Consider the following 105,033-nt stretch of genomic DNA (forward strand, 5'->3'; position numbering starts at 1 on the left):
TTAACCATCTGGAGATGAGTTAATTCTCAATGGGAACGTGCATCACCTTCATATATGTACATGCAATCAGCCCTTCCTGACTCATAGAAAGCAGTAACATGTTGGCGCTGCTGCCTTCAGCCCGGTACTCTTCTGTCAACGTATCCATGTGTTATCTACTCATCAGAGTCTGCAGAAAGGGACAAAGGAATTTAGGACTTGGCTGTTTCAGGCCATGAACTGGAGACTCCTCTACACACGCTGGGAACAAACCAATTTCTTACTTTATGGTTTCCCAGGACACAGTTCTGCCGAAGACAAGGAGCAGGCCAGTAAACAAACGCATACATGTAATCTCAGAAGGCACTTATCAAGTTCACGTGCTGGGGCAAGTCACCTTCCTTCTCCAAATCCCATGCTCTTCAGTCATAAGTGAAAATGGTGAATATCTCTGGATGAAGCAGCACTATAGAAAAATGCTAAAATTCCATACATAGCACATTTTTTTTCCTCTAGAACACCTGAATTTCAGTGTATCCACATCTTACACAGGGATACTGACAGAACTGCTACAAAACCTGGAGCAGTTTTGGTTCAGCTTCCCCAGTTCATTCTCTCTCTTGTATTTGAACAAATTAAAATCCTTGAAAACTAAGTAATTTGGGATATGGGTTTTAGAAATCAGGTTATCACTGCTGAAAGGAGGACAGAGGCAACAAATGCCATGCTGTCCCACTATTGCTCACACAGCAGCATGAGATTTCTGCCCTGTATGCTAGTGGAGGGATAGGGGAAGAAAAACATTCTGGCACAAAGACAGGATTTCATCTTCTGAAGTTCATTAATATATAACTTTCCTTTCCAACTCCCTCTTGATCTTTCCGTTTAATCATGCTCTCCCCATCATGTGCAACTGTTCCACCTTTTTCTGGTAACAGGGATGCTGCAGGGGATTCATGCAGAAAGGAACTTCATAGAAAGCCTGCAGCACATTGCTGGGAGTAAGCTTTGTGTTCCTGGGTGGCTAACTAACTTCTACTTAAGAACTAATCTAAGAAAGAAGAAAGACCAGATGAAAAATGGTATGGCACAGAACCAAGTATTCTTTTAAGGCTTTATGGAGCTCTAGAAACACACAACAGTAAAAGCCCATGAATCTCAAGCATGTTATTCCCAACCTTTCCTTTATTTATGTTGACCAGAGCTAAGGTTTCTACAGCAGCAGACCTATCCCCCACAGGTTAAAATATGACTCAACTGTGGCATTATGCTACATAACAGCAATTTATAATCTATCTGAAGTAATTTCATCAACCCTTGGGACAATGGCTAACAAGACTGAGAACATGGTTTATTGGACCCTCTTTCCATTAGGTCAAAGTCGGAGAAACTGCCTATTTCCCCCAGTGTGATGGTATTTCACAGCCTTATTTGCAAACACTGCATGAGATGTAAATTGCCTGAATTTGTCCCTTATATGCAACAGGCAGTTTGTTCCCTTACCACTAGTAAGGAAGCTGATTCATGGAGCAGGGTTGGTTTTTGCTTAATGGGACACTAAAAACATGCATCATCTTTATACTTGTGCTAAATCAGTGATAAGGCACTGTTTCCCACACAAATCAAACCACTGCCTACAAGAACTTTCCATTCCTCCCTAGAAGAGGAAGAGGAAAGAAGAGGCTATTAAAATTGCCTGTATTAAAATTGCTGGGCTATTCAGCATTTCCCAATTAAACTGGGCACTGATCTAACAAACCCAAAAGCAGATGCTGGGATCTCCCACCATAATGAACACCTAAACCCACTGCCAGAGCAGCAGAGTCTGTCTAGCCTAGGACAAGACATCTGAAAGCTGAAAGGTGCCAAATACAGAAGGAGACAGACCCCAAACTCTTCTCTTGTTGCTAAGCTCTCTTCACTTTCAAGCTCTTGGAGCAGTGTGCCAGATCCTGCATTTTAGCAAGGGTCTTTCTCACTGCTGTCCTTGCTCCCTGACAATGTGACACATCTATCACCCAGCATGTTCATCTTGATCCATTATTGACAGACCCATCTGATTAATGACCAGATTCTCTTCCTTGTTTTCATGAGAAAGTGATAACAATGGTGCCATAGGGTTTTAATTCTTCAAGGCACTCTGTCCTTGGCAGCCTGATGAGAAGTCAGCAGAGGACAGGCAGGGTTATTTCTGTTTGAGTTTGTTCTGGTTTAAAGAACTATTTGGGTCTTCATGTGCAGAGGTTGTGAACTCCAGTGTGTGAACTTCTCTCTCAAGACAGTATAAGCACAAATTCTGGGACAGATGGCCCAAGCAGAAGTTTCCTTCCAAGGGAATAGATAAACTCGGTCAGCAACCCACTGTGCCTGCAGATCAGTGAGACTTGGATGTTGAAACAAGCTGACCTCACAGGAATGCTGAACTATGTCCTTCAAGTATTTCTTATTCAGACAAACCCATGTGGCCACTGAAACATCTGGGTTAGAACAAGGGCTTTCCTGTAATCTAGCTATATAGAAAGGCAACTATACAAAGAATAAGCACTAAGGATTAGCATCAGAAGGTATGAAAGAAAACCTAACAAACGCATTCATTTTGGATCTTACTCTGAGTTACACAGAAGAGAAAAAACCTTATTTTAGGCAGTAAAGCATAGGCATTACTCTGTCCAGCGCTGGGCCCATTTCCTTTAGACATACAGCTGCAATAAGCTGCTGTGCTGGGTTTTATTGAAGCTTAAGAATTTTTTAGCAGCTCTGGGAGCTATAGATTTTAGATCTTGGTTAGATATTTAGCTCCACCTTCAACTGAAAAATTGCTTTAAAAAGCCAGAGCAGCATTTCATTTCTTAAATACGTAATTGAGCAGGCACAAAACTCCAGTATAAAGGTCTAAAGCAATCAAAGGTGATTTAAATAATATCTACCATTGACCTAAAAGACAAACAGGTATGTGAAGGGAAAAGCCTAGTTATTAAGGTACCAGACTGGAAAGGAGAACTCTTACGTACTCTTACTTGATTAAGCACCAGTGACTCAGTCTACTCACCCAAGAAACGGGAAGGATGTAGTCCAAGCTGCTAAAAACCACTATAAAAGTATTAAGATTTTCCACCAGTGATTCAAGATGTGTTAAAAGCAATTGACTGAACAGAAGTACATCTCAGAGTGTGCAGGAACAGCATTCCCCACCCCACCCCCCCGAGTGTATTACCCATTATGCACAGCTTACCCACACTCTTTTGAAAGCTCAGCCCTCAGCATCTGACCAGAATAAGCCTACTAAGCCATCAGCAAAGGTTTTAAAAATGTAAGGTACAGCCAGCTGGCTTTCTTCAAATGCCTACTCCTGCCATTACCTGTCTGGGCCAGAAGCATCTGTCCAGACATAATCTACACATTAGAAATTCATCTGCAGCCATTCACCTTCCAAGTTTCTTTACACCAGAGACCAAATAAGGTACAACCAGACAGGCACTAAAAAAATCTTGCAAATACAATTAACACGAATTCCTGTAAAGACAAAAAATGAGGCAGTTTTAAGTATATATTTGGAAAGTCTCCTTCTCCATTACCCTGAAAATTTTTGGCTCAATGGCTGTAGAGGGAAAAATACCCCCAAAAATTCATAGCCATCATGGCTGTAAAAAAACATCCTCCCATATAAGACAGATGTACTGAACAAGGCAGTGACCTGAGCCTGGGCACCCCCTAAAACCATAGTGCAAGCAGAGACACCCTTCCTTCCTCCTCCAATAACAATAGTCTGCTACATAAAAGTGTTCTGCCACTCAAAAAGCAAAAGGATTGTGGATCATCCTCATAGAGCAGTGGAGGAGCAGCAAGACCAGAACCCGGTCCACCTCTCATGGTGTATCAGGTTTTTTAGCCTGTGGGCAGCTCTGGGGCTCTGCAGTGGCCCTGGTCTGCCTGGCAGAGGGTGTCCCAGTCTAGGGCACAGGTAGGTACTACCGGGTGCTGCAGCAGCGGTGAAGAGCTATGCTGCCACCTGCAGACAAACAGAATTACAGCCTCCACCTACACAGGCACTGCACATAAAGGTGGTCAATGGTGCATGAATCTGTACACATTTGCTATTAGAGGTCCAGGTTCTCTAAAATGAGCCTAAGATGACTACTGACACACTCTGCCCGTAACAGGACAAAGCATTAGGATGTGTTTTAAGAGCAAGTGCAGAACAATTATACTCATAACAAAGCACCCAACACACTGTCTTGCTAAAAAGGTTTCTCTGCAGGCTAGCAGTTTCTTTAGGAGGATCCTCAAGCACAACCCATGTGTATCTAGATGCCACAGTATTATGTATTTTACCCTCTAAAATTATCTACAAATGCTGTGACCTCAGGACCTCTTCTGCATCTCAGGCAGACAAATACTTCCCAGGCCTAGCTGTCTCATAACCACGGAAAGTCCTGCAAACCCAAACAGGAAATCACTTCAAAGCAGAAAATGACAGCAAGATAGCATTGCAAGAGAAAGCATTAGCTCCACAATGGTATATAGTCACTAAACTTTACTGCAGGAGCTTCTTTCATTCTCTCCTGCTCAGATGGATTTTAGACTAGAAGCAAAGCCTGAAATCACACTCAAATTACTTTTGTATCTGTTTTCAGCTATGTGCAACGCAGACAATAGAGGTGGCACAGCCAAGACGTCTCTCTAGACTGTTCAAGCCACTTTAACCACATATGAAAAGCAACATGAGACAAAGCGTATAAGTCTCCTTTAGTCTCCTGAAGCTAACTGTCCATGCTTATAGTATAGTAAACACTACCAGTAACCAAGAAAGGAAAATTTCAAAACATGCTTTAGGCTAATTTATGACACACATGGGAAGGCATTATACTGTCACAGTCCTGTGCAATAAGATCATTGCAAATCAGGAGCAGAGGTTACGGCAAATCAGGAGCAGAGATCATGGCACTGGAAGAACGGCAGAGCACATAGGTGAGGAATAAAGTCCATCTTTATTAAAAAAGATTTAAAGTTTAGCTGAAACCTCACAAATGCTAAACACCATTTCTGTTCTCAAAATTCTCCTCATTGATGAAAACATTGAAACCACTCTGAAATCTGCCATTAGTATGAGATGATCATTGCTACTGAACATTTTACCCAATGATACGGAAGGACAGGACTGTGCAATTCAAAACAGGACACAAAAAGAGTATGATCTTCCACGCACTTAAACACACAGCACACAAAGACCCTCCTCCTTGCAGGAAGATGCTTTAATATATGTGCAAAAATACAGCTGGAGTGATATAAAATAATTAACACAGCATAATTAACAGAATAACATTCAGAGACTTTATTGAAGAAGAAAGGCCAGGAGGTGCTTTAGGATGCATTAACAGAAAGGCTACAGATCTGTTCATCTACCAGTGTAGACTCATCACAATGCAAATACAGCTCATCAAGAGAGACCTGAAAGAAGTTTAAGAAGTTTATAGTCAGGGAAACTAGCATGGGACAGGGAGAAGAGGGGCAGAGAAAGAGACCCAGCCTCCTCATCACATGACAAACCTATAAAGGAACCTCTCTTGCCTCTCAATGTCTATGAGGAGATTATTTTGGTGTACTTACACTGGTTAAGTCATCTGTTAGGTTAGTTCACACCTAACACGTTTTCTAGTACTAAACATACTTTTTGAAAAGCACACACAGAGATAAAGCACTTCATACTTTCAAAGCTCTCTATGATGTCAGCTCAGCATCCCTGTGAGGTAGGCAAAAATTAGCTGTTTTCTGAGACAGTGAAGTTAAATGACTTCTTCAAAGCCATGGTGAAGAATGTGCTATTAATATCCTTAAAAACCTGGAATGATACTGTTTTTCACAGACAGGGAATTGGAGACAACCAGCATCTGAAAGTAAGGAATTACTGAATTTTCACCTTGTTCTTACTATTAAAATGTTTTCAATCCCACCTTGACAAGTGTTCCACAAACACATACAGGCACTAGTGAGCTCTTCCTTCATCTCTAACAAAAAGCACTGGTCCTCTCCAGCAGTAAGCAGACATCCTAGGCAGTGGACTACTCCCTGCTGGTAAAGGGTAGCCTGGATACAACTAGAGTTAATACATTACTCCACCAAAGATTAAATCCTAGATCTTTCCACTGTTACAATTACTGTTATCAAAGATATGAGCCAAACATTAGCTTCTTTAAGGGATTTAGCTTGAGTACTCTAGTTTATGTAAAAGGAGTAGAAAAAAAACAACAAACTATTCAGTCTTTCAGCCATACAAACCCAAGCCATCATGAAATAAAGCACACAGCTGCTACAAAGGGTAGCAACAAAGCCATGCTGGGATTAACCTAATACATCCACATATCTGCAATTGCAAGGTTAACAGAACCACCAGTCCATACCCCTAGAAAAGCTTTTGCTTTACAGTAAAATGAAGTGTCTCAGAGCCAGGCTCTTCTTTACTCCATAGGCTCACAAAGAAGTAACAGCAAATACTGTGTTGTGTATATCTGATTTGACAAGTTTCCAAAACCACTTGGATAGATCTGATCCATCCAGCTGTGCTGAACTTCTCTAAACAAGTATTTTGCTGTAGAAAGCAGCACACAGTTGCTGAAGTCAGATTCTCCAGTCAGACCAGAGAGATCATTTGCCCAATTTTAATAAAAGATGAAACTGTGGTTCAAAATACCCTGGAAAGAATCTTTCCCCTTGATCACAGCACAGCTGTAAAGCAATAAACCAACAGCTGGGTGACACTGGATAACACAAAGCCATGAAACAGTCACTTCAATAGCTGTACCATGTAACCTTGCACCACCAACTCAGCTCTGCTACTGTCAGTACAACCCACTGATGCAACACTCAGATGAACACACAAGGGCATAACTTCTGTCAGATGCAGGATGACCCTATGCTAGCTTATCGCTCATGTTTAAATGCCCTTCATATACGGGTTAGTACACTCCCACTGGTTCAAAAGCAAGTTTGTAATGCAGGCACCAGCAGCTTTAGTTTAACACCCAATTCCTCTAAAGCTTTCCACAACTCCTGCAAACAAACTTTTCACCAAAACCCTGCATAACAGGAAACAAATACTTTTTCTTCAACACAGCAGGGAATTCAGTTGACACTGAGCAATGTGGCATGGATCTAATTCATCTTTGCACTGCAAGTCACACCTCTTTCCCAGTGTGTTTGGCATGTTTTTTCACACTGCTACATAATTGCTGAAACAAACAGTTCTCCAAATAGCCACAGGAACATCAAGTGGCATGATCTGCAGGAGAAAACAAAACACCACCATAAGGTGTACAGGGAAAAAAAAAAAAAAAAAAACAGAGGTGGGGAACTTCAGAGCTAGCTCAACAATGAAATGTGTGTCAGTCACACAAACACTGGACTCTATCAGGAAAAATCTTGTTAACAAAAATCCTTTCTTCCTGTTTCCAGTCCCAATTTTTAGGCAGAACCAAATGCAACAATCCTGATTTCTTTTTTCTAACCCTGCAACTTTCTCCTTTGCTCAAGGGGGCTTCTTACAGCAAGATTGTTTCACCAGGCCTCTAAACAAACAGGGAATGACAATTGAAAAAAAATTAGTATTTTGTTGAAACTAAGAATTTGTTCTTCCTTTATCCATTAACCCGTATCCAGAGAAATCTACTGCTCTGTCCACTCCCCCTTAACTCCAAGACTGTCATTTCAGAGAGTAAATTCTAAGCAAATGCAAAAATGGAAACCACTTGTTTTTCTACGTATCGAGGCCTTTTCAGGTGCCTGATTTACAGTTACAGCTTCAGCTTTTGTAGCAGAATATAAATTTACTGGGTTTGGCTTGATGTATGGGCAATGGGCTATTTGTGCTCCATTTTAGCACCAACATCCCACAGAGATACACAACTTTGAAATGCCTAGACTGTAAGGACCAAGCAGAAGCAAGAGTTAATGAATCAGTGTCTACTACATTTCAGGGGCTTAGAAGCAAAAGCTCCAAATTTGGCTAGGAGAAAAAAAAAAAAAAGAAAACAACAAAAATTAAACTATACAACAGATGAAGATAAACTACACTTAGAAGGGAGTGAAGTAATAGCACCTACATTGTTGTGATGGTAAGCATTTGGCAGTGTTTTCTGTTTACCACACAGGAGTCACTGGGCTCCTTGACCTTGGTAAGAAAAGGAGTCATATAAGCAATCACTGTGCTTGTGAAGGGAACAGAGTTTACATTGGAGGCTCAATCTTACTTTCATTGAGTCAACAGTAAAAGAATTCGGTGGCAGAAGGATGACCTTCTTTAAAAGTTTCCTTGTCTTCGCATCACTTTGCTCCCCTGAAAGCTGCACAGTTGACTACTGAAGAGCTGATAAGCCCCCCTTTTAAAGTCTGTTGTACAAGCTATCCAAGACCAGCAATCACAGAATTCACAGACAATCAACAGCTCAAGACAGTCTCTCCATTCTTCCCACTGTCCATAACAGGTCATCTACCCACATCAACCACCACTAATGAGCATTAATACTGAATTGTGAGGCCTGACTCTGCAGCTCCCGTTACAGTTTAGGCAGAGCACCAGCTGGTGCTAGAGTAATACCAAAAACATAGAAAAGCCCCAGGAGGAGATTGAGTTTGGCTGTCCGCTGAGGGATTTTGTTGAAGTTCTGACTCCGAAACTGCCTTTCCAGTGAAAACGCCATCGGGATAGTAAGGAGTGGCAATGCCATGCTGATGGTATAGCGTGTGGCCAGCACACAGAAAATCAGGTAGGGCAAGAAGAGCAGCACGGTGTAGAGAACATAGGAGAAGGCAGGACCGATGAGGATAGCCAGGGTGACAATACCCGCCTGCTGGTCAGACTCCATGTCCCGTGTGTTGTTGCTGTGCAGGATGGCCTCAGTACTGAGTGCTAGTGGGATAGCGTAGAGCAGTGGTGAGACAGACAGATAACCAACTTGCACAGCATGGGCAAACATGACAGCCAAGGGCCCAAAGGTGATCAGGATCACCACGTCTCCAAGTGCAACATACTTAAATCCAATTCCTGTGGCAAGACACAAGAATAAAATGAAGCATCATCAAACAACCGAAATGACAGAAGAGAATGGACAATACAACAGATCAGCCATTTCCATAGAAGTATTATAAAACAACCAACACACATGTAGCTACGCGTAAGAAGTACGTTACCTCTTTTTTCCAAAGATAATCAAGGAAACACAGCTTCTCAATTTCTCCATTCAAACAATGGAACAGAAACTAAGGGCCAGACTCTAATACCCATCTTTGCATCTAGAAGTACCTATTTCTGCAGAAAACTGTAGAAATAAGGTACTCTTTAATGTGCCCATACTAAAACCTAACCCTGAATAAATATATAAAATGCTCAGAACAAAATGCAAGCAGATTCTTTCAATGAAACTAATATAACTGTTTGAAGGTTTGACTCAGTTTGAAACTGAGATTTCCTTTTCCTACCCAGCACAGTAAGTCACTAAAAACATCCTTCTCTTACTGAGAACAAACACAAATTGCTTAACATTCACAATGAGGCTTCATCTAAAGAACAACAAAACAGTCCAAAACAAAGTAACAGATTCCACCAATGGAAAAGAAAACGTGCAGTGCGCTGTACTGCTGAGGGAGACAAGATACACGTCAGAAAAAGTTGCAGCAGTGGTTCTGATGAGCGTCTAAAGTCACATATGTAAATAACAATGTCTCAACACCACTTTTCAATTGAAGAACTCAGTGTGCATCTTCCCACAGCAATCAATGGCAAAGAAGTTCATGTACAAGGGCTCCAGGAAACACCACCAAATATTTCCAGGGCAATTAACCAGATACATCACTTGTGTCTTCTAGAAACCCCTTGAGAAGTTAACTCATTCTGTCACATTCAAGCTCGGATTTACAGCAAACAGGACACAGTACTTACCTCCAGTGTAAAGAAAGGAGCTGGAAAGTCCCCCGAAGTAAACCAGAGCCAGGTGCTCCAGTTTGAGAGTTGAGACAGCGTAGAGCCCAGCAGCACAGATACAGCCCACAGTATAAAGGAACACTCCAAACCGGACTACGTCCTGAGGCTCCAAAATCTGGTCCACCAAAGTCCTGTCATCACTCTTCTTGTGATCGATACCTTTGGAGAAGTCGTAGTAGGTATTCACCAGGTTGCCCGCTCCGTGCACAGCCAAGACGGTCACGGCGCTGCCCACCAACAGCCCAGGGTCTAGCGCTCCCTCAGCCCTGTACGCCAGAGCGCTGCCGAGAGCCACAGGGGTGAGGGAGGCACTAAAGCTCCACGGTCTGAGAGCTAGCACGTAGGCCGCACACTTCTGTCTCCAGCTGCCGGGGGGTGCCCTCTCAGCGCCCGCCAGCGCAGAGCCGGAGTCGTTCCTCTCGCTGCCGCGGGGGCTCTCAGCGCTAACACTGATCTTCTGCGCCAGGTCTGCCGGCCCCATGCTCTCCCGTCTCTCAGGAGCAGCACCTGGAAGAAGAAGGGCCGCGCGTTAGCCCGGCGGCCGCGGGGCCCAGCGGGGAGAACACGGCAGCGCTGCCGCCGCCATAGCCGCGCCTGAGGTAACGGCACGCACCGCCCTTTCCCGCCTGCGTCTAAAGACCCTTCCCACTCCCCTCACCTCAGCGCCCACGGCCACGCACAGGAGGTTCCGCGGAGGACCGCGTACCAGAGCAGCGCCCAGGATGAGCATTGAGTTCCACCCCACCACCAGAGCAGCGGGGGGCGGGTGTCACTCTGAAGCACACATCAGCACTGCTAAACGCGACTTCACGGTACCGGAGGGCCTACCGCCGGGCAGCGGCGCCGCCGAGCCCGCCCCGGATCCTGATGTGCGCAGCCGGACGCATTTCAGCGGCGCACACGGATCGCGGCACCACGGTGCCTCTACGCATGCGCACACGGCGGGCAGTAATTAAGAAAGGGCGGAAGCCAGCCGGAGTCTGCGAGGCAGGCCTACAGCTGACTTTGCACCAATCAAGCACGCCCAGCCTTCTCATTGGTCAGTTGTACTGCCACTCGCTCCCGGCTGGCTTGATGATTGGCCGGTCTCACCTTGCGGTTCCTTGGGAGAAGGGGCGGAGCTGCGAGCGCTCCTTCCCTGTAGCTGTTTTTCTACTGGTCAGAGGCGGTGTCTATCAAAGCCGTTCTGGCACGCTATTGGCCAGCAGCGGCTCGCCGGCCCGGCAGGCGCGGGCGGAGGGCAGGGCGCGGGGCCCAGAGCGGGGCAGCCGGCGGCGGTCGGCGCTGAGGCGGTGAGTGCGGCTGCGGAGCCTCCCCTCGGCAGCACCGTCCCCTCCGTCCCTCCCGTCGCGGCCTCCCCCCGCGCGGTCCCCCCTCCGTGCCCGCCGCGCTGCCGCCCTGCGCGCTGTCAGCGGCACCGGTGCCCCCGCGGGCTCTCGGCCCCGTGCCGCGGTCCCCGCCCGGAGCCGCCCGCCTGAGGCCCCGCGCCCGCCCGCCCTCACCTCGCTCCTTCCTCAGCCGCGGCTTGTGGAGCGGCGGCGGGATCCCCCGCCGCCTCAGGCCTGCCGGCCCCCGCCCGCCGGCTGTCGCGTCCTTCCGCCAGTGCGGGAGCCCCGCGCGGGGACACCCCGGCCGGCGGCGGTAGGGCCGCAGCCACGGGCCGCTGTTAGCCTGGGGGAGCTCCTCCTGGCTCCCAGCCGCGGGGCAGCCCTGGAGCCACCTCACGCTTTCACCCTGGGGGAGCTGTGTCACCGCGCGGGGCTATCTAGGGAAGGAGTTGAAGTTTCGGTGCCGTGTGTCGCTGTGGGCCCTTTCTGTCAAGTGCTGGGTTTGGGTTTATGTAATCTGGAAATCGGCGGGGAGGGGGGTCTGGCCTCCAACATGTTTTCCACGCAAAGACTCACGATCAAGTTGGGTTACGTGGTGCGATAGTAAACATCCTGCTGCAGTGATTACTGTTGCTATAAGTAGACTTCCCATCTCTAAATACCTACTGAGAATGTAACACTTGCCAGGCCCCGAGTGCTGAGGCTTCCCTGTGCTGGCCTAATGCTGGAATTTCTGTGGAGAAACTTGGTTGAAAGTTTTCAAGGAGGAATCAGATACGATAACTATAATCATGGAAACGATGTATTATTTGTTAGAGTGCAGTTGTAAACCCTGTTCTCATCCTGCTGCTTTTTAGCTTGTTTAGAATTGGATCACCATGGGTTTGGGCAACTGGAGCAAATTTTGGTATATGAGGAACTAGGGAGCAAGTAGGCTTGGGGTCAAGGTATTCTGTTTTACCACAGCGTTGTAAGGCCTACTTATAATTTTACACTTTAGTGGCACAGCATCCGTGCATGCAATAGGACCCATGTTTTGGAAACAGGCAGCATTAAGAAAGAAGCTGAGATATTTCAATAGCTGAAAGAAGTGTTTTTCTGAAGCACTTACAGGATTTGATGCCCCCGAGCCCCAGGCCAGCACCATCATGTCGGGCACTGTGTCCATCCTTCAACAATTTGCCAATGGCTTGAAGAGTCGCAGTGAAGAGACAAGGGCGAAAGCTGCCAAGGACTTGCAGCATTATGTCACCATGGAGCTCCGTGAAGTGAGTGCTGCAAATGAGAGAATTTATCCTTGTTTTATCATAGGAGTGTAGGATGTGGGTTAGGTACTTTCGGGATGGAGATTTTTGGAATATGGAAGCTGGAATATGGAAGAGGAGGTGGGGCATAGCACGGAGCTTGCCTTTGCCTCAGCCTGTAGGAGAGGTGAGTGAGTTGGTGACACAGATGGGTGGTTGAGCACCAGAATAAATAACTTGATACGTCTAGCGCACAAAAAAGAGATCATGTTTTGTGTTTGCAGTGTATGGTTACTTTCACTTCTTTTTAAGTGACTTAAGAAGCATTGTCTTTATGGAGGTTTTGGGATAGGAAGGTGGGAAAGAATGCCGAAAGCCGATTTGAATGTTTTGCTTTTACAGATGAGTCAGGAAGAATCTACCAGGTTTTATGATCAGCTGAACCATCATATATTTGAACTGGTCTCTAGCTCTGATGCAAATGAAAGGAAGGGTGGCATTCTGGCTATAGGTGAGTGAAAGCGCTTAATGACTCTGGTGAGTTTTCTCTTCATGTGTCTGTCTTTAGGAACAGAGTTTCAAAAGGAATGAGCTTTTGTGACTGGGATGTTATGTCTGACTGCTCAATATGCTGGGTGTGTGCTAGTTGCTGGGCTCTGAAAATCTATCTGTAAGTGCCAGCATGGGAGCTGCTGAGCGCTGAGAGTGGCTGAAACCCTGGTGCTTAATGGGCCCTGAGCTCTTCTGAATGTTGAGCATCAAATGTGAGTGCGGAGCACATGAAATTTCTGTTCTCGAGCTTAGGTGGGAACAGTTTGTGGTGTCCATCTACGTGTATCACGGTGGGCTGACTTTCTCAACTCTCTTCCATCTGAGATTGATTCTTGGTATTCAAATTTACCTGACTCAGTAACAGCAGCTTCTGTCTTGGGAGGGGCTCATATAGCTTCTGCTTTGATTCTGATCAGCTGCTCTGGTTGTGCTTTTGCTGTGACATGGCTTAGCTGCCTGTATCTTGACTCTTAGGGAAATCAGCCTGCAGAAATACTTTGCCTTCCAAGTGAGTAGCCTCTTTTGTGGCAATTACTTTAATAACTAAATAGGAGGTGCTTACGGTTTAGGCTCACAGACATATCATCCAGTCCCAACATGTCTGAAGATAATGGAAGTCCCATAGCTAGAGAAATCTTTGTTGGCAACAGCTGATTTTAAGCTGACAGTATCACTTTAAAATTGTTCCTGTGAATTTAGTGCTGTTGAAAGGTGCCAGCCCTGGAAACTGATGGCCTCTTTATCTACAGAGCAGGTACAAGTCAGGCACCAGAAGTGAAAGCTGCTGCTCGCACTGGTGCCTGCCAGTGTGTCTTCCTTTGGCCAGGAGAGACCACCTTTAGAGTTGAGGGGGAGAAAAGTTTCCTTGGTCCACTCAGCCTTTGACTTCTCTCCGGCGCTGGATCAGCTGTAATCATTGTGTGTGAATGGATGCCTTTCTATTGGGAATGGGTCTGTGATGCCATAAATCCTTATTTATTTTTTTTTTTCTCATTTAAACTAAAAAGCTACTGGATGCATATTCCTGCCCACTTAGCAAGTTTAGGCTCAAGAATGGTGGCCCTTTCCTTGATTATTTGATTGTTTTTTTTTTTTCCTGTGGATTTGCAGTTTAGGAGGAGTTAATGGGAATCTCTAAGGAATGAATAGGGAATACTAACTGTCCTCCAGATATTACCTACTGTCTGCCTCACTGACTCTTAGGAACAACCTACAGCATTGCTCCCTTTCCCTACAGCAAGCCTTATTGGTGTTGAAGGAGGTAATGCCACCCGTATTGGCAGGTTTGCCAACTACCTAAGGAACCTCTTGCCATCCAATGACCCTGTTGTAATGGAGATGGCCTCCAAGGCCATTGGGCGGCTTGCAATGGCTGGCGACACCTTCACAGCTGAGTATGTGGAGTTTGAGGTGAAACGAGCTCTGGAATGGCTGGGAGCTGACAGGAATGAAGGTCGAAGACATGCAGCTGTGAGTAATCTCTTTTTGTCTTCACCTGTCTTGGAATGGGGAGGATTAGTTAATAGTAGTAGATGTGCACAGAAAGCTGAAGAAAAGCTCTTGGCAGGATCCAAATGGCTACCAGTCTATGTCTGAGAATCTCTGCTGCTCTCATGGCAGATACAGCATTTGCTTCATTGCTTCTATGTTAGCCCAGTGATTAAAGAAGATTGAGACACTACTGTGCTAGGAACTGTTGACGTACAGAGCTGGAAACACCTCAGTCTCCCAGGCATTGATAGTTTAAATAAATGATATTATGTTCTAGAAGTTACCAGGTTTGTTTGTGGGTGCTCATCCTCACAGATTGTTCCTGTTTCTCTCCCCACCTCCAGGTTCTTGTCCTGCGTGAGCTGGCAATCAGCGTGCCTACTTTCTTCTTCCAACAAGTGCAGCCATTCTTTGACAATATATTTGTGGCTGTGTGGGATCCCAAACAGGCCATCCGAGAGGGAGCTGTTTCTGCCTTAAGAGCCTGCCTTATCCTCACCACTCAACGGGAGCCAAAAGAGATGCAGAAGCCCCAGTGGTACAGAGTAAGAAAATAACTTTGTTTTGAAGCAGCTCCTCATAATGCAGTGCATTCACTAAGTGAGTTCTTAGAAAAAATGTCTAAGCTAAGAACCTGTGTCACTTTTGTCCATAGATCTGTCAGTAGAAAACTGTCTCCCCTTGAAAGGATTGAAACTGTAATGGCTTACAAAATGAGTAGTTCCTTTAGCCCACTGTGAAAATAATCGAGAGACTGAACTCCATCAAGAATCCATTGCTCTATCTGCAACTCATTGTCAGCTGTTGGGCCTGACCTAGTTTTACAGCCATGCAATCGTCTATCTATTGCCATCTCTTACTAGCAGATGGTTTTATTAGTGTAGATAAAACATGAGTGGAAAAGGTAAGGATTCTTTTACCTGAAGCTTAGCTTTGCTGCCATTGTCATATGAATTCAAGCTTCATAATATAAAATAAGGTTTGCACAGTGCAGTCAAAACGTTGTGAACTTCATTCATTCCTCATAGTCAAATATGTGATGCAGATATTGATGAAGTTTATACCATGGCATGGTTGACTGCCTGTTTTTATTAGTGCTGTTGAAAATGCTTTGCAGAGAGTCCACAGCTTCTGGGTGAATCTGAATTTGTGGTGTTGTACTCTGTTATTACTCAGTTGAGGCTTGTGGCTACTGTTGGAAAATTATAGGTCATCAGTAACTCTTGACTGGCAGTACTACTTTATTTCCACAGGCTTTGTTTCTGCATGATCACTGAGATTTTTTTTCTTTCCCCCAAGCACACATATGAAGAGGCTGAGAAGGGCTTTGATGAGACTTTGGCCAAAGAGAAAGGAATGAACCGTGATGACCGAATCCATGGTGCCTTACTGATCCTCAATGAGCTAGTGAGAATCAGCAGTATGGAGGGAGAGGTGAGCAGATGAACAAGATAGGGACTACGGCTTGGTTGACGATGTGTAGCAACTCAGCAATCTGTAGAAATACTCCATTGTGTTTGAAATGGGGTTGTTGGGCTAAAAGGTCGTCTGAACAAGGAGTTGGTGCATTACAAATTGAAGTGTGTCAGAGAAATAGCAGTGACTGGTTTGGGCTGAGTAGGTATTAAACTCTGATGGAAAGTGCTATCAAATGGATTAATTAGAATGGAAAAAAATCTTATATGGAATGAGGACTCTTGTGTGTTAGATACCCAAATATTTTGCTGGATTTTGCATAGTTAAAGCTGTACAGCCATTTGGATATCAATTATATAGGATGCTGCTCAACAGATTTGGGTAGCACAGTGTTGGGAATCTCTTATTCAGATACGTTTTGTGGTTTTTATTGTAAAACATGCTTTTCTACTTTATCCAGCGCCTTAGAGAGGAAATGGAAGAGATTACTCAGCAGCAGCTTGTGCATGACAAGTACTGCAAAGACCTGATGGGCTTCAGTACCAAACCTCGTCACATCACTCCCTTCACTAGCTTCCAGTCTCTTCAGCCCTCTCAGTCAAATGCTTTGGCTGGTCTTCTGGGGTACAGTGCTCACCAAGGAATCATGGGTTTTGCAACCTCACCTGTCCCAGCGAAGTCTACATTGGTAGAAAGTCGATGCTGCAGGGATCTAATGGAAGAGAAGTTTGATCAAGTAAGTGTTCGTTCTTCAACTTGTCTACCAACATTCACAACACTGGTTATTGCAGAGCGATTGTCCTCCATGTCCTTACTTAGCAGGCAATACTTCCAAGTCTTGAATTCAGGTGTGAAAGCGCATTAATTATGTGTATCCTGGCTTTGTCACTGTCTCTCCAGCAGCAAGTGATTTACTTTTTTGGAAGCTGTCTTAATTATCCATCTTTCTGATGGACTCTGAAGCCAAATGTCAGTAGAATTCCTTAAAGCACCCAGGTAGTAAATGGTTGTGAGCTATTGCCAATGGCCATCCTTCAAAGCCCAAATGTATCTCCTTTCAGGTATGCCAGTGGGTTCTCAAGTGCAGAACCAGCAAAAATTCCTTGATCCAGATGACTGTTCTCAATCTGCTACCACGGTTGGCGGCTTTCCGTCCTTCAGCATTCACAGGTGACAAGACAGATGGTTGGATGTAAGAAATGCTGCTGAAATTGGGCTGGAAGTTATCCAGCTCTCTTTGGTCCAGATGAGCTTGCGCAGGCAATGCAGCAGTACAAATGTGGTGCTTGTAAGATGAGCACATTCCTCTGTGGGAGGACAGTCTTTTTTTTTCTGAATAAGTGTGAGTGGATATATGATGGCAAAATGTTGCTCTGATGAAAAAAATGGGATTGAAAACTATTGTCTGCGTTCTGTGATAAACACCATAAGAGATAGAACCTCCTGTTTGTTTTTTCTCAGTATGTCAGGCTTAGGGTTGAACTCTGCTCTCTTGCTTCCACTTCAGTGTATCCTAAATATTATCAGCAGAGTTGTCTTCCTTTTTCTCTATTGCATGTGCCAGGAAATATCAAGTAAAAATGACAAATACCTGCCAGTTCAGTTGGTTTATCGAGCAAGCTTAGGAGAGTATCAGAGTTAGAAGTGATTCACCAAGCTGCTCTAAGTGGGTTGGAACATACTATGAGTTACTCCAAGTTTCCGGTCATTCACTCTGAAAACAAGACAGTTGAATCTTATTTGTGTGTAAAACCTGTTGTAATGGTATTTTTTCCCCTCATAGCTCTTTTATTTTGGTGATTTGTTTTTTTCGAATCTTCTGGGCTTTGAAAACTTTATTATATGGTGGCATGTGTTTGCAGCTGCTTATGGCAGCAGATTCTATATGGCTGTGTCTGTTCCTAGTTTGATAATTGTAAAGGTTTATTGCAAATGTGATGCAACTGTATAAGCCTAAATGAGTTGCAATGTCTGTATCGTTCTCTCTTGTGGCAGCTGATCAGTATCTTCCAGACACCATGAATCATGTTCTCAGCTGTGTGAAGAAGGAGAAGGAACGAACCGCAGCCTTCCAGGCCTTGGGTTTGCTTTCTGTGGCTGTGAGGTCTGAGTTTCAAGCTTACCTGCCAAAAGTCCTTGAAATCATAAAAGCAGCTCTTCCACCGAAGGACTTTGCCCACAAGTAAGTATGTGAATGTTAGAGGAAATAACTGTGAAACACTCGTTCTTTGTATAACTTTTGTGATGTGGGATCAAATTATGCTATTAAAATCAAAGGTGTTTCTGTAAGACTGATAACACAGATGTGGGAAGAGGAAAGATGTTTGAAAAATAGCAGCTCCTCTTCATTAACTTATATGTGGTCCCTTTCCAGGAGGCAGAAGTCTGTACAGGTTGATGCCACAGTCTTCACATGCATTAGTATGCTGGCACGAGCCATGGGACCCAGTATCCAGCAGGATATCAAAGAGCTTTTGGAGCCTATGCTGGCTGTGGGCCTGAGGTAAGTACAGGGCAGGGGAGCATATTTTTGTTAGCCACTGGATGGCATTGTTGGCCATAAAGAATGAGACCTTACAAGTCTTCAGATTGAGAAGGAAGATTATTGCTTTTAAATGATCTTTCAGAAGGTCAGTGTAACTTTCAGAAGAATAATGTTTTAAGTGTTCACATGTCTGTTGAGTTACTTACGAGCATTGGTCTCTATGTAAAGAAATATTTTTGTACAACTAGTGAATTCAGAAGCAATCTTCTCTGCTTTCCACTACTCAAACACATTTAGCAACAGCCTGCAAAAATTTAGAAAGCTTCTAAAGGCCAGCACATTTCTTCTCTATCCAGTTGGCAGGGAAGGAGAATTGAAGCACTGAATATTTGCTTCTAGCTTCTTTCATCCTTGGCACTGACAGTTCCTCCTGGGAAATTTTCTAGTATGTGAGGGCATGGAAGACAAATCCAGGTAGCACAGAGCTTTTTAGATTAGATTAATGTTGCCATCTGGAAATGAATTTAGTTGCCTTTGCATCTAAGTATAAGGAATCACTTAGATTTGTAATTATGCTAGCAATGTTGCCTAGTGTAGCTGAAATACTGGCAATTTGCTCACCAAGTTCATACAAGAAGGTCATCTCGTGTGCCCAGGTTCACACAAGGACCTCTGTTCTCTGCTGGCAGATGTTGCTGTGATCTGTGAATGCCCACAGCCATCTTCTGATGGGCAAAAAGGTGAAATATGCACCTCATGATTTCTGTTCCAATAACTATCTCCCTGCTTTTTACCCTCAGCCCTGCTCTAACAGCTGTGCTGTATGACTTGAGCCGTCAGATCCCTCAGCTAAAGAAGGATATCCAGGATGGGCTGCTGAAAATGCTCTCCCTTGTTCTGATGCACAAGCCTCTGCGACATCCAGGCATGCCAAAGGGCCTGGCCCACCAGCTTGCCTCCCCTAGCCTCACCAACATCCCAGAGGCCAGTGATGTGGGTAGCATCACCCTTGCCCTTCGTACACTGGGTAGCTTTGAGTTCGAAGGTAAGATGAAATAAAGAAGCAGGGGGTCAAGGGGTATGGGGTATAAACACCAGTGCATCGGAATACAAGTAGCCCTAAGACTCAGAGCACTTTGTTTAAGCATCTGTTCCATGGTAAGACCAGTAATTGAGGTGTAAACCTGTGTTAAAATCCCCATCTTCTTCTTCCCAGGCCACTCTCTGACTCAGTTTGTCCGGCACTGTGCAGACCACTTTCTGAACAGCGAACACAAGGAGATCCGGATGGAGGCAGCCCGCACTTGCTCTCGTTTGCTCACACCTTCCATCCACTTGATCAGTGGTCATGCCCATGTGGTCAGCCAGACAGCAGTGCAGGTTGTGGCTGATGTTCTCAGCAAACTCCTTGTGGTTGGAATAACTGACCCAGGTTAGTACAGGGTTCAGAGAAAAGGGTTCTTTTACCACATGTTGATTTTAGGATGTGAGCAGGTGACGATATTGAGGTTGTGGTTGAATTTGAACATATTTGCCACTAACTTAGCTGTTTCTCTTTATAAATTAAAAAGTTCTCCCAATTTATCTTCCCAGATCTTGATTTTTGAGGTATTAATAAAACGTTAGTGCAAAATGCTCCAACTGTGCCCTTGATAATCCTTTGAACTAGGTGAGGCCCTGCAACATTTTCTGCATGCTGCTCCAAATGTACCACTTGTAGATAGAAGAGGTTGGCATTGTAGTAATTTGATTATTGGGGCAGTGCTGAGGAGCACTGAATTTGTTGGGCAGACCTACCTTGTTTCTGCTGTGTGAAACACTGAGGGTAGTATCTCATGCTGGGAAAGCTCTCAGCATTTCCCTGAGGTTGTGAAGAATTTCTGAGGCCAGCCTGTGATTAAGAGCAATAAGAACAGGAGCTTCCCGCATTTAAAGAGAAACAAATGTGTTCTTGCAGACCCTGATATACGTTTCTGTGTGTTGGCTTCTCTGGATGAGCGCTTTGATGCTCACCTTGCCCAGGCAGAGAATTTGCAAGCTCTTTTTGTGGCCCTGAATGATCAAGTGTTTGAAATCCGAGAGCTGGCCATCTGTACTGTGGGTCGCCTGAGCAGCATGAACCCTGCTTTTGTCATGCCTTTCCTGCGCAAGATGTTAATCCAGGTAATGAAGGGGGTGCCTGCAGTGAAAATAGGGTAGTTAGTATTGACACCAATATGGTGCTAAACAACTGGGCTGTCTAAGTGTAGTGAATGGGTGGGAGAGTGGGGGAATATCTCCTCAGTAGGTTTCAGCAAGTCTTTTTAGTGGTAGATGTTTGGACTGAAGTTCTAAGGATGTACTGGAAAGGAAAGGATAGCAGTCGTTACTCCACCCCACATTAATCATGCTGGAGTGCTTTCTGTCTGTATTGAGGAAGGATGTTCTGTGCTGGTTTTGAGTGAATGGATGGCACCACTTCATAAACGTAGATGGTTTTGGAGCCATCTATTCAGCTTTATGCTAATTAATTTTAGCTTCATTTAGATGTAAATGACTGGATGGGATGTAAATGTAGAATCGCCTTTACAAGTGTTAAGGTAATTTTTTCTTCATGTTGTTACTGGACAGGAGAGGAGGAAATCCGAAGAATTTTTGCCTACCTCTGATTTTTCCCTGTTTTTATGCTTCCATTGTCTTTCCTGCAGATTCTAACAGAGCTGGAACACAGTGGTGTTGGCAGGATTAAAGAGCAAAGTGCTAGGATGTTGGGTCACCTGGTTTCTAATGCTCCACGCCTCATTCGTCCCTATATGGAGCCTATCCTTAAGGTAGAGTCTCTGTACATTTCCTAGAGGTTTTGGAGTGAGATGATACAGCAAGTAGATACATCACCCTGAGGAGATGGAGTTCTTTTGCTTCATCGTAGCAGGAAAAAACTGGATTGATGTTGATGTTACCACAGGAATGCGTGTAAATGACACTGTAGCCTAACTTGATTCTGGTTTGACTAAGTTTGTGAAAACAAAGTTTCATTTACTGTTGAAATGCTCCCCATGGTACAAGTTGAGCCCCTGTGGAATCAGTTGCAGGCATAAACAAAAGGAAAGATAGTTTCGAGTACTGTATGTGCAACAAAGAGTCTTCTAAACACATTCTCAGGTGTTTTTCTGTCACCTACCAGGCGCTGATTGTGAAACTGAAAGATCCTGATCCAGATCCAAATCCAGGAGTGATTAACAACGTCCTAGCAACCATAGGGGAGCTTGCACAGGTAGGGATGCAGCAGGTCTTTGCCATGCTTGACTGTTAAGCTTTTGGCAATGCTAGAAGGAGGACTTTGGTTTTTTTTTTTATCTTCCAATAGGTCAGTGGGCTGGAGATGAGGAAGTGGGTGGATGAGCTCTTCATTATAATTATGGACATGCTACAGGATTCCTCCCTGCTGGCTAAAAGACAAGTAAGTGTTTGACAAATGCACTGTACTTGCCATCTGTGGCAAGCTGTGACCAAAGCTGTGATGGAATATCCATGTTCCCATCATAGCTGCTAAAATGAACCTTTAAATCAGTCCAGTCTCTAGTGGAGTGTATGGCCATGTTCATGGCACACAGGTTACACAGGCACACAGGACTGCAATTGTGACATAGTACTGACTTGTTATATGGAAAAGAAGAAGAAAAGGAATCGGGTTTTAGTGGAAGGTTGATTCACTGAGTTGAATGCCTGCTCAAATCCTATCTGAGTGAGGGCAATTGTGGCAGTCAGACAAATTGTTCTTCACTATCTTTACCATTACCTATTAAAAAATGATCTTTATAGACAGTTTCAAACCATGTACTATGGTTTGCAATGTCCTAAAATGCTTGTTTGCAGATCCTGAAATGCTCAAGGAAATTACAGCAGTTGAATGATGAATTTGGGAGACATAATAAATACCCTGGTCAAAACTAATCTTCTCTGGGCTTGATCTTTCCAGGTGGCTCTTTGGACACTGGGACAGCTTGTGGCCAGCACTGGCTATGTGGTGGAACCATACAGAAAGTACCCAACATTGCTGGAGGTGCTTCTGAACTTCCTGAAGACTGAGCAGAATCAGGGCACCCGTCGAGAGGTATGAACATGAAGCTATCACACAACCATTTCTAGAAGTTTTTGGTGGAGAAAGAGCTGTCAAATAAATGTGTCTGCATGGAGTTGGATGGGGGGAGATAACTGTGGCTGATAGATGTACAATAAGCAAAATTAACAGTGTGAAAGTGTTGAGTCAGTGAAATGGCCTCCAGCAGCTGAATGGAGAGCACTGATGTTTTTTCCAGGCAGTCACTTTAGTTCCAGATCCTCTCTTCAATCCTCAGGACCTTTCCAGACGTGTGGGTTCATGTGTTGGCTTTTGCTTTAGTTGATGAAATTGATGGATTTCCTTTTGTTTCTGTCTTATCAGGCTATTCGTGTATTAGGGTTGCTGGGTGCTTTGGACCCTTACAAACACAAAGTGAACATTGGCATGATTGATCAGTCACGAGATGCTTCAGCTGTCAGCCTCTCAGAGTCCAAATCCAGCCAGGATTCTTGTAAGCATCTGAATTCCTTTCAAGTGTACAGCTTGATAATTTACAAACAAATCTTGGTTATTTTGTTGTTGTTGTTGTTGCCATTTTGTCTCCTCCTCTTAAATTATTAGAGTACATATTTTCACCTAATACTCAGATGCTACTGAAGTGGTACTCAAGACCATTTAACATGCAGTTTGTGACACTCCCTTCTTTCTCCTAGCGGACTACAGTACCAGTGAGATGTTGGTGAACATGGGAAACCTCCCTCTGGATGAATTCTATCCAGCTGTCTCTATGGTGGCACTGATGAGAATTTTCCGAGACCAGTCCTTGTCCCAGCATCACACCATGGTAGTTCAGGCCATCACCTTTATTTTCAAGTCTCTTGGGCTGAAGTGTGTGCAGTTCCTGCCCCAGGTTATGCCAACGTTCCTTAATGTAATACGGGTTTGTGATGGTGCCATCAGAGAGGTGAGTGTAGAAGGGACCACTCCTTCTTCCTTCCTGTTCCACTGCCCTAAATTAAGAATCCATGTTTTAAGAGAATGCGACTGGCTTTGGGCATTGCTGTGCTATGTGTTGCTGCCAAGCATGCTGCAGAAGTGAGGTTCAGCTTTGCTTTTCTCTCCTGTGAGCATTTGGTAGAATATCCAATGGAAATATTTTTTTGCTTCTTATTGAAACAGCTGCTTCTGAGCATAATCCTAAGAAAGCCAGTATTTGATTCTGCTTTGGTTTTTTATCGAGCTGGTTTTGTTCAGGAAAACAGCCTGTGCAGCTTGCAGAGCTTTCAGTGATCTCTGCATTAATGTACCATTGCAAACAGTGTTCTTAAATAATTGGGTTACATTCTTGAAATTTCTGATGCAGCCATGTACTTTGGCTCATCTGTGAGCAGGAAAATTCAATTTGCTGCAGTCTGCTAACATTCAGAACAGTGTGGGTGGTGATGCCACAGCAGTGCTTTCTCTTCCTTCCCACTTCAGTTACAGTTTTAGAAGGAAATGAGAATTGTGTGAAGATAATAATGGGCTTAAGATTCGCCTGACCAGAGATGGCTGCTGTTTGCCAAACCTTTTCCTCAGGCAGCTGAAATCTCTGGTGGGAAGGACAGTTTGTACTGGTTACTGGTACTGTGTTTTATAGGTGGGATGGGTGTTCCCTTAGCAGAATCCCAACCCTGCTATAGAACCACTGTTTTCTCCCAGACTGAACTACTACTCAGATTGGAAGGAAAGCATCTCACACGCCTGGGTTTGGCCGAACTCCTAGACCTGACTGATCTAACTTGCTTGAAAGCTATGCAGTTGTGCACACTCTGTTTAAAAATTTTCAGGTAAAAGAAGATGGTGAAAGTGTACTGGGGAGAAGAGCAGAGGTGGGTACGCGTGACACTAAAGCCTAAAGGAGGCAGGTCCTTGTCCTATATGTAAGCATCCTCTCACTACACCAAAATGAAAGGGGCAGTACAGGAGCTTAGGGTTCATTTCTGGTAAATGAAGGTGTGCTGCTCTCACTAAAGAAGCTGATGTTGTTTCTTGCTTAGTTTTCACAAAAATCTGTTACCTCTTTTTTCTGAGCTCTGCTTTGTATTTTGTCACTATAGTCTTCAAATACTGCATGAAGAACTGAAATTTAATATATGATAACTTACATGTTCCTATTTTCCTAGAGGAGAAAAGACTGTATACACTTATCTTGTGGACAGGGTCATTTAACCCTCAAACAATCTCAAAAGTAAATTCATTGTCTTGATTGAGTGCATAAGATTGTATTGAGGTAAAAGAAATTGCAAAACTGTGATAGTAAATCCAAATAAAATTGTCTCAGTCAAAATCCTTCTCTAGTACAGTCAACTGTCTTTCAGAAGTGTGATACTTCTGGCAAGGACCGAACTCTCTTCCCCAGTAACTTTTCACCAGTATATCTTGGTGGGGATGGGAAAGAGTACAGAAAGAGTATCTTAAAATGTATGTCAGCTTGCTTTACAGGCAGGGGGAAGAGATGAGGGGCTAAATTTTTGGAAGCATCCTTCAAATCTAATTTACAAAGCTCTGTAGTCGAGGGGTTTGTGCTTGCAAGTCTGTTCTGACACTGTAGATTTGCTGACATGTTATAACCCCCTATTTATATGCTTGACTGTCTGAAGCTTTGAGCTCACAGAATTTTTGTTGCAAGGGGGTGGGTGGAGAACCCAACTAAAAACCCCAAAACCACTCCCTACTCACTCACCCCAAAAGCACAAACCAGTGCGAGGAAGCTGCCAGGAATTTAGCCCCAGATTTTGAGCATGTAGAAGCTATGCATGCTGTTTGTTTGGTAAATGAGCTTGCACTTGGTCTGTGAAATGCTGTTTACCCAGATTTGCTTTGATATTTGAATAAGCTGCAGTAATCTACACATTTCTTCCTTCCAGTTCCTGTTCCAGCAGCTAGGAATGTTGGTGTCCTTTGTGAGAAGTCATATTCGCCCCTATATGGATGAAATTGTCACCCTAATGAGAGTGAGTACAGTATTTAAGCCAGTTACTCCCAGAAAAGGTGGATAGTGTTTCTGTTATCAAATGTGTCAATCACTTCATAAACTCATAGAAGTGCAAAATTCCATGTACTTGAATTGCCTTTTGAAGTAAGATGTATTTGTGACAGATAATATACATCATTACATATAAGAGCAGCTCCTAGGTTCTGCTAGTGCCTGAGTTCTCTTGAGTGCTTGGATTTTGTGCACTTAATTCTTTCAGAAACACAGTTTTAGCAAGATGTGTTCGGAGTTCATAAATAGGTGGCATTTCACTTCATTTTCACTTACTGTTTGCAAACAGAAGGAGTAGGAAGCATTGGTTGCCTAGGGGTTTTTAACAGCTATGAATATGCTGAAGGCAGAAAGTGTTTTAAAAACAGACCAAAACTGCCGATTTACATTGTTCTATAAGAGTAGTATAGTCCTTGCCTGCAGTCTTGAATTCATCTGGAGGCTGTCTCCTGCAGTTTGCTTTTCTTGTAATTGGTACAGCTCAGTTGCAGAACTGTTTAATCTTTTGATTCTGCAGGACTTCTGGGTCATGAACAATTCCATCCAGAGCACAATTATCCTACTCATTGAGCAGATTGTGGTGGCTCTAGGAGGTGAATTCAAACTTTATCTGCCTCAGCTCATTCCTCACATGTTACGGGTCTTCATGCACGACAACAGTCAGAGTCGCATTGTCTCTGTCAAGGTGAGTGGCAATCTGCAAGAACATGCCCAATGTGCCATGCCCCAGCAGGGCTTCTTGCTTGTGTGCAGCAAGCAAAGGGAGGCGTGCAGTTCAGCAGTGGCTTGGTGTGGTATGATGCAGGCAGCACCTTGTTTCAAGTGCAGGGTTGTAGCAACTTTTCATTGGATACTGACTTATTTAAGATGCATCTCTTCATGACTTTGAGTCATATTTATCATTTTTCCCTCCAGCTATTGAATGCGATCCAGCTCTTTGGAGCTAACCTGGATGACTACCTTCATTTGTTACTACCTCCTATTGTAAAGCTATTTGATGCCCCAGATGTTCCAGTGGTGGCTCGCAAGTAAGTGCTGGTTGCTTTGCAGTCTCTGTTTTCTTTCCTTTGTGATTCTGCAATGGCTGCTCTAGCCACATGTAGAATGAAATACCACTTAGTTCCTTCCCTGGGTTTTCTCTGTGTTAAGTGATTATGGTTGAATGTCACAGCACTGTTACTAACTTTTCTTGGGTATAGACTATTAATTTCTGGTTCTTACCTGTCAGTAGTTTAGTCATTGCAATTTGCAAGCTATTCTGCAAATACTATATCAGAGTTCCTGTGACCTGTTTTTCCTATTACTATTGATGCTTAGGAAGACAGAGAATGAATCGCTTACGTGTTTTTACATCTCATTTCTCCTGTTTTATACCACAAGAGGTAAGTCCTCTCTTCTTTTCGCTCTGACTTCAGAGCTGCTCTAGAAACAGTGGACCGCTTGACAGAGTCCCTGGATTTCACTGATTATGCCTCACGGATTATTCATCCCATCGTGCGAACGCTAGATCAGAGCCCTGAGCTACGAACAACTGCAATGGACACACTTTCCTCTCTGGTGTTCCAGCTGGGAAAGAAGGTAATACTCTTCTTAGACTTGAAAGCTCGTAAGAGGAGAGACTGTCACAAAGATGAAGGTTTTAAAGGTGAACATTTGTAGTGCACTCTTTCTGGGTTTTAAAGGAAACAGCTTTTTCTTCTCTTTGTTTCTGGAATCAAGAGTTACTGAAACCAAGCTTTCAGAATTGTTTGTTTAATAAGATAAATGAAACAAAGGTGGGATATTACTGCACTTGGTGCCACTGAGTAACTAGCTTTTGATGCATTCCCCTCTACAGTACCAGATTTTTATCCCGATGGTGAACAAAGTTCTGGTGCGACACAGAATTAACCATCAACGCTATGATGTTCTTATCTGCAGAATTGTAAAGGTGAGTTTACAAGTATGTAGTTGTTTGCATAAGGGTGCTTTGGGGTTGTTTTTGTGATGAGAGAGATGTAGCTGGAAGCTTCACTTTGAGTTCGAAAATGAAGAATCGTTGTCGCTGTATTTGTGTGTGAAGTACAGCTTTTAAAGGGGACAGAGATTGCATTGGTAAAATTATTACTGCTATTAATTCTAATAGAAAAATCACTGCAAGTACTAGGTAAGAACTTTAAATTGTAGCCATTGTTATTACTTTTTTCTCAGTTCTTGAACGTGGATTTACTCGAGGTTTTGCACAGTTCCAGGACTTAAGCAGACCTTGTTATTTCAGTATTTTCCATAGGTTGTCCCACATTTCAAAATCTCAGTAACTGGTTTGAGACTTGATTAAGGTAGAACAAGCAGCACACTGAGGTTCTCGACTTCCTAGTGAGTCAAATAGGAAGGAGTGCTTGGTTTAAGGTGTGTTATTCTGGCTTTTAATACTAGGAGCTAAGATTTCCTAACAGTTAAGTTGAATAGAAAAGAAATATTAGAGTTCTCTGGTTTATAAATTGTAATTATTGTAATGAAACACAAGCGGTTGCTTCACAAATTTCCCAGGGAGTTTGGATAGTGCTCTGACTTTGTCATCCGTTTGGCTTGTAGGAAATTGCTTTTGTGCATGTGGGTGTGATCTTCATTGTAAGCTATTTATTGTAGGGCTATACTCTTGCTGATGAAGAAGAGGATCCCCTGATTTATCAACACAGAATGCTGAGAAGCAACCAGGGAGAAACTTTGGCTAGTGGTCCTGTGGAAACAGGACCCATGAAGAAATTGCATGTTAGCACCATCAACCTGCAGAAGGTAAGACCAGAGAATTGCACAATGTGAGTTTGCTACTGAAGGGAGGAGCTCATGTCACGTCTAAGGAGTTTGTCCAGTGTGTCTGAACTGCATTTATTTACATCTCTTTTCTGTTGCCAGTTCTGTACTAAACTGAGCTCAAAGTGGTGTCTGAAGAGTCTTTAAAGGAAGCAGCTGCTAAGCAAGTTGAAAGATAGGAGCAGCTGAATTGTCACACTGTTAATGGCCATGAAGTAATCTTGACACTTCCTTGTTATGTTAAGTTTGAACAAGACTTCCTAGATCACAAGGAATCATCTGTAGCTTCTAGAGGCATCTGTTTCAGAGCCTCTGCCTTTTTTCATCAGCCCCTTATATCTTAGTACTATATTCTCTTGAAGCCAGTATAGAACTTAATAGCTAAGCACTGGCTAGTTTGAACACTAAATGCACATAGCACTCAGTTCAGTAGTGGGATGGATTGGTTTGAAAATGATGGATTTAAAAATTTAATGCTAAATGCATTAAGTATTTTTAAGCTGATGCTTCAACAATGGCTTCAGCTCTTTATGTATTTTTGTAGGAAAAGAATTATTCATGTTAAATACTTGGCATGTCAGGACAGGGATACATTTAGGGAAGATTTCTTAGAATTGAGACTCAATTACTGCAAATTATCTGACAAAGGTAATGAATTTCAGGGCATTGAGAAGGGAATCTCAGCAGTGTGATTCGGAGATGTAAAGAAGTAATGCTGCCTGCTGATGGATTTCTTCTGCTTTTGGATAGTGCTTCATTTGGTAATTGCACCATCTTGCTTTGTTCTGCAGGCCTGGGGAGCAGCAAGAAGAGTTTCCAAAGATGACTGGTTGGAATGGTTAAGAAGACTGAGTTTGGAGCTGCTGAAGGATTCCTCCTCACCATCCTTGCGCTCATGCTGGGCCCTGGCTCAGGCGTATAACCCAATGGCTCGGTAGAGTAATTCTGTTTTGTTTATCAGATCACTTGAAATTGCAGTGCAAGCCAGATGTTATAAGGAAAAAGAAAGTTAAAAGCTCTTGGGTTCCATAAAGAGATAGTTCCTGCATATTAGTCTAGTAATAATATAAGGCACATATAAGTGAAGCTGCAAAAACAGCAGAATGTGAAATAGTCTTGATGATCTGCTCACCTCTCACTCTTTTGCTTTCCTTCTCAGAGATCTCTTCAATGCTGCTTTTGTTTCATGCTGGTCTGAACTGAATGAAGACCAGCAGGATGAGCTGATCCGAAGCATTGAATTGGCCTTGACTTCTCAGGACATTGCAGAAGTCACTCAGACACTGCTGAATTTGGCAGAATTCATGGAGCACAGTGACAAGGTAGAGATGCTGTTGGCTCTTCTCTAATGCCAGCTAGCTGGCTGATGTCTAGGCTATGGAAAGGGTGTGAAGAGTTCATGCATACTTTCTGCTTTCTTATACTCATCATACTTTTGATGTGTGTGCTTCTACCCAGGGTCCACTGCCTCTGAGAGACGATAATGGCATTGTCCTCCTGGGGGAAAGAGCTGCAAAATGTCGAGCATATGCCAAGGCGCTTCACTACAAGGAGCTGGAATTTCAGAAGGGTCCCACCCCAGCCATTTTAGAATCTCTTATCAGGTAGGACCACAACTGATGAGACTTTTGCTCTTGCATCAGTACCCAAGTTAGGATACCTTTGGAATGAACCTAGACAGTTTTTAGGGTTTCACACTCTGCCACAATATGTTGTAGGCTTCTTAACTAGCTTGCAGATGTACACTCCTAGCTTCTGAGTTCTGCCCTTCTGTTTGGTTAAAATCATGATAGAAGCTGTGGGAAGTTGTACACTAAGAAGTGGAGTCTTCCAGTTTCTACTTTTGGCCCTTCAAGTTCAATATGGGATCTCGTGGGGTGGCTGTAAGTTATATGAGACAGATTTCTACACCTACTTATCAATAAGCCAGAAAAGCTGAAGTTCTTAAATAAAACTTCTCATCAAGTTCTGCTCATCCAGCTTAGATAGGTCTCACTCTCTATATATCAAGTAGAAGATATTATAGAAGAGTGTATTGTTTCCTGAGTTTTGTCCACAAGAAAGATGTTAGCCTGAAATACCTGCACAGGATTTGGTACTAGACTACATGGTTTAAAACATGAATCTCGGTTTCATCTCACAGAAATGTTAACTCTACCATTTGAGATGGCCAAATTGATTTTGGCTGAGCAAAAACTTAGCTTTGTTTGTGATGTTTTTCAGCCCTCCCACTTCCTGGGAGTTGTTCTTTCCTGCGGTGTTTTCCCTCTTTTATTCTTTCATCCTTTGTCCTTTCTTTTTTTTTTCCCTGAGATAAGAATTAATTACAGAATTAATTACATTCCCTTTCCTGGCCTCAGGTGCAGCTCTTTCTGTGTGTATCAAAAAGCAAGTTGAGGAGCAGACTCTAAGTAAAACAATTAAAAATGAAAGGCAATTTATTAGAATTGGGAAAGCTTTGAAACCTTTCAAAATCCATTTTATAGACCACAGTTAAAGTAATTCCAACTCTAGTTCCACACAGTTGAAGTTTCCAGTATGAATAGTCAAACATATGTAAGGCAATTCCCAAGACATCTGTAACTCCCATTTCACAGAACACTGAACAGTTTAAATTAGATTGAAACTCTCTTTAAGGTGAATAAAAATAGATATATTAATGATAACTATCTTTTCCAACATATTCAAATAACAGTATGGTGACAGGAGTGGTCTCTTTCTCTTTTTTATCTGTTATTTTTAACACTGTGTTATGTAAAGGAGAGACATTCTGTGTGTGTTGCATAACATCATTCCTGGATTCTCTGGTGTGTACTGGTGTTTTGCTTATGGATACAGTGGTTTTAAGTGTTAGAGTAGAGGTTTTCGGTTGGATGGCCATATCTGGACTTCTTTTGCTAATCTATTGTTCTCTCTTAGTGACATACAGCACACTTATACTCTAACCTGAGCATAATTCGATGGAGGCCCTGAAAGTTGCTTTCTAGTTTATCAGCTTTTGGGTCATCAGTGAATAGGAATAAATATCACAGAGCATATGGGACAAATCCGTTCTCCAGATTTACTATCTGCTGGGTGCAGCCCTCTGTGGGGACTTGCTTGTTGCAGCAGCAAGAGATGGCAGTAAAACTTAAGGAGAGAACCTAGGCAATACTAACTAATCCAAAATCTTCAAGCTTCATTTTTTCCTCTGTGGGAATGTAAACCACATATTATACTCTAAGGAAAGGTGCATCTGCCTTGAAATGAATATGTTGTTGTTGTGGTTTGAGTCTCTTCTGGAGGGAGTTGGGAATGCTTACTCTACACGCTGAAGGAAGTGGCAACAAGGAGGCTTTCTTTATTCAGTCCCTGCCTGGCCGGTTAACACTAAGGCAACCCACTAGCCACAGTGCTAGTGAAAACACACCCAGTAGGTTTTTGAAGGTGCTGGAAGTGCATTCAGTTATAACCTATTCTAACACAGCAATTTTTCCCTTTGGAAAGAGTCTGAAGAGGAGGAAATAAGTCTGAGCCCTGGTAACATGAATGGCGGTGACTTGTGCTTAATGTGCCTTAGTGTTTGTGTGTGCACATAGCCAGTATGTAACTGTTGCACATATTAGATGAAATGAACTATTATTTGGCTGATTTTGAGCAGTTCATTGCCCACCTTCTGTGCAGTAGCATAAGGAAACTGTACAAACAAATACTGGTTTTCTCTATGGTTTGAAATCCTCTGGCCGGATCTTCATCTCAACTCTCTTCAGGGAATAGGTTGATCCATGCCATCCGTACCAGGTGATCCCATCCATGTTCTTGGTGTGTTCTCCTTTCCGGTAGTAAACCCCATTCAGATTGGAGTCTGTGCAGCAGTTGTACCAATATCCACCTTTTAAAAACCCAAATGAATAAATTCCTGGTGAGTCATTTACTTAAAACAGGTATGTTTTGTATTCATCATAAGAATTGCTGCTCTTTCCAGAGGAGAGTGACCAGGATGCAGCATTTAATCCCTGGAGCCTTTATAGCTGGGATTGCAGGTAAAATCAAAATTTAACATGGATACTAAATACACAAAGGCTCTACAGTTCCATAGTCAGATTAGACCAGTGGTTTTTCATTTAGTTGCACATATCTCTTCTAATATTTCCTTGACACATTTCTGTCTCTGTGAGAGTTAGCTTAGGAAATTAGTTTGGGATCTTAGCTTGGGCATCCTAAAGCATTTAAGAGGTCTCTGCACACTGCGAGTAAGCTGCACGATTTTATTGAGGCTGATACCAACAATTTTATTTGCATGTCATGTGTGGGCATAATGGGGAAATTAAAAGTAAAGGGCAAGATGCAGTGAAGGCAATTATCTGTGTGACAGACCTCCTATAAAGATAATAAATTGAACGAAGAGAGTAACCTCATTAGAGGCTCTTTAAGGTAGAAATAAAGATTGGAATTCAGGTGAAACCTTGAAGTGCAAGTAGGAGAGTAATTACAAGTTCCTGATACTAACTTGAAACCTTACAAAAGAAAACAAGATTTTATACAGGAATAAATTCCTGCATCACTGAATTGCATCAACATCCGATATAGGCATAACGGGCTGGATAACAGTAGGTATAGGTGAAAACATGCACTCAGTCATTTGAAGAGTACTGATGTCTATAACGTACAGTCTGGCTTTGTGTAAATCAGCTTTAAGTGCCAGATTGCCCGCATAGCTGGCAAGTGGGTATTCCAGAGTTGATGACCTCTCCCTTCATTTGCCATCCGAAAGCTCCTTACTAGTTACTTGCAGTGAGGGAATCTTGGGCTCTCTATGCATTACCCAGGAGCTCTCTTGGGACAGGAAGGTGTTTGTTCATGTTTTACCTTTACGGAACTGGGCACAGTCGTCCACACACTTGTCATTGTCCTTGTCCTTCGTGCTGAAGGCTGTGTTGTTGTGGTACCTGAGGGAATCCCGCCCTGTGTTGCCAGTGTAGTTCCCCACGAAAAGGCGATAGCTGTTGATTTCATTGCTCAGGGTGAACTGCTTATATTGTGCATAGCGTATGTTGCCTTCCCAGTCCTGCCACAGAACAGTGAAGAAGAAATAGGTCCTATTAGAGTAGTTATGAAAAACCCCACTGTTTGTTGTTACATGCAGTGCATGTTACATCTATTTTCTCAGTCCTGGATTTTTCATGAGTATTTTTTCTGTCTCAGGCTGCAGAAACTTCCCTTTTAAGGCAAAGAAACTTTCCAGAGCAAAGCATTATATTTCCAAGTCTTGTCTACACTGGTATTAAACAGCATATATAGAAACCTGGTGTGCCACTCTTGCATTCAAAGGCCTCGTCTCATAGCGTGCTGCCTCAAGTAACTTTGTTTTCCTCTCTGAAACACTCACTTTTAGACATAAAGCCTTTTGGCTCACTTTTTCCATTATACATATCCCATCCCGCAAAACTATTGTACCAGCTATAAACCTAGTTTAAGTCAAACCCAAGCCTTTAATAGACTGTAGACATTTTTTGGAGTAGTACAGTGCAAACTCTTGTATACAGGCTGGAAGAAACTTCTGCAAAAGGAAAAGATTCAGAGTCTTTAAAACTTTATGGAACATCTTTGTGAATCTTTACATCCGAGGTGGTCAGCAGTTTGATCTCTGCAGTGGGTTTCACAGGGTTCTCTAGAGCCCCACAAGTGCCCTAAGACACAATCTGTATGCAAATGGAAGGTTGCCCTACTGACTTTGGGGTAGAGAGCATAATTCTGTCTTGTCCTTGAATGTATCACTAGGTCTATCCTACTTCCTTCTTCTGCAGTTAAAGCATGCAAATTCTTTGGGCCTCCTATAGAGACAGGAGGTGGTATGTGCTACTGGGAAATCCCTTTGTATTCAAAGCTTTTTTTTCTGATGAAATTAAATGCTTATCGATTACCTCCAGCTCTACTCGCAGAACAGTGGGGCGCCTTGAAAGCCTGTAGATATTCTCATTTCCCAGCCAAAAATCTCCCCGAATATTGCCAAATCCTTCCTTGTACTGTTTCCAGTCCCTATTGAAAGATGTCAAACCAACTTTACGTCTCTGGATGATAGTCCAGCCGCCTCCGTCTGTCTCCATGTCGCAGAACACCTGCAGCAGGAAAAATGCAGTGTTTACTTGTCGGTAGATTTAGGAAGGTTCAGTTCTCTTAATACAAGACATTGTTCCAGATTTCCCAACTTGAGAAATTCCTCTTTTCTTTCTTTAATTCATGGGGAAAAAAAAAGTTAAATGAACCCCTTTTCTCTTTTCCCTCTTAAATGTACACTCTTTACTTCCTTTAAGTTTGCCTAAAGATACTGAGTCAGAGTGTAGGGTATCATAACTCGGTATGTACTCTTTTCATCTCTGCAGTAGATAAGTATTTCTTGATTATATGTGAAAAGACATGCACTATGCATTGTGCACTTGGCATCCTTACCTCCAGCTCTGGACTCCCCAGAAATTCATCAGGAGGTAGCTTGTAAACCCCAGAGATCCGGTAGTTCCTCTGGTAGAGTGAAGAGCAGTCATAGACAGCATCTACTTGAATGGGAAGCAGAAAGTAAGAATGTGAACAGCAAGAACAACTTCCCATAGGAAAGCACAAGGGTGGTTTCTGGGAAGCTTAATTTGTAACACAAGGAGTAACTAAGTGAAGAAGACTTCCACAAGTCTCATGTTTTCCTGAAATGGTTTAGTTTTGATCAATGCACATGTTGGAAAAAAAGGTGTTAGCACTGGGACTTCGATGGGGTTTTTGGGTTTGTTTTTTGCCTCTCCTATCCAAAGAGAAATCTCCAGTTTCTCTTCCCATTACTGCCATGTGCTGGAAGGTATAAAGATATTTATTTGCTGTCCCCCTCCAAAACAGTAAAGGGTTGTCTAATAGAATGGCAAGGCCTGCTGCCAGATTGATGAAGCTCAACTGGATGCTTGAGCAAGTTAGCCAGGTTTGTGGATGAAGCCTATTTGCTCAGCACTTGTTGCACCAGAGCCTATGACAGAGCTGGTGGCTCTTAGCTGCAGTCTGTGTCAATCTCTGCCAGCCTACTTTTCTCCCTCTGCAAAAGCTGCCTTGGTTGATAGGGAGGTGCACAGCTATTCTTCTGAGGAAGATAAATCAGCTGAAGCAAGGCTTTATCCATTCTGACAGCTTATAGTTCAGTACAGACTACTTGTCCCTTACCTGGTGTGGTGAGACGAGGCACACCTGGTTTAAATACCTTTGCACAGCTCCAAAGAGACTCGTTATGGTATAATAGTAAAGATGTCCAGTAAACAGTGATGTGTCAAAACTAGCCAAGTGGAACTTTAGGGAAGAAGAATTTAGTAAATGGATTTAAAAGTCTTTCCTTTGCATTAAAAAAAAGGTAAAGAAATAAAAAAATCTAAGTGAAATCATTTGGCAAACCCAATTCTTCCAGAAAACAGCAGTGGATTTTAAAGGAAGCTTTAAACATATTGCAGTGGATTTAATTTTAGGAGAAAAGTCATCTAAAAAGACGCTTTCTTCTAGAAGCAGTTTTACAGATAGCTGACCTACAAAATGCGCCTGCATTCCATGCTCGGGACAGGCCTGTGCAGTCACTCTGTGCAGTGAAATTTTCCCTCAGGGAAGAGAGGATTTGGAACAATTTAACTGCCCTGGCTCGGCTTATATCACAGTTTGCATCTTGCATCATCTGCAGCCTTGAATGTTTGAGAATTATCATTCAAATAACAGATAACTCTTTTACTGTGGTTTCAAGATAGTCATAAAGATACAGTTACAAGCCTCAGTAAGGCTTGGACAGCATTTGTAGATGTTTCATCAACTTCTAGTCCCCTGTCAGCACTGTGAACGCAAAGGATATTGCTGCCAGAGCCCTTCTGTGACAGAGCCAGCTCCCTTCCTTTTTGGATGGGTACTGTAGTGCTTAGAAAATGAACTGCTAGACTGAGTTCCTCGCTGTACAGACACAGTCCCTGCTCAGTTTTCCCATTCCTTAGTAACAAACATACAGATATTAAAACACAGCTGGATCTTTGCACTTCTGACAGATGAATCCAAGCGGTTTTCTCAGTATCACCTGCCTACAGAAGTACTTTAAGCAGAAGCAGTCAGAATGCACACTTGCTAATGCCGTTAGTGGGACATGCTAGCATTAAGGACTAGTCATAAGTTCATTCTGAGCATCAAAAGGTGTCTCTGGGAGCTTGGTGACTCCCTCCTTACCAGCTGAAGTTTGCGTGACCGTCTGAGCTGCCTGGAGCTGCATGATGTCTATCTGGTTGTTCATTTCGGAGTATTTGCTCTCAGCATCAATGAGGCGGGACTCCATCTGCTTGGTGCTCCCTTCCAGCTCCATCACTTGCATGACCACGTTCACCCAGTCGCCTTCCTGCTTCTTGCTCAGCTCCTGCAGCATTCTGCTCAGATTGGCTACTTGCAGCTTGAGCTCTTTAATCTCATCGCAGCAGCCTGTCAACTTGGACTGTGCATTCCCATTGAGCGTCCTCCTTTTAGGAGGCTTCTGCAGCAGCGCTGGATAGATTGCCACAGACACAGTGACAATGCACAGCCAGGCCAGCTGAGCACTGGATCTTGCTGGCATTTTTGCTTACAGCAACAGAAAACTTCCAGCTGGCTGTGGGTAGTCTGAATGCAGCTGGGGTAGGTATAAAGTTGGTTGGGATTGCTACAGTACCTAGCTTTCTTCCAATGAAGGGAGTCTCTGAAGGTGGAGCCTGAAGAAGCAGCCTTTTTTCAGACCCGTCCTTTCAGAGCCTATGCACTTGGGAAGTCTATCTCAAAGCATCTTTTATGCAATTTGGTGTTTACCTCCACCCCCCTGGAGCTATGAAGTGCTTTCTGGCCCCTCCCAGTTCATCTGTTCCTATCAGGTGTTTACAGGGTGAAACTAGAACAGGATTCAGCCAAAGAAAGGTTGGGGAGAGCAGGAGGGACTTCACTCAGTTCTGTGTGGAAGGGGTGTGGTGGAGGGCTAGGAAATGCAGAGAGTTTCCAGCAGTTATTGCCCATTGGACTGAAGCCCTCTTGGTGACTTGTTCTGGCACTTCAGTAACGTTAGAGGAGCACTAGAGGTCCAGAACGTGAAAAGTCTGTCCCAACAGGGTGAGTTTATGAAAGTTCAGGGAATGTAACTCCCTAGCAGGTAGCCCCAGCTGCAGCAAGTCCTCCCAATACCAGAAGTTGAGGGGACAACTCTATGCTTGCTGTCTTTCTTAATTTACATAATATTGTGCCAAATTCATCTGTTTAGCATCTAATCCTCCTCCCTCTGGACACTGGTGTCTCTGCACTATTTGTTCTGTAGCATTCAGTGCTGCTATTCGTAGAGATGGGATATGTGAGGGTGGGATGGAAAGAAGTCTGCAAAACATCTAAGTCAAAACCCATGCCTGTGTTTACTCATAGTGAATAAGAAAAGGACATTAAGTAATGCTGAAAGACAGTTTACTTACAATTGACAAGAGGTGGGTTTTTTTTACAGGCAATGTGATCTAACTCCAGTATTATGGAGGCCAGTTTGTTAACAGGATTTAGAGGGGAAAATCTGTGGGTAAGTAAAATGTCCACAGTTATATAAAGTGTAGATTTAAGAGTAAAGCTTAAATCTTTAGACACTGAAGAGTATAGGTCAAGTATCAGTTGGCTGAGATAGCAACTTCCAGTCTCCTCTTTTATATCTTTCATTAGTTCCAAAGTTGATCGTAGCTGATCCCAGAGTGGAACTGTTCCAGCAGTGGTGCAGCTTTTTGCAAAAGGTCGACAGTTTTTGCTCCAGATCCTTATGGATAAGTTGTTTCTCCACAAGCCAGCTGCTCTGGCATTGCCCAAAGTGTGAGTTCTTGCATCTTCCTCTCTGGTTGTGACAAGTGGCAGAGGTAAGATGCAAAATGGAGTAAATGGTTCATGTATCTGCTCCTGGGGCAAATGCCATGAAAGCCTCTTGGTGTCCAAGAGAACAAAAGAAAGCTCCTTTCTTTGTTCCTTTTGCAAAGAAAAAGAGAAGAAACCCAACTGAGATGTGCTATCTCAGCTAGACTTCTGTTGTTGATCCAAAATGGCTGCAGGACTTCTGCTTGATTAGAAAAGGCCTGGTGATCCGATGTGCATTTTAGAGAAGTAGAAAGCGCAGTTTCTTGTTGGTGCTATTTCTCTTCCTCTTTAGCTTTGCTGCACTTACTGCTAGATGCTTTGTTTCTGCCTCTGATTTGTACCACAGCTGCAGAATAGTAATGAGAAACCCCACAGGGTACAAAGGTTTAGGAAGATGACAGCGTCAAAGCACTGAAGGGAGTGGAATATGAACAGAGACGTTTCATAAACCTGAATTTTCTTAGAGGAAGAAGGGCGGATCTTTCGGAGGAGGTCGGAATAAGAGATCTCTCAACAGGCAGCATGAGTGCCTTGAGTTTCATTGTAGCTGAATGTCTGCGTGCTGTACTTCAGATAGAAACCACTGTAAAATCAGGTGGTGAGGCCACGGTGTGGTATTGGACCCGAGGTATGCAAGAACAACTTGATTCAAGCGCTGAGGATACCTCCACAGCAGACCTTAGGCTTCAGTCATATTTTTGTCATGGGCATTCCAGAAACCTTCCATAGCAAAATTGCTTTTTATACTTCAGACCAGAAAGTGCCACTGCACACAGATGAAAGCCTGACCTTTTTGTTCTGCCTCTAATCCTGTCTGAGCCCTCTTCCAGCTGAAGCTTCTGTCATTCCCGGGGGCAAATTCTTCTCAGGCTTCCTGTGATGAGAAACATGTTTTTTGTCAAAGTTGGAACAAAGAATAGGGCAGGCCAGACTCTGGCTTCTCCACCCCAAAAAGCCGCCCTGCTACCACCCCCACCTTGTTAACAAGGTCTATTCTGCTCTCATTCGCCATAACTCTTGTGTCATACACAGTCTGAATTTCACTCGCACACATCATGAGGGCAGATGTGGAAGAGGGGAGCCACTGGTAGGTCCATGCATTCATTCCTTGTACATGTTTTGGAAGGATCCAAGATTTAGCCAAATTTGCACACAGATGTTAGGAAATAGTGCAGAAAGGGCTCCAAATCCCCTATCTAAACTGGAGTATTTAACTGGAAATGAGGCAGCCAGGGACTTGCATATTTTGATTCACCTGTTTTAGAACAGAGATAATGCTTCCTTGTGCTGTGTAAGGGGGTGAAAACAGGCAGGAATGGAAAAGAGCACAAATCTTCCCATCTGTCATTACTTTTGAGGAAGCATTAAGAGGGATTTGGGCAGACGATCTCTCTTGGCAGAGACCTTTGCCTTAATGGAATTTGACTTCTTTATGAGTATCTGAAAGATGAATCTTTCTCTGCTGCGTGGAGAACTGAATGTAGTCACTTAGGCAGCGATAGCTGCTGATGCTAGTCATTGCCAGATCAGATCAGCTGTAGAAGTTGACAGTCTATAGGAAACTGTTCCACTGTTATGTACTGGTGTACTTAATTTGAATTCAGGTTCCTATTACATTTTGGAGAGAGGCATCATTTTGGACATAGAAAGGGATAAACTAGTTCCATGATTATGGAGTAGGTCCTAGTCCCATTTTGATCCTTTCCCCCAGTACCTTTAGAGAAATCCAGTGTCATTTAGCCTGAAATCTATCCTCCTAGTTTTCCTCTGTTACATTTTGTATGTGGAAACATTCTGCTACATGGTAGCTTAAAAGATGAGATCCTAAAGTCAAGAACATGAGGCAGATCCTTTTTGACTTTGTTAACTATGTAGGCTTGGTGTGACTGGGATAATAGAGTCTAAACGTGGTTGCAGTTTTTATGTACCCTATGCTTATAATGTTGGTTGATGTTACCAAATGCAAGTATATTAGTATTACTTGATTAGAACCAGGTATCTCTTGTCCCTGGAGGGCTGGATTAAATCAGGTGGGTTTAAATAACTGCTTTCTCTGGGAAGCTGTTCTGGCAGGTGTATGTGAAGCTGAGACAAGAAGAAAAGAGCTCAGTGCCCTGTGGCTATTTATTTGGTAGCCAGTCATTGCAAACCCCTTAATATGCATCCGGCAAATGCTTCGAATGAGGCATTCCTGGTGCTTGCTGAGGTGGCAAAGGCTCTCATCAGCACTCAGAGTCCATACTTTATCAAGGCTCTGTGAAGCACAGCTTTCCCCTCCCAGGAGGTGGGAAACTGTTCACCTCTGGTTTTGGAGCTGCCTGTGAATGTGCTAACATTCACTCTGCAATAGCTTTGCAGTAATGACTAAATCCCTAGTGAAGTCAAATACAATTGTTGCCCACTGCAAGTAATCGTACATCTGTGAGGTTATGTACGAGCTGGTGGTACAAGTGAGAGGCCTGATGAGAAGCAAAACACTGATACTTCCTGCAATCATTTGTAGTATCTTCTTTACTTAACGTATCTGTTCCTTGCATAAGCACTACGTGAAGACTTTGGCTTTGTGTTTCACCTTTGTCTGCTAAATATCTTCCTTGCCAGTTGTTTTTCTTCTCTGCCTTCACTGAATCTGGTTAATAAAGACTAGGTGATACAGCACCCTTTGCAGGATGAGCAGCAAGGCTGGCTGAGAGTTTCCTTGTGACAGTAATAAAATCTCCTATTTTCCTTTCAAAGCTCAGGAATGGTTTTATTTGGTTTGCAAACATTTCCATCAAGATTGGGAATCTGGTCAGTTTTAATGCCTGTGAATGGTGCAGTGCACCCTTGCTGAAAGATGAAGGGCTGCTGGTGTGGCCTGTAAAGCAGTCCGTTATCACAGCTGTATCAAAAACAGCTCTTTGCTGGTATTGGTTTCTCAAACGTGTTTGTTCCCAGCATAGGAATAATTTTTAGCGGTGTGATGGAATTTTATTGGGGTTTAGAGTTGTTTGGGGGCACTTGGTTGTTTTCTGAGGTTTGTTGAATCAAAATCATCAGGGATGCCTGAACACGAACTGTAGAGGTGGGGAAACTGGCCAACAAAGCCAATTCCTTTTGCCAGAGGATTATCTGTTCCCCAAAGTATCCACAAAGTAGCAGGGCATCCACTTCTAATCCTGGAATGAAGCTCTCAGTGCTGCTTCAGAAGGAAAAGCAAGCTTGGCTTAGGATGGTAAAATCTGTCACAGAGAGGAGCTGATTGAACAAACTTGGGGAGTCTACCATAAAGAAGAGTTTGGCTTTTTCTCTAGACTTTGCACACAAGCTGCTTTATTGCAAAATAAGTGTTTCTGTCCCACATTTTGAGATGCTTTCTGGCAATAGGAAACATGTGTGTTCCCTCACAGATAGGCTTGGGCCTTCCTGAAAATGCTCTGTTGAAAGATGTAATACTTTCATTATTGTGATTGAGCACAGCAGAACTCAAGCTGACATCAGATATGCAATAATGTATTGAGTCCAGGTAGGACAAACTCCTGCAAAACTTTATAGATAGGAATCGGTTTTGCAACTGATTAATCCTGATTTTGAAGGGAAGTATAAGGATCTAGTGTTGTTTTGTTGTATCTTCTGATCACTTTGGTTATTGCATAAGATGTGAAATCAAATGGTGGGTATTAAAGAGCGAAATTAGTGCATTAGTTCAAAGTATATGAAAATCTTTTTGATATGACTTATGCAATCTTGTTGTTTCTATGGACTCCCATTCTAATAGTATATAATGGTGCTGACATGAGGACAACTCTGTCTTGAAACAGTTTCAGGAGAGTTTATGTATGTACATAGAATGTGGCATTTAAAATGATTTTGAAATATTTCACTTGAGCATTAATGCTGGAAGAATCTGCCAGTCCTTACCAGCATAGCAGGATACTTTGGCCTGTTCCTGGTAGATGACATATGTAACCTATGACCTACCAAACCTATAGCTATGGACTTCCAAGAAAGAGGAGATACAATAGTCATCTTCTATGGCCTGCTGCTGCGCTTTCAAGTAAAGTAAGTGGTAGTGGTGGTTTTTTTCTATCTTCTAAATAAAAATGAACAAAGGAGTATGTTCCACCCTCGGTGGATAGGGAGAATAATTGATTTTCACCTTAATCATAGCATAGTTTGGGTTGGAAAGGACCTTAAGATCATCCAGTTCCAACCCCCCTGCCATGGGCAGGGACACCTCACACTAGACCATGTCACCCAAGACTCTGTCCAGCCTGGCCTTGAGCACTGCCAGGGATGAAGCATTAAGTTCTATATTATACTGAATTAGGAATGACTGCAAGGAAATCTCCTGATAAACAGAGACTTAAGTTACTGTCTGCTGAGTTAGCCAGCAGTGTTGTTTCTATCTTGAGAGATGTTTTCTCACCTCAGCCTTTAATTCAGAAAGATTTTCTAGTTATCTTCTGTCCAAATAGAGGGGGAAATCTATCCCTCTGGTTCTAATCCGGTAAACTGCCCTGACTGCCAGCAGCAGCACTGCCTAAACCTCCCTGGCAACTCTGCCTGGCTGGAATATTAGTCCTTCGGGTCCTCTTCTATGGGCTGGGATGCTTTTCTGTATTGTGTTTCATTCTGTCCAGTCTCCAGCATGATAACTAGAAAACAGCTCTGTGGAGCTTTGAGTGTTGCAAAACTGAAGACGATTCTGGCTGAGCACAGACCTGGTCAGATCTGCAGGGAGAAGGGCAACGGCTTAATGGTGAGAAGGTGAAAGGGTAGGGAAGCACAGAATTCCATGATTTCTCAATGTGCGTTCTGAATTTGTCAATAGTACTCCACGTGGAAACGCGTTTCCAAGAGAAGTACAGTCTGCAAGCCCACTCACAGAGAACTTGTGTGCCGAGAGTTGAGTCTGTTGGAAACACATTCCAGTCAGCTGTGGTAGCAGTGAGGGTATCAGAGTTGTCAATATCCTCCCAACAATCAGAGCACACTGAATCCAGCAGATTAGAAAGAGCAGTCAGAGGTCCCACAGCATCAGAACTTAGTCCGCACACAACTGTGTTTCCTTTAGCCTGTAAAACTGAATAGCAAAACGGTGCTGTGATTATCGAGGCTTTATGATTGTGAAGAAGTAAGTCAGTGAATGTTCAGCCAGATTAATAAAACCCACTTTGATGTGTGAGTCTTGCTTTGGAGGGATTGTTGTACTCTTCTTGGCAGTTGTGCTTCACTGGTTAGGTCCATTCCTGCTAAAGCAGTGAATGTCCCCATTTTGTGTATATTTTCATGTGGTGCATCAAAATGTGAACTAACTGATAGGAGATTGCCCAGTCAGTGGCTTCTCCTAGTCCACAAAATTACTTATCTTTACTCACTGTGTGGACTAGATGTTTTGTTAAAAGAGAGTAATTTATTATTAATAATGCAACCTAGTATTGTATCTACTGCTGTGTGTTCTTTTAAATCAAAGTCTTTCTCCTTTCCCTTCCCTTCTTTCCCCTCGCTTTGATTAAATCTAAACATAGATGGATTTGAAACATTTCATTCTACTTTGGACAGCCAAGAAAGTAAGAAACAAAAAAAAAAAGAGTAATGGAGTGCATCAGGGAGCATCAGCAAAAGAGCAGTGCTAATTGCTGAAGAATAAAAGATAATGGCCAATTTTGTCAGGAAGTGTTGACAGGAAAGATAACTTGCTAGTAACTTGGTAGTAATGCACTGTCTAACATGCTGGAAGTGATGTGTCTGCCAATGACTCTTTAAATCATGAGGATATGAAATGCGACAGCCATTTATCACTTTTATGAGGCACTGCTGCCTAGCTTTCCCTTGGGAAGCATGGAGGTAGTATATTCTTTGCCTGTCTTGCTAAAGAAAGGCATGGCTGTATTTCAAGTGCTTCCCATTTCTGGGTGCCTGTCTTGAACTGTGACTATGGTGCATTTGTAGCCTGACTAAATCTGATGGAGCTCAACCGTTCTGAGGTCCTGTTCCCAAAAGCATTTTACTTGACCTTCCCACACATCCAGAGTGTGTCCAGGAGCCTGGTTCCTTGGTTGTCAGGAGAGGAAACCTCCACAGACAGAAGAGATATAGCACTCATTTGAAAACTTCCCCTGTTTTGTCTGTTCAGAGTACTCTTTTTATTACTATAGATTTTCTTGGCTCACTGATCAACAGGCCACTCATGTTGGGGGGGAATATGCCATTGTTGTGATGTTAGCAGGCAAGAATGGGCATTTCTGAAAGCTGCCCGTATCTACACGAGCATATTCAAAGGCCTTTGAAAGTCTCTCTGTGTTGCTTTCAGTTGACATGTTTTGTTTCTCAGGTTATGCTGTTTCCACTCCAAATGTTAACTAGCATTAAACTGGACTGTAAGGGGGTGTTGTAGCATGCTCAGTGTCATTGACATGGCTTTCAATGACTTGTACTTCCTGTTCTCCAGTACCTCTAGGGAAAGAGGAGAGCAATGAGACAGTGTGTCTGTAAATAAGCTTTATAAAATAGCAGAAGCTTCATAAAAAGTTACTTTCCTCATTAGATTGGGATTTAGCAAGCACCAGTGTGCAGACAGAGCCATTTCTGGTAGGACGATCAGTAACGCAATGTGAAATAGAAGTGATTTAAGAGAATAGCTCTATATCATGGTGCTGAACTGGAGAACCGGGTTTGTGAGTAGTCTGTCTGCTTGTACTTCAGTAAATTCGCCTTGCAAAGACAAGGTGCCTTACTGGTACAGACCTGGGGACTGGTTGTGCTGGTAGGAGTTTATGATATGTTCTTGAAAACCAGCAAAAGAGGAGCGCCAATGCAGAGGCATTATATGAAACTGCAAGTCTTTCTGTGTGTGTTCCTGGTGACATTTGTCAACTGTTCTAATGATTTACATTGTTTTCTGGATCATACAAACCTCTACTCTGATGTTTTAAGGAGTTAGTGTACTGTTTAACAGAAAGGAGGGGAAAAATCAGTACTGTAGAGTTCTTAAGTGCAGTTTGAGAAATTATGCCTTTCAAACTATTGGCAACTATTCTTCCCCTTTGCAGGTTGCTGTTTAGAATTGATAATCGTATGCAATCACTGTTTTGTGTAACAAGCTTGAGAATATGTGCTAAGAATATGGGTGCACCTATTGTTTTGCAAATATCATTCACTTAGAAGTTTTAAACAAAAAGAAGGGTGTTCCATTGGTGTTTCTAAATGATGGAGCTTGGGATTATCAAGCAGAAGCTCCTACCAGCCCCTAATAATTGCCAGCTGTGTGAAATGGTCTTTCTTTCTACCTTTTCAGCATTAACAATAAACTGCAACAGCCAGAAGCAGCTGCTGGGGTACTGGAATATGCCATGAAGCACTTTGGGGAGCTGGTGAGTCCTGCTGGATAACTCTCCATGTCTTATGTCTTCATGAGGTTTGTAGGTGGGGGTTTTGTGTGTGATTTTGTCAATCCATCACATCCCTGCTTATAATAGTGCATCTTTCATACTGAAGGTGCCTTGCTACCACTGGAGGTGTATGCTGTGTACTTAGCAAACACTGCATATGGGTAAGATAGCTGGGGAAGGCTGCAATAACCTGATTTAGAGGAGAAATTAGCAGCTCTTGTTGACACTAAATGCAGCTGCGGGCAACTAGCAACTTGAGAAAATAAGTATTTTTATTTACAAGTAGCCGGGAAGGGAAGGAACAAGTTCCTGTTCTAAGTGTTAAATGCTTGAGGGCTTTTGAGAAACTTCATCAACACATTCCAGGTAAGGATTTAATGGAAGTTGTGCCTCTGGCCTCTCATCCAGGAGGCACGTGAACCTGTCAGAGAGTTCACAGGTATTATGTAGAATAGCAGATTACCCAGTCCCTGACAGCTTTGACTGTTCAGAGAAATAAAATCACCCCATCCTGTGTGTGTTCTGTGCCCTTCTCTGCATGACTTACCCTTTTCCCTTTCTTGTTTCTTTTTTGTAAGCATTTAAGTTGTGTCCAGGCACCAAAGCATCTGTGCTCTCCTGCCACGTCTACTTTGTTAAAAAGATGATGTTGCAGTGATAATTCTTGCAGTGCTTTAGGGTGATTGGGAAAAGGAAGGCAGCCCTGCAAGCACAGTAAGTTAGTCTCTTTCATTAGGAACCACTAGAAAGTGGAACACGTAGCACAAAATGGTACAAGTCCTCTGGTGTAGTATTATAGTGTGGTTTTGACCTAGCCTGGAAAAGAATTCCTTTCTGGGAGAAATACAGACTTCAGAACATCTTTGAAGCTTATGATTCCTTGGGTGGATTGAGCAAAGCTCTCTGTTACCTAATTCTGACCTCACTCTTTAGCAGTAATGTCTTTCAAAAAACAGAGTTCGCCAGAACAGGCAGTGAAAAGGTTTAGAGGAGCTGTGAGCTCTGCTTTCAGGAACTTGCTTAAAATACTATGAGTGAGCTGAGAAGATAAAGGCTGGTATATAAATGTCCTAAGTGGAAGACCTGGCATGCAGAGCATGGTTTATACTGACCCTGCCCGCAGAGCTGGGGAAATAATCTATTCTGCAGCCTATGTCAAGACATGAGCAGCCAAGGACTGAGTAGATAAACACGTTGGCAGGGATAAATATGGAAAATGTATTAAGGCATTTTATTTCTTGAAAATTAGAAACAATCTAGAAACAAACTAGAACTAGAAACTGAAGAGAAGCTTGTGCAGCTGATAAGGATCATTGCTTGGCTTTCTTTTACCGTCTTTGGTACAAACCACAGCCTTTCCTTGTGAGGGCTGTGATTAGACCCCAGCATCATACTACCTGTTGTATTAAGTTCTGTAGCACTACCCAAACACACAGTGTGCTTTTTGGGTTTGGGTTTTTTTCCAGCCCATTCCTGAACACGGGGCTGTTGTTCTTGTTTAAATGCAAACATGTGCAACAACAGGAAGTGGAATATTTTATACATTTATCCTTTTTCCTACACCACTCACTCTCCCCCTTCAAAAAGAAAAGCAGCAGCTACTGAGCTAGTATTTCACTGGCACTGAATAAGGGATGATGTTGGATTGATCCCTCTGGTAAACCTGAATTCATCTCTCTGCAGGCTGAGAAATACTCAGGATTCCTGGTTTTGTTCTAGCTCAAGGCTTTTCTCTGCATCACAGAAGTCCATGAGGATATTTAGAATGAAAACAAGGCTCAAATGACAACCACAGACGCAGAATTTTTCAGGAAAAGCTACAGTAGTTAATATAGACTCATCACTATTAATCCCACTATTTATTTGGAATGGTTTTTGGGTTCTTTTCCCCCTTAGGAAATTCAAGCTACCTGGTATGAAAAGCTTCATGAGTGGGAGGATGCTCTGGTGGCCTATGACAAGAAGATGGACACAAACAAAGATGATCCTGAGCTGATGCTAGGACGGATGCGCTGCTTGGAAGCACTTGGTGAATGGTAAGAGGGGAATGCCCATCTGATAAGTTAAGGTCTTTCTGAAATAATCTTCAGTCTTATGATCAGATCAACCCCATTTGTAACAGAGAAAGAAACTGTAAATAGAGGAGACCTCTCAGGGAAAGTTAACTGGGCAGCATTTGTCAAATGCAATCATAAAAGGAGCTTGTTGTGGCCCTTCCTTTTAAACTCTGATTAAAACATAAGAGGTTTATGGTCAGACTTGTGTCTATCGAGAATGCATGGTCTTTTGACAACTGTTAGTGAAATTGTCTGTAAGTAAGTGTAAGATTATGCCAGATGAATTATTCTCACTTTAAAACCCTTTTGCCCATCTTATAGCTGGCCGAGTTGTTCATTATTACTCTATTTTAGCATTCATTAAGCATTGCCTTTGTGGACATTTGGTACTTCAAGCCCTATGTTAAATGTGTGCTGTCAACATGTAACTGGTTAGAGTCAGTACTTGTGAGAGGGTGAACTGGTAGTGACTTATTGCTTGCTAGTTCACTGTTTTCCTCCCTGTTCAAGCCCAAGAAGATAATAGGAGAAGGCATCCTGTGCACTGTAGCGTGCAGTTCTACCCAAGGGCATGTGTGTTTTGGTCCAGGTTCCGCCTTCCTACTGAAATTTTCATGTCATGAGCTCTCTCCTGATGGGTCCTGACGTGAACCCGTGGGGTGGCACACAGTGAGGAGATTCCTCTCCACTAAAGTCATTTTACTGTTGGAGAAACAGAGCTGTCTGAGAAACCAAATTCTGTGACAGAGTTTTCTGCCCTTTTTGTTTCTAGATGAGGGTGAGGCAGATTGGGTGTAGCTTTTTCAGCAGGAAAAACAGATCCTCTTACTGAGCACAGTCATCTTTTCTTACTCTTAGTCGTCTTGTCTAGGAACAGGCAGTCCCCACCAGGGATTTATGGAATTTCTCCCTCCTGCAGGACATGTATTTGTGGAAAGTGTCCTCTGAACCTTCTGCTTCTTCATATGTCAGTGATAAATATACTACAAAAGGATGCTTTTCTTCTGTTGGTGCTAGATAACATGCATCTGTAGGGATAAGTGCAGTCAAACTTCACAAAGAACTGTCTGCTTGCTCTTGTGGAACTGCAAATGTCCTGCAATTCAGAGGTGCTGTCTGCTACCTTGCAACTGGCTATAGAGACATCATCCTGAGGCTGAGGGTTCTGTGGTTTGCCTCCTGGTATTCTTCCATAGTGTTCAATTCGACTCTTTGTGCTGCTTACAGAGTATGACAGTTAATCCAGAACTGATGCTATGCAGCATCATTATTTCAGTATTCTGTGCAGTGACGTTTTGGAAGGACAGCCAAAATACTCCCAGCCATTTGTCTGCTGATGCAATAGCCATACTACTGTATTAGCATCCATGAGGTCCTGATTTACTGCTGTTGCTAGGTTTGGCTTGTTTTCTCATTTCTTTTGTGGGTTTGGGGTTTGGGGTTTTTTCCCTCCTGGGTCATTAATCTGTCAGAATGAGTCTTGCCTGTGGCAACCCATTGGTTCTGTTTGACTAACTCATCTTCCTTTTGGGGAGGGTAGAAGATGACAGTGGAGATGGCAAGGTGGCCTCCCACACAGTTGGCAGCTATTCCTCTGCTACAGAGTATCCAGCCTGAGAAATTCAGGAACTGCAACACCCACAGAAATTAGTTTGATTAATGGAGCTTTCCCAGTTGATTTCAAAGTGATAATATAGACAATCCTGATGCTTCCTTTCCATTGGAGATGAAAGATTCAGTTCCCCACTGAGATCCTGCCGTGAAAAGTCTTCCTGCAAGGTTACAGCAGCACTGGTTATCTAGTCTCTGTCTTCAAACTTGATAATGTGTTTATCCAAAATGATTGATAGCAGGAGCCATGCACAAGCTATTCATGTCATATATCTCTGGTACTGAAGTTTGGAGAAAAATGTAAGCATTCCTCGTTTGGTGTTGTTTGGTTTCTTCTTGGGAATGGTTTGGGTTGTTTTGTGTATTTGTAGATTGGAGTTGACAGTTCGGTTTGTAAAGTAGTTTTTGCTAACTGCTGAGGAGCAAATGCAGACCTTTGTCTGGAGTTTTGTGTTCAAAGCATAGCATGCCTTGAAATTCTTCTCTGATGATAGGATCTTTGTCATCAGCCTAGCATGTCTGAGCTGGCCAAAGGAGAAGAATCTTGTTCTCCACTCTATAAGGAATGATGGGGCTGGTGGTCATCTTATCTGTGGAAAGCGGTTGTTTAACAAGGTGAGCTTCTTAGAAGAGGCTTTTTGCTGATCCAAAATTGTGGATTCTTCTTAGGGGGCAGCTCCACCAACAGTGCTGTGAAAAGTGGACACAGGTCAATGATGAAACTCAAGCTAAGATGGCTAGGATGGCTGCTGCTGCTGCCTGGGGTCTAGGTAATGTATCCTTCTGTGGTGGGATATGACAGCTCACGATGTGGGAGCCCAGGTAGTTTTAACTGCAGAACTCCAAAACATAAGAAACAACAAAATCAAAGAACAAAATTATTTACATTGGGCAATGAAGTGTCATTCAACACTGTGTTTACGTAAGGTCTCCCAGCATGGTCTCAAGTAACAAAGAGACCATCTTACTGGTCTGAGCAGATGATCAGTTGCTTAACTGGTCCCTTTTACTTAGTCTTACATTGAGCATAGCTCAGATGTGAAATGACATTAATAGAATAGACCCTTATTTACGAACTAGAACAATCTGTTGGGCGTTTTGCTAAGTTGTGTCTGCTGAGTAGACAGTCTTCAGTGGAATAAATCTATGAATGGTCCAACTATCTGTTATGTTGATAGCCAGCAGTTTACTGGAGAAGCTTCTAAATCACTTGCTGCCTGCAGCCTGTGCTGAGAAAAAATCATCTCTTCTTCCTGGACACTAATTCACTCAAATGTTCTGGAAATGTCAGCATTTCAACTTCTTCATTACAAGGAGTGCAAGAACCTTTTCTATGAGGTTAACAATTTGCCTAAAAGAAAAATGCCAATGTTTTTGCTTGTCTATAATGTTGTCTGTATATATATACAGTCTATGTGTATGTATATCTACAGTTTCTGTATATAACACAGACTGTCACTGCCAAAGACAAGCTTCTGGAGGCCTGACTTAAATGTAGAAGTCTGCACAACATTCAGGCCTAGTTGCTGATACCTAAGTGCACTGTAGCATAGTCCTGTTGCAGAGAAAAAGCTGTTGTATAACTGAGGATATCTGTCTCTGCAGGTCAGTGGGATAGCATGGAAGAATATACCTGCATGATCCCAAGGGACACCCATGATGGTGCTTTCTACAGGGCTGTATTGGCTCTTCATCAGGACCTCTTCTCACTGGCTCAGCAGGTAATTACCTTCCTTGTTGGCTTCCCAAAACCTGGGCTAAGTTGAACTAGGCTATACTGCTGCATAGAAAGACAATGGCTTTAAACAGCCTGTCTTAAATAACCTATGAATTGCTCAAAACTTTTTTATTCCATTGATGTATTAGACCTTAATAATTGAGCTTATCCTGTATTTCCAGCACTGAAACAGCACTGAATATAGGTAAACCACATGAATATATGTATAAACACAGGATTGAATGTATGTACAGATAGTAGTGGTTCGGTGCTGTAGAGTGTAAGAATGTTGCACTCATTCTTAGGCTTCTTCAATTCTATATCTGTTTTCTAGAGAAAGGATTATCTCAGCAGAGGTAAAACTTGGTAAAAGGCATTCATGCCTTAAGGCACACTTAAGATTCTTCGTAGATGTTCTGTGCACTTCTGTCTGTTGCAGCTTTTTTAGTGAATTGTTCATATCCATCATGTACCAGAATTTTTCCTTTCATTTTTCTGGTAACAATTACAAATCCTAGATTGATAGGAGAAATCAAGGTAAGGGATCATCTGTTAAACACATCCATATTGGCATGCTTTCTCACAGAGGAGTTTTGCAGAGTGACTTTTTCCCCTCTGTAAACGTGGAGCGTGTTATTTACTTTCCAAAGAAGCTTAAGTACCATTTCTCAGAATTGTTATGTGCTGGCTTGCCACCTTAGATAAAGGAGCAATTCAATCTGCTCTGTCAAAACCCATACGTGGATTTTTGGGTGATGTGCCCAGTAAAATTAGCCAGGCATTCAGAGGTGTAGAGTTTGTGATTAACCTTTAACATTTTGAACAGGAAAAACTATAGATGAGGGATTATATAATGGCTGGAACCAGAGCTGGGTTTATTTCATGCTTGAAGAGCGTATCTTGGAGGAGGAAGAATGGAATTTGCTGTCCTGTAAAATTCATGAAAACCTGTTGGGTTACATAAAGCAGAAAGATATTTTCTATCCCTGTATATTATCAAATAATGTGTCTTGAAGCTTTTTTGTAAATTACTCTCCTGCACTAAAATGTGAACTTCTCTTTCCCTCTATAAATGTTACTAATGATGATCCCTACGTGGAAGTAGGAATAGAAATACTGCAATTTAGTGTTTTTTAGTACAAGTTTCAAACTGTGCAGGTAATTAATGAAACCCCATTGACTTCTGCTATACCAGACCCCTGTTTCCTGCCAAATCCTTCTATTGGTAGCATCCTTTCATGGTTCTTGTTGAAGAATGGGAACAAAGCCATGAGATGGAACAGATGAATAGCAGTTCCATCAGCTGGCTCTAGATAAAACATACCACATTTGCACCAATACGTTGTTCTATTTCAGTGCATTGACAAAGCCAGAGATCTGCTAGATGCTGAGCTGACTGCCATGGCAGGAGAGAGCTACAGTCGAGCCTATGGGGTAAGTGTGTCTCAGCCTTCATTCTCCTCATTGCTGCTTCAGACTGTTTCTAGAAGTTGCATAAAACTTCTGAGTAGTGCTTGTATTTAAGGTCCTTTCCAACCCAAACCACTCTGTGATGCTATGATTGTCTAAATACCAGTATATAGCAGTGGATTCTTTACCTGTTGGGCAGCATATGTACTTAAGATTTTGATGCCAAAATACTGTTCCTTAATTATAGATGTGCTTTGTAGTGATTGGAATGGAATGTGATTGTTTCCTTCAGGCTATGGTATCCTGCCAGATGCTGTCAGAGCTGGAAGAGGTTATCCAGTATAAACTTGTACCAGAGCGCCGTGAGATCATCCGCCAGATCTGGTGGGAAAGACTGCAGGTACATCTATGTAAAAATCAAGGATGGAGATGCTGGTGTGCTGTGTGATGTGCTGATGTGAACAGCTTCCTTTCGGATCAGCATGATGGCTCAGCAAGTCTTTCCGTTTCTCTTTTTCTCCTAATAGCATATATGCTTACAGGGCTACGTGCCTTCTTCTTTGCATTTGTCCTGATGTGTTTTGGTTTTGGTTAATGCTCCTGAGGTGTCTACTGATGTGACATTTAGTACGGTGATTTAAGCCTTGAAATAGATGTGTACAGAATGGAGACTCTAGTAACAGCTCCAAGGCTGTTTATCTCAGTGTTGGATCCCACCCGGCAATGCTGGTTTGGATAAGGCTAGTTTGAACTTTTTACCTGGCTGGCTGCATATGAAGAAACACATTATCTCACAGTGCTGGAAAACTGGACAGAGAATTCATGTTTGGAAAAGGTTGTCCTGTTCCTCTTGTTTTGCCCTTTTACAAGGACATTTCCAATTGACTGGTGGCACTCAAGGACATGATCTAATGATAGACTTGGCAGTGTTAGGTTTATGGTTGGACTTGATGATCTTAAAGGTCTTTTCCAACCTAAATGAGTCTGATTCTGTGATTAGCCTTATCCTCTTAAAAGACCTTTAGCAATACTGCATTTCCTGTATTTAAGGAGAAGATCGTGCCTTTCTTACTCTAAACAGCAAAAATCCAAAGCACCTCTGAAGATTTAAATCGGCCAAATATTTGGAGACTATTTTCGTACAAGACGCATCCCTACAGTGAAAGTGAACATCATCAGCTGAAGTTGTTCCTACAGGAATACTGTTTAAAGACGTGATTCCTGCAAGGGAAGGAGAGGATGAAAAAAGGCATAATTAGGGCAAAATGCTTTCATTACACCAACTTCTGATATGCTGCCTGGAGGAAGAATTCCTCCCTATGCAGATTTTCTCACTCTTGATTTCTTTATCTGCCTCCATATGAAAGGCTGCTACTGCTGCCTATTTTGTAGCTGTTTGGGAAACTGTGACAAAGCTTTTAGTCTCCCATCTGCATTCCTGTCTGGAAAAGCTCGGGACCATTCCTGAAATTGAGAGTGACAGGAAGTGTAATGTCTGACTACAGCTGTTTATAGTCCTGAAAGCAGTACATACAGTTCTTGGACATTTCATAGCTGCTTTTTAATAATCTTAAAATGCCTATTGGACTAGGCTTAAGTGGGTGTTAAGGAACAAGCCTTGCCTAGCTTCCCAGCCCTCAATTTGAGGGGAAAAGGGAAAGAAATAGCTGTTTTGGTGCCAAAGTGCTTGATGCCATTGGAAATTCTTTTGTTTACCTGAAAACTAAGTCTTAGTGGTCTCTGAACTGATATGAACTTCAGAGTATCACTGTTACCATGAAACACTTGGCCATTACAGCAAGTACCATGTATTTGGTTGTTACTGTCCCTTCCACAATTCGACTTCTCTTACGGCATCCTTGAACATCGGAAATACAGACTCGTCCTGCTCTGACAATGTTGTTGTGCTTCTCCCTTCAGACAGACAAGAACCAGACAGTGCTTGCACAAGCAGCATAGCAGTTGGAACTGCAGTTTCTGGCAGAATTAGCAGTTCAGTCATGCCAGCCTCTAAGAGCAACACAAGCAAGGAGAAGAAAAAGGGTGATAACAAAAATATCTTTGCAACCGTTTGGTTTTGTACCATCTTGAGATTTGTCACTGTTTAAACCAAAATAGGCATTAAAACTAGGTTGAAAAAGGTTATAAAACTCTCTACTTGTTTTGGAATTGCACAAAGAGCTTTTCTGATTTTTGGATGCATTTCTGCTTCAGAAGCTTTTCTCCTTTTTCCGTTAGAAGATATTGTTAGACTTTGAACACTGAGCTGGCTATAGAGAGCAAGAGTCAAGGACTTAACCTTCTCCACACATTAGTGTTAAAGAAATAGTGACTTAGTTTGTAATGTTGGCCTGCTGTGAATTACAGTCTCCTACCTTGGGAAAAGTCCCTTCGGATTCTGAATTAAAGCTCTGCGGGGTAAAATGGAGATGAAACACTAACAAGGTCTCTCTTCTTTTTCCTCTCAGGGCTGCCAACGAATTGTGGAAGACTGGCAAAGAATACTGATGGTCCGATCTCTTGTTGTAAATCCCCATGAGGACATGAGAACTTGGCTCAAGTATGCTAGCTTGTGTGGCAAGAGTGGGAGACTGGTGAGCATGATCAGGCTCTACCTTCTAGAGCAGCTTTTTAAACAGTTGGCTTTCTTGTGCTGCTTCAACCTTGAGCATTTCCAAACACTTTAATTGCCCAAATGGGATGGGCTCTCCTCTGAGGAAGAGACTGGTCAGTTGTTTAAATGCTAAAACTGTAACCAGTGTAGAGTTCGTCCTTGTAGCCAAGGTTGTTTTTGTGGGCCCTGGGAGCCTTGGAGCCCAATTTTTATTGGATGCTATACCTGAAAGTTCTCATGCAGCATTGGTAGTTATAATAGTGCTCTCTACATTGTAGATTTGACAGAGTGCTTTAGCAGTGTTGTTATTGTTGAACATTAAAATCCTATTTCAACATTCACCATGAGATTTATTGCCAAAACTACTTGCAACAGAGATTTTGCACTCTCTACTGGCTTCTGAAATGAGAATCTAATGCTCTGATCCCAGTGAAGACGTATGGTTTATTATGTGATGATATTCTTATGAGTTCAGGGAGTGGTAGCAAAGCTGCTGTTTGTTTTATCTGGAGGGTTGGAGGTATATTTTTAGTGGCAGGCAGGTCTGTGATCAATATGAAATGGAGGTACGAGTGAGCCTGTTTTAACTTGCTTTTTCTCTTTGCAACTTTCTCCAGGCTTTGGCCCATAAGACGCTTGTCCTGCTCTTGGGGGTAGACCCATCTCGACAGCTGGATCACCCACTGCCAACAGTTCATCCCCAAGTAACTTATGCATACATGAAGCACATGTGGAAGAGCGCTCGCAAGGTACTGAAGAGCATTGTACGCTTTATGTTTTATTGCTCAGGTTTTGTGCTGTGGCACACACATGAGCTCTTTGTAATCCCCTGAACAACGTCAAGGCTGAAGGTTTTATTTTTGCTCACCTAAAAAAGCATAATGAATCCCTTTCCTTATTGTTACTTAGAAGATAAGCTTTTGAAATCTTCCTTTACAACCCTGTAGTGACAGGGAAGGCCTGGCCCCAATTTTATTTCCTACATGGAAGGATTATTTTTACTAAACCAGTATCAGGTACCCAAGGGATGCAGCCAAGATTAATCACAGAATCACAGAATCCCAAGGGTTGGAAGGGACCTAAAAAGATCATCTAGTCCAACCCCCCTGCAAGAGCAGGGTAACCTACAGTACATCACACAGGAACTTGTCCAGGCGGGCCTTGAATATCTCCAGTGTAGGAGACTCCTGTCCTCGCTAGGGTTTTACTGTGTGGGCTTGGTACTTAACTTTTCATCCACTGTTCTTGCCAGGTTTCCAGGCTGTATCTATGGCCAGGGTTACATGTTGAAAGAGGGAAGGAGGGGGGTTTTATTAGCAGTCTCATAGACAAGTATGCTGAACAGTTTGTACTTAGTTACTGAGCAGAACTGACTTCTATTAAGGACATTATTGAAAATTTCTAACTGAAAGACAGCTGAAAAGTACATAGGGTTTTGTCATGGGAGCAGTTTGGCTCCAAAGAGCCTGGGGTGAATGTTTTTGACATTGCAACACAGGGAGAATTTACATAAACAAATCTGGTAAGCTCCAGACTGGATAACGTATCTATTTTTTTTTAATATACATTAAAGCCTCCATTTATCCTCATATTCTGCCACATCTTTTTTATTTTTCCTGTCTTTGGGATTGCCAGCACTGGAGCAGAGCCATTGCTATGGGAACGTTGCATGACCTAACTATTCTCATTTGAATGTAAAAACCAGAAGGAGCTGCTGCTGAGGCCCTGTTCTGTTGGCTTTGTAAAACTGTGCAGTGGTCTCTCACTTGCTTCAGTAAATGACCCAAGAAGCATATGGGTTGTCTTTGCTTGTGTCTTCAAGTGAAAGTGGACTTTTTTGTGTTTAGCCTGTGATAAAGAAACAGACCAGATGCAGGAAACTGGTGCAGTTGTAGAAAGCAGAATGAAAGAAGGCATAAAGATAAAGGGGGTGGAAAAGAGAATGTATCTAAACTAAACTGATGCAAGAATATGTGGAGCCCATGAAGAGAGGGGAAAAATGAAAGATCAGAAAAGCAGCAAAGATGGGAAGGAGGAACAGATGTGGTTAGAATTGCCTCCTCTTGCTCATTGAATGATTTCCTATTTAAATACAGTGCATAAGGTCTGTGTCTAAGGGTTTGGTTTTTCTCCTTCTAACATATTAAAACTGGGTGGTGTTTACAGTGCTGAGGGAGGAATACTTTACCCAAGCTAGCCCTAATCCTAGACCTGCATGCAAGGCTCAGCCCTTTCTCTGAGTGCTCTTCTGCAGGAAGGGCTGAGTCAATGATTCAGTCCTTTGAAGCACTTGGAAATTAGATACTTAAAATGCATGGTTAAAGGTGCTGCTCTGAGACAGAAGAAGCTATATTAGGGTACAATAAAGTTTGCAGTCTGGAGTGACTCTTAGTGTTTGGTATAAGCAACATTTGCAAGTGTTTAGAGAATTCTGCTACCAGAAGCATTATATGTTTGGGTGTATCCTTATGTCCTAGTTGAGTGAGTGTCATTAACTATAGTTGTACCCAGTGGAGAATGTAGACCAGAGTTCATATAGCTCTTTGTGTTCACTTGATTTGATATCCTAAGCGATAAGCTGCTGAAGTAGGTTGCTATGGTAGGAAATGACCATTTTCTCTAGCTGAAGAGTTCAAGTTAGGTTGGTTGACCTAACGCCTTTTCTTTACTTGCCAGTTTTCTTCCTGCTGGATCTGGCATCTAGATGGAAACCAGCCTCATAGCACTTCCAGAGCTGCACAAGAATCTTTTCTTACACATATAAAAAGATGGATAAGTAAAGCCTATTGCATTTCTTCTAACAAGGACCTTTGCCAGCAGCTGCATTCTGCAGATGTAAACCAGAACAAGGCTGTGTACAGACTTAGCAATTCAGTTGTTCAGTTGTCTCAGCCTTAAGTGCTCTGCCTGTTGGTTTATGGTGGTCAGTTTTCAGTATTAATGGAAACTAAAGAATGGATTGCTGGGTGTGTGCAGATATGAGAGGGGCACGTAACTGTTTGGCAGTATCCTTTGGTCTGTTTTTAAGAAATAACAGCATAATTATTTGTAAGACTGCTATTTCCCTCCTGCCACCTTCTAACCAAGTATCTAGGTTACAAGCTGTGGCATGGCCCCTGTTAATGTGTGATACTTTCTTTTCTTTACTTTCTTTTATTGTACCCTGGGCTAATACCCCTCTTCCTGACAATTGACTTGTGTAGGCTGGCATTTGACCAGGATAGATGAGGCATTTCAGCTCAGGTGATTCTTGCCTCATTCTAAGGTAGCTTATTCCTGTAGGTGGAACAGAAGTAAACTTGAGGCTTTAAAGCATATTATACAGTTTCTGACCTGAAATCGTAGAATCATAGAATAGTTAAGGTTGGAAAGGACCTTAAGATCATGCAGTTCCACCCCCCCTGCCATGGGCAGGGACACCTCACACTAAAATGACCTTGCAGACTGCAAGAGCTTTACTTTAATTGTTTCCAGTGAAGCGTGCATACTGTATTTTCATTAAATCTTTAATTTTGGGGTTTCTTACCCCATAATCCTTTCCAAGGAATTTCAAAAAGAGAATTCCCTCAAAATTTGGTAGTGCAAGTTGCTTTAGCACTACTGCCTTATGTCATCTGCTGGCAAAGGAGCAATGTATATTTGTATTTCTTAAACAGTTTTTAAGGCTTTAATTTATTGAAACAACTCAAAGTTTACATCCCATGGTAGGTCCTGGAAGCCTTGCCAAAGCTGAGGGGTTAGGAGGGAAGATCAGGAAGCTGCAAGTTTCCCTTCCGGCATTATCTTCTCAAATCATTTATTCTGTTTCAGGCCATAGCACGTTATAGGGAGGCTTCTCTGGATTGTGATCCTGTCTGTTATTATAGTGACCTGGTCAGATACAGGTCGTAAGCTATGAACATCTGTTTGATTGTTGGAATTGCTGGACTGTTTTCAATGTCCCTGCTCAATTGCAAATGAGATGTTTCTATATCGTACTAGAACCTCACTCTGCATGAGCAGTAACAGGACATTCTCTGCTGCTTCTTGTACAGGTGACATAGTCACTTTGCCAGAGTTAAGTTCTTGCACATCAGAGCACAATGGTGGCTTATCTTATGGTCGGGTTTGCTTTTGACTGTGTGTATGACATGAACTTGAGCCTAGCATTGGAATGAAGTAGTTCTTTGCTCCTCGGTGTAGCAATTCAGTGGCCAGATTTCTGAGATGTCGAGAATCTCTCACCTCTTCATTTACTTGGTGCTATATACATAAACTGGTTTTAGAAGGATGTAAATGGCTAAAGAGCTTTGAAAGGAAACAGAATTTATTTTTTGCCTTCAATGAAAGTTGATTTCTACATTGTTTTCCTGTCCTGTGAAGTTGTATTTAACCCCTATGGTCCTTACTGCAACCATCGTCCCATTGCAGATTGATGCGTTCCAGCACATGCAGCACTTCGTGCAGACAATGCAGCAGCAGGCACAACACGCTATTGCAACCGAGGACCAGCAGCACAAGCAGGAGCTCCACAAGCTCATGGCACGGTCAGCGTCTGGTGCTTGGATCCCCTTTAGCTGTTTAGTGAAGCTGATGTCTTTCCTGATGAGGTTGCAGGGTCCATGCAGATGGCACATTTAGATGAGACCCATGCTTTGATTAAAAGGATAGCTTCTCATTTCTCTGGTAGAGACCCCTTTGGTATTACATTCTTAGCTATTAGATAATTTTCAGTGAATGTTATTGTGACACATCAGTGTAAACAAGCTTGTCTTCGTCTCTGGCAGCTGGTTGGATTTTTCCAGCACTGTGGCTCCCTGGCAGAAGGCAGAACTCTCAGCATGGCTATTTGGTTTTCAGGACATCCAGTCAGTAGGAAAGAAACACTTCCCACATGCCTGGCACATCTGTGCTTGGCAGCGTGTGCCCTTAATAAAACAGCAGTGCTTTGGGCAAGAGGTGCCCAGCATGTGATGGTCTCTTAAACTATTTTTGCATTAAAACCACATTTTATAATCTCAATTTCCTCTATGCATCTGGAGGTGCCAGATCCATTGTTTCCAACGCAAGGAATGCAGGGCTTGCAGCTGAATACCCCCCAATGCAGGGCTTGCAGCTGAAAGTTGGCTTTTTTTAAAGGAGGTATGCACTTAATTTGATTTGATGACAATGGGAATTTGATAGCACTGTCATCTAGTTTTTTTCAGAGTGACCGTCACAGAAGATATGAGTAATGATCTGCACACACTATTTTTCTTGCACAATGCTTTCTGGAAAACTCAAAATATAGAAAGGGCAGCTGTGTAACTGTGATATTTAAAGCCTGCTGAGGGAACAATGTATTAAGCTGTGCACAAACCTTCACAGCCCCACCCTGCTGCAGTAAAAATATGTTGTTTTCCCTTTTCTCTGGGAGGGGATGACTTAATGGGGTTCTGGCTTGGGGGAAGAGCAATTGCTCTGTGTTTCCACTGTCGGTCTGTCACAGTGTTCTCTCCAGAAGGCTACTTCGTATGGTGATAAGTATGGCTAGCCAGCACAAATGCTGTGTGTGTTTTATCAATAGCAATGAAGTCTTCTGATGCTTCTGTTAGCTACTTCTTATTTTATAACTGATGTGAGGAGCAAAGTTTGACCCCTTTCTCCCTGAAAATTAAACCATTTACTGGTTAGTTCCACACTTAGAAGTAAGATGTAGGTGTTTCGAACCTTACATGTTAACACATGTGCTCCCAGTCTGCAGGAGAGTGGGTTTACCATGTGACATATCTTTCAGGCTTTAGATAAAGAAGTCTGTCTCTTAATCCAGCAAGCTTCATTTCCATTCTCGGTTCTGAGTCAATAATCCCTTTGCTTAACCAGGTGTTTCCTGAAGCTGGGTGAGTGGCAGCTGAACCTGCAAGGCATCAATGAGAGTACCATCCCCAAAGTCTTACAATACTACAGTGCTGCAACAGAGCATGATCGCAACTGGTACAAGGTCAGTAAAGAAAAGCCTCCAGTACCATTGCAGAGGTGGGTAAATTTGATCACATCCCATACTACAGCAAAGGAAGGTGTTCATAGGAAGATCTCCTGTAACTACCTGCCTTGTTACTGTGAGTACAATTAAAACAACAGAGAAAGCAGCCCAAGGCAACAGTGAGATTCCTGTTTAGAATTTTATCTGGCGTGTAGAACTAGGCCACAATTCAGTTTCTATTCTTGCTTTTGGGAGTCTCTCCTGTCAATTAACAGTGAAGGAGAAAGGATAATCTAAATGGAAAAAAATTAACTTATTCTCACTCTGTATACTTGAAAGTAGCCTTGTTGCTAACTCTCCAAAGAGACTTTGATTTCAGGGTTGAGAAATTTCAATTAATATTTGGTGCCAGCTCTTCTCTGGGGCAGCCATCTCCTGCATTTCTTCCCATTACACCTCCCCTAGTCCTAGTATATTAATCTTCATTTTAAGCTTTGAAAAATTAAGTTGTAAGTGAATGGCATGTGATGTAATTTTTGCTACAGAGCTCCTGGCCAACAACTCACCTGATGTTATTTAAGATAATAAGGCAGTTAAAACTACAAGCAATTAGAGAAAGCAAAGCATTGGGTTGTCTGCAGGGTATTGCTTACTGTTGTTGTCTGCGAACTCAAAAAGGTTAGATGATTATCTCAAATGGTTAGAAAGTACAGGTTGCAGAAAGGATTCATCTTCTTTCTGACTTTTGTTCTCTCTTGTTGGCAGGCCTGGCATGCCTGGGCAGTGATGAACTTTGAAGCAGTGCTTCACTACAAACATCAAAACCAGGCCAGAGATGAGAAGAAGAAGCTGCGTCATGCCAGTGGAGCCAGCATCACCAGTGCTAACACTGAGGGCAGCAATAGTGAGAGTGATGCCGAGAGCACAGAGAACAGTCCCATCCCATCTCCAGTGCAGAAAAAAGTCACTGAGGTGCCTTTCTTCCCTCTTTATGTTGAGAGATTGGTATTTACTGTTTAGAAGTAAAATGTTACGGTGGGGAACAAGCTGCCATGCATACCTGGCTTGTGGAAGCTCTGTGTGTGTGCATGTACTCATAATTTACAGTAAAAGTGAGGAGGTTCAGGTTAACTCAGTCTTAAGGGTGTAAAAGGACTAAACTAGTCCAAATGATCATAAGTTAACTGTGAACTAAAGCAAAGGCATGGATGGCTGTTACAGGTGATGCTGTGTGTATAAACAGGTTCTGCTGCTTAAGACCTTCATGAAAAACTCTGAGGAATCCCTTTTACCTACCAGTTATAGTAGGGTTGTAGTTTTTAGGCTGCTTTGCTGTCCATTGTTTTGCCAACAGACTGAAGTATAAAAACACTTCACAGTATGTTCCCTCCCAGGCTGAAAGACCTATGTATAGTCAAGCAAAACATAAATTCCAGAAGCAGCATTTCCTTTGAAGAATATGAGCACAAGTCACCTATACTGTGTATTAGGCCTATGTGTCCACATATTTCTTCCTCTTTACCCTTGCTGTGTTGAGGATTCATGTAGACCAATGTGCTTGTGTACAACTAATGCAGTATTTTTCATTCCAAAAGGATTTGTCCAAGACCCTGTTGATGTACACAGTCCCTGCTGTCCAGGGTTTCTTCCGTTCCATATCTCTGTCTCGAGGAAACAATCTACAAGACACTCTGAGGTACATAAAGCACATAGTAAATGAAATCCACCTGATAAGGGCACATGGTTTAACATCAGGCAGATGCTGTTCTTGGTGTTATGGTTAAACTAAGAGAATGCTTCAGTCTAAGCTAATTTGTTAGGTGGGCTGGCCTTTATACTGCTATCTGTAGGTTCTGGGAAGAAGTATCACTTGTAAATGGGTCTAAAAGTATTTGACTGAGTTGGATTTCTCACTTCATTCCTAACTTACTTATTTCTCTTTTACAGAGTCCTTACTCTGTGGTTTGACTACGGCCATTGGCCTGATGTGAATGAGGCTTTGGTAGAAGGAGTCAAGGCAATCCAAATAGACACTTGGCTGCAGGTAAGGAACACAACAGGCTAAGATAAATCTCAGTTCTGAGGGAGCTTGGGGGTTTGTCGCATGATATCCATGATGAAGCTTTGCTAAACAGTCCTCTGTAGGTGAGTGGTGAGAGCAGTGTGCAGTACAATCGGTAACTGATTTGACAAGCATCTTTAACAGATTATTGGCTTATGGAATGGCTCTTATAAATAAATGAAAAAAGACTTTATTTCTTACCTGAGCATTAGAGAGCATTACACTTCAAGACACATCTTACTCTTTCCGTAACAGGGTCATGTAAGTTTTGCACAGAACACTTGTGATCTTACTGAGCTGTTCTGTGTTTCTGACACTGGAACTTTATGTTATCCTCTGACCATTTCAAAGATGAGTGTCTGCTTCAGGGATTGTGAGGTCTCTAATTGATGGCAGAACAAATGGTGAACCAAACACATCACAGGGATGTTTATTTTACTTGTCCTTACTACTAGGTTATCCCTCAGCTCATTGCAAGAATTGACACCCCTCGACCATTAGTAGGACGTCTCATTCATCAGCTCCTCACAGACATTGGACGGTACCATCCCCAGGTAAACTTCGGATTAGAGGAGGAATTTCCAAGGACTAATAGCCAGTTAAGGCTAAATAAAACCTGCTAAAAACGCATTTTGTTCTTCCAATTTGATGCAGGCTCTCAAAGTCTTTCTGCTGCTTGGTGAATTAAAGTCTTGTCAGCTTTTCAGATTGGAAGACTTTTAATAGCAAATTCCTATCACCTCTTTCCAGAAGCAAGCTTGCTTTCTCTTGTCTAGCCTTAAAGCTGTTATTTATTACTGCTTTGCTAATCTTTCAACACATGTAGCTCTTCAGCATGGTTCTAAAGTATTATTGGTTGATGTCCCTTGTAGGCTTTGATCTATCCTTTGACTGTGGCCTCTAAATCTACAACGACTGCTCGCCACAACGCTGCAAATAAGATCTTGAAAAATATGTGTGAGCACAGTAACACTCTGGTTCAGCAGGCAATGATGGTGAGTACTTAGTGTACCATAAAGTGTATTGTGTTTCAGGAATGGGTGTTCCACAGGTATAACAACACAAAATGACTCATTCATTGTTAATTTTGTTCTAGTACAATTAATTTGGGGTGGTTTTGCAATTGGTAGAAGTTACAGTATTAGTATAATTTGAACAGAATGCTTTAAAAAGAACCATAATGTTCAATCACTGAGTTCTTGCGTCTCCTTATGTGAATACATTTTGAGGAGAAAGAAATGAAGAATCGTTGTTCCATAAAGAAATAATGAAAAGTGAAAACAAAACTCACAGAGCGTAGCATGGAAAGAGTAATTTAATTCATGGAAAGAGTAAATTAATTCCTGTGCTATGAATTTTTTTTGATGAATAAATGGAAAGTAATGCTTTCAGGTCAAACTACACAAATAAATGTCAAAGGCATCAAATAAGGTGAGAAAAGCCTCTTCAGCTCCTTGCAGAAAAACAAGTATAACAGCATTGTAGGAGTTCTTGTGGCTCCCTCTAGCTGCCAGCAACAAATATAAGAAGAAAGTAGCTTTGTGTTTGTAAGTCGATATAGAGTCTTAGTGTTTTTCTTTAGGCATTGAATCACTTTTCCTGTCCTAAAACAGGTGAGTGAAGAGCTAATCCGCGTAGCCATCCTTTGGCATGAGATGTGGCATGAAGGGCTGGAAGAAGCATCTCGTCTGTACTTCGGAGAAAGGAATGTAAAGGGAATGTTTGAGGTGTTGGAACCACTTCATGCAATGATGGAGCGTGGGCCTCAGACTTTAAAAGAGACATCCTTCAATCAGGTATCACCAAATGGCCAGCTACCTTCTGCATGCCCTCAAAACTAGGCAGGGCAGCTGCCTGCCCCAGATATCTTACCTTACCTTACAAAGGACCTTTGCAATCTTAGCACAAAGAGTAAATCTCTTGGGACTCATTACATTAGTTGTAGACTTCATTACTGACATTTGTCTTCAGATCTGTATCGCTTTGAAGGGACTACAGTGCTACAGGGGCCACAGTAGTACAGATTGCCCTGGTATCAGCTGGACGTCTGATAGGGTCTAGAAAACATAGCTATTCTGCAGTTAGTTCTTTTAACTGCAGTCTGCTTTACTTAAGCAACCACTAGCACAGGTAGTAGAGATGACCTCTCTCAACTTAGAAAAAGGGACTAATTTGAGTTTGAGTCTACTGTTAAAGGGTGATTCCATTTCCCCTGTTGATTTCTACATGAAATCTATTTGTGAGCAACGTTGTCTGATAAACTCAGTACATGTCTTAGATTCAGGAATTTCTGGATCTTTAATTCTGATAGGCTATAAAATTGTGAGATCAAGTATTTGTAATGCAGTTTGAAAATAGGCTGTGATGCTCTTTGTCAATTAAGGGATCTCTCCCTGTTCCACTATAGTCTGTAGAAATGTTTTTCCTCTGTTGTTTTCACTTCCTCCCTAGGCCTATGGCAGAGACCTAATGGAAGCTCAGGAGTGGTGCAGGAAGTACATGAAATCAGGAAATGTCAAAGACCTAACTCAGGCTTGGGATCTCTATTACCATGTGTTCCGGCGGATCTCAAAGCAGCTACCACAGGTATGGGGAGAGGTACAGTTCTGTTGTGGACCTTACAGTGCAAGTTGTCAATACCAATCCTTGATGCATGTGTTTTGGTTATTAAAAACGTTCAAACGCAGTATTCTGGAAATATCTCCATATGATTTGCTGCAAGTTTGCTGCTTATGCAGCACTTCCTGCAAGCATCTGAAGTATTGACAGTTGCCTGAACTGTTCTAGGTCCCTCAACAACATGAACTCTTCATTGAGAAGAATGAATCTCATCAGTGAGATTTAACTGAAATTATTGTGGTTGTATCTCTTCTGGTTTCGGTAGCTCACTTCTTTGGAACTACAGTACGTGTCACCAAAACTCTTAATGTGCCGGGACCTGGAACTGGCAGTGCCAGGAACGTATGATCCCAACCAGCCCATCATACGCATTCAGTCCATTGCACCCTCACTGCAGGTCATCACCTCCAAGCAGCGGCCCAGGAAGTTAACGTTAATGGGTAAGAGAGAGCAGTTTTTTCTTAGCTCTTTTAGTATGTAAACAGTCAGGCTTCATGTTTACCAGGTAAAACATCCTCTACATTTCCTTTCAGATGAGACATTTCCTAGTGGTCTGGTCAGTCTGACCCACCACGTTTTCCAGTTCTTGAGTGCACATGTATTTACTCCTGTCTGTTCAGCAAGAATGAACTTTTGTGTATTAACTCCTTTGCAGGAAGCAATGGGCATGAGTTTGTCTTCCTTCTGAAGGGTCATGAAGACCTTCGCCAAGATGAAAGAGTGATGCAGCTTTTTGGGTTGGTCAACACTCTTCTAGCAAATGACCCTACATCTCTTCGTAAGAACCTCAGGTGTGTGCTGTGGGTAATCAGTGTGCTTGTGTACAGTGACACCCTATGTAGGTGCAGTGTCCAACTGACCCTTGGCACAACCAGCTGGTTAGTGAGGAAATGGCAAATCTTGGAACAAAGTTAATTACAAAAGAAAGACCAAAACATTCCTAGAATTCAGAATAGGAGGAATTGTGTTCTGAGAGGATTGTTTGTTTTATTAAACTGAAATCCCAGCCTGTAAATAGTTATGGTCTTTGAGGCAACCTCTGTTTCAAGGCAGTGAGAGCGCTGTCTTAGGAGCCTGAGAACAGGGTGGTTTGGCAAGGAGTTTTCCATTATAGCCACCAAATAGCTCGGTGAATAGTCCCTGACTGCAGTTCTGTACAGTCTCTGTCAAGCATGAATGTATCAAATGTTATGTGCAAGTAGTAGATCACTGTGGGTGATATAACATGTACGTTCTGAAAGCAGTCTTTCAGTGGAAACCACGTAAGCTTTGAGAACGTCTGCAGCCTGTCTGGCAGCAGTCTATCCAAGTGGATGTTTCAGGCCTGTTTGAAAAGAAGAACAGAGCAGCTACTGAAGAGACACTTTAGATCAGAATCAGATTTAGTAGCAGTTGTTTTAAGCATCTTGAAATGTAACAATTTACAATATACAATAATTTGATCTCTGATTCTCCCTTTTTTTCCCTGTAGCATTCAGAGATATGCTGTTATTCCACTGTCTACAAATTCAGGCTTGATTGGTTGGGTACCCCACTGTGACACACTGCACGCACTCATACGAGACTACAGAGAGAAGAAAAAGATCCTGCTCAACATTGAACATCGCATCATGCTGAGGGTAAAGGCCAAAGCTGGCAGAGTTCTTGGTACATTCTTTTAGGATTCCAGTGTCTTAATGAAGAATAATGGTGCACAGCTTGTTCTTCCTTTGCCTGCTGAGTCTTATTGGTACCTGCAATAAATGCAGAAATAGCAGATAAGAGTTACAAAATGCTACCAAGAGGTAAAATTGGCCATACTTCTATTTGTTTCTCCTTTCCTGTTTTAGCAGTGACCACAAGTTGGTACCATCTGGTGACTAAAATGTGTTTGGAATTAGTGGGACTGTAATGTGCCTTACACAAGATGCCATGCTCCTGGCATTTACAAACATTGTGTCTAAGCAACAGGGCCAAAATTAGACAGACTGGAGACACTGAACATTACTGGAAAAGTTGGAATTGCCAGCCAAACAGGAAAGCATGTGCCAACCCAGAAAACTTATTTGGATTATGGGTTCTGAAAAAATCTTACCAATTAAATATGGCTGTTGATGACTTTGTGGATGCTAAATAATTTGCTTTCCAATTTAAAATCAAGTCTTCACTGTTGAGTGGTCGTTGTACTGGCACAGGTTCCCCAAAGAAGTGATATATGCTCCATCCCTGGCAGTGTTCAAGACCAGGTTGGACAGAGCCGTGGGCAACATGGTCTAGTGTGAGGCATCCTTGCCCATGGCAGTGGGCTTAGAACTGGGTGATTTTAAGGTCCTTTCCAACTCAGACCATTCTATGATTCTATGATCTCACTGTATTTGGGAACATTCTGGTCAGTCTATAAATAACTTCAATATAAACTTGATATGAAATGATTTGTGATTACTGTGTTTGTCACAGTACAGCCAGGGATTACTGAAGGTGGGGCTTTTAAATTGCTGAGTGTCACTTCTCAATTGTAGATGGCTCCAGATTATGACCACCTGACTCTGATGCAGAAAGTAGAAGTATTTGAACATGCTGTCAATAACACAGCTGGTGATGACCTTGCCAAACTGCTGTGGCTGAAAAGTCCAAGCTCAGAGGTGAGTTCAGCGCATGTAATGGCTTGTGTTTGGCAATCAGCGTAATGTGGGATTACCTCCTCTGCAGAATGGGTGAGAGGTGGTGTTTATTCATCATAAACTCCAGATGAATCACTGCAGAACATGTGGTTTTGAATGTGTATCCCTTCACAAGGGGCCTTCTTACAAGGCTCAGAGCACAATGGTTCTGCCAGAGTGCAGTCCTAAGTACAAGACTGAAAGCTGAAGCTCTCCATGCTGTGCATGGAGAGAGAAAAACAGAAGCCTTTGAATATATTCTTTTAATGGCTTAAATGTCTTAACTCAAGGCCAGAGGATGTTTGAAACCCCCTTAAGCTTATGGAGCATATTGAATCTAAGCATATCAGAGTTTCCCTTTGTGCATAATGCAAGTAGTTAATGTAGAAATCAAAATATAAGCTGAAACACGTGACATGCTTGCTTGGCTTTTCTGTTTTATCTCCACTTGTAGGTGTGGTTTGACAGAAGAACAAACTACACTCGTTCACTAGCTGTGATGTCAATGGTTGGGTACATTCTGGGCCTTGGGGACAGGTAAGTGAAGCTCTAAAGGTTTCTTTTAAATAAAAGCACAGACTGTGAAGGCCTATCAATTCACTCCTTGGATCTGTTCTTATGATAACATCTTTCATTGTGGTTATTGCTGTGTTGTAATGATACCATCTTTCAGGCCCTAATTGTGCTGCCATTATTTTCAGCACTGTAATCAGCACTTGTATCTTGAGTACAAATAAGAGTTTCTTCCATTTTGAGAGGAATATACACAGGATTACATCAAGGACCACAGTTTCTAATTTGGCCCTTTCACTTGCAGAATGGGGAATCTTTCTCCATCCATTCTATAAAACAGAAACGTTGACTTTTGCCACCAATCCCTGTGCTTGTGTGTGCTTCATGCATATGATAGTGATCGTTTTGCCAGGTCTGTTAGGACAGTACTCTACACCTAGCTTCTCGTGGTGGAAAGAAACACCATGACCAAGTATGACTTTTTGTTCCCTGAGGCAGCAAAAAGAAATCCAGAAAGTGTTTAGTAGCATAGGTCTTCTGAGTCTCCCTCCAAATGGGTTCGGTACCAGTACTCATTTTGCATTCTTTTTTGCTTGTGGGTACTTTTTCTGTAAGGCAGGGGCCTTTAGTGCTATGTGTGTTGTCAGAGACACACATGAAGTCCCTGTTAATACTCACTAAAGATTGCTCTGGTCTTAAAACAAATGAAAGTTAATGTTGGTTTATTACTTAACCTGATGCTTTTTCTGACCTGCACTGCAGACGTGTTGTGGAGGGAAGTATGTACAATCCAAATGGATTGGGTAAATAATAATAAACAAGGTAAAATGAATGGATCTTTGATTTAGTATAAGGTTTACTGTCAAAAGGGGACATCATCACTTCCAAAATATTATTGAAGACAGTGTTTTAGGTTTAAGGTCTGTAATGCAAAAGCAGCTGAACCATCAAATGTTCATAACATAAAGCTTTTATTCCTGATCTCAAAGGTCTTTATAATGAAATTATAAACCTTTGAAAATTGAATTAAACCAAAAATGAAACAAGTCGGCATGAATAACAGCACCGTGGTTTTCCTGTTCCGGATTGATTTTTCTCTTCTGGTGGTAATCCAATTTGCATTACTTCAGCTGTAGCACAACCCAATCTATTTTTCTATCCTGAGAAAATGAAAAAACATCAAACAAGTAGAAAAATGTATCCTGACTGAAAAATAAATGTTCATATCCAGGAAATGAAGTGATGCTTCTGGTCCAATAGGTTGTTTATCTTCCAAGGTGAGAAGATCTCTAACTCTTGAGAGGTAATTACAAAAATAATGTGATAGATGCACTGTCAGGAAGCTATTCTGTTCATCCTGAGATTGAAGATCTCAGCCAAGCAAGCTGTCAGTGGCTGTTCTTGTTCATGAAGATAAATATCATCTCAGACTGGAGCTGCTGTGATTTACTGTGGGTTTTTATAATGGTTTGTCACCCTGTTTTTTCTCCTACTCCTTCATCAAAGACACCCCTCCAATCTGATGTTAGATAGACTGAGTGGGAAGATCCTGCATATCGACTTTGGGGACTGTTTTGAGGTAAATCTTTGTATGTGGACATTAAGGTTTCTGTAGTGATTCACATTTTCTGGTGGAACAGAAATGAATCTGTAAGCCAGGATAAACTGACTTTGGAGTATGAGCTCTTTGGCTCTCTTCTGGGCTTCACCTTACCTATAGGCAAGGTGAAAATAATAGACACTTTACCTCAGAGGCATGTGTTACGAAATGTCCCCACATCGTGTCTTGGGGATTAGCTGACCACTGGAACAAGCAAAGAGATGCTTGTTCACCACTTTTCCATAAAATTTCTGGAAGCAATTTACGCTGCAGGTAGTCTGTGTTACTGGACGCTAGCAGCTGGGCACACATTTGGGTTTTCCCTGTTACCAAGGGGAACTTCTCCCCAAAATTTGTGGGAACTGAGGAACGTAAAGCTGGGGCTTCATTTTGTATTTGCAATACAACCTTCAAGATTGTAGCAAAACCCCCCACAATACTTATTAGCTTAATAAATAATAAGTTAGCTATTAATTTACTGATTCTCCATCATTATGTGTTTAGGTTGCAATGACAAGAGAAAAGTTCCCTGAGAAGATTCCATTTAGGTTAACAAGGATGCTGACAAATGCTATGGAGGTAAGCATCCCCTGTTTAATATGAAGGGCATTGTTCCTAGGGAAAATTACACTGATTTCTCAGCTTTTTCCTGTATTTTCTGTGGTGGCCAAATCTCTCCACTCCTTAGGAACCAGAGGTGTTAATATTTCAGCTGGCTTTTCTGTAAGTTAAATTATCTCCTGTGATCTTTACAGTGTATTACAATGGAAAGCAACCTTTTAATTGATGCAAAAAAAGCCCCTGAAATTCCTCCAATTTCTTAGGCCTTCCTTAGTTTCCTTATTTCAATAGCTGTTTGCCTCAAGCAGACAAAGCCAGTGACATAGTACTTCCCAAAGACTATGTTAATGCTAGAGAGAGCTGCTTGGTTTGTAATGAACATTATAAACTTGTTGTCTTAATGAACAGAGTGCAGTGAATTCCAGTTCAAAGCACAAGCCACTTCCTCCTCCCTTAATCTAAGGGTTGGAGTTGCATAGTGAATGAAGCAGCATGGTTGATTTACTTCTTTCTCTTCTGAAGGTGACGGGCCTCGATGGCAATTACAGGATCACTTGTCACACAGTGATGGAAGTCCTGCGTGAACATAAGGACAGTGTCATGGCTGTGCTTGAAGCCTTTGTGTATGATCCATTACTGAACTGGAGGCTGATGGACAGTAAGTGATTCTGATAAAGCAGTGACAAGAGAGTAATCAGCCTGGTTTCATCCAAGAAATCCAGAAGCCTGAAATCCAGTGTCTGTTTGAAGACAAGCTGATGAAATGATTGGTTTGCATGTGCTATTTCTGTAGGCACACAGTTTTAGGATTGTAATGCGAAATTACCACTGAGGTTAAAACCTTAAACATAGATACAGAACTAAGCCTACAAGCAAAATTTTTCGGGTTGGTAGTCATGGGGAGATTGAAAACTATTTTCAGGTGACATAAAATCTGGATCTGGTGAAAGGCCGTCAAATCTGTATTGTTTGTGAACAAATTTGCTATGAAACACTGAAACTCCAGTTCATACTTTTCAACTCCTTATTTTCTTGCAGCAAATACAAAGGGTAATAAGCGCTCCCGAACACGAACAGATTCCTACTCAGCCAGTCAGTCAGTAGGTGAGTACAAAAGATGGTGCATGTCATGAATGTTTGGAACAGGTTACTTTAGCAATGCACAAGACTGGGTAAATGTTTTCAGTCCCCAAAAGTGAACAGACAAACAGCTTACTGTCGTTAGCTGTAGGGTGGGAAGTGGTGAGTTCAGTACTGTGGCTCAAAAAGCAGATGCTCCTTTACAGTTAAAGTAACACCCTTCTGGAGCACATATGAAGTGATGTACTCCAAGGTGTAATTGATATTTGGTAGCTGAGTAAATAACTAATCACATATTAGTGTGAAAACCTGGCAAGTAATAATCTGACTGAATGTTGAGAGCTTTGTGTTGAGTCTTAGCAGTTGTTTGCTATTGGACTGAAGGATAGGGACAGTGTTCATATGAGGAGTTCTACAAATAAACATACTTATTTGATTGTAATTTTAGCTTAATTGTATGTCATTTTAATGTATGTTTCACTTACACTTTCATATAAAATATTTCTAGAAGTTGGATCAGGCATTTTAGTATGTTAGCAGGGGAAACATAATGTGTGTTCCTGTGGTGTGCTTCCATCAGGGATGTGTGGTACACTTGATGACAGTCAAATATGCTTTTCAAACTAGGTGATTAAGTTTTCTTAATGTTTCCAGAAGAACATTCTTTGATTTGCTTTTCAGCCTCACATTTATGCTTCAATGTTTTCATGGTTTTTTCAATAGAAATGCTGGACAGTGTGGAATTGGGTGAGACAGCCCATAAGAAAACTGGAACCACAGTGCCTGAATCCATCCATTCCTTCAGTAAGTTTGATTGGTGTTTCTATGCTGATGTAGAAATTGTTCTTAGATCAGAAAATTTCATCATGATCCAAGTACAATTACATGAGATGGGACAGATACAGTTCCTTGTCAGCATAAATGAGGAATGTAATTATCTGTGCTCGCAGTGCCAAAATGGGCTGGTATCTGAGTTTGTTTGCTCTCAAAATGGTATTTGTGGTAATTGGGATGGGAAGATATGACAGCAGTGCAAATGCTTTTATTGTTTGGATGAAGTACTAATTCCCTTTCCTACTTCTGTCTTTTAGTAGGAGATGGTCTAGTGAAACCAGAAGCTCTAAATAAGAAGGCAATTCAGATTATCAACAGGGTTCGAGATAAGCTCACCGGTGAGCATGTTTTATCTTTATATAGGCTAAACACAAAATCTGATGAGATGGATCAGCACTACTTTGAGTGTTTGTATTTTGTGTTAATCCTTCAGTTCAGCATATTTTGATTAAGTGGATGAGGCCATTTTCCTGGTTTTGTCTAACACCTAAGTACTGCTGCTGGATTAGAGACAAAAGAGCCTGTACAGCTCTCATATTTTGCATGTCTTAGCTTGTTAATGGAAGTTGAATTTCTACTGTCCTGGCTTTATAGTTTGCAGCGTTTAGTTTTGAAATGGTATGCTCTTGAAGTTTATAAGAAAGTACCCCCACCTGCCAAATAATGAGTTAGGATGAGAATCCCAGCTACTGGAAAGTTATCTATTGTGGGCTTATCCATTATTTGGAAAAGATAAAGGAAGAAACTATAATAATAGGGAAAACAGAGTTCTGGGCTCTGCATGCCTTAGAGCATTTAATACACTGTAAAGGAAGGATAGTTAAAAGTCCTATCAGACCTTAACTTGCCAGACAGAAGCAAGTTACGTTACAAGGTTTGTGACTTCCATTCATGGCTTTTTTCCGTCCTTTAATTTCCAAGGTCGAGACTTCTCTCATGATGAAACTCTTGATGTACCCACACAAGTAGAATTGCTCATTAAGCAAGCTACGTCCCATGAGAATCTGTGCCAGTGCTACATTGGGTGGTGAGTTTGTCATTCAGCTAAGGAAAATGTCACTTGAGTATTTAGTTATGCATAGGAGCCTTACCTCATGTTGCATCTGCTCTAGTAAGTTTTGCAAGCCCATGACAGTGATGCCATGGACAATCCTGTAAGAAAGTTGTTCTTATCAGTAGTGACAGGGATTTTAGAACACTTAAAACTGCCATCAGCCTTAACATTGTAAGCGTTTTAAATAAGGCATGTGGTGGTCTCTTCAGGCATGGTGCAGAACTACGTGTTCTAAAGTAAAGATGTCATTCTGAGAGTTAGCTAACTTTCGGTTATGCTTAAGGACATAGATCTTTATAGCATTTTTAAACATTAGTTAGCTGGAAAGAAGCATGGAGATCACCTGACAGCTTTTCCTGTACTAAAATGGTTCCTGGCTAGTATGGAATCTCAGATCTTCTCAGTGTTGCCTTTGTGAAACTATACGCAAGTCATCGTTACTACAATACCTTTCTTTTCTTTAGGTGTCCTTTCTGGTAACAGAAGATTCCAAAGTATCTACAGCCTTTTATTCTGGAGGCTTTTGCACTCCAAACTTGCTCTTCTACAAACACAAACTGAGCGTTGGACTGAAATACAGCCTTTGTCAAATATTTTGAAATGTAAATGAAAAGAGTTATTGTATATTAAAAGTTGGTTTAAGCCAATGTATAGCTGCTGTTGGAAAAACACAAAGCTGTCTGAAACACAACACTTGATTTGGGTTTCCAGGACAGCGAAGACTGATTGTAACACAGATGTCTATTGTTCCACTTGGTCTTTGGGGAACTGGTGATCCATTGAAAATGACTATATACGGGTTTTGACTTACTTTGCAATGTAACAAAGTCATTTGCAGATTAATTATTGCCCTGGTCAGTTGGTGTGGCTGCAGTGAGCTCAATGCACTTGTGCAGGAGGCTTCCTTTAGGTTTGGAGGTGAGCTGGATAACTGGAAAGAGAAGCAAAGTAGAGTTTTACCATTGTTTCGTCCTGTTACCTTGTTTTCAAACTCGATTCTTGCCCGCAGATTGGAAACCATATATTCAGTCATGACACTAGTGCAGGAGTCGTGGTACAGACTAGATCAGGGTATCAGACCACATGCAAGAATTGAAGCCCTTGAGCTGACCAGAGGTAGGTGCCTCTGCGGGTTGATCCGTGGCAAACTGGATGCAGGGTACAAATGAAATACCACTTGGGAGCTTCCCACAGTGTCTGGGTTAAAAAGCAGTACTGGGAAATAGCTAGGGAAAGTCAGTACTTGCCATAGGAGGCGGGTGTGGGGTGACCTGGTCATAACTTGAAACAGAAAATAATGCTTATTAAACATGAGGGTGAGGATAGAGTTATGATTTATGAATTAAACATATTAAAAACAATGCACAAAATACAACAGAGTAGCCATGTTTAGATGCCATGTTGTATTGGAATATTTTTGTGCCAATAAATTACACCAAAATGTAAATGTTTTGACCGTGTTCTTGTTTATTCCCAAGTACTTTTTAGGAAGAGACAGAGAAGCACACTAAGATCTAATTTTTTGGTAAGGTTTCCTGTTGCCATGGATATGACTTGTGTTTTTCTGCATCAGTTCAGGTGATTGGCTATGTTTCCCTTCTGCTAGCAGCTGGAGGCAAAACTCCCAAGACTGAATGATGTCTGTTGCTTGTGTAAGAGAAACTTGAGCATAGATCCCTTACATTTCAGTTTCCAGCAGATGTGATGACATCTGTCCGGTAAGAACATCAGCTTCTTGGTCTCAGGGTCACAGTCACAGCTCGAGGGGTAGCGTGGGCTGTGTCACTGCCCTGGCTGGGGTTCTTTGGGCTTCACCAGCCGCTCATGCTGGTGCTATACCCCAAAAACGGGACAGGGGGAGGTGGTGACATCCTCAGCCCCTTTCCAGGCACATTGTGGCTGTTGTGGGGCCTGCCCTGTGGGTACCTGGGGGGAAACAGAGCCGGGGCTCTCCCCTTTGGTAAGCCCTGAGGGGTGTCCCTTGGGGACCCCCCCTTTCATCCCACCCGGGGGTCTGTTCCTCTACGCCGCCTGGGGGCGCCAGAGGGCAGCCCTGGCGCCCTTCACCCCCCGCGCGCAGCGCCTGCTTTTCGGTTCCCGTCCCCGCCCCTCAGCGTCTCTTTCTCGCGAGAGGTCGTGAGCGTCGCTTGGCTGCGGGAGCAACATGGCGACGGCCAGCGGCGAGGGGTGCAGCGGCGACGCGGAAGCGGGCCCGTCGTGGTGGGACGGGCGCAGCAGCCTGTCGGAGCGGGCCACGGAGCGGAGCACGGCCACGGAGAAGAGCAGCGCCCCGGAGCCAGCAGCGCCAGTGCCGCTTGATATCGACAACACCGAATCCTTCGTTAAGGTGCGTGGCCCAGGGGAGGCAGCGGGGCGGGTGCTGTGCACTACCGCTCCCGGCGAGCCGTGCGCGGCCCGGGGCATGCCGGGAGCTGTGGTTCTCCCCTCAGGGGGCTGCCCGCAGACCCCCGGTTGAGGAGGTTGAGCAGCGTGGCAGGGCCGGGCCCTAGGGTACCTTGGGCTGTTCCTGCCCTGAGCTCGGGCACCTTGCGCTGGGTCCGGCTTTGTGAGCGCCCCGGGTCGGGGTTTGCAGCCTCCGTGAGATGCAGAGGAGTCAGGGCCACCCCAGGGCTGTTCCTGGGCGTGTGGCGATGGGCTTTGCCCCTTGGATAACAGATCTCAGCATCAGCTACCTTGTGCTTAACCTTTGCACGCTGTTGCTTCCAAGGGAGGGAGCAGCAGGCCGTTCTCAAGCAGGAAGCGTGTTGGTTTTGTTTGGTTGGAGAGGTTTTGGGTTAATAAAGTAATTTTCTGCATCCCTGCTTTCTAGACTGAGTTTAAAGTTTTGTTATTAGATTTTCATCATTTTATAGGCCCCTAAAAAGAGAACGTGAACTAAATTACTGTAAACTTCATCCCATTGAAAAGCCTCATGATACAATATAGGAGAACCGCACAGGTCAGAGAAGCTAGGCAAAATATGTCTACCAAATAGTATCCTGGGTAAATGGAGAAATAAAGTACCTAAAAGATGCTAATAACGTGGTGTTCTTGCACAGTATGCTCTTGGCACAATGGTAGAGTCAACAAAGGCATCTAACGGGCTTCCTCAGCCTGGCGATGAGTACGACTTCTACCGATGCTTCTCTGGCTTCCGGGCGTACTGTGAAATGCAGAGCGACCGTCTCCTCGACTGGTAAGGATGCTTCTCTGTCTCTGGGTTGTTGCTGATAGCTTCCAATCCAAAAGAGAAGGTAGCGCCCTTCTGTAGAGGCTCCAAGCTTGCTGTAGATAGAAGGATGGCTTATTGTACACACCTGATTTTAGCTACTTTTCTGGCGCTTGATAGTTTAAGAAACAAGTTTAAAGAAGGCCTTTTGTAATGATTTTGATAAGGAGCTGTGCATGGAGCAGAGGCAGATATAAAACACATTGGGCTATCTGTTTTAAAAGTCACAAGGCTCCTAAGAAATTAGTTCTAACACTTAATGCTGTACAGGAGCGTCTTCACTGCTCACACAGTGTTATCTATAGGTACTGCATTTGGTTTATTTTCACACCTTGAAGATTTATAAAGTTGAAGGGAATTGGATAGTTTAGTGTTCAACATGCCTGCTTTCAGACTGCTAATAGCTGTGCTGTTCTCTTGCAAGCATGACCAGGGTGATGCAGTACTATGGCTGCAGGAGCCACATGAAAGATCGCAGCAAAGTGACCGACCTGGAAGATAAATTTGACATTTTGGTGGATGCCAACGATGTCATTCTGGAAAGAGTGGTAAGCAAATTATTTCTGCTTGTTGCTGTTACAAACTGTTCAGTTACCACAAGTTCTTTGTTCCTTGCGAGAATGTCAGTGGTAGTGCATTCACAGTTACATTTAGTGTTTCCTCAATCTGGTGGGTTTCTTTTTAATCCATGGGCTAGGTCAGTGGTCACAGCAGCTGAGGCCAGATGGGTTATGGCCCAAAAGGAAGAAAATAATAGGCTTCATTTAGAACAGGTCAGTGGTTGGACTCGATGATCTTAAAGGTCTTTTCCAACCTAAGTGATTCTGTGAGTCTGTGATCCTGTGTGACTTGTTAGGAAGTTAATACAGTCTGGCATAAAACCCCACAACCTGAGAACAGTCTGTAAATTCATACTGCTGCTTCTCTGAGGGCAGTTTTCCTACCCCGATGTTCAACATATTCCTCCCACATTTGCCTGTCTCATGTTGCACAGAATTCAGGGGAAATGGCTGTGGAAATACCTATCTGTGTGACTTTATTCAGTCTCAGTGGAGTGGCTGAGCGTGGTAATTTAACAGGGGTTTGGTTTTTCACCTTGCTTTCCCGGAATTTAGAGTATTTTACTGGATGAAGCATCAGGAGTGAACAGAAACCAGCAGCCAGTCCTCCCTGCTGGGTTACAGCCCCCACAGACGATTGTTTCCAGCTGGAACCGCAAGGTGAGGCCCCTGCGCTCCATGTCATGTGTTACTATAGTTTTTCTGCCAGCAGTGGCGCTATTGGATTTCCAGTGGAATTGAGTTAAATGTTTTGTCACAGTTTTTTCCACATCCTAACTCCCTCTTCTTTGCTTTTCCTATTTATTCAAACTTGATTCTGGATTCTGTCTGCTTTCAATTGCCATTTCAGTTGAGTGACTCAGTTTTGAGTTTGGGATATAACTTTATTCCTCTGAATATTGGGTCAGGCTGAGTAGAAGAATCTCTGAATGTCCGTTAAATAGTTTAAGTTTTACCTGTGGTTACCTTCTCTTAAACAGGCAGGAGAATCCCACAAGAGAAATCAAACTGAAACGTTCCGATTGCTTCATGCCAAGAATATCTCTCGACCACAGCTTAAATTTCGGGAAAAGATTGACAATTCCAACACTCCTTTTGTCCCTAAACTTTTTGTCAAGCCAAACGCTTTGAAACCTTTGCCTGAAGGTAAGGGGGTTATTTTTTGTTGGGTGACTTACTGTAAGTATTTGACAGAAATCAGTCCTCACAGTCTAAAGGAGAAAGCATTGACAACAGGTAACAGCAGGAGATACTGACCATTTAGGTGTAGTAAGCTCTGTGACTCTATTGTTCGCATACATGTAATGTAAGGATAGCTCAGCATACAGCATCTTCATGTTGGTATACGGTAAATAATCTGTTCCAAGCAGATATAGTGAGTTCTCTTTACTACCACTGGTACATGATGAGAGTCACTCAGGCACCAGAAGTGGTCTTAACTAGTCTACTTGGCTCAACAGGTACTTATTCCTAATTAGTTAGGAGCACCAGATCTGTGGTTAGACCTACCTTTGGTTTGGGTGCTTTATCAAAGCCACCAGCATGTTGTTCTGCTGCTGGTGATTCATCCTTTGTCTGCACTGATGCAGTTTTACTTTTAGAAACTGGGAATGATTGAAAGATTTTTTTCAATCTCCTTCCAAGCTCTTGAGCTGAACCACCTTGTGTTTTCCTTGACAACAGCCTGGTAAAACCTAGTAACTGAGTTGTCATGAGGGATGCAGACAGAAATCTTCCTGAGAGCAAAAGCTGCAGGTCTAAATTGTTAACGATTTTGATACTTTAGGATTTTAGTAGGATCTTGTGGTGGGTGGAGGGGAGAGAGTAGTAGGCTGGGAGCATGTTACATGTGGGATCCAGTCCAGTTGTTCCATATTGGTTGTTCAGCCCTCACAAAAAGTGGACGGGAACGAAAGGAGCGCCCTGAGGACTTGGATGTGCCACCTGCTTTGGCAGACTTCATACATCAGCAGAGGACCCAGCAAACTGAGCAAGACATGTAAGACATTAAACTGACAGCAAGGTGCTTGGAGTACCACTGGTGAACATGCATTTGTATGGTCCCATTGTGCCAGTGCTCTTCATGTGTGACAGCTCTGCATGTGTTTTGTGTCCTCACACTACGTTGCGTGTGATTTGTTTTAGACATCTGCAGTTACTTTAAACCTATGCTTAATCAGAGACACAATTTCTGCTCAGTAGGGAAACTGCCATAGCTCTGAGTCTCTGTGTTCTGAAATGACTGAAATTTAGTCTGTTTTCCTAATTTCCACAGGTTTGCTCACCCTTACCAATATGAACTGGAGCAGTTTTCTCCACCAGATGGAGTTCTTCAGAAACCCGAACCCCAGGTTGGTGCCCGTGTTAATTTAAGCTTATGGCAGATGTAGTCAGCATACTCGATGAAATACAGAATTGAGGGTGGGGGTCAGGGGTGGGAATTGACAGAGGACACACTGTGCCTAATAATTTGCTCTGCCAGATGTACAGGCCCATCCAGGAAACACCCTGTCATTTTATCACCACACTGGATGAACTGGTAGAACTGAATGAAAAGCTTACGAACTGTAAAGAGTTTGCCCTGGATTTGGAGGTAATCAGACTGCCTTTTCTGTTTAAAAGTTACACGTGGCCTGTTAGTACCTAGGAGACCATTATATTCTTCTGGTCTGTTTTGTAGGCTTCTCTTTCTTCTGCTTTTTGTACTTCCTGACATCAAAAGACAGTTCATGACCTGTCAGATATTATCTGTAAAGTAGAATTAAACCATGTCAATATTTTATGTTTTCCAGTGGTTGTACTGGCTGCACACTTCATACTGAATTTGATGGTTTTACTTCTGTAACTGATCTTAGCATACATCTCTCTCCCATGTTTTCAGCACCATTCCTACAGGAGCTTCCTGGGCCTGACATGTCTGATGCAGATTTCCACCCGAACAGAGGACTTCATTATTGACGTACTGGAATTGCGCAGCGATATGTACATTCTCAATGAGACCTTTACAGACCCTGCAATTGTGAAGGTTAGCTGCCAAATCCACCAATTTGCCACCAGAATTCTTTTTGTTTGGGGTTTTTTTTTCTCCTTAGTTTAAGTTGTACCGTAGTTAAAAGCACACTTTGTGCTCTGTCATGGTCACTTGGCTCTGCTTTCATTTTGTTTGTTTATGTGCCTGTTTCCTTGATGTAAGTGTGGAGTTACTTGCCAAATGCACTTATTGAGCAGTTTTACACTTAACAGTGAAGGACAGAGGGGAAAAAAATCTGGTCCTAGACGCATCGCTATGAAACCACAGCACAGCCAGCCGGGAGCACAAATGTTCCTCATATCATTCTCAGTCTGGTTTTTCTTTCAAGGTCCTTCATGGTGCTGATTCAGATGTGGAATGGCTGCAAAAAGACTTTGGTCTGTACTTGGTGAACATGTTTGATACTCACCAAGCTGCTCGGCTCCTCAATCTTGGCAAGAATTCTTTGGACCACTTGCTAAAGGTGTATTGCAATGTAGATGCTGACAAGCAGTACCAGCTGGCTGACTGGAGGATACGGTAAAAACTGACCCCTTAAATGGGCTGGAGCTGCAAGGTAGCACTTATCCTTTCTTGTACTGTTATAGCAGGAGCATGTTTCTAGTTGCGAGTTGTAGGTTAATCTCAAAATGAACGAGCACAGCCTTTAGCTGGCTGTACTGTAAGTTCTTCTATGAGTGTTACATTTTCCCATGTTTCTTTAGAAAAAGGGTTTTCTTGGGAAAATAAAGATTAAATAACCAAAAGCTCCTGGATTCTTAGAACAGCACTTAACCACTGCAGCATTATAGAGAAAGTCAGTATTTGCTCCTCTAGAGCCCCCACTAAAATGTTCAGTCACCCTCACATTATGCTGTTGGAGCAATGAACTTGGCTATACACATGGACCCTGCACACCACAGAGGTCCCAGGTCTGCTTTATGTAGGCTTTGCAGAGGGAGAAGAGTTAGACAAATACCATAGCAAGCAGTTCTGCCATCTCAGTTAGCTGCATGACAGTCTTGCTCTCTGGCCTGTGAAGCCATCTGAATTGGGGAGTGCACAACTTGTTACTGCTGTTGCCCAACAAATCCTTCAGTAAGGAAACAGAAGAATTTCCGTATTAGTTTTTGGTGTGTTTTATATGCAGTTTGCCCTAATATGTTTAGTAAGAGGAAGTGACAGTTTGGTGGGGCAGTCACAATGTATTAGTGTAATTTTGGCTCTTTTTCTAGCCCTCTGCCAGAAGAGATGTTGCAGTATGCCCGTGATGACACTCACTACTTGCTCTACATCTATGATAAAGTGAGGGAGGCACTCTGGGAGAAAGGGAACGAGCTGCCCACTCAGCTGGAGATTGTGTGGCAACGCAGCAAGGACATCTGCCTGAAGGTAAAGCTTCTCCTGGTTGGATTGCCTGGATCAGAGTATGGGCTTAGTAGGACAGGAAGTCCTTTGCCTGTTCGACATCTGTTGTGTAGACGTAGGTTTCTTTCCTCTTCGTGTGTCTGAAAACAGCTGTATAAACTAACTCGGTTGTGTGCACCTGTTTCACTAGCTAAAATCCTTGGATTCAGCTGCTTTCGTGCTGGTTTTTGAATGCGAGCACTCCTTGGCCTCCTGATGCTTTCAGGTGTGCTTTTCCAAGAGAGATGTAACATTTCCAGTTCTGCTGGATGTTCCTAGAAGTTCAAAGCATAGCTGGAGTTGCACTAGGCAATAATTACATTGTGCCTATGGAAAATACTATCTATGAAAGCAGGCCTTGTCTAATGTAGTAAAGCTTGAAAGTACTGCATGTCTAAAGCTGCTCCTGGAGTTTGTGAGGGTGGTTTTCCTGTAAAAAATGGATGAGATGTATGTTTTCCAGGGATAGGCTCTCACCAAAGCTTAGGGCAAAAGCTCCAAGACACATTGTACCTGAGTTGATTCAGTCCCCGTATGTCCATATGAGATTCAATCTGTCTCAGTGAAGCAATGCAAACCAGAAAGCACAAATCTGATTTTGATCATGAGTGTTCCTTTTTTTCCTGTCCAGAAATACATCAAGCCCCTCTTTACAGATGAATCCTACCTTGAGCTCTACAAGAGGCAGAAGAAACATCTCAACACACAGCAGCTTTCAGCATTTAGGTTGCTGTTTGCATGGAGAGACAAGACAGCACGTCAAGAGGATGAGAGTACAGGGTAGGAAGACTTTTCTTAGTCACTGGCTTAATACTTCAGTGAGTTTCTTGTATTGTGCCCAAGGTAGAACTACTTTGTTACCTGTAGAAATTGGTGTACTACCTCAGGCTGCTTTTTACACACAAGTCCTGTTATGTTAGCAGTATCTAGATCAGTTAATTTCTTTTTAAGTGATTCCATCTTTTCAGACCTTGCAATTGGGGCAGACCTGTGCACTTTGAAGGTATTTTTAAGAGTTTTTAACATTCTGTTCCATTCACACCGCCTCTTTGTGTTGTAGATACGTGCTACCTAATCACATGCTATCGAAGATAGCAGAGGAGCTGCCCAAGTAAGTTTTGTTCATCCTTGAGGAGTCTCATTTGATTTTTAATGTCCAACAAGTAATTTTCCTGGTGTATGGTTACTTCAGCAGTTGATCCCTTCCTTCCAGCTGTCAGTACTGCTTTTTTCTATAGTTGTTCAGTCTGAGAGAGAAATAAATAGCAATACTTATCCTTATCCTTAGAAGGATATGGGCTTCTTCTGGGATACATCTCTCTTTTTTATTTTATCCCACTAATAAAACACATTCCTTTGTCACATGTTCCCTCTGAGGTTCCTACAGTATTACAGAGCAAGAGAAGGATGAGTTCCCCCGTAACATGTATTTGGGTCTTTTTCAGTTCCTAAATGGATTGGGGGGAGTGCAAGGGGCAGATCCCTTAAAACACCCAATTTATGCATTTTCCTCAAACATTTGCCACTCACCATCTAACATCCATACTTGTGAATAATAAAAATGCATGAATTGGTGATTTCTCCTTATCATCACAAACCTGGTACAAAAGATCTTTTTTTATCACGGAGAAGAAACCCTGACAGATTAATCTGACTTGTGTTACTCTGTCCCAGTCAGGACCATGGTTATATCTGGTTGCATGTACTTTGAATACAAATGCCTAACGTATTGGCCATAAATACAGCACACTGAACTTTCCTCATCTCTTTAGAGAACCCCAGGGCATCATTGCTTGCTGTAATCCAGTCCCACCACTAGTTCGCCAGCAGATTAATGAATTGCATCTCCTCATTCAGCAGGCCCGGGAGATGCCTCTTCTCAAGGTAGGAGTAGCTTGTACCACACAAGAGACTCATTTCTTGCCTTCCCTAAGCCAGGGAATGGAGCTAAATGGTGACCTGCGATGCTATGTATGCTGAAGCTTGCTTTTTGAACACTCTGAATATGGTGTTCTGTAGTACGGCAGAAAGATATATTGCAGCTTCTTGCCTGTCTCTTGTTGCTGTGTACTGGCTTACACAGAGCATAGTTTCCTGGAGAATTAGAGCAGTAAAAGAACAGACAGTACTTGAATACAGTGCAGTTATATTGCACATCATGTTTGCCTGCACGAGGAAGAAGTGGACCTTGTGGAATTTGTTGATCATGTAAATGGATTCATAAATCTTTTACAGCTATGGTGAAGCAAAAACAAAACCCCTAGGTGTGAGAGGTTCATTAGTTAAAATACAGCATCAGCATGTTGATATTAATACAGTCTTCCTCCTTCAGTGAAACAAAACTAGTTGTGAGCATGAATGTCTCCTTTATGTGGGAGGTGTTTAAATGTATCCATACGCAAACCCTGCAGGAGAAGAAGAAAAAATGTCATTTTATTAACCTGCTAGCTTGTAATGAGTGTGTTGAAAGTGCTGATAAGATGGCCAGAAGAAATAAGGCAGGTGCATTTAAGTGTCTTTATCTTTCTTTCCCATTTTAGTCGGAGGTGGCCAAGAGGAGAGCACCTCCACCCGTCCCTGAGGTACTGTTTGCATAATATTTGTTACCTAATGTCTTAAAGCCTTAAACTCAGAGACAAATGCAGCAGAATTCTAGCTTCTAGTAAGTGGTTTATTCTCATCCATTTTACATGTCTCTCCACTTTAGCTTATTGTTACTTCTCTGTGCTATGCCCATAACATTACCAGCTGTGAATTGGTATTTTACGAACCACTATAACAGCAGCACTTAAGGCTTCATCAGCAAACGCTGCAGCTGCTGGACAGTTTCATGTGTGTTAGTCTATATTGACTGATCTGTAAGAAGAGATGGGTTTCTAAGGCTGACTCATTTACTGTCCTTGTGTGTATGAAGTAAAGCATCTCTCAGTGCGTGTTTGCACAGATAGCATTTGGTGCCAGATGCAGTGTGCTCTGCTACATTAAGAATATTCAGTCCCTGAATTTCACCCCTTTAGTTGAATTTTCATTAAAGCATCTGCAATATGTGGAAACATTCACAGATTTATAGAGTAATGTATTAATGGTGTCTGTGATTTGAATCTGCAGAAGCCAGAGAATCCCTTCTTTGGACCACATGACAGGTCCCGGAATCCTGTGAATGATCTTCGGAACATCTCTACCTTGGGTAATTTGGACTTAACCTAAAAACTGTGCCCATAATGACATGATGTGGCTTTGGCACGGGGAAATAAGCAGCCCTGATGGAAACTTGCAGTGAAATCTCTTTACACAAAAGAGCAGTAAAATACATATATATGTATAATATATCTAATAAAAATTTTGTCTCCTTGTCATGTAGAGCCTGCACCAGTTTTGGAACGTAGTTGCCTTTTCTCAGATGATGAGAGCACAACAGATCTTGAAGGTGTTCAGCCCGAGTCAGCATGTCTTTTTGCTACTGCCACTCTCAGCATATTTAGTGTAAGCAACACGTCTGATAGCGTCAGGTTTTAAGTAGTAGAAAACATACTTAAGAATCTGATAAAACTGTGAAAGCATGGCAAGAAATACTAAGGTGGGACACACATGGAAATGATACTGGCTTCCTGTCAAGCATATGGTATAATGAAGACAACTAGGTTAGGAGGCCAGCAAGATAATTACATCTGTCTTGGAGGGTCATTGCTATCAGTGGAGCTTCAGACAGAGGGAGAGATGCCATGCATGAATCAGCAGTAGCAAAACCAACAAAATAGTAATATTTCTTTTCTTTTTTAGGAATGTGATAAAGATGAAGGAAACAAGACTTTAACCACTGCACAGCAGAAAGCTCAGCGAATAATGGAGTCCTTTGAAAACCCATTTAGAATGGTAAAAGCTCCCAGCACATATTTGTTCCAAGCGCATCTGAAAGAGCTGGATACAGCATCAGCTCCTTCTCTTGCTGGAATCGAGAGATTGTCCTTCTTGCAAAGTTCACACGTGTGGACTTGTTTTCAAAACACACTGAAATGCCTCTTAGATATGTCTTTCTACATAGTCAGCAGGCCTTCCACTGGGGTTTTTTAAACAAGTTTGAGGGTTTTTTAATTTGCATCCCATTTTGATCTCTCCTTTTTGGCTAGAGGTAGTGAGCTGGTGTTACTCTTGTAGTGAATCAGCAGAACAATAGAATACTTTGTTACAGATTTAGAGTGGGAAATGACTAGGAAATAATATCAAAACTACTTCTTTGGGTGTGTGGTTTGGGTTTGGGGTTTTTGTGTTTGTTTTTACTTGAAACTTTCTCTTGGCCATAGCTGTGCTAACCCTTCCTTTTCCACAATCTGTTCTAGCTGTACAATGCTTCTTAAATAGCAGCTTTCTGATTTGGATCATTTTAAGTAGCATTTTAGAGATGAGCTGAGTGCTATGTGCTGTGTTTAAAGCAAAATGGTTTTCCGTCCCTACAGTTCCTACCTCCAGAAGAGAATAATGCCCATGTGTCACAGTCTGCAAAGTTTGACCCGTCATCAAAGATTTATGAAGTAAGACTTGCGCTAAAATTTCCTACCAAGTAGTACAAAAGAAGGAAATAAGTAGATGATTTTCCTCTGGGAACCTCAGCAATAGAGATTTTTCTCCTTTAGTTCTCCACAGAAGAAGATTTGAGAAACTTGACATGTTTCTGCATCTGTAGTTCATTCTTTCTGTAGCATTCATACCCTTTGAAGAACCAGGGATTTGGGACATGCCACTGTATATTCCCTGTCTGTCAAAGCTACAAACTATTACTGAAGTCTGTATCTACCTTTGTTCTTATGGCATGTTTGTAGCTCAGAACTTTTAAAGCACATGGGTTTTCTTTACCTGGTGCAGGAGATCTTAATCTCTTTTCAGTCCAATTTGATCTTTTATACTCTTAATGAAGACCTGCATGTGGTAGCAAGTTTATAAACTCCTTTTTGCCATAGAAGTTCAAAGAGAGTGATCGCAGGTAATGTTTTTTCATTGCAGATCAGCAATCAATGGAAGCTGATGACGCAGTCACGGGTACAGAAAGAGTCCAAGGATGAAGCAAAAAAGAAAGCAGCCCAGCAGTCAGGTGTGGCCATTCTTCCCTTCCTCAGTGTGTTGGCTGTGCTTTTCCCAATGCACATAGGTTGTTTCCCAGTGACAAGAAAACCTTAGATGATAGATTGCCTGATGAATGAGATTATTTGACAAAGATTGTACTCTGTTCAGTTTGAGATTTGCTACAAGCTGGTTTGCTTTTTCTAAGCTCCTAGCAAACTTATTCCTGCTTTTTACAGTAATGCTTGTTTGTTCCCACAGCTGCTCGTGAGCAGGCACAGAGGGCATATAAAGAGGAAACGGAAACCATCACGTCTGTTCGTCAGCAAGCTATGGTATGTCATTGAATTTCCTACTTCCAGCCTTTGCTCCTCTTGACCTTTATTGCATAGTTCAGAATGCAACCCTGAGCCCTAAAACTCTGAAATACTGAATGACAGTCTTCTGATAGCGGGCTTGCTGTGGTTCTGCCATGCGTGTAGCAGCATGCCACTGGCAACTGTGCTGGGCAAATCTTCACATCCTTCCGTATCTTCTGTAGGGGATGTTTTCCACTGCTGCACCTCTCTGCTCCTCACTTGCCTGGGTTCCCCCAAATCTGCCTATGGGCCCGCAGCGGATTTCATCCTGTCAGTATCCTGTGAGATGACAACTTGGCTTTTCACCTGAAAAGCCCCTGCTGTGAGGGGAAAGAAAACAAGGCAGTTTAGGCCCAAGGAAGAATGCAGTGCTGTCTAGTTGCGCTATTATTGCCACAGGGACTAGGTCCATTGTGCAGTACCTCTGCATGCCTACACAGAGATGTCTCATTCTGTTCTCCTGAACTTGTCCTTCTTTCTGTTCCATGGATTGCTTTCACAGGAGGAGCAAGCTAGTAAGAAGAGGGAGAGAGAGGCAGTTGCAGGTGAAACGGGAACAGAGTTGCCAAAACAGGAGAGGAAACGGCCAAAAGCCTCCCAGCAACCAGAGGAGCTGGAAGCACCCAAGCAGTTTACCCCCTTTGATTACAGCAAGTCCAACTTCAAAGTGTTTGCGGGTAAGATCTGGATCTCTTGCTAGTGTGCTGCAGGCTGTGGGAAATGTTGCCAGCTGAGCCCTGAGAAGGCTCTGTGTGTGTGGATGTAGGTGCCAAGGCAGTACAAACTGTCATAATGCACCTACCTTGCAGTGGGGAAATACTGAAAGAAATTAACTTGAGGAATGTAGAGTTTAGCATTCCTTTTCCAATTTGGAAACAAAATCCTGAAACCATTGACCATGGGGATTATGGATTCAGATTTTGCTTCTTTTCTCTGTTTAGTTGGACCTCAGGAACTAGGACGCAAAGACGTGACTCCTATGTAACAAGTATCCTTGCAAAAGCACCTCCTGCCTTGAGAGACTGTTCTGGCTTTTAGCGTGTGGGAGACTGCAATGAGACCTCCTTATCATTAGAGGAACACTGTGGAATGTACTGTTCTTTATGGAACACTTTAGTGACAGCTCCTCTCCTCTCTCCCTTAGGAAGCAGCAAGTCGAAGCAGTCGCCACAATTTGATCCTGCCAAGCAAACTTACGTGGGCAAGGTAGGAGCATGTCGTGAAAGAAGGAACAGAAATGGTGGTGATAGCATGTACCCAGCTAGGGAAGGCAGATCGCTTTCTGGATCTGCAGGATGTGCCCTCACAGCACTTAGTACTGAGGTGCAGCTTCCAGTCAGAGGCTCAAACTTTGTATTATAGCCTCTTTCCATCCAGAAAGAGCTTTCTTGGGGCCCCTCAGACTCTCTACTGTTTCCCACCTCTTCATATATTCACAGCTACACCTCCATACATCACAGGCGTGACACTTGGACCACAAATTCCCAATAGCAAATTCAAGGCACTCTCAAGAAAAATCAGTCCAGTTATTCCAGGCCATGCCAGCTCTGTGTTGTGGCCATGTTCTCCACCGGGTACTGTCGTTAGGAAAACAGTCTCAGCTCAGAGAATTTTTACTTAATTTATTGCTAATTGAGATTGAGAGATTGAAGAGAAGAAGGAAAACCTGACCAATCAAACACACAGGTAGGGAAACTTGTGATCAGGACAGGGCGGTTTCTGTGTCATCACCCTCTCACCCCACCCCAGGTCCCCCCTGCAGACCTGGGTTACATAAAACCCCCCACATATACTCTGTGCAGTGCTCATGGCCTGACATCAGTGGGCACTCAGGTGTGAAGTAACAGTGTGCTTGTGCATGAGCTCATTGAGTGCTCAAGTGTTAAAGTTCTGACGCCCATTTTCATGCATTTCAGCCTCTTTCCTGTGTATTTAACTGGAGGGCAAATGGTACCAGGGAGCATCTTAGATATTCAATAAAAATCCTGTTTCAGAAGCTAAACAAGTTTATGCCTGATACTGTAAGAAACAGTTTCCTGTGCAATCCCTTTGCTGTGTCAGTTGAAACTTGCTTCTGGGGGTGGGGAAAAACAACCATCTGGTGAATTTGGGACAACCTGTACAGATCTTTCTGACTAGATGGGTAAGATTTGTCATCGGTGGGGTGTTGTGCCTTGCATGTCAAGGTTAGACCAGTAGAACAGCACTTGCTCAGATGCTTTTAGTACACGCACATATAAAGAAGTCCTAGAGCATAAAGCTCACAGTGTGAACTAGAAGGGACCTGATAGCACATGAATCTCATGGAATGTCCTGTATTTGGCAGGTAACTCACTGTGGTGCTGGTGTTTTCTGTTTGTTTTCTATGCAGAGATCTGCTGGAGCTAGCAAACATCCACATTCTGGAAACCGAAGCATGTCTTACCTGGCTGGGAAAGCTGATAGGTGTGTGTCAGCCTGCTCTGCTCTCATCAGTGCTGGAGTGTTTTCATGCCTGTGCCCCGGAGCTATGGGCAAAGCAGAGCTATTGTCCTCTGCTGCTGTGGGAGCTTAGGCACCTGTTTAATGGGAAGAGGTTGCATCACAGCTTGACGTCAGTTTAAAGAAGGGGGAAAAAAAGGGGGGGGGAAATAGCTTTGTCAGGATTAATGCAATCAAACAACAACTCTGGGTGGAAGGTTTGAAATGCTGAGGTTAAAGTTTGTGTTAATAGATGTGGGAGTTGCTTTCTTTGGCCACAAATACAAGGAAAGGTGGGGAGAACACCTGGCTAGCTAGGGAGGGAGATAAATAACAGCACTGCCAGATAGGAATGTTCTTGTTCTGGATAGATACTCAATGTGTAGCTTACAAGGCTTGATCCTTGTGTTTCATTTAGTCATTGAAGAGCAGCATCGGAGGGAGAAAGGTTGTGCCTGCATCATGACCCCTTCAATAGAATCATTGTAGCCTGTCACAGCTTTTCAGTCTCGAGTGCATTTAGAGTGAAAGTCTTTCTGCAATTGTGTTTTGCAGGGGTTCCAGACACCACTGGCCGAAGAGATAGATGGTCCCTGATCCAGGACCTCTGGGAGTTGCTGCTGAACAGAACAGTATTCACCAGTGTTGTCACCACAAGAAGCAAACACCAGTCATTGTGCAGTTTTTGTACAGAAACGTTTTAAACCCATTTAATCCCCATTTCCTCTCCCCCCTCCCCAAAAAAAAAAAGAAGAAACATCTTAACTGATGTAATTTTTATTGTATTCCTGTGGAGTTTTGTGTAATTATAGTCACAGTGTTGCTTTGTTTTGTAATTTTGAAAGTTTACCCTGTGTCGTCAAATACAGTTTGGCTAAACCTGTCACTTCTTGGAGTTGCTTCAAATCTAAACCCTGCATGTCCGTGGAGTATGAGGAACCTCTTGGCATCTCTAAAGCCAGCACAAATGTAGTAGAGAGATTCAGTAGATATGACTTGAACTCAACCAGCCTGGAGGAGGAAATGAGGCCAGAGTGTCTTTTATGTTAGACCTTGCTTATAAAATGGACTGCACGGCTCATCTCTTACAAGACAAGGTAATATGAAACATGAGTGCGTTTACTTGGCAGTGTTTGTGTCTTATTTTAAGCAAAAGGTTTATTTTAAGGAGAAAAATAAGAGTTGGGGATCAGAGACCAGTGGTTTCACCACTGAGTTGCAGGGTGAAAGCAATAGCATTAGGTAGAAGGCAGAAGCACAGAGTGAAATACTGGTTTGCAGAAAGCCAGTGAGGTTCTGTGCTGCAGCTGAGCACAACCTGTACTATACTGGATACTGGGAACAATTCCTTCCCCAAAGGGTGGTCAGGCATTGGAACATTCTGCTCAGGGCAGTGGTGGAATCACCATCCCTGGGAGTGTTTGAAAACGCATGTAGATGAGGGTCTCAGTGACATGGGTTAGTGGTGGCCTTGGCAGTGCTGGGGCATGGTTGGACTGGATGAGCTTCAAGGTCTTTTCCAACCTACTTGATTCTGTGATTCTGCTAACACTTCGAAGTTTTAAATACCTGCAGTTGAGTTATCCTGAAGACTTTGTAGAAAGACTATCAGCCCACAATGGGATGGATGGATGACAGAGCTTAACATAAATGCTGACAGCTGAAGGCTGGTAGTGCTGCTGTGCAAGAGGTAAGCAACATTACAGTTTAACAGGCAGGAGTAGAAGGGTAGGGCTGATGCGACTTTGCTTGAAGCTACATGAAATCAGTGGCAGAGCTGCTCCTGGGATTACTGGTCATGGCACTGACCAATAGACCTTGCTCCCTTTCCCAAAGGCTTTGTCTTTACTCAGGTTTTCTTTTCTAAGGGTTTTCTGTTTCACACTCCCCAGTTTTGGCAATGATAGAATTTACTTCTCTGACTGTTGAGATAAAATCTTCCCTCTCTGTTCCTAACCCGAGGGCTTTATTTAACAAAGCCTGGGAGGAGGTTTGGGATTTTGTTTGTTTTCAATCTTTTCCCATATGTCTGTGGAGCAGGGAGCAGAAGGAACAGAGGAGGGTATCTTAGTGTGAACAGAGGCGATTGAGCCGTGCTGTAATGGTAGAACAGAGTCTCTTTCTGCCCATAAAATCTGCTTGCCTGGCTGAATATTGGAGAATGGTTTTGAAAAGAGGCAGTTAAATAGCAATTGTGTGTAAATGCGTTTGCAGGGGCTGCCAGTTCTCTTTCTTGTCAGCTTTACCACTTCCCATAGCTCTGTAACTTGAATGATTTAAGCCTTACAAAATTGGCCCATTATCTGCAGAGAGATTAAAAATTTTGCAGAGAGATTAAAAATTCTGCAGTTATCTTAAGTTTTCTACTTAAAATTCCATGCAAGGTGACACTTCAGGGGTTATCTTCATTGTAGTCTTCTGCTGTTTTCTCTTACGTGGTTTACTGCCATAGGTTTATGGCCACCTTTAATGGAGGTGACAAGCAAATCACATGCTTTATTCACCTGGTTGCACCTAGGAATGTGATGAAGTTGTAGCGTTAGAACCCCTCATCCTAGAACTGCACTGCAGTTGCTGAGGGCAATCCTTCTATAACCTGGTAAGAGAACCACTCGTGGTGTAACCTCGGTGTACCACCCCAAAGCCTGCCCTCTGCAGCACGCACCACGTTTTGTAACGCTTCCGAGCGCTGGGCAGGAACCCGCTCGTACAACATCGGCGCTCGGAACGGCCAAAGCGGACTCTATTGACGGGAGTCGCTCGCGTTCCCGTGATGGGGCAGCGCCTTCTCCGCCCGCCCGGTCCCTGCCTCCAGGTGCGGGTGGCGGGACGCGGGGGGGCCGGTGCCGGTCGCGGGTGTAGGGGTTGGGGGGACCGGACGCGCCCTTTCACGGCCGGAGCGGAGGCGGCTCCGTTCCGGACGCACCGCCCCACGTGTCCCCGGGCGCGCCGGCGCGTCACCCCCGGCTTGAGCCAATAGTGGCGCGGCGGCGCGCGCGCGGCGGGGCGTGGCGTGGCGTGGCGGGGCGGCGCGTGGGCCCCCGCGCTCGGCTCCCGCGCCGGCGGGGTCAGGCGGGTGGCGGCGGAGACGCGCAGGTGGCCGGTGCGGGAATGACGGAGCGCGGCGGCCGGTGCGGGATGACGGAGCGCGGCGCGGCGGCGCTGATCCGCGAGGGCTGGTTCCGCGAGACGTGCCGGCTGTGGCCGGGGCAGGCCATGTCCCTGCAGGTGGAGGAGCTCCTGCACCACCAGCGCTCCCGCTACCAGGAGATCCTCGTCTTCCGCAGGTGCGGTGCGGCCGGGAGCGCGGCTCCGGGCTGGCGGTGGTGTGCGGGGAGCGGTGGGAGCGCGGCGCCCAGCGCCATGCGGTGGGGCCTGGCGGCGTTGGGAGGGGGCGGGGGAGCGCGGCCCGCGGGCCGGCTCCAACGCCGCTTCCCCGCTCTGCCCAGCACCACCTACGGCAACGTCCTGGTCCTGGACGGGGTGATCCAGTGCACGGAGCGGGACGAGTTCTCCTACCAGGAAATGATCGCCAACCTGCCCCTCTGCAGCCACCCCGACCCCCGCAAGGTGAGTCGTCCCCGGCCCTCTCCGCGGGCTCTCCCCGGCCGGGGCCCGACCCGCAGAGCGGCTCCTGTCCTCCGGACCGGCCCTTTCAGGGCTGCCGCGGCCGGAGGCTGGCTGGGGCCGCGGCTTCTGGCGCTCCCCCGCTGCAGGCAGCCCGTGTGGGCCCCGCGGCACATCCATCTCCGAGCGCCGGGGCGGGACGAGCCCACAGGGCTGCTGGGTTTCAGGCCGTGCTTTTTAGGCCACGCTGTGAAAGTTCCCCCGTGAGCCCACCCCGCTGATGGCCGGTTCTCTGCCCTCTTCTCTCCCAGGTGCTGATCATCGGTGGCGGTGACGGGGGAGTGCTGCGGGAGGTGGTGAAACACCCGACCGTGGAGTCCGTGGTGCAGTGCGAGATCGATGAGGTGCGTTCGGCTGCGAGGAGGTGCCCGGGGGCTTCGCTGGGACGGGTGGGCTGCCCAGCGGAAAGCAGCCCCGCTTCACAGCATCCCCGGAGCTGCTGCTTCACCTGCCGTCCCTTGTCAGCAGCGTGCGTTTGCTGCCTGTGCTGCTGGCATGACACTGACAGCGCCACCTCTTTGCCTCACAAGTCATCTACGTGGCAGCTGGCTGCCTCTTTCATGGGATTTCTTTCACACACAAGGGCTTTCCAGGCCAGCGTGGGCCAGGCACGAGATCTGGGGAAGGAGAAGTCTGGCTCTGTGAAGCTGCTGCTTTTCCCTCTTTGCCTTTGCAGAACAGAGCACTGCTGCTGCCAGAGGAGGATGGTCGCTTTGCTAAGCAGTCTCTTGCAACTGAAAGCAGGAAAGAAGTGGGGGGGATTTGTTTCTGTAATAGATGGGCTCATCCCCCTCTAGGTCAGTTTGTTTTGATGCTTTACTTTCTAAGAAAGTTTTGCTCTTTCCTCAAAGCAGGGTTGTATTAAGTATGGGAAATGCTGCTCTATGAGACTGCACTCTGTCTGCCGTGCTAATAGGCATATGTGCCTGGGTTTGAACCAGCACTGCCTGACACCAGCATATTTTTATGCCTTTGCCAGCTGTGAAAAGCTGGTCGTGTTCAGTGCAATTGCTGGGCCTAGGGCAGTGGCTGTTAACAGTTTTAGAATGAAGGGGGTGATGCAGTGACTAGAGCAGAGGTGGGGATAATTCTCACCTTGCATCTAGAAACCTGCTGAAATGGTTTAATTTAGGAAGAATAAAAGAAAAGTCTTAGGCTGAGATCACCTCTGCAAGTGATGTCTGCAGGGAAAAGGAGCCGTAATGTCAGATCTGTAATCGTATTCTTGTGGTTCCTCAGGGAGCTTTTGAAGCTCCAAGTTCTTCTTGTTGAGTTTGGCAAGGACAGACCAACAGTGTCACTGAACCCTGAGGCCATAGGAAAGGGCTGAGTGCAGCTTGTTGGCTGAAGATGCTGACAGCTCTTGAGGATCTCGCTAGAGTCGGGTTTGTGCTGAAGGCATAGAAGGAAATGACTCATTGTGCTGCTCTTGCAGCTGCACAGTAGCCTGAGAAGTAGCTCCTTGTACCCCCTACTGACCCCCTTGTGCTCTCTGTATTGCAGGATGTGATCCAGGTATCCAAGAAGTACCTCCCAGGGATGGCAGTGGGGTATTCCAGCGCAAAGCTGACCTTGCACGTGGGAGACGGTTTTGAGTTCATGAAACAAAATCAAGAAGCCTTTGATGTGATTATCACGGACTCATCTGACCCCATGGGTAAGAATTCTGGCCATAAAAGGGCACTGCTTTCCACACTCCTCCTCCTTTTCTCCTCTGCCTACCTCTTGGAAGCAATGCCAGCCTGCCCAGGCTCCTTTTGAGTGAAAAGATTCTCACTGGGTCAGCTCTTTTGGTAGAGAAAGGAAAGGGTGAAGACCAGAAAACTGTATTAGCAAGGCTTCAAGTCGGCTGTCCCCTTTCTATCCTCAAAATTTAACTCCCGCAGCCATTGCTTCTGGCAAAGAGTTGATCCGGGAATCTCATGGAGGGAGATGGCTTTGCACATGTGCCCACTAATAAAGCAGTGGCTTGTGTGCTGTTGGTGTCTCTACCTAACTTAAAGATGGCTGCAGTGAGATTGCTGTGTATCTGAAGGGGGGGAAACTAAGTTAGAGAAGGACCAAGTATAGTTACAGCACCTCATTTTAGGGGCCTGACAATGAGCACCCGAGTTGCCTTTACTGTTGCTATAGTCAACACAGGAAGAGGCATCTCTAAAAGGCAGTTTGGAGCAGGAGCTCAGTTTAAAAAGAGCTCACTGAAGCAAGAAGCAGGATCTAGGACTGTCTTTGATAAAGGTCCTGGGCTTGCTTTTGAGCAAAGCTAAAATGCTGATGGATTTGCCATGCTAGGTGCAGGCTGGGGTTCGCCGGGGCAGAACTGTTTGCTTCCAGATTATCTCCAATGCTTGCGATCACTGAAAAGCCATTTGGAATTCCTCTTTTCCAGTGCAGTGCCTGTAGGCATTCAGCAAACTCTCAGGAGCCCACTGTGTTCGTGTCTCTCTCAGCATACCTCTTCACTCACTTTTCTCCCAGGTCCTGCAGAAAGCTTATTCAAAGAATCATACTACCAGCTGATGAAGACAGCCCTGCGAGAAGATGGGATTCTTTGCTGCCAAGGTGAGGATGTCTCTGGCAGAGACTGATGCCAGATCCTTGCGTAGAGACACAAAGAGGACTCTCTTCTTGGGGAGACATTACATAGGCAGTGAGGTCCATTTTAGCTCCCAGGTACAGGAGTGTTTTGATCTGGATGCATCAGCTCATTAACTGCTGGACTGCGCTTAGTAAATCTGGTGTAAGGGTGTTATCTTGCTTTGAAACCACATGAGCTGGGCACAGTAGAGCAGGTTTGGACTTGGGACTGCTGCTAACCTGGCCCAGACCTGTGCAGAGAAGAGGGGCAGCTCTCACCTCGCATCCCGTCTTCCCTTCTCCCTGTAGGTGAGTGCCAGTGGCTGCACCTGGATCTCATTAAGGAGATGCGTCAGTTCTGCAAGTCTCTGTTCCCTGTGGTGGAATACGCCTATTGCACCATCCCCACGTATCCCAGCGGGCAGATTGGCTTCATGCTCTGCAGCAAAAACCCGGTGAGTTCCAGGCACCTCAAGTGCCCTTTTCCACTCCCTGAAAGCACACACAGAGCCTGCCTCAGGTTGTCCCTTGCAGAGCTTGAGCTGCAGCTCTGAGCTCTCCCAGCTGAGGCCTCTGGAGTCATGGTGGGTCCTGGTTCTGCCAGCCCGGGGCCCCAGAGCTGCAATGCAGCTTGCTCAGTGCTGAATGAAGTGCAGAGCTGACCAGTACTTACTTACCAGTACTATAACTGGTTGCCTTGGAAAAGGACATTATTTTCTCCCTAGTACAACAACCTTGGAAGGGAGGAAGCCATTGCCACTTTCCAGAGCCTCTTAAGGCTATGGCTTATTGATGCTGGCTGTAATAAAGCAGCACCTGCTTGATAAGAATTGGCTTGCAACTGGTAATCTCATGCAGAGAGGTCCAAGTGAGTCATTGTTAGGATGTGGGGTGGTAGCTCTGTGTCACACCACTGAGTTCTGCTCTCTTCCCAGTCTGCTGCATTACAGCAAGTCTCTAATGAAACTGTCACAGCTGCTGCCTCCCTACACCAATGTGTGTGATTATCAGGGACACCGTGCCTGACTTAACACAGACATGGATTTTGCTCTGAAGAGCAAAAGCCTTGCTGCTTAGATGCTGAGGCACAATCTGACAGCTTCATCTGGCACATGCAGTCTGACCTCATGTGTTGACATCTGTGAATAAGGGCTAGTCACAAGGGGTACAAGAGTGTAAACCCAGCCCTGGGGACTGGAGCTGTGCAGAACCTTTGACCTCATACTAGAAGAGAAAGTCATCTGTTCTGCTGCACATCCTCTTGGTTCTGTGCCATGAATCCGGTGCCTGTCACACAGCCTTTTGCTTGCTGCCCAAACACTCCAGAGCTGCCTGACTTCTCTTCTGCAGAACACGAATTTCCGGGAGCCTGTGCAGCAGCTCTCACAGCAGCAAGTAGAGGAGAGGAGTCTGAAATACTACAACTCTGACATCCATCGGGCAGCTTTCATTCTGCCGGAGTTTGCACGGAAGGTAAGCAAGGCTGTGCTGCTGTGCCTCAAGGACGAGGTACAACTTCTCTTCAGCAGGATTAGGAGCACACAGGACTGAGGATTTCCTGCAGCCCTAAAGGCTTCAGTGGGCAAGTCAGAGCAGGGCAGCATTTAGCATTTTGTATGACGTAGCTGAGTATGAGTCAGTCTGGGAAGACTGGAGTTCAGTTTAGAACTGTTCTTTGGGTTCATGTCCCATGCCTTGATGGCAGATCACTCCTACTTCACCTACCAAATCTAAGTTGCAGAACTACTGATTCCCATTGGAAAGCTTCAAAAGACAGATAAAATGTGGTTGTGGTTTCTGGCACAAACCAGAGGGTAGGGGAAGGATGCTGTAGTGTAGTTCAGCCTGCTGCCTTGCAGGACAGTCATTCTGTCATCTAACTGGTTTGCAACTGCAGGTTCCAGGAAAAAAACCCTCCTTAGAGGGATGAAGGCAGATGTTGTGTTTCAGAGCCGTGTGTCTGTTAAGGACCGGCAGAGCTCCAGTGGGCCCATCCTGACGCTTTATTGTCTTTGGCTGTCTCCAGGCCCTGAGCGACGTGTGAGACTGAGAAGCTGCTTCCTTCCTTCAAGTTGGACCCTGAGATCATCGGTGACGTGGTTGGGACCTTCCCAGCAGACTGCAGATTTGTTCTCCACTGTGTGGGATTGTTTAACCCTTTGCCAGCCAACACTCCCTTTGATGTGTTAAAGATGATGGTGCATAAGCCAGATAAGGCTATTGAACAGGTCCGCTGACTTAATGCGTGAGATCAAAACTGTTCTTTCCAGTGCTGGAAACGTAAGATGTCTTTTTCCTCTCTCTCCATTCTAAATTCTCCCCTCCCTGTGGCCCCCATCCCACCTCCACCCCCTGCAACTGACATGATGTATTTATAACTGACACCTATTTCTGTCCGGTGATCTTCTGAAACCTGGGAAGAGTGCAGAAGGGTCACTGCCTCAGCCTTAAGCACAGAGAGCGAGAGCTTTGTGCCCAGAGTTGTTGCTCTCTCCTGATAGGAGCTCCCTGCTGCTGAGACGTTTTGACTGGTAACGGGTCTGAGCCTTCATGTCCCACTGCCCTTCTGCGACACCTGCACTGTTCTGCAGCACAGTTGGAGAAGTCACAGTGCAAACTGTTGCCATTCACAATAGGTCTCCCTCCAACCCTGATGGAGTAGCAGTATTAAACACCAGCCAGGCAGGCTGGCAGCAAAGTCTTGTGGCTTCTTTTTTGGAAACAGAAGTGCTGAGGTAGGAGCAGGCTGACTCCTGTTCTTACCTCTGCCTCCAAGTGGTTCCAGAGAATGTTTATCAATATGGTGATAGGCGCTTTATATATATAAATATAAATATATCTATATAAAAACCAAACCTTAGACCCATTGCCTGCTGTTAAGTACTGATGCTGGGGAGTCAGTTGTGCTGACAAATCTCTCATCTCGGTCATGCTGGGATGCCTCAAGCCTGGGTATTTGCTAGTCCTTAGGAGGCCTCGTTATTTCTAATGCTGCCCCCAGAATCCCCAGATGCACAAGTTGTTTTTCATTGTACTCTGTTGTGAGATGGATCTGCCTCCACTTCTTTACTTCCGTTTTCAAGACTCCATACCACCGCTGTGCAGTGGGCATCTCCCCAGCGCAACCACTGCGGTGGTCACTCCCTTGCACTCAATTAAACACTCGGCTCTGGTTAAGGTGACGTCAGTGTTGGTCACTGTGCTTCTTTGGGGAAGTGTGGGGTGGAAACGGGTCCTGAAAGTCTGTTGTGATTGTCAGGGGCGCTCTGGAGTTCGTCTGACTTTCTCTCTCCTTTGGCCCTAGGGATGGCGAGTTACAAACAAAACTAAGCTCTGAAGAGTGATCCTGTTGTACATGTTTTATATTGTAACCTGACTGTGTAATAGCTCCAGCTTCTGTCATCCTCTGTGCTGCAGAAGTCAGTACCTTCTGTCCAAGCCGTTCTCCAGCCCGAATGCTGCATCTGATATAACAGCTTTCTGAGCCGTTTTCTAGCTGCCCATCTCCCTGATAGCATCACATAATCCCCGTCTGTCACTGGCCCCACTCAGCGGCATCATCCTTTCTTCTGCAGAAGTGTGGTGGTTCCAAGGGTGAGCTTAAGCTGAACAGGCTGGGGACAGTCGCTAGGTGGCATCAGGAGAAGACAAAAAAGCTCCTTCTGAGAGAGGCTTTTTCACTTGATCAGAGAAAGCTATAGAAGGAGCAGGCTTTTGCAGAGGTTGGGGTTGAGCTTTGCCGTATTTGTGGCCCTGCAAACAGCATACGTGGTGCAGCCACTGTATGCCTACAGCAAGGGACTTCTGTGGTGTCAGTACCAACCCTGCTGCTTTCTCCCCTTTTTGAGGAGATTTGACCCTTCTTTTCCAATGCCCCCTTCTAGTACCAGCATCAGCACAGCATCTTTGTGGTCACAGGGGTTTGCAAAGCATGGGTAAGCTGTAGAGCTGAGTCTGGGTCTCCTTTCTGTTGTGATTACTGTTTTGTCTCTCAGTGCTTGGGGTGCCCATCTCCTTTCTCCCACAGCTACTGATCAGTTAGGGCTATTGAGGCATTTTCATTGCTCAGCTCTTGTCTTTTTTATTGTAAAGAGCAGAGGCTGGTTCTAGCCACTCCTGTTTAAGTTGCTGGGGGACCTGAACCCCATTCAGCCCTTCATCCTTGATAGAAAACTACCTTTGGCACTTTCTGTCTCCTGGAATGGGAATTAAGACCAGGACTATTAGTACAGGAAGGCCTTAGAGCAGCTGCCAACTAGTAACAAGTTCAAGCCTTCCACCCACTCTTGGTGAGTACAACAATGCCCAGGAGGGAAAGAGCTTCCTCAAACCTGTTACTAATCTCCACATAGCTAATTACTCCCTCTTTCACTGAGCTGTCTCCAGCTTTCTAAGTTCAGCCAATGGCCAGTGATGAGAGCAAGAAGAAAGGCTGTTTGTCATCCAGGTCACACACCCTCTGTCCACAGGGACCTATGTGTAGTTCCTAAGCCATTCCAAATTGCTGTTCTTTACAGGCACTCTCAAAGACATCAGTGTCTTGCAATAGGTGAAGACAGACATCAGTGCCAGAATCAAGCACTCATAACAGTGCAGCAGGAGGAGGGAGCAAGAGTGTCCATCAATAGGTAGTTCCATCCGAGCAGCTCACAGCACAGGGGTGACTTAAGGTCTACATGCTGTTTAGAATGGATTTTGGTGTGTCAGTCATCTGTCAGGCAGTTGTATCCACAGATTGATAATCCCTCCCACAAACATACATCTGGGCTGTTACACTGCAGGATGCTGCGGCCAAGGATGCTGGGGACCGAAAAGAGACTGGCTGGCAATTTGGGTGATGCCCAACAGGAGAGAACTAATGGGGCCTCATGTAGACCTGAGCACTGAACATTTGAAAGCAAACTGTGGTGTCTCCAGGTGGACAGCTAAAAGACTTTGAGTTTTAGCTGGCTTTTGCCCAAGGCTATTCAAGCAGCACTGTTCATAAGCAAAGATCCACAGCGATGTTGTTTGTCTAGACATGCTGCAGTCATGTTCCAGCATCATATTAAGCTAGGAGCATATGAGCAGGGATAGGCTGTGTCCCAAGTAACATTTAATGTCATACCAGTCAGAGCAGGTGGAGACAAGCGAGGGAACAGCCTGATGGGCTTTAGCACATCTATTGCTTAAGCCTCTTGGCGCCTTTTGGGCTCTGTCAGACTCTGCTGTGGGCTTTGCTCATTGAGCTAACTCAATTTTTAGAAGTTCAGAAAGGAGCTTAAAAAAATGAAGAGAAATCTCTTGCCTGTATCTCTTGAGCCCTTTCAGGCAGTTAATTGGCCTGAGTGTTGTATTCATCCAGAGCTAATGTTATTGAGGCTTGGTTGAATTATTGATGAAGCTTGGCTGGAGCAAGAGACTGCTGAAATAAGAATGACAATTCATCTTTCATAGGGGAACAGCAGCCTCAGGAAGCAAACAGCCAAAAAATTAGTAACAAGTGGCACCAGGTTCAGGGAGAGAAAAGTTCCTTTGATGAAATGGTGGGGGAAGAAGTAAAAGTGTGTGCAAGTGTGAAACAGCAGCTCGGGTCTGGCAAGAGTGTCAGAGGCAATGGTTAAATATCTTCTCAACAAGTTAAGCACTGCGAAGTTTAAGTGATGCTCTTTCTTAGTTATGTATAGGATAGAGTTAAGTGCTTTCCAAATATGCAAAAGGTGGGGAATTGGAGCAAGGGAATCTCAATCCCAGCACAGTGATGTGTGAAGCAGCTGAAGGAGTTGGGGTTTGTTACAGATGTTGGGATCCCAGCTGCAGGCCTGTGGCTGATGGGGTTTGCAGTGCTGGTGGTGAGGGCTGAGGACCCTGCAGGAGGGAGCTGCCCTCTCCTTGGTACTGAACGGCTGCTGCAGCAGCGCGGGGCCGGCATCTTCGGGGAAGCTGATGCTGTGTGCTGGGATGAGGGCCAAGATGATGTATGTGGTGACCCTGCATGTGTTTCATCCCCCTTCAGCTGTAATGAGGAGTAACCAGAACCCCATGCTGTCTGGAGCGCATGAATTCCTGTTTAAAGCTCTCCCAGCTGAGCGGTCCCACATCTTAACGTCCCTGGTGAGCTCTTGCTGACTGAATTCCAAGGCACAGTGCATATGCAATCCCTCAGGAAATCCAAATGGTAAAGAACCATTTCTGTCTAAGTCTTGTCCAGCCAATTTTACTACCAACAGGACGAGTCTGGTTTAACAGGTCAGGTCATATGTCAGTAGGCAGTAACCCCAGGTGTCCTGATCCTGCTTTACAGCCTGCGTGGAGCCAGGCATAATGTTTTCCATGGAAAACAGAGGCATTTTTTGCAATAGGGGTGTTTCATAGCAAGTAGTCACTTTTGAAGGAGACTTTTGGTGGCATAACTGAAATGTTTAACTCTGCAGTCTGAAATGACAGCAGGTTTTGAGCACACCACTGAAGCGTTACGCTCACCCTCCCTTCATCCTCCTGGGCTCGACAGGCAGAGAAGGCAGCACAGCTCCCCCAGCTCCATGTCCCCAGGGAGCTGTAACAGGCTCGTAGTCGTGCGTGCTCTGGCAGCAGCATCCCTGCGGTACTCCCCTCCTCCTCCTCCCCGCACCTGCTCTGCAGCTCTCAGCAGAGATGAGCATCATCCCACACTCACGCTGCCTCTTCCTCGGGGCTGTCAGATGAGAGCCGATGCGAAGCCGTGGCTGGAGCAGCCACCTGCATGCTCCTCGGAGGCCCCTGGGGAGCGTGGTGCGAGGGAATGCTGCAAGCCTGGCCTCATAAATGAGCTGTGATTTCAGGCCCATGAACAAATTGGTTTCCCCTTCCAGGAAGGCTCACAACTGACTATTGCTGTATTTATTGCATTGGCCTTTGCAACTAGGGACTCTTCAGGGCAAAGAGAAAGGGTTCCAGTGACAGGAAAGTAGGAGCATTTGAACCCTTTCTTCAGCTGCGGCTGAGTGTCTCACCTTTGGAAACCAGACTTTGTTCTGGAAGCCTGATGCAATTCTGCTACGTGCTTTGTGGTGATAGGAACCCAAACCAGGCAACAAATGGGCAAAAGGCAGTGAATAACCCGGCCATAGAGGAAAGCAGTTAGGAAATTGCCTCATTCCTTAATGTGGCATTTGGTGCCAGACAGTCTTAGCCTTTGTATTCCAGCAATGCCCAGTCTTTGCTGCTGTACAGATGCACTGAGGAATGGTCAGGGACCTCTTTCTTGAAAGATGAAACCTCTCCCATTGCGTGATGCTTGTGCAACCTTTACTCATAGAAAAGATGGAGGTTGGTTTATGTGATTGTGGAAGCGTATTCTGCTGTACTTCTGAACCCACTCTGCACCTCTGCTGAAGCCACGCTAGCTGGGGGACAAAGTCCTTGGATAGCCAGGCCTTTTCCAGTTACTGTGCACTGAACTTCCTTCTGAAGCATCCCCACCCTTACCAGGCTGCCATGGATGTGCTCATGGGCATGCTGACTTTGGATAGATCTGCCCTCACTGTAATGTGGTAGAAACCCACTCAGACCGTGTGCAACTCCGGACAGGAGAGAGACTTCTAAAGGGTGAGTCAGAAAACAGAGGGAGATGAAGTGGTAAGAGGAAATCAAGGAAAGAATTGTCAGAAATGTTTATTCCTCCGAGGAAGACCTTCAGCTTTTCCTGTACAGAGTGATAAGTGTTTAAGTGTTGGCAAAAATAATAATTGGGGCCCTTCTTAAAGGTCAGCCAGTGCAACAGGGAGCAGGGAACAGCAGGAACGAAGAACAGTCCTGGTGCTAGATGTTGAATTCTTTCCAGTTACTAAAAGGAGCAGTTTTATCACCACAGAGTTGTTTTACTTCCTCTGCAGGAGGAGATGATGCTATAGCCTGTGGTGGAGAGATGATCAGCAGTGGTGGTAGCAGAACCAGCAGGGTCTCTGCAAAGAGGATGGAGGGGCAGAGCTTAAGGAGGACAGACTGATGTAGGGGAAGTAGCAGAGGGAATGTGAAGAAGGTGAAGGCACAAGCGAAGATGAAGGAATGTGGAAAAGAGGCATCTAATATTGAAGGATGCTGTAGCAGAGCCTGGAGGGAACCTGGCTGGATTTAGAGACCTGGTCCTACGGTGGGCACTGGAGTGTAAGTGCTTTGATGTGTTCTTATTCCCTGCCTCCCAGCTGGGAAGGGACCCCCAGCCTTGCCCAGGCTACAAGTACAGGTTTTGGCTCATCAGTAGGGCCACAGGTCTGGTGCTGGCATATCTGGGCAGAAACTCTCTCCAAAGCCAACCCCCCGAAGAGGTAACAATGATTTTATTACTGCCCTTTAATCTCAGGACAGAGTCACTGCAGCCTGGCCACTGTTTACATCCCTGTGGGTCTCCCCAGGAGCTGATCTCTGGCTCAGCGCATCATCCCTTTTTTTAGTGGAAGAGCAGTGTCATACTTGTGACCCCATTCGCTCAATGAAGCGTTGTAGAAAACAGCCCATTCAGAAGGCAAAGCTGCAAACAAACCCGTGTTTATTAGAACAAGCAGTTTGGTTAGAGCAGATGGCCCCCCAGCATGGAGACCTGGCTGCGCTGCTGCTGCTGTCTGTCTAGCTTTTGGGCTAGTAGACTCACAAGGCTTAGTCCTGCCTCACCACCACGAGGATGGGGTTGTCTCCTGCCTGCCTGACAGCCCAGGCACATCTCACACTCACAGGTACCTGCCCTGCATTCCTCTTGAGCAACCAAGTGTGCTTTCTCCATTTGCTAGCCTCCCACTTGTACGTCTCCTGGAGCAGATCAGCTGCGGGTCATTGGGCAAGTGGCCGTGATTTGCCTGCTTGCTGGAGCCTTGGACTCCATCGCTCTCTGTCTCGAGCCCCAGCC

The 105,033-nt window shown here is 43.8% G+C and overlaps 5 protein-coding genes across 7 annotated transcripts; 3 read left to right on the top strand and 2 right to left on the bottom strand.

The window, feature by feature from the left end:
- Positions 1-5,296: 5,296 nt before the first annotated feature.
- UBIAD1 (UbiA prenyltransferase domain containing 1) lies at positions 5,297-10,864 on the bottom strand. Its single transcript, XM_065696607.1, has 3 exons — positions 10,611-10,864; positions 9,911-10,459; positions 5,297-9,016 (listed from the first exon to the last, which is right to left on the bottom strand). Exons 2-3 carry the CDS (start codon positions 10,431-10,433, stop codon positions 8,529-8,531), a joined length of 1,011 nt encoding a protein of 336 aa, XP_065552679.1. The 5' UTR covers positions 10,434-10,459; positions 10,611-10,864; the 3' UTR covers positions 5,297-8,528.
- Positions 10,865-11,190: 326 nt separating this feature from the next.
- MTOR (mechanistic target of rapamycin kinase) lies at positions 11,191-75,336 on the top strand. Of its 2 annotated transcripts, XM_065696290.1 has the most exons (59): positions 11,191-11,244; positions 12,385-12,548; positions 12,927-13,035; positions 14,314-14,546; positions 14,912-15,112; positions 15,867-16,001; positions 16,444-16,719; positions 17,045-17,153; positions 17,979-18,165; positions 18,358-18,486; positions 19,269-19,513; positions 19,685-19,900; positions 20,426-20,631; positions 21,156-21,278; positions 21,632-21,721; positions 21,815-21,907; positions 22,427-22,561; positions 22,892-23,021; positions 23,224-23,474; positions 24,340-24,381; positions 25,420-25,506; positions 26,056-26,223; positions 26,454-26,566; positions 26,954-27,116; positions 27,376-27,468; positions 28,167-28,313; positions 29,123-29,265; positions 29,491-29,653; positions 29,790-29,935; positions 45,484-45,559; positions 47,474-47,613; positions 49,915-50,015; positions 50,851-50,966; positions 52,319-52,396; positions 52,665-52,772; positions 54,841-54,966; positions 55,604-55,735; positions 59,397-59,512; positions 60,828-60,945; positions 61,693-61,899; positions 62,523-62,623; positions 62,875-62,971; positions 63,445-63,543; positions 63,862-63,984; positions 64,603-64,785; positions 65,441-65,575; positions 65,874-66,048; positions 66,264-66,399; positions 67,080-67,227; positions 68,107-68,229; positions 68,702-68,784; positions 70,267-70,339; positions 70,865-70,939; positions 71,444-71,579; positions 71,960-72,025; positions 72,725-72,805; positions 73,093-73,173; positions 73,757-73,862; positions 74,354-75,336. In XM_065696290.1, exons 2-59 carry the CDS (start codon positions 12,429-12,431, stop codon positions 74,367-74,369), a joined length of 7,608 nt encoding a protein of 2,535 aa, XP_065552362.1. In that variant the 5' UTR covers positions 11,191-11,244; positions 12,385-12,428; the 3' UTR covers positions 74,370-75,336. The 2 variants fall into 2 exon arrangements, with proteins under 2 accessions (XP_065552362.1, XP_065552363.1); XM_065696291.1 differs by lacking the exon at positions 24,340-24,381.
- Positions 30,740-37,104, bottom strand: ANGPTL7 (angiopoietin like 7). 2 transcript variants are annotated; one of them, XM_065696420.1, is made up of 5 exons: positions 36,537-37,104; positions 34,761-34,861; positions 34,235-34,429; positions 33,180-33,378; positions 30,740-32,202 (listed from the first exon to the last, which is right to left on the bottom strand). In XM_065696420.1, the coding sequence occupies exons 1-5, from the start codon at positions 36,913-36,915 to the stop codon at positions 32,033-32,035; spliced, it is 1,044 nt and encodes a 347-aa protein (XP_065552492.1). In that variant the 5' UTR covers positions 36,916-37,104; the 3' UTR covers positions 30,740-32,032. The 2 variants fall into 2 exon arrangements, with proteins under 2 accessions (XP_065552492.1, XP_065552491.1); XM_065696419.1 differs by having other exon boundaries at positions 34,761-34,864.
- Positions 75,337-76,010: 674 nt separating the features above from the next.
- On the top strand, positions 76,011-90,855 carry EXOSC10 (exosome component 10). Its single transcript, XM_065696476.1, has 25 exons — positions 76,011-76,236; positions 76,949-77,085; positions 77,543-77,666; positions 78,234-78,338; positions 78,659-78,824; positions 79,566-79,677; positions 79,954-80,029; positions 80,161-80,271; positions 80,560-80,703; positions 81,038-81,228; positions 81,924-82,080; positions 82,727-82,875; positions 83,156-83,206; positions 83,868-83,979; positions 84,636-84,677; positions 85,204-85,282; positions 85,457-85,578; positions 85,876-85,968; positions 86,550-86,624; positions 87,094-87,181; positions 87,412-87,485; positions 88,012-88,186; positions 88,654-88,715; positions 89,881-89,954; positions 90,525-90,855. The coding sequence occupies exons 1-25, from the start codon at positions 76,054-76,056 to the stop codon at positions 90,553-90,555; spliced, it is 2,733 nt and encodes a 910-aa protein (XP_065552548.1). The 5' UTR covers positions 76,011-76,053; the 3' UTR covers positions 90,556-90,855.
- Positions 90,856-92,993: 2,138 nt separating this feature from the next.
- SRM (spermidine synthase) lies at positions 92,994-99,355 on the top strand. The gene is made up of 8 exons (XM_065696605.1): positions 92,994-93,256; positions 93,419-93,539; positions 93,848-93,940; positions 95,100-95,253; positions 96,075-96,158; positions 96,483-96,628; positions 97,524-97,646; positions 98,200-99,355. Exons 1-8 carry the CDS (start codon positions 93,081-93,083, stop codon positions 98,215-98,217), a joined length of 915 nt encoding a protein of 304 aa, XP_065552677.1. The 5' UTR covers positions 92,994-93,080; the 3' UTR covers positions 98,218-99,355.
- The last annotated feature ends 5,678 nt before the right edge of the window (positions 99,356-105,033 follow it).

This window comes from Lathamus discolor, chromosome 16 (genome assembly GCF_037157495.1).
Source record: "Lathamus discolor isolate bLatDis1 chromosome 16, bLatDis1.hap1, whole genome shotgun sequence".
Taxonomy (NCBI): domain Eukaryota; kingdom Metazoa; phylum Chordata; class Aves; order Psittaciformes; family Psittacidae; genus Lathamus; species Lathamus discolor.

What these genes read in the sequence shown, in the direction of transcription:
- UBIAD1 (XM_065696607.1), bottom strand. Translation starts at nt 10,433, where the DNA reads ATGGGGCCGGCAGACCTGGCGCAGAAGATCAGTGTTAGCGCTGAGAGC. An exon ending in CTCCTTTCTTTACACTGGAG is followed by an intron (nt 9,017 to 9,910) that starts GTAAGTACTGTG and finishes GTCTTGCCACAG; the next exon opens with GAATTGGATTTAAGTATGTT.
- MTOR (XM_065696290.1), top strand. Translation starts at nt 12,429, where the DNA reads ATGTCGGGCACTGTGTCCATCCTTCAACAATTTGCCAATGGCTTGAAG. An exon ending in AATCTACAAGACACTCTGAG is followed by an intron (nt 62,624 to 62,874) that starts GTACATAAAGCA and finishes TCTCTTTTACAG; the next exon opens with AGTCCTTACTCTGTGGTTTG. An exon ending in AAATAGACACTTGGCTGCAG is followed by an intron (nt 62,972 to 63,444) that starts GTAAGGAACACA and finishes CCTTACTACTAG; the next exon opens with GTTATCCCTCAGCTCATTGC.
- ANGPTL7 (XM_065696419.1), bottom strand. Translation starts at nt 36,915, where the DNA reads ATGCCAGCAAGATCCAGTGCTCAGCTGGCCTGGCTGTGCATTGTCACT. An exon ending in GGTCACGCAAACTTCAGCTG is followed by an intron (nt 34,865 to 36,536) that starts GTAAGGAGGGAG and finishes TTCCCATTCAAG; the next exon opens with TAGATGCTGTCTATGACTGC. An exon ending in CTGTGCCCAGTTCCGTAAAG is followed by an intron (nt 32,203 to 33,179) that starts GTAAAACATGAA and finishes GGTTTTTAAAAG; the next exon opens with GTGGATATTGGTACAACTGC.
- EXOSC10 (XM_065696476.1), top strand. Translation starts at nt 76,054, where the DNA reads ATGGCGACGGCCAGCGGCGAGGGGTGCAGCGGCGACGCGGAAGCGGGC. An exon ending in GCAAGGACATCTGCCTGAAG is followed by an intron (nt 82,081 to 82,726) that starts GTAAAGCTTCTC and finishes TTTCCTGTCCAG; the next exon opens with AAATACATCAAGCCCCTCTT. An exon ending in CTGGCTGGGAAAGCTGATAG is followed by an intron (nt 89,955 to 90,524) that starts GTGTGTGTCAGC and finishes TGTGTTTTGCAG; the next exon opens with GGGTTCCAGACACCACTGGC.
- SRM (XM_065696605.1), top strand. Translation starts at nt 93,081, where the DNA reads ATGACGGAGCGCGGCGGCCGGTGCGGGATGACGGAGCGCGGCGCGGCG. An exon ending in TGGGATTCTTTGCTGCCAAG is followed by an intron (nt 96,159 to 96,482) that starts GTGAGGATGTCT and finishes TTCTCCCTGTAG; the next exon opens with GTGAGTGCCAGTGGCTGCAC. An exon ending in TGCTCTGCAGCAAAAACCCG is followed by an intron (nt 96,629 to 97,523) that starts GTGAGTTCCAGG and finishes TCTCTTCTGCAG; the next exon opens with AACACGAATTTCCGGGAGCC.